General features: G+C 42.6%; 2 protein-coding genes and 2 long non-coding RNA genes across 11 annotated transcripts in view; 3 read left to right on the top strand and 1 right to left on the bottom strand.

Moving 5' to 3' along the window:
* LOC114677731 (uncharacterized) overlaps positions 1-681 on the top strand; it is a 3,998-nt gene extending 3,317 nt beyond the window's left edge. Inside the window, exon 2 of the long non-coding RNA XR_013417081.1 lies at positions 1-681. This exon is cut by the window's left edge and continues 196 nt beyond it. This is a non-coding gene — a long non-coding RNA (uncharacterized LOC114677731).
* A 23,312-nt stretch (positions 682-23,993) lies between these two features.
* On the bottom strand, positions 23,994-112,682 carry MYLK4 (myosin light chain kinase family member 4). 8 transcript variants are annotated; one of them, XM_015135428.3, is made up of 13 exons: positions 112,455-112,682; positions 110,856-111,126; positions 53,786-53,861; positions 49,583-49,688; positions 46,183-46,276; positions 45,996-46,105; positions 43,795-43,936; positions 40,945-41,015; positions 40,004-40,132; positions 38,910-39,062; positions 35,549-35,627; positions 31,719-31,796; positions 23,994-28,383 (listed from the first exon to the last, which is right to left on the bottom strand). In XM_015135428.3, exons 1-12 carry the CDS (start codon positions 112,502-112,504, stop codon positions 31,752-31,754), a joined length of 1,326 nt encoding a protein of 441 aa, XP_014990914.3. In that variant the 5' UTR covers positions 112,505-112,682; the 3' UTR covers positions 23,994-28,383; positions 31,719-31,751. The 8 variants fall into 8 exon arrangements, with proteins under 8 accessions (XP_014990914.3, XP_077857132.1, XP_077857136.1 ...); XM_078001006.1 differs by having other exon boundaries at positions 31,719-31,793; XM_078001010.1 differs by having other exon boundaries at positions 31,719-31,793; positions 110,856-111,226; positions 112,455-112,656.
* Positions 103,841-105,980, top strand: LOC144340594 (uncharacterized). The gene is made up of 2 exons (XR_013416864.1): positions 103,841-104,097; positions 104,689-105,980. It is a non-coding gene; the product is annotated as an uncharacterized LOC144340594 (long non-coding RNA).
* A 13,525-nt stretch (positions 112,683-126,207) lies between the features above and the next one.
* The window catches only part of WRNIP1 (WRN helicase interacting protein 1), a 20,603-nt gene continuing 2,631 nt past the window's right edge, over positions 126,208-144,179 (top strand). The window contains exons 1-4 of the mRNA XM_001090684.5: positions 126,208-127,233; positions 129,502-129,693; positions 130,943-131,184; positions 140,149-140,378. Coding sequence (XP_001090684.2) covers positions 126,412-127,233; positions 129,502-129,693; positions 130,943-131,184; positions 140,149-140,378 — 1,486 coding nt within the window. The 5' untranslated portion in view covers positions 126,208-126,411. The remainder of the gene's footprint in view (positions 127,234-129,501; positions 129,694-130,942; positions 131,185-140,148; positions 140,379-144,179) is intronic.

Genomic DNA, 144,179 nt, shown 5'->3' with positions numbered 1-144,179 from the left:
CAAAATCCGGACACACCATGGCCCAGTGACGGAGAAGAAGTTGAGGACCTGGCAAGGATCTTCTTTCTTAGGAGTCGTGGAGGGCTGACCAGTCTCAATAAAGCACCGGGGAGCCCACGTGACCCAGCATCTGGGTGGCAGCTTGTGGACAATCTGCAGCTCATCTGGATCACACAGCTCAGCTGAACTCACAGCTGGAGGCCCAGCACTGCCCAGGGGCTGGCGGCCATCCTGTTTGGGTGGGGCTCTGCAGGATGGGGAACCACACGACGGTCTCCCTGGGAGCCTGGGAAAAGGGAGGGTCCACAGATTACAAGGGGACAAGAGCCTGTTGGACAAAAATGACCGAGTGGGAAGCTGCCTAGCTCTGACCAGGTCTGGGAACGCATTGGGATTGGAAGTCATCTAAATATAGCCTGTTTATAGTCTGTGATCTGACTTTCTCAGGCACTGTTTGTATGAGAGCTGGTAACTACAGCACAGTTTTTCTAAACTGGTCATTTTCTACACTAACTTTTTATTTGCATTTGAAATGATTTTTATTATTGGCACCAGAGAATTAAAACCTCAGACTATGGCTGTGGCTGAAAGCTACGCACAGCTTTCCATAACATCTTAATTTATCAGCCTGTTTGGGTGTTTGAACATTTAAAGCAAGCAGGATAAAAGAATCTGAAGGGATTGCTTCTTTTCACATCTCATCATTCATCCGACTTTGTGTTTAACTGTTCAGTTCAGTTCACTGAATGTCTGTATTAATGCTTCACTCATCCACAGAGGTGTAAATATGAATGACAGTGTGTGCCCATTCAAAGGCACAGTGGGAAGAAGATAATCCCATAGTCTTGGGACCATAGGGCCACCAAATACCTGCACCACAAAGGAGTAAAGAGACTTAGTAGTCTCTTTAGCCATCGCTGCAGCCATTCCCCAGGTTTCAGGAATCAACGTCTTCATTTGCTTTCATTCTTTCTCTTACTCAGTGGTCCCCTCAACCACGGCCATGGCTATCTCTGAGAATCCCCTGGGCAGATTTTCAAAGTTTCATGCCCAGCCATGCCCAGGATGCACCCCAGACCAGTCATCAGGTCCCGACCCGTGGGGTGGCTCTGCGAAAGCTCCCTGGTGGATTCTCAAGTTGTACTGGGTGGAGACTGCCGCCTAGCAGGCCATAGCACAGGGAACTCCAGAGCTAATCTAACCCTGCAGATAGGGAACAAAAGCAACAAAACATTTTAAAATAAAATAACGGAGCAAAGATTCTTTGACTCTGGGCAGTGACTAGTGGATTTCTGAGAGAGTCGTGATATTTCAGGCAGTTTTAAAGTAAAACAAAGCACAGAATATAACCACAAAGACCTGAAAACCAAAACCGAGAGGAGAGTCTTCTGAAGCCCTTTCCGGCCATCTGGTTTCCTCCTCAAGACTCAGTGCTTATGAACTTTCCTCCTCCATCCTCATTAAATACTGCTTTCCATGTATGGATGTAGTTAATTCACCCCAAAGAGCAAATGACCACTGAGAACCAAAGTGATATGTTTTCTGGAGTGTTCACACTTGACCCCTTCTCCCCACACTCATTAATACACATGCACACACCACACACATGCACAAACACACAGCTGTGGACCCATGTGCACACACATGCACACACATGCATGCACTCATACCCACATGGGCACATACACACATCCACATGTACACCATGCACATGCACACATTCATGCACTCACATGGACAGGCACACACACACTCACATGAGCACAAACATGACTAGGGCAGCAGGCTGCTCTCCTAATCACCGTGGTGTAAATCGCCATTTTCAAGTCTTAGAAGGTTAGTTTCCTTTTTGCCTTTTTAAAACCATCTGCTCTTCCCCTAAGATTAGCTGTATCCCACGGCTCCTCTCCTATACTTCTCCTAAAAACAAGTCTATAAAGACTTTTTTATTTTAGAGAATTTGAAAAAAAAAAAAACCAGGGTAATAGACAAGGTGGTAGGAGTGACAAGTGCGGGAGATAACAGAGAGTCAAAAAAGATGGAAATTTCTTCCTAATTGACTTTTCTAGGAGATTAGAAACATTTACCTACCTCTGGCTCCAGTGTGTTTCCTAGTGGCTGGCTGGGAAGCCCAGTAGCTTCAGGTCTTTGATTTCATTCCTGCAGGTAGAACTCACTCCTCACCCCACTCCGTTCTCTCCCATTCACTCATCCCTACGTCCTGCAGGATATGTGTGTCATGAAGGCTCCCTTTTCAACATCTCTGCTTGCAATGTTAGGCATTTACTCCCAGCGGGCTTACAGTTTCTAGTTAAAGGATCAACTCTATCAGGGCAGAAAGCATTTTGGCCATGAACCAAGAGGGGAGGGAGGATTGAGTGACCTGGACCTTTTCCACGTGCTCCCAGGACAAGGGAGGACAAATGGGAAGCTTCCTTTCTATAAATGCTACATGGGCCAAGATAGCGGAGGGGAATACGTCACAGCAAAGTAACTCTCAACACTTACTAATTAAGCACGTGGCAGTGCCGTTTATTAAGTCTGGTAGAAATGGTTTGAGGGTCCACAGTTTAAAAGAAAAAAAAAAGTAGTAATATTGAATAGTTCTATTTATGTCAAACTATGACAACATATTAATGTCAAAATGTACAGCCAGTCTGTCACCATTTGAGGTTACTAACATGTCTGCAAGGCCCTTTAAGAACAGTTGTTCCCAGCAGTGGAGAACATGTGGCCCAGTGGAGAACACTGGTCTAGGAAGCTTCAGCCCCAGTTCTGCCAAAAGGAATGCAAGGCAATTGTGCAGCCACTCTGTGCCTCAGATCTTATCTGCAAACTGAGGGGAATAACATCGGCCTTAGGATTGGTGCATCCCTAAAGAATATTTCAGGGCTGGGCACGGTGGCTCATGCCTGTAATCTCAGCACTTTGGGAGGCTGAGGCCAGCGGATGGCTTGAGCCAAGGAGTTCAAGACCAGTCTGGGCAACATGAAAAGACCTCATCTCTACAAAAAAAAAAATACACAAATTAGCCAGGTGTGGTGGTGCATGCCTCTAAACCCAGCTGCTAGGGAGGCTGAGGTGAGCAGATTGGTTGGTCTCAAGTCAAGGCTGCAGGGAGCCAGGATCATGCCACAGTACTCCATCCTGGGTGACAGAGCAAGACCCTGTCTCAAAAAAAAAAAAAAAAAAAAAAAAAAAGAATATTTCAGGATATCGCTTAACAACAATGTCAGCTGAAGAGTAATTGCCTGAAAAGGTACCCAACATTAAACCACATTGAGATAGCACTAAACTCCTACTAGAATGGTTAAAGTTAAAAAAAATTTGAGTATATCACGTGTTAATGAGGAGGAGGAACCATAGGAACTCTTCTATACTACTGGGAAACTGGCGCAACCACTTTGGAAAACTGTGTGGCCATAGGTAGTTAACCATGACCCAGAAATCCACATCCAGATATTTACCCAAGAGAAATGACTGCTAAGTTTATGCAAAGACTCAAATGCCAATGTTCATGGCAGCATTATTCAAATAAGCAAGAACTGGAAAGAACTCAGGTGCCCATCAGCTGCTAAATAAATAAAGTCTGGGATATCTATACAGTGAAACTACTGAGCAGTAGAAAGGAACACAGCTTTGACACAAGCCACAGATGAATGGAGCGTAAAACCACTCTGCTCAGTGAAGGAGTCAAACACACAGCATTACATATCGCTTCATTCCATTTACATGAAAGTCTAGAAAAGGCAAAGCTATAGCGGCATAAAGGTCCTTAACAGTTGCCAGGGGCTGGGGCCAGGAGAGGGGATCGGCTACAAAGGGACTCAAGGAAATTTCTAGGGTGATAAAAATGTTCCAGATCTTGGTTGTGGTGATGGCTGCTCTATAAAATAACCAAATCTCACCACACCAGGCACTACAGTGTGTGTTAACTGTACCATGTGTGTATTTTAAATGCCTGAGTTTTATTATATGTAAATAATGCCTCAATAAAGCCAGAAAAACATTTAAATGAATTCTCCCCCAGGCAACATCCATTTTAATCCTATCATTATGGTGTTATCTTTGGGGAAGACCATATTTGCTGACTTCCACTCATGGCTGGTGTTACCTACTTCTGGGGCACTTGATTGAATTTAAGGATCACCTTGGCACGGCTCTACCACTTCTGTGCTTTCTAATGGGATGACTGTGTCTTCCACTGGCCAGAGGAGCAACAGTGGTGTGATAGCCTTCTGTTTCCGGCAGAAGAACCAGCAGCTGCCGGAGGGAAGCTGCCCTTTGGGGCAGTGCTCGAGGAAGAGAGGCTGGTGTCAGAGAGGTGCTAGACACCCTTTACTGTTCTCAGAGAGTTCTGGCCACTGACTGGGATAGCTGGAGCCTTACAGGGAGACATGGTGGAAGCTGAGTGAAAGGGGAGGTGCTGAGTAAGAGATTCCCGAAGCACGTCTCAAATCCAATGGGACACATGCAGGGAGAAAAACTACTCAGAGGAAGCAACATTCATCCTCCCATTGCATTAAAAATAAAGACAAGACCACCATTCATTCAGATAACTGGGCCTACTGTGTAGTCAAATAACCACTGACTGACCTTCTCTTCCACTTCATTGAGGGGTGGAGAATTAGCAGAAGCAACCTGGCCAACTGGTCTTTTTGTTCACATGTACATAGGCCCAACCTCAAGGACACTGGGGTGGTGTCTGTTTTAATTTGAGTCATTTTGAAAGCGAAGCCTTCAAAATAAACACACGTGTGAATGCAGGTAGCTTCCATGGAAAGTAATTGCAGGAAAGTAATTGGGAAACAGATAGGAGAAGACCAAAAGGGAAGAAAGTCAACATGGACTATGTTATTGGGTTGGTTACTGCAGTGAGCAACCGGGCTCAGCTCTGCTGGGGGTCTTCTGAGGAACTGGAAGGAATATGCCTCATAGTCCTCTCTCCCAGGGGCAGAAAGCTGGGCAGTTCCCACTGACTTCCAGCTCCCGTTGGTTGAGGCTCCCCATTCCAGGGCTGTGTGTGCCTGGACAAAGCTACTATCTGAGGCTTAGGAGAAAGTCCTGGGGTTGAAGAGAGACACACATGTGCGGGGCCCTGAAATCAGGTTGGTGAAGTGGTGTGGCACCAGCTGCATCACCACGGTCCAAAAGAGAGTGGCTGGGGGTGGCAACCTTTCTGCTCAAAGAGATGCAAACCCAAAAGGAAGGGGCGGAATGGACAGTTCACTCTGGGAGATGCTTTGGGTGCACCTCAGCACTGCTAGGAGGAAATGGGGTGAACTTGCAGCCATGCCCAGGTCGCCATTGGCCCTCTGATTCTCTTAGGCCTTGGTGGTATGAGCCTACTCAACCCTGGAAGAAATAGAGGTATGGGATGGTTGCCATGTGCCCGTCATCCTGAGCCTCGGACCACGCCATTGCACAAACATGTAGAGGTTTATGGTTTAACTTGAATCATATCCAGTTCCCGCCAGGCAAGTTAGGGGCACACTTCCTGCCCTTCTGCCTTGCACCTGCAGTGAAGGCCCTGGATCTAAGTGGAGGACAAGGTGCATTTGAGACAATCTGATACTTCAGCCTTATTCCTGGGGTAGGTGTGCACAGTATGCCTGTGTGTAATAAGAGCTCCAGGGGTGACCAAACACTTGCCAAATGGCCTGGGGGACACTGTGCTTTTTGAATTTTTCTTCGGAGACAGGCAAGAATCAGCAGGTTTCTGCCATTTTTGAAATATCGGCTGACTATGGCCTGTCTGCTCTGTAAAGGTCATTCCAGCTGGAGCTTTGAGTAAATGTCTCTAACTCTCTGAAAAGCTCGCATCCTGGAATAAAACTCTTGCCTTCCCAAAGGAGGAGAGAAAACCCCCAACCAGCTCACAGAAGGGAAATCAGAGGCAAGAGGAGGGATCTCAGATAAGCTCTTAATAACAAAAACCTTTTATTAACAATGGTGTTTCCCCGTCTCACAAATTTCCAGGACCTGGCTGAGCACATTGGGTAACTGTGAGGCCAGCCTATCCCCAGAGTGTATTTGACACTCCATAAAAAACCTGCACTAATTTAAATAGCTCCAGAATGGCTGACAATATGGACAACATTTTAGACTGGAAGGAAAAGTAAAAAAGGAATGAAACACTTTCATTTTGAATGAACAGATTGATTTTAAAACAAACATGATAGATAAAGTCAGGCTCACAGACATGTTTACAATGAATAATTATCTGGTAGACATTGGCCTAGCCTGGGGAAAAGCTGGGATATTACATTAGCCCAAATGTGCTTCCTTGTCTTCCATTCGGAATGGTGGCCTTTCATGACAGGTGCAAGGCAGTGGCAGGTTGTGAGTGTGTGTGTGTGTGTTTAAACAATTTTCCATCTTTAAGCCAACTTTACTGGATCCCAATATTTTACCTAGGAACTCATGATTATTTAGCTTAAACTTTATTTGCATTTTCTCTGAGAGTGAAACATTGTGTGTGTACATGTGTGCATGGATGTGTGTGCATCTGTATAGTGGGTGGGTGTAGGTGTGGGTGTGTGTGTAGTGGATGAATGGGTGTAGGTGTACATGGGTATGTGTGTAGTGGATGGGTGGGCATAAGTGTGAGTGGATGTGTGTGTATAGTGGGTGGGTGGGTATATGTATGTGTGTAGTGGATGGGTAGGTGTAGGTGTGGGTGTGTGTGTAGTGGATGGGTGGGTGTAGGTGTACATGGGTATGTGTGTAGTGGATGGGTGGGCATAGGTGTGAGTGGATGTGTGTGTGTAGTGGGTGAGTGGGCATAGGTGTGAGTGGATGTGTGTGTATAGTGGGTGGGTGTATGTATGTGTGTAGTGGATGGGTAGGTGTAAGTGTGGGTGTGTGTGTAGTGGATGGGTGGGTGTAGGTGTACAAGGGTATGTGTGTAGTGAATGAGTGGGCATAGGTGTGAGTGGATGTGTGTGTATAGTGGGTGGGTGGGTGTACGTGTGAGTGTAGTGGATGGGTGGGTATAGGTGTGGGTGTGTAGTGGATCGGTGGGCGTAGGTGTGAGTGGATGTGTGTGTGTAGCAGGTGGGTGGGTGTATGTGTGTGTGTGTGTGTAGTGGGTGGGTGAGTGTAGGTACACGTGGGGGTGTGTGTGTGTAGTGGATGTGTGGGCTTAGATGTGAGACTGTGTGTGTAGTGTGTGGGTGGGTGTAGGTGTGCATGGGTGTAGGGATGTGTGAGTTTATGGAAAATAGAAAATAATAGCAGGGAGTATAGACACAAGGAGATTGTCTGATGCCATAAGGGCCACTTTGGTGCTGGCTACTTTTGTGAGCACAGCTACCATGGCTGCAGTGACATGGATCAGAGGAGCAACTTTCCAGTAACCTCTAAGCAGAGGCATTTTTCACAATAGAGAGATTTTCAAAATTTCTCAAATGACCTCTTTCACGTGGTCTCTCCTGTGCCCCATGGTTTTGATGGCATTCTCACCAGATCAGCACCCACACGCTCCAGGTATGCCTGTGAACAGACACTGGAGGAGAGTAATGGAATGGCTTTTGGGTGAGAAAGTTCTTACAGTAAATCTCAGCTTGGCCGCTTTCTCAGTGAATAAAACTAGCTGTAACACTTAGCTATAAAACATTGTTTCCTTATCTAGAAAATTGGTATTATAGCAGGACATACCATTTCGCAAAATTTGTTATAAAGTTTAAATTAAAGAGTGAGGATAAACCTCTTAGCACAGTGTCAGACACAAAATGTCTGTTCAATTAATGATGATAATGATGAACCCATGGTATACCAGATGACTTTTTACAAACATAAACGCCAATGCTTGAAAGCTTCCTTGATTTGTTTGTCTTGGGGGCCAGCCTGCCTCTTTGGGCAGCACATTAGGATTTTAGTTTAATACGGTACATGACAGCATAAAACTCAGCAACGCTACTCTGCCGTGGATTGTTTCCAAAGGAGTATGGCCATGAAGGAGTTAAGGCAGTTTTGCTTCCAAGGAGATGCCCTGGAGTGGATCCCATAGGCACTGCTATCGGGAGAGTGCTGGTATTTTGTTTTATAGTGTAAGCCGGGTCGCTCCCCATCTGTATCACAGACTACTTTGGGGTTACTGCTATAGCAGGATTTAAGGAAATTATTAATGTTAAATGACTATATGAGAAAAGAAAAAGTAGTTCAAATCAGTGATCTAAGCTTCCTCCTTGAGAAATTAGAAAAAATACAGCAAACTGAACCTAAAGATAGAAAACAATAAAGATAAGAACAGAAATCAATGAATACATAAAACCAGCGACGCAAAAGCTACTTCTTTGAGAAGATTGGTAAAATGATTAAACTTCAAGTCATATTAATCAGGAAAAAGAGGTAAGTCACAAATCAGAAGTGAAAGAGGTGGCATCAGCACAGATTCTACAGATGTTAAAAGGATCATAGAAAACATTAGGAGCAACTTCATGTCAATAAACTTAGGTAAAAATCAGTTAAGTTCCTTAAAGGACAGTAACTACCAGATTCACTCAAGAATAGATGGATACCCAGAATAGTTCGATACCTATTAAAGAAATTAAATTAAATTTGTAGTTTAAAACCTTCCCACAAAGAAAACTCTAGACAAGATGGCTTCACTAAATAATATCAATTCTGCACACACTCTTCCAGAAAATTGAAAAGAGGAAATCTTGCCTAATTTTGTCTGTCAGGTCAGCACTGTCCTGAAGCCAAAAGACAACAAAACCACAGGATAATATATTTCACAAACATAGATGTGAAAATTCTAAATGTAATTTTACCAAATCGATTCTGAGAACATATAAAAGGAGATAAAGCATGACCAAGTTGAGTTTATTCCCAGGATGCAAGATTGGTTTAATATTTAAAAATCAATAGATGCAATTCACCATATTAATAATCTAAAAAAGAAAAAGCTATATGATCATCTAAATAGATTTTAAAAAGTATTTGACAAAGTCCGTTGCACAGCACTGATGAAAACTCTCAGAAAAAAAGAAGGAAACTTCCGTAGCCTGATAAAGACCATCTGTAAGAAACTTTCAGCTAATATTATATGTAATATTGAAGGAGTGAAAGCTTTTCTGTAAGATCAGGAATTAGATGAGGTTATTTGCTCTCACTGCTTCTATTCAACATTGTACTAGAGGCTCTGGCCACCGTAATAAGAGAAGAAAATAAATAAAAGGGATTCAGATTGGAAAAAAGTAAAATTGTTCTTATTCGTAAGTGACATGATTTCTATGCAGAAAATTTAATGAAATATACAAACGTGAGAATTATTGAGCTCAGCAACATTGCAAGATAGAAGATTAACATACGAAATCAAGTATTTCTTAAATAGCAAAAAAAAATCAGAAACTAAAGTTTTAAAGATACATTTACTGTAGCACTAACAAATATGAAATATTTAGTGATAAAATCTGACAGAAAGAATGAAAGATTAGCACACCAAAAACTGTAAAACACTGGTGAGAGAACTTAAAGAAGATCTAATTCAATGTATAAATACACTGTTCATTTGTCAGAGGACTCAGTATTTTCAAGGTCTCAGTTCTCCCCAAGTTAATTTGTAGGCTTAATGCAATCCCAATTAAACTCTAAGCAGATGTTCTTTGTAAAAACTAACAGACAGGTTCAAAAATTTATATGGAAATATTAAGAACCTGAAATAGCCAAAACAATTTGAAAAAGAACAACATTACAAGACAAACAATATATGATTTCAAGATTTTTAATAAAATTCCAGTAATCAAGACAGTGCATCCTAGAATCAAGTCAGACAAGTAGATTTGTGGAACGGAATAGAGAGTTCAGACCACACATATAGTCTTTTCTAACTGATTTTAGAAAAAGGCGTAAAGTTAGCACAAAGCAGAAAAGGTGTTCTTTCTGGAAATAGTGTTCGAACAATGGATAGCCATAGGTTAAAAAAAAAAAATAAGTAAATGACTTCTATCCATGTTTTTCACCATATGCAAAATTTAACTCAAAATGTGTTATAAACCTAAATATAAAGTTTAAAATAATGAAACAGCAAAAGCCATAGGATTAAATCTTTAGGATTTGGGGTTAGGCAAAGATTTCTTAGCTATGACACTGAAAGTGCAAGTCATAAAGGAACAAGTTGATAAATTTGACTTTAAAATTAAGTTTTGCCAGCTGGTTGCGGTGGCCCACACATGTAATCCTAGCACTTTGGAAGGCAGAGGTGGGTGGATCACTTGAGGTCAGGAGTTTGAGGCCAGCTTTGACAGCACGGTGAAACCTCATCTCTGCTAAAAATACAAAAATTAGCCTGGTATGGTGGCGGGCATCTATAATCCCAGCTACTCGGGAGGCCGAGGCATGAGGACCACTTGAACCCAGGGGGTGGAGGTTGCAGTGAGCCGAGATTACACCACTGGACTTTAGCCTGGGTTACAAAGCAAGATTCCATCTCTAAATAAATAAATAAAAATTAAATTAAATTAAGTTTTGCTACTTAAAAGACACTATTAAGAAAGTTAAAAGAAAGTCACAGAGTGATATAAAATATTCACACATTGTATATTTTATAAAGGATCTATAGCCAAAATATCAAGAACTCTCAGAACTCAATAATAAGAGAGGAAACCACTCAATAAAAGAGGGCAAAATATCTTATCAGACACTTTATCAAAGAAGATAGGCAGGTGGAACTTAAGCAAAGGGAAAGATACTCAAATTAAATAGTCATTAGGAAATGCAAAATAAAATAATGATTTACCACTATAACTCTATTAGAATGACTAAAATTTAGAAGGCTGACCATAAGAAGTATTGGCAAAGATGTGGAGAAACTGGTGACAATGCCAAATGGCACAACTAATGTGGAAAAAAAATTTGTCAGTTTATTAAGAAGTTAAATATTCCTTTATTATATGATTCAGCCATTTTACTCCTAAGTATTTATCCAAGAAAAATGAGAGCATATGTCTATACAAACACTTGCCCATGAATGTTCATAGCAACTTTATTTCTAATAGCCAAAATTTGGAAACAACCCAAATGTCCATCAACAGGTGAATGCATTAAAAAGGTGGTATTTCCATGCTATGAATTAGTACTGAGCAATACAAATAAACTACTGACATAACATGGGTGAATCTCAAAAACAATTATCTTACATGAAAAGAGCCAGAGAGAAAATGAGTACATATATATGATTCTATTTGTATGAAATTCTAGAAAATACACACTAATTCATAGTGACAGAAAACACTTCAGGATTTGTACTGGAATGTGGACATGGATGTGATTTAGAAGCGGGCAGTAAAGAAGGTTTACAAAGAAGCATGAGGAAAGTTTGAAGAGTAGAGGTTATGTGCATTATCTTGATGTGATCACCTTGTGGGTATATAAATGTTTCAAAACTTTTCAAATTGTACACTTTATGTATGGTTTACTGTATGTTAATCATATCTCATTAAAACTCTTAAAAACATGAGTATATTAGTTATTTTCTTTATGAATTGTCTATATGCATATTTTCAAAGCACAATGTGTATAGATTTTTATAACTCTTATTTTTTCTATTTTGTTTATTCTGCTTATTTTTAAAAGTAAAATTTTGGCCATGGGCAGTGGCTCATGCCTGTAATTCCAGCACTTTGGGAGGTCGAGGCAGGTAGATCACAAGGTCAGGAGATCGAGACCAGCCTGGCCAATATGGTGAAACCCCAACTTTACTAAAAATACAAAAAAAATTAGCCAGGTGTGGTGGTGCATGTCTGTAATCCCAGCTACTTGGGAGGTTGAAGCAGGAGAATTGCTTGAACCCAGGAGGCAGAGGTTGCAGTGAGCCAAGATTGTGCCACTGCACTCCAGCCTGGGTGACAGTGAGACTCCACATCAAAAAAAAAAAAAAATTTAAAATTTTATGTCTGTTGATTCTAATAATGAAAAATTAGGACTTGTATTTTGAATGTCTTTTTTTATCTCATTTTGTTAGTAATTACTTTTTTCTGTAATTCACAGAAGTATTAGTTCAAAATTCACTGAAAATTAAAACAAGCAGCACAAACTATAGATTGAAAAACACTACTCTAACATAATTACTCTCTATTGATCAGAATTGGGTCTGCAAGAGGGTCTGAAAAAGGAAGAGGAGCAACCAACTCCTTTCACAATATCTGGGGTCATAGCATCGAAATGGATGTGGCCCAGAATGATTAAATAAAGACTTTGAATATCCATTGCTTCATTAATTTAAAAAAATCAAATAACTTTGGCAAAAAAATTGTCAAAATCAGCTTTTTCAGAACTCTGGAAATTAATAAAAGGCTTACAACTTTGCAAGGTATGTTTATTCAAGAGGAAAGCTAACTATCATAAGAATGGTCAGTTTTGTGGCATTTTAACTTGCCCTATTCCCGTTCTTCTCTCCCCACTTCCACAATTGTCTTGAAAACCAGGAGCCTTGCAGCCACTAAAGGGGAACGTGATGGATTTGAAGTTTCTCAAAAAGTTCCATCCTGAGAGTATTGTCACTATTAGACCTAACAGCTTGTGGGAAAATCCTCAATGGAGCACTTGTTATTTGGCCTGACTCAGAGTTCACTCAGTGGGAAAAACTCTATTCCCAAGGTATTTGTCAAAAACAATCAATGGCAATTGTTTAACATCTCAACTGCCTGAAGTGATGTTACCAGTTGGCACAAAAAAAAGACTGGCCAAAAAAAATTAAAAGAAAGACATGAAAAATAAAATGTTCGTAAGGGTTTTGAAAAACTCTTTCGTATTCCAGGGATCTAGAAAGTTACGCATCCTTATAGGACTGTGTACATGCCTACGAAATGTCTGAGAAGGCCCTAACCTCTCACCTCTAGCTGACCTTGAGGCCCCATGAAAACAGAAAATGAAGATCTAAACTGTTATTGTATTGAATATGTGCCCCAACACACAGAGAAAAGACCCTTAACAAAAGGTGGAAGGCTTATTGTTTAAGAAATGTATGAAAATTGCTGTTCAAATAGTAAGCTAATTGAGCAGAGACTTAAGTGGCCACATATGACAAGGAATGCAGACTTTTCAGAATTAGTCCAAGAAAGCACTAAACAGATATTATAATCAACAGCAACAACAGCAAACCCTGAGGAGGGAGAAATCTGATTCTCAGAGTAACCACATTATATTATTTAAACTGTTCTTCTTTCAGCAAAAAAACTATAAAACACAAAGAAAAAGGGAAGTATGACTCATATAAAGGAACAAAGTAACCAGTAGAAATTATCCATAGGGAAGCAGACTTGGGGACTTACTAGAAAGCTATTATAAATTTATTCAAAGAACCAAAGAAAACCATGTTTAAAGAATTAAAGGAAAATGTGGAATTATTTCTTGCTGACTAGAACATATTAATAAAGAGATAGACATTATTTTTTAAAACTGGTCATTCTAGAACTGAAAAGTTACAATAGCTGAAGTGAAAATGTAATGAGATGGGCTCAAAAGTAGATCTGAATTGGTGGCAGAACGTATCAGCAAACTGGAAAATAGATCAGTTGAAATTACCCAGTCTGAGGAACAGAAGCAAAAATGAATGAAGAAAAATGAACAGAGCTTCAGATATATGTGGAGATTGTTCAAGCATACCAACATATAGTTAATGGGAGCCTGACGCGAGGGAGACAGAGAGAGAGAAGAGACAAGAAGAAATCACATTTAAAGAAATAACAGAGAAGAACTTCTATAATTTTATGGAAAACATTAAGATACTCAAAAGACTTCATGTAGAATAAACTCAAAGAGATCCACACCTAGAAACATCACAATCAAGCTGCCAAAAGACAAAGACGAAGAATCTGGAATGCAGCAGGACAAGGCAAGCCACTCATCACATACAAGTGATCCTCAGTAAGGTTAACAGCTGACTTATTTTCAGAAACTACCAAGTCTAGAAAGCAGTGAAATGGCATATTCAAAGTGCTGAAGGAAAAAGACTGTCAACCAAGAATTCTACATCTAGTGATCTGTATATTGGAAAGTGTAAAACATTCCAAGATAAACAAAACTTGAGGGTATGTATTACTAGCCAAACTTCCCTACAAGAAATAATAAAGAGAATCCTTCAGGCTGAAATGAAAAGACATCAGACAGTAACTCAAATTTACATGAAGAAATAAAGAACACCAATAGAGGTAGATAGGTAAATACACTATCTCCTGATTTAAAAGATAGATATGTAAAGTGATAATTATAAAACTATGTTAATGGGCTTATAGTATATAAAAACATATTAATAGTTTGCTTGATAATAAGAACATAAAAGAGTTGACATAGAGCTATTTGGTAGCAAAGCATTATTTATTATTAAAATTAAGTTGATGTTAATCTAAAAGAGATTGTTGGAAGTCAAGGTGTTAATTGTAATCACCAGAAAAACCTCTAAGAAAATAATTCAGAAAATATAGCTCAAAATGGCCAGGCATGGTGGCTCACGCCTATAATCCCAGCACTTTGGGAGGTCGAAGTGGGTGGATCACCTGAGGTCAGGAGTTCGAGATCAGCCTGGCCAACATGATGAAACCTCATCTCTACTAAAAATACAAAAATTAGCTGGGTGTGGTGGTGCACACCTGTAATCCCAGCTATTCAGGATGTTGAGGCAGGAGAATCACTTGAACCTGGGAGGTGGATATTGCAGTAAGTTGAGATCACGCCACTGCACTCCAGCCTGGGTGACAGAGTGAGACTCTGTCTCAAAAAAAAAAAAAAAAAAAGAAAAGAAAGAAAATGTAGCTAAAACTTTGAGAAATCGAAATGGTGCACTAAAAAAAAATATGTTTAATAAAAAATGAAATAGTAATAGAGAAATAGAGGAGTGAAATGATATGACATATGGAAAACAAATAGTCAAATGACAGATGTATATCCTGCTTTATCAGTACTGACATTAAATGCAAATGTATTCAATACTTCAATTAGAAGGTGGATGTTGGCAGAATGACATTTAAAAAATATGATTACCTATATGCTGTCTGGAAGTGGCACACTTTAGATTAAAAGTCAGTTTGCATGAAAAAATATACATACAAACAGCAACCCAAAGAAAACTGGAGTGGCTATGCCATTATTAGACAAAATAGACTTTAAGACAAAAATTTTTGCTAGAAAAACAAAGGACTTTTCTTAATCATAAAGGGATCAATCCATCAGGAAGACAACAATTATAATTTATGTATGCATAACAGTAAAATTCCAAAATTTCCATGTGGATACACATGGAAAACAGAAACATACAGAATGGAAAGGAGAAACAATTCACAATAACAGTTGGCAAGTTCAACACGCCACTTTCAATAATAAATAAAACAAATAGAAGATCAACCTGAAAATAGAAGAATTAAACAATACTTCGAACCAACGACACTTAACAAACATCTGTAGAACACCACACCCAACAGCAGCAGAATTCACATTCGTCTCAAGCCCACAAGCAACACTCTGCAGGATAGTGCACATGTTAGGCCATAAAACAAGCCTCCATAAATTTAAAGGGATTGAAATTACAGAAATTATATTCTCTGATCACAAAGCCATTATACTAGAAATCAATAACAGGAGGAAATCAGGAAAACTCACAAATACGTGGAAATTAAGCAACGCACTCCTAAATAACCGAGGAGTCAAAAAAGAAATCACAAGGAAACCAGAAAATACTTTGAGATGAATGAGAATAAAAACAAAATACGTCAAAACTTACAGGATGCGGTTAAGCAGTGGTTATAGGGAAACTTATATCTGTAAACACCCATATTAGAAATGAGTGTGGTCACCATTATGGAAGTAACTTGTAAGTTACATCTATTCAATTGTACCACCATATCTGAAAACCATTTTGGAACTTTTCCAGAATAATTTTTAGGGTAGCCATTATAGTTTTAAAAACACCTTGAATGACGGTAGTTCTTTACGTTTGGATGTTGTATGTAATTTTTGAAAGCATAAGTAATTTGGAGATGCATTAGTGAATAAGGTGATTAGTGAGGTTAATGATCCCATTGTTGGGCTAAACACTAAGAGTGGTTATTAAATAAATTACACTGATTTCCAAAGAGGCAGCTACAAAACAGAGCACAGGGTAGTTCATGAAGAGGAGTTTCAAGTATGCGTGAAGTAGAGAAAACATAATCGGATTAAGTAGCTGGCCATCGAGGATGACTGTTTTGAGTACAAGTCATTCAAATGTATGGGTTTTAGGCATATTTCAAAGCAAGTGTCTTCAAAATCTCATTGTTTCCAGGTGGTTGTCATCGTATCAGCCTCTATTGCAATAAACAGAAATTGGAAATGATGAGTCGGCAAGAACTGGTCTAGGAGTTTGGCCCTTTAATTCAAGTTCATATTGATTAAATCAGTTTCTATTTGATCTTAATTTAATTTTTCTCCACTGTTTTAACAGTAGACCTTCTTTTCATAAGTCTGGGTATGTATGTGTATGTGCATAAGTGCATATAAGGAAGACAAAACACTGTTTAAAGACAGAGAGTCCATGTACCATATATACCCTCTAAGCCTGATCTTTTTTGTTTCCCTCGGTGTCTCTGTACTGTTACTATACAATAGTTACCAATCACTAATAAAAATGACGTTAAGTTCCTGTGCAATATAAACTACTGTATAAAGGCTAAGCAATAAACCATTTACTACTTACTCTGAGCAAATGGAAACCTCATTTTGCCAATATAAACAAGACCTCCTCTTATCCTATACTTTACAGTGGTATTATTTTGAAAATCATAAGTCCCAATAGATTGTCACAACAGGAACAAGCATTATCTGATTTGTTCCTCTTTATGGTATTAACAGTGTTCTAATGTTGTGAAGCACCTTAACCAAGCAACATTTGATGTTTTAAAAAACATTTGGATGTTAGCCAGATTTCTATTGCTCTAGCACAACCTAGAGCAATAGAACTACTGAGTGAGGCAGAAGGGAAGTGAAAACTGTCGCAGCAGAAGAGTGACCAAGACTGTGGAATCTGACTTAAGGGAAGTTGGCAGAAGGTAGGTTTGGCAGGGTAGCCAAAACCATGTTTCATCTTGGAAATCTGTGAGCTACTGCACACAAGACAAGCTGCTAAGTTAATCATGAAACAATAAGATTTGGGACAAATAGGAGGGTGAAAGAATTTTTTTAAAAACTATTTTAAAAGCATTTCTAAAAGCAGACCATACATGATCTTTTGAAACCTTAGGAATACTTCATCATTTTTTGAAATATAAAGCTCAATTTTATTAAACATATGGGTTAGCTTGAAATTATCCAGAATATTAAAATTAATTTGAAAATAATTAAAATTCAGAAAAACTTCAGGTGTGCGTCCAAGTTCTGGGTAGCATTAATATGATATAAAAATTGCTGAGAAAATTTACAGTGAACAGGTGCGTGAAATAATTGAGGGGAAAAAGTTCAGACATTAATTAGCAAGAATTATGAATTTTCATGCTAGGTTGTTCTCGAGTTGATGTATTTTAAAGCATATATATATAAAGGAAATATTTTTAAATTGTGGATACACATGGAAAACAAAACATTATTCATAATATTCTGTACTTTTGTTATCAATCACCTGATGAGACATGGAAAGAACAAAAATGTCTAAATCAAAAGAAAAAATCATTCTAAAGAGTTTGGAAGTTTATTCAGTAAGTCTTGCTAGTAGTGTTGAAATGTTCTCATTTCAAATTCAGCAAAATAAAGACACGCACTCAAAGAATGTCTCTGTTGAGACTTGGGGGGGAAGGGATAACTATGCCAAAAATAATACCCTAATTTCTGTACTCAAAGAATTTATGGTGGGGAGGGAAGCCAGGTCAAAATTAAAAAGCATAATATTAGAAAATAATGTGACAAATGCTATTAAAGAAACATATATTAATAGAAGATGTGACAAGGGCATCAGGACTTTACCCTGAGTTGGGAAGGATGGTGCGATTTGGGTGTTCGTCAGGTAAGATTAATGGAAAATATTTTAGACGAAGAGAAGAGGATATGTAAGGCTTGAGAATTATAAACAAGCCTATTGTACTCATGTTGTCAGGATTTGACAATACTCAGAAGAGTACCTCCATCACAAAAACCATAACAAAAAGGCGGGCGAGACATTGGAACTAGGCTGTGGAAATAAGTTGGAAAGACTTTGAGAAAATTATTAGTGAAAGCTTGAAGAGGCTTGAAGAGTGTTTCATGACATCTTAATGATCTTTGAGGAGGTTGTGAGTGAGAGTTTGGAGAAAAGTGAGGAAAATTTTATTTGAAACTGGTGAAAAAAGGGTTTTTGTTATATTGGTGGTAGAAAGTTTAGCAACACTATCACCTGTAATAATAGGCAAACGAGAAAATTTACCTAATTAATGGTGTGATCTAACTAAGGATGTTTCCAAAGAGTGCTGAAAGCCTTCCAGGTTTCTTTTTGCTGCTTATAATAAAATGTGAGAAGAAAGAGATAAGCTAAAGGAAGAACTTTTAAAGAAAAAATAATTTTAAAAAAACTTCCATCCTCTAGGGACAACAAATGATGCTACAATTAAGAAATGACTTCCAGGTAAAGATCAAATCCAGGACACTAAAGAAAACAAGGTCTAAACACGAAGCTGAGAATTTAAAATTATTTGTTAAGACCTCAGAAATATTCAAGACAGTGCATTAGAGAATTATTCAGTCAAACAACAGGGTTTCTAAGGTGTTTAAGGGTGTTGGCCCTCAGTAGACCCAGCAGAAGTCCAACGTAAAGAAGAGCTTATCGTGAATGGTGAGTGTAGTCCTTGTCTAATGAAGTGAACCCCAGTAAAATTCACAGGAGGTCTAGAAAGTTTTGATTTGTGTTGCTTGAAGCACCACCAGTTTGGACTGACACAGTCAACGACCACAAAGAGAAAAGAGGCCTCTGTCCTCCCAAATTTCCACCAGCAGGAAGTAAGCTGAGAAACCTACACCACCGCACACATTAGACTAGCCTTCATGGAAAAGGGGGAATGACTCAGAAGGTGAAAGCGAGAGTCCAGAGGGTGGATCCAGGAGTAGGTGACTGTGCCTGGCATGGAGAAGGACATGTGTCATTGGTGAGCTGGAGATACACAAGGATCACTGACCTACAAAGTAGCCCCCAGTGATTCTCACTTCCTGTTATTCTTACCTTGTGTAGTCCCCTCCCACATTGAACAGGGCATTGTGGAAATTAGAGAGTGTGACGGCTGCTTGGGGGTAAGACATAAAAAAGATTGAGACTCTTACTCTCTCCTCGATCACTCATTCTGAGAAGCAGCTGTCACACAATCAGCCCTATGGAGAGGTCCGCCTGGTGAGGAATGGAGGCCTCCTGCCAACCATCTCAGCATCAATTTGCCAGCTCTGCAAGCGAGCCATCTGGGAAATGGATCCTCCTGTCTCAGTCATGGTCTTTGCTGGCACTAGTTGTGGTAAAGAGAAATAACACTGCAAATTGGTCTGAAACCTTTATTAGTGCCTGAATATTCTAAACGCATTCAAATTCAAAATTTCAGCAATCATGGTGTCCGAAAAGATCCACATCTGTAGGCCAACTTGGGCTAGGGATGCCGTATTAGGACCCTGCTGGAGGCCTAGGACATTGTTTCTGCGTCTTTAGCGTGGAGCGGGGTGGGAAACATGTGGCAAATGACATTGAAAAGTAAGGCCAACTGCATGAACAGGGATCTTAAACATGACGCTAAGGAATTCAACGTTTTTTGAGCCCGAGTTTCTAACCTTTAAAGTTATCTGATTAGATTTGTGTTTTAGAAATGAAAAGATCATCAGTGTGGAGGAGATTGGAGATTGTAAAGACAGGAGTCCAGTACACCAATGATGAAGTCCAGCGGGATCTATGAAGTATGAGTGCGTCCCCGCCAGGGCCCCCAACAGCACAATGGGGGATGAGGGATGGAGAGGAAGGAGCCAGATGGTTACTTAAGGAGGGTATTTGCTCATCACTAGTTCAGCTCTCCACAGAAAATTGCAGGATCTTAGTTTTAAGAGAAATGGGAACTTAGAAGGGCCAGTCCTCTGGAAGGGATGGGCACGGCCCTAGATCCTTCCTTGCTGCTTCACAGGTGCTTGAGGGGCTCGCATGGTCAGACTGTTAAGAGTGACAGCAGGTGCTCATGTGGAATCGTTCTGTGGTGACTCATGGGTGCCAGCTGACTCTAGAAAGCGGACAGGCACTATGGGTAAAGGGCAGGGATTCAGACAGGCCTGATGGGCTTTCCAAGATGTGAATTTTGGGGGAACAAGCCTTCACGGGAGTCAGGGATGAGGAAGGAGATTTGTGGCCCATTCTCAGGGACTTGTGTGTTCCTCCACCAGCTACCTGAGGGGCCAAAAGGCCGAGCTGAAGAGCTTTCTTCAGGAAGGATTGTGTGAGGTGCTGTGGCAAACAGGATGAGTTTGTACATGGTTTGTTATAAAATGCTCTGGCGCAGAAGTTAGTTAGCATTTAAAGAATGTCAACCTCATCAAGAACGTACACTCCAGCAGTTGGTAGGTAGCATCTAAAATTAGCATAAGCAGACAGGGTTATACAATCTCATCTTCTCTCCTTATGTCTAACACCGGAAAATTCTAAAAAATAAGTTTTTTAAATTTGTGAAATATTAATAGTGTTTAAAGTGTGTGGATGGGCTAGAAATGTTGTACAGATACCTGCACCCTGAAATGAATACAAATGTAATAATAATAATAATATAATTCTAGTATAATAAGAATCTAGCAAGCTTGGGAACCTATAGTCTTGGGAGAGGTCCCAGGCCTTAGAATTCCACTGAGTCCTATGTCCTGCCATTTATAGGGGATGCTGTTATCTGTCCTGCCATTTATAGGGGATGCTGTTATCTGATCCTACTAGTCAGGCAGCTGGACTTTGTGATCAGAATTGCAAGCTTCACTCAAAACAGATAGTGCCACAGCTGTGTCACCTGGAGCTTATTAAAAAGGAAGAGTCAGCTGGGCGCGGTGGCTCAAGCCTGTAATCCCAGCACTTTGGGAGGCCGAGATGGGCGGATCACGAGGTCAGGAGATCAAGACCATCCTGGCTAACACGGTGAAACCCCATCTCTACTAAAAAAATACAAAAAAACTAGCCGGACGAGGTGGCGGGCGCCTGTAGTCCCAGCAACTGGGGAGGCTGAGGCAGGAGAATGGCGTGAACCCGGGAGGCGGAGCTTGCAGTGAGCCGAGATCTGGCCACTGCACTCCAGCCTGGGCGACAGAGCGAGACTCTGCCTCTAAAATAAAATAAAATAAAATAAAATAAAATAAAATAAAATAAAATAAAAAATAAAAAGGAAGAGTCTGAGGCCCCACCCAGAACTTCTGAATCAGAATCTTTTCATTAGCAAGATCCACAGGTGATTCTTATGCACATTAAAGTGTGAGAAACTGTTTCTGGTGGATAAAGGGCATGAGCTTTCAGATCAGACTGACTGGGTGAAAATTTCAGTTCCTCTACTGATTTGCTATACGTCCTTGGGTCTGTTACTTAACTTCACTCTCAGGGGCTTATTTGTAAATTGGGTTTAACTGTCTTGCTGGCTTGTTAGTATTAAAGGAGGTGATATGGAGAAAGAGCTTAGAAACATAGTCAGGTACTTAAATATCAGTAGCTATTCGTGATTTGATAAATAATATCCTAGTATAATTTAGTAGCATATGAGAACGAGTACAGGATATCATAAGGGCTGACCCAGCCATGAGGTATGAATTGGTGACTGAGAAAAACATGGTCTCCTGAGTGGATGGGGCAGGAGTCAACCTTTCATGCAAGATGCTGTCAGAGGGGGCTACAAGGGCCAGAGAGCGGGGGCTTCACTAGGCTCCCCCAGCAGTTTGTCTAACTGTGGCTGTCTGGCTACTCCTCATTTGAGTGTGTGGCAGAAGTCAGCCTGGCAGAATTCAACCTTGCTCTTATTGTACCAAACACCACCTAGCAGGCAGGTGATGGGGGCTGGGGGGAGATCTGTTGCCTTCACTTCTCATAGCTCTGGAGAAGATTCTAAGAGTTGTGATGGCCAGTTGACCTGGGTCTGTCTGAGCAAGGCTGAGTGGTGGGCACCTCTGCACTTCTGCCTGGGTTATGCATGCAGTGTTAGCCTGACGGGGACTCCAGGAAATACAGCATCGCTGCTCCCTTGAGGGCCTGCCTCTTGCAGGATGCCAGGAAGCCACACCTTGTCAGGGGGAGCTGTGTCTCTGAGGGTGGACCAGGGAAGTGGCAGGGAGGTGCCCAGGCGGTGGGGCTGTATCCTGCCAGAAGAGCCCATTCTCTCTGACACACTGGATGCTTAGAATATTTTGGAGGTCCCTAGAAATAGGCAGGTGAGCTGTGAGGTCCTGAGCCAGCTAAATTCAGATGAGTATCTTTCATGAGACCCGATGTCCCCACAGTGCTGTCTGGAGAGCACTGATTACAAGCTCTTGGAAAAATCCTAAATTAGGAGTAGGAGAGAGAAATGACTGAAGGGCGAGGACCAAGAACCAGTCTTCCTAATGGCTCAGGATCTCAGGGTGAGGCTGGTGTCCTGTTTCCAAATGGGGAGTGGGAAGGTGAGTGGTGAAGGGGTTCAGCGCCCTCCCTCTGTGGGCGTGGTGAGGGAGACCCCCCCATCCACCATACCCCGGGAGAGGCCAAGAAGGGCCAGGGAGGAAGAAGATGGCTGAGGCCTCTCGCTGAGTCGCAGGCCCTGAAACTCCACCACTGAGAATATGCTCCTGGGAAAGGACATGGTCATGTGCAAACTGCAGACTCCAAGCACCGATAATGGAGGGAGGGCCAAGGATTCCTCACTGTGGGGAAGAAATGAGAATGCCTCACCTAGAAGTCTGAGTGGCAAAAGACTACATTCAAGACGAGATTGCTTCATGTGAGAACACAAAGCCCCATCCCTCCCTAAGGCTTGCAGTGTGGGCGATGGAAAATCCAGCAGGCCCACCTCAAGCCCTGCCAGGGTTCGGGGGCCTTGTTGCCGCTGGGAGAGCTGACCACTGCTGGGCTGAGAGGGGAGTGTTGGCTTAGATCCAGGTGTCAACCCCAGACTCACATGCAGGCCTGGGAGAGAACAGACCCATCTCCAGACAAGAAACACGCCCAGAAAGCAATCATGGGGCCTGTGGTGGCTGCTTTTTACTGAGGTCCTTCAGTGTTGGGACTTTTGAAGCAGACACTTTTCAGTGTTTAAGGAATAATCACTAACAGACATGAAAGGGGTTGAATTGCTACTAGTTGCCTTTATAATTTATTAAACATCCTCTGAAACTAGACACTTTACATAAATCTAAGTCGATATTTTTGTATTAATAGGGGAAAAAAAGCCACCCTGAACCTTGTCTTGGTGCATTGGAACCACCATGTCTTCAAATTAAGAGTTGTTTTCCCAGACGTGGCTGGCCAGTGTCGCCGTGGACTGCGCTGGGGCCCCTGTAAGTGTGAGGCCCTTTTAGGTAGCTTGGGTTCCGAATGTCACAGGAATTGACATGTTAGACCTGAAGTAAAGGAGTTTGCATTGTATTTGCCAAGTCCACGTCTGACATGGTTTGGCTCTGTGTCCCTGCCCAAATCTCATGTTGAATTGTAATCCCCAGTGTTGGAGGAGGGGCCTGGTGGGAGGTGACTGGATCATGGGGGTGGATTCCCCCCTTGCTGTTCTCGTGATAGTGAGTGAGTTCTCCCGAGATCTGGTGGTCTGAAAGTGTGTAGCACCTCCCCCTTCGCTCTCTCTCTCTCTCTCCCCCCGCCTGCTCTGGCCGTGTGAAGACTGTGCCTGCTTCCCCTTCACCTTCTTCTATGGAGTTGTAAGTTTCCTGAGGCCTCCTCAGAAGCAGAAGCCTGCACAGCTGGCAGAACCATGAGCTGATAAAACCTCTTTTCTTCATAAATTACCCAATCTCAGGTAGTTCTTTATAGCAATGCAAGAATGGACTAATACAATGTCTTTGAATGACTGAGCCCATTAATCAAAAGATAAATAAGGTCCATGTTTATTCTTCAATATAATACACATACATGATTGTTATACATCCTTATAAAGCAAAGAAAAACAGCCAAATGAAATTATGTTCAGAAATTTAAAATATACATGATAGACACAATCATGTTATGAATCCTTTTTTTAAATTTCTTATCAACACCAATAAACCTAGTCAGAAAGACTCAATGACATCCATCAGCTGAGACGACAGCAAAACACACATTAGGTAACATATGAACGCCCACACAGCAGATGCTTTCTGCTCTTCTGAATGGGCAGCAGTGGTTGAGTTATAAGCCTTCATGGAAGGTGAAACTGCCCATAGAAAGACCACTTATACAAAGCACAGCCCACTAAAATGGCGCAAAAAGAAATATAGAACGCTTCTAATTGAGAAACTGCAGACTCCAAGCTATGTAAGGAAGTCATCTTACTCTAGGAACCCAACATCTAATAAACCCAGCACCCACTTCCCTTTAGGACAGATGGAAAGTTGCCTCCCGGTAAGAAAATTTCTTAATCTCAAAAAGACTTTCAGGGAGCACGGTGACGGATAAGAAGACAAACTTGGATTCTAACTTAAGAAAAAGGAAAGAAGTAAAAATTGTAAAAGAGAGTGCAGAAGCAAAGGCAAAGCTTTGCGGGCATTGAGAAGTGGGCCGTGGTGATGCCGCAGTGTGCAGGGACGACAGGAAGGCCAGGGGACAGGAGGGAACCGAGTCCGAGGACCACAGCCCTCCGGGGGCCTGATGCTGCCTCTCACTTGTGCTTTTACAAGTGGATTTTCAACCAGGGTTCTGTCATTTGGTCCCCAGCACACACTAACCCAGCACACGCATGCGCACTGGCACCCCGTGCTGGGTGGCTGGGGGAGGGGCAGAGGAAGCAGAAGGGACAAAAAAGGAATGAAATAACGAGCAAATTGTGTTCCTAGTATCAAATCCATATTTTGATTCTTAAAAGAGAAAAAAATTGCTAAGCTAATTTCCACAAAATGGATAAAAATTAAGTATTCACACATCTTTCCAAACATACATCAAAGCAAGCCACAACAATGGCCACATGCCTACTTACATTTTTGAGGAAAGAAAGCAAATTAACATCGAGTTAGACAAAATAACTGAAAATAAACTTATGGCACTCAACAGACATAAGTATTACCAGCTTCAACCTAGAAACTGTTTCCCCAAGTTAGTTTCAGGTGAGTCTCTTCCAAAGTTTCTAATGTAACAAATGGGGACATGTGCCCTCCTCCCCGTGATTTTTAAATAGCAACAGATTCTGGGTAAGTGTTGGTGTCTTCCAAATTACCAATGTGGCATGCCTTCTCCTTAATAATTTGCAAGGTTTATTTCTCTCCAGGCAGTGGGAAGTGCCACATCGCTGCTTAATTTCCTCCATTTGCTAAAGAAAGTGGGAACTGCCTAGTGAGTGAGCAAAGCCATAGCATCCATTAAGAGGGTGGAGGAGAAATACAGCCTCCCAAATCCTAATGACCTGCTGGAAAAATTGATCTCCATAACCCTGGTCTAGTCAGACTCAGCTTTTCTACGTCCATGCTCGCATCTGGCTTGATTCCTCGGCTTTGCAAAGCCCCCTTTTCCCATTAGAGCAGCAGTCTACCTAGTTACCAGCTCTCGCTGGAGCAGCCACACAAGGACATGGAGCAGGGGCGGGATGAACACTAGACTGATAATCTCCCATTTCAAGTAACTCTAGACTGTAATCATCAACTCTGCAATGCAAACTACCCTCAGCACTCATTTAAAAGGCACCCTGCTGGCATGGAGATGCCGTCCCATTCCAAATGCGGAAATTTAACTACAGAATCAAACAAGATCCATTTTCAAAGTTGAGTCTCCTTTCTAAACCTCAAAACAAAACAAAAATCACACCCACTCACTGCAGGGTCATCCGTGGATTAACTTGGCAAAGAAATCATGCCTGTATTTGGCCTGAGCTGTCTCTTCCGTGTGTGGCAGGGTCTGGGGACAGTTTATCTGCCAACGTGAGTCAGAGGGAAGGTGGATGCAAATTGCATGTCGTGCAAAAGATCTCATGCTCGATTTGGTAGAGAATGCACACCACAGGACAGAAAACGCCCTGCCACGAGGGGCTTCAAATCAGACCCTCGTGTCCTGTTTAGCACTTGAGTGAATGCCAGCTCTCTGTGGTCTAACTAAGTATTAATGCATGCACTGGCTTGTATTTTTCCAGCCTCAGTGAATAGCATCAGCTAAAGATAGCATAGTAATATAACACTCCAGTCATAGGGTTTTGTGTGTGTGTGTGTGTGTGTATGTGTGTGTGTGTTTTAAGGAAACTAAATTAAACATTTGAAGCATAGTCACATAACAGGAACATAAGAAACCAAACTTGGATGAATGCAAGGCCAAAGGAGAAAAAGAAATGCATCATAAGAGCAAAGGCTAGAAAGGAGTCAGTTTTATAACTAGCACGACCACAAAATTTGCATGTGGCCTTCACCAAATCACACATTTCCTGCTCTCTCTACTTCCTCCTTACCTTAAAGATGAGAGTAAGGATGTTGCATACATTCATGGCATGTGGTAAGGAAGGATTCCTTAGGTGGATCTGAGACATAATGGGGGAAAGCTGATGCAAAGTGAAATGGCCATCCCTGAAGAGGCTACCAAGTAATTCTTATACCTTTCATTGCTATTGTGACAACAGGAGCTTAGAAGGACAGATGGATAAAAACAAAGGCATTGGCTGGGCGCGGTGGCTCACACCTGTAATCCCAGCACTTTGGGAGGCCGAGGCGGGCGGATCACAAGGTCAAGAGATTGAGACCATCCTGGCCAACATGGTGAAACCCCATGTCTACGAAAAATACAAAAATCAGCCACACGTGCTGGCACGCGCCTGTAATCCCAGCTACTTGGGAGGCTGCAGGAGAATCGCTTGAACTGGGGAGGCGGAGGTTGCAGTGAACTGAGATGGTGCCACTGCACTCCAGCCTCGCGACAGAGCAAGACTCCGTCAAAACAAAAACAAACAAACAAACAAAACACGAAGAATAAAGGCATTAACACAGCTGATTCAACGCAACAGTTATTTGGAAATGGAAAATGTGAGGAAAGTTCATGAAGCTGGGTGGTGAGCTTGGAGTTCAGCGGGTAATGGGAATTTTGTGGGGCTTTTCCTTGCCTCTCCCTCACGTGGAAACGACACAGTCGTTTTGCTCTTTAAAGCCCAGTGCCTTTCTGGGCCCCATAACTAACTACGGCAGGTAGATATCTAACATATCTGCCGTGAAATGGCACATGGGCTAGGCATAGGAACCTTCCAACTGGAACATTCCAACGTTCTCACGTCCAGCAGGTGAAGTCGCAGAGTTGCCATCACCTCTGGTGTCCGACTGCGATTTCTTTACCCCCACTGAGTCCCGTGAGACAGCAGGGCAAGAGACTGGACTTGGTCTTTGTCAATGTTTGTTCGTGTTTACCCAGAAGCTTGAAGGTTACTTCCCAAGTCACTTGAACATTGAAAGCTCAGTGCTGTCTTGCTCTAAGAGGTGCAGATCCGTCTCTTTTCATTGACAACTGGGGCTTGAGGAAACCTCTTGTGACTGTTGACATTATTCCAAAGGTCAGAATTTCAACCAACCATAAACAGATACTTTTTGCATCACTTCTCAAAACCAATGTGTTTTGTGGGGATGAACTGTCAGTCAGAAGGGTGCAGGGAGTATAGATGTGAAAAACAGAATCAGCTACTTGGAAGAAAACGCACTTTGAGGACAATTAAGAATAAATGAAAGACACAGTGGCTGATGCCTCTTGTTGGGAAATTCAAAGACGGCTTCTGTTCCAGCAAGCAAATTATTTATCCATTGTAGTCACGTGACCGTAGACCAAATCAAAATGGCAGAGTCTGAGAAACTAAGTCTTCAAGGGTGCATGGGAGCTAGAATTCTTTCTGGCCATCTAATTGCCCCTTCAAAAGGCATAGTCTAATGGCTAGAAGTAGCTTCCTCCCTCCAAATGCATCCTCCAGTTTTGAAATCTCCGGTACATCTCAAGTGTCATGGCTGTAGTCATCTGAGAAATAGCAGACACAATGCGCCCCCTACCCCAGTGACTAAGAGCAAAAAAAATTTTCTAGAAGTAAAAAATCTCAAGGTGGCAGGGAACATCTTCCCAACGTCACTACCACCGGGTGCAGGGATGTGTCTGCGCCCTGAGAGCAGACCGCAGGGCTGGGCGTCCTCTGAACGCAGCAGAGGCACTCCAGTTCAAGTTCAAATTCAGGGTCGAGGGTTCCCCCTGCTAAGACTGCCAATCATCATAGGGGTCAAGGCATCAGAACTGCTGATTTTTCAAAAAATTTTCTCGTAGCAGCAGCAACCGCAGCAGTTTTCCTGCAAAGCAAACAAAATATGAATCTTGTTAATTCAGCAGGGCTTTTAAAATTATAATTAGTTGGTTGTGCCCCTTAGGAAAACCACAGATGATTTTTTTTAATAACGTATGTGTGTATGTGAGCGGGGAAAAAAAAGAAACCTCTTGATGGATGCCACCACTTACCAGAGTTGGGCTTTTTAATGTTTAGTTTGTGCAAGATATTTTTTTTTCTTTCCAACTTGTATTTTAGGCTCAAGGGGTACATGTGCAGGTTTGTTACATGGGTAAATTTGTGCAAGATATTTTAGGACTATTTGCAATATTGAAGGACAAGGCCTCTTTGTTTCGTCTGAAGTACATCCACTCCATCCATCTGGTCAGCTTGATCCCAGCATCAAAGTGAGAATGTGGCCTCAGGTGTGGGGACATTTCCATGGGCTTTATGACCACGTCTGACCTGGGGCCCGCACACGGCTACCTGCCATCATTCCTGTGGATCTGAGGAGTACCCTAAATTTATATCCCATAAGTTGGCAAAAGTTACGACAGAGGTAACCAGAAACAAAATGCCACCAGGTTGATTTTGGGAATGTTTCCTCTGACAAATTGCAGGAGATGTATATGCCTCGGTTGACATTGTGAATTATGCCTTATTTATCGGCCTGGAACTTTTTCTTTTTCCACAGGAATAATCTTCAACCACCAGATTTTTAAAATCAATATTATCTCAAATTTGGTTTCCGTCATAATACATCCTGCCATAAACCCATCTCATCCTGACGGGGAATATTATTGTGAAGAATAATCTTTTTTTTTTTCTAACTTCTCAAATGAGGCTGCTCCCAGAGTTAAAATCTTACATGAAGTTTTATTTATTTATTTGTTTATTTAAAGTAGGAAGGTGGGCGGGACACGGCGGCTCTTATTCCTGTAATCTCAGTGCTTCGGGACACAGAGGCAGGAGGATCACTTGAGCTCAGGAGGTCAAGGCCAGCCTGGGCAACATAGTGAGACCCCACCTCTACAAAAAACTTAAAAATTAGCCAGGTGTGGTGGTGCATGTCTTTTCTCACAGCTACTTGGGAGGCTGAGGTAGGAGGATCGCTTGAGTCCAGGAGTTTGAGGCTGCAGTGAGCTATGCTGACGACACTGCACCCCAGCCTAGAAGCATCCAGATTGTGTGTATCTGAAATGATTCTTCCTTGGCCTGTGGTGTGACTCAGGTGAATTTCTGAGGCCAAGGGGGCTGAAGAGTGCCGGAAAGGAAGGCAGCCGGCTCCATGACCGTCAGCAGGCTTCCTCAAGCAGTTCCAGCAGAGGCTGTGCCCAGCTGCCCCAGCGAGGCCAGCCCAAATGTGCTGTCTTCGTCCTCTGCACGGCCATCACTTCATAGGCTGCTGTTGTCTTCCATCACACCGGGTTCGAAGCACCCATGTCTGTGTGGAAGGACTCTACCCCCTCCCATCACCATTTCCTCCTCATTCTTCCCCCGCCAGACCCTGGCAGCAGGCCCGCCTTGGAATGCAACCCTGTCACCCAGTGAATTCATTCCCATCAGGCCTCCAAAGTGGCTCCAGTCCTTATGGTGGGAAGGTGGTTTGTGGCAAACCCTCGGGGTTTGTGGTCGCTGGGGACAAAACTGCTTCTGGGGGAGAGGGTGAAGGCGGGGCGGGGAGAAGGAGCGGACACAGCCTGGTTGCCTGTGGATCCAGGCACTCACGGAGCAGGGCTGGGGCACCTCGCCGAGGACCATAACCTAGGCCTGGGGGCACGAGGGTCCTTTCTTGCTCCAGGTTGTCCTCACAAGAAACAAAACTCTCTCCTACCTTATCGAGACTTTCATGTCCTTGCTGTTTTTGACAAAGAAGAATGGTCTTTGTAAATAGAATGCACAAGCCTTCCTGTTCACTTTTTGTGGATTTCTAAATAAGTGACAGGGGCATATGTAAGCTTCCTTTCCTCCAAAGGCCAAGTGTTTTCCTAGTACTGATGTGTGGCCTTTACTATGAGGTACTGATTCATTTCTACCCCATCTTATTCTACAAAAATTCAAGGCAGCTTACAAGAATATGTACAATCAAAAAGGTTTGATATTTTTGCCTGGGTAGAAACCTCAGGCCCGGAAACAGACCTATCAGAAGAAAGGATGAAGACCAGGCCGGGCCACATGGCTCACCCTGTAATCCCAGCACTCTGGAAGGCGGAGGCGGGCGGATCACCTAAGGTCAGGAGTTTGAGACCGGCCTGGCTAACATGGTGAAACTCCGTCTCTACTAAAAATACAAAACTTAGCCAGGCGTGGTGGCAGGTGCCTGTAATCCCAGCTACTCAGGATGCTGAGGCAGGAGAATCGCTGGAACCTGGGAGGTGGGGGTTGCAGTGAGCCAAGATAGCACCATCGCACTCCAGCCTGGGTGACAGAGCAAGACTCCATCTCAAAAAACAAACAAACAACAACAACAAAAAAACACAGTGAGCAGCAAGAACTCACTCACAAGTCATCAGCCCTGTGCAGTTCCATGCACGGAGCTGAGAAAATGGCTGTGGACTCCCCGCCCAAGGTTAGGGAGCTGACTCGCTGCAGGGTCCAGGCCCCCGGCAAGGACATGAATGTTGGGTTTTCTTAGAGTCCTTCATAAGCACATGTGCCTCTTAGTCTTCTCCTTTAGGGCTACATTGGGCTAGATTATTGATATCAAAGAAGGTATTCATGTGTAAACCCATCTCTCAATGATTCCAAAAACACCTGAGCTAGGTGGAGGTCCACATGTGTCTGGATGTGTGTAGGAGGTGGTATTCTTTGGGCTCGTAGAGCAGGCCAAGATCAGGAAGCAGCTCAGGGGATTCAAAAACGTGGGCGTCAGCTTCAGAAACACCCAAGGGAACCACACTCCACCCTTTACAAGCTGCATGGCCGTGGGGGTGTTATTTAGTCTCTGAGTCTCTGAGATGCAATTTCCCCATCTGTACAAAAGAGGGTGTCACTTCCTCTGATCTCACACATTGTCTAAGGACTACCCCCAGACGGTTACCAGCACCGCCTGAGCTGGTTATTGATCCCTCCTACGCACCAGGCCCTGGTTTCGGGGCTTTGCTTGGATGCTCTCATGGGAGCCACTCAACAAGCTTAGGAAGTGAGACTCTCCCCAACCCGCAAGTCAGGCACTGAGCTTCCTCCAGCAAGAAAGAGCACAGCCAGGGTGCAAACACAGCATTCTGATTTCAGGGCCCTCCACGCCAGCCAAAACGCAGCTCTTCTTCCCGCATAGTCTGTGAGCAAATGTTCCGTTTCTTTCTTATTCCTGTCTCTTAAGGCCTTCACAGACACCTCTTGAGGGGACCCAAGACTAACCTTTCAAATGGGTGCCTCCTGTAGACTATTTGGTCACAAGTCCTGGGCATCAGAGCCACGATTCTTCTTCTTCTTCTTCTAGGGAAAGCAGAAGGCATGTGGGAAGGATTAGGACTGTTTCCATCAGGCCCTGACTACGAGCACACGTGAAAAGACAATCACTTGCTACTGAGTAGAAGGTGCTCTTCAAGAGAGATTCTTGAAGCCTACATTCCCGACAACCCCCTGACAGACACCCTGGCCAACCTCGGAGTCCATCTCAGAGTCCAGTCTCCCCAGAGGCCCCTGTCACACGACCCTTCCTTCTCACACAGAGTCAGGGCCAAACACCTCAGCACCTCATCACACTCAGGTGTGTTTTGCCAAAACTCACGCTGATATAGCACAAGAGTGCCCTGTCACTTGCGATACTGGGGCTACGATGACTGCAAAGATGAGTCAGACACAGAAACAGTTTCTTCCAAAAGTTTTCAAATTGAGTAGACAACGATAATGTGAATTCCACAAAGTGATTCAAGAACACAGAGAAAGAGTCCAGTTTAAGGACTGAGAAAAGCCGGGGCATTTAATACAGGCCTTAGACAAGTACTGACTTGTGGGCTGCTCTGGAGGCAGCAGTGGAGACAAGGCTCAAAATAAGAGCTGGGGGTGTCCTGGAGCAGGCCCTGACTGCAACTGGGTTGGGTCTGGTGTGGACCATAGGAAACATGTGAAGATTTTTTCAATCAAGGTCTGAGCTGTAATTAAGGAACTAATGATTTGATAGATTAGGGAAGAGGGTGAGTAGAGGTTGGATATCAGTTCACAGGTTGTTTTATTAGTTCACTGAAAGGGCATGAGCCAAGGTCACAACACTGAGAATGGGAAGGAAAGCTCAGAGGTTTCTTAGCTCTGGGGGAAAGAAACCATGTCAAATTCGTGTCGTGTTCCGTCCTCTGGCCCCAGAACCCTGGCTAATTCTGCAGCAGGTGCTGAGTTCTAGTAGACTCCTAGTTTGGGAGTGCTTTGCCCCACCCCAGCTGAGAGCTGCTTCTGATGGAAACAGGTTACACACAGATGGTTGGGGACGTAAGAAAGGCTGGGAGTCATCGCATGTCACCTTGAGCATAATACAGAGGGCAGAGAACTCTCGGATGTTAACTTCTAAGAAAAAAAAGTCCTTCTTAAATTTAGTGAGAGTCAACATGCTACTCAAGTGGTTACAAAATAGCAAGTGCTTTTAAGCTCGAAGCAAAAGAGACAAATAAAAATACACGAAAGACTTAACAATAGAATTTAGGTTGAAATGGTAAACAGTTTTGGATCAGAATTAAATTTTCAACTTAAAGGTAAATTCTGATTTTGTAAAACCAAGATTATTCTAAAAATAAGCCTTCTGGGAAACTTTAGTCTCAATATTTCCTTGAAAAGTAAGATATACTAAGTTTGAATATTGACTTTGAGTAACACTAAAACTGTATGGTACAAGAAAGGTTCTGGAAGCATCGCTCAGGTCCCCGGTACCCAGCAGCCCATCAGCGGCAGGAGAGCAGAGCAGTGAGGCTCTGTCCGGACTCCAGAGCTCAGCCCTGTCCTGAGTGTTCTCAGCTACAGACACTAATGTGCTTGTTTCATGGGTTGCTATGAGGAGTGAGGGAGGTATTTTTTGTAAAGCAGTTAGAAGGGTGCCTCCACAATGCTGTATAATTATAACTGTAATAACTAGATTTATAAAATGGCATTTGTTTTTCATTAAAAAAAGAAAAAAACCATCATCACTCTTGAACTATCTATTCACCTCAGGTACCAGCAGATGGATGGATACAAAAGGTGATTTTACTTGTTGTTACATGGTTTAAAAAATATTCTTAAACTTTTTAAACTGTACAATGTCATTAATTACCTGCTGTGGTTCCTATACTATCCTACCATGTCAAAGTATTTGGACACCAATAAGCTTGGATAAAAATACATTGGTGGAAAATTGGCTCAAAATAGGTTGGTAACCCTAATAAGCAGTTTATGTAGTCTGGATGAGGTACCCACTAGGTAATAAGTCTATTTTTACTTGACATCAGTACCAATTATCAAGGAAAGGTATATTCAGACACAAATAAAACTTAGTGCCGATGCTGAATTTAGAAGTAAAGTTAATTTCAATAAAAACTGGATGTGGAAAAAGTGAGTACCGAAGGCATAGTCATTCCAAGGTTTGTTGGTCAGTGAAAAAGTTCCATTCCAAAAACCTCAGGAAATGGAGAGGATGAGGAGCAAAGGTGGAAGAAACAAAAACGTATCAAACCCATGCTATACTAGGGCAGGGCACCAGCCACCCTAACTGATGGGCACGTCAGACAGGTCCCTGGTGGGCCCAAAGGTTTGCATGGCGTCTTGCCTATATGTGCATCTTGCCAGTTGAACATCCTAGATGTTCAGTAAAGTTCCTTGGGCATTGCACATCTGTTTCTGTGTTAATTATATAATCCACAATCATTTGGATGGAGACAACATGAAGGAGGCCAAGAAGCCAGTCAGGAGGCTGCAGTCATTCAGGGAGGCATGTCCCAGGCCACGGTAACCATGGGAATGGAGAGAAATACACAGGTTCCAGAGGTAATTAGGGGATATCATGTACAGAACATGGAGGTAAATTAAACATGAGATGGGGGATTGCGGGAGAGGAAGGAAACAAAGAAGATGCGCGGGGGCTGGCTGAGACCGCTCCAGGGCATCCTTCCCTAGGAGGATCACTGATGGTGAGGCGAGGTGCAGGGAGATGAGATTAGTTTAGGGGTGGGAAGATCCAGGTGGAAACATCTAGTACACAGATGGACATACAGTTCTGCAGCTTAGGAAAGATACCTTTGCCAAAGAGGCAGATGAGGAAGTTGGAATATGAATATCTGGTAATTAAGGCGATGAGAGTAGATGAAGATTTCATTGTAAGAAGTTATTACAGAGAGTGAGCTAGGTTATTCACCATACTCAGTCTGTAGTCTAAGAGTCTCCTACACAAAGACTTGTATAGATATCTGGACCAAGCTGAGTATTAGATAATTCTAATAGATTCGAGTTATCTAATAATTAGATTCGGTGCCCAGAGCAGACCAAACCAGGTGAGCACGGTATTTAGAATTCTGAATTCTGTTTTAAGGAGGCATATTTCTCCTGAATGAATATTACTATATATTCTCCAGAACTTTATATGTTTATAGGTTATATGTCTGTATGTATGTGCACATAAGACAATGAATTAATTCATTTTATAATGGATACAACAATTTAATAATAAACAGTTGTGCTGAAAATACTCAATTAAACAACAAATACATTATTTTTAAAATGTAAACTGCCCAAAAAAGCATTTTAAGGCCAGGTGCAGTGGCTCACGCCTGTAATCCCAGCACTATGAGAGGCCGAGGTGGGTGGATCACGAGGTCGGGGTTTGAGACCAGCCTGACCAACATGGTGAAACTCTGTCTCTACTAAAATTACAAAATTAGCCAGGCATGGTAGTGTACACCTGTAATCCCAGCTACTTGGGAGGCTGCGGCAGGAGAATCACTTGAACCCGGGAAGTGGAGGTGGCAGTGAGCTGAGATCACACCATTGCACTCCAGTTTGGGCAACAAGAGTGAAACTCTGCCTCAAAAAAAAATAAAAAAATAAAAATAAATAAATAAATATTTTTAAAAATGCATTTTAAGTAACTTAATACACACACAAGATTAGTAGTCCGTGAGAAAAGGAATGAGAAAGAACCTTATTTAAGGTTAAGGTGATTCTAGCATCTGATCTTCAAAAGACAGGCAGACAGGAGGAAAAGAGGAAGAGTAAGAAGCCGTGGTCACCTGGGCATTGAGTCTGGAGTGGAGCTTGTGGTCTGACAACCAGGGGTGCTTGAGAGCTTCGCTTGCACTTATTCGCCAACTAGAGGGAAATTCAGACGGTGATTAGTAGAAACACACCAAAGAAGGCCTGCATCTGCTGTTCAATTTCAGCTCCAGCCTCTGCCTTTGGGAGACCAGATGGCCGAATGTCAAACTCATGGTCAGTTCTGCCTTCTCTTGAATTGTGTGCTATCAGTGATGGCACAGGTGACTATCAAATCCAATCAGGAAAACATTAGTAAAGACAAACAAGGCAAATAATGAAAATCCTTGTTAATAACTGAACACTTACTTTCAAATATAAGTAACCATTTCTGTAGTATAACATTTGAACTTAGTAAAGTGGATTCCTATCAGTCAGTTGAAAGATAAATATATATTTATTATTGTAAGAGCAAAATGCTACAATGGTTCTTGATGATTGCCAAAGCAGTTTACATATTAAAACTTTTGAATAATAAATATTACTAACTTTTGAATTAAGAAGTTTTGAGTTAAATAGGTAGGGAAATAGAGTCGATGTAATTATTAAGAGAGGGACCAGGGCCGGGCGCGGTGGCTCAAGCCTGTAATCCCAGCACTTTGGGAGGCCGAGACGGGCGGATCACGAGGTCGGGAGATCGAGACCATCCTGGCTAACATGGTGAAACCCCGTCTCTACTAAAAAATACAAAAAAAACTAGCCGGGCGAGGTGGCGGGCGCCTGTAGTCCCAGCTACTGGGGAGGCTGAGGCAGGAGAATGGTGGGAACCCGGGGGGCGGAGCTTGCAGTGAGCTGAGATCCGGCCACTGCACTCCAGCCTGGGCGGCAGAGCGAGACTCCGTCTCAAAAAAAAAAAAAAAAAAAAGAGAGGGACCATTAGATACTTTTACAAAGAAACAATATCCTTTTGGAGCTAGCAAAGGTTTATACAATTTTGGGAAATAATATGAAGAATAATAATATAGATTTACTATATTCGAATTCTAAGTTCTATAAATTTGTTTGATGTGCTAAGATTTATCACATTAAAACAAATAACCTTTCAAAATAAAAACTGTAGGCCAGGCGCAATGGCTCATGCCTGTAATCCCAGCACTTTGGGAGGCTGAGGCGGGCGGATCATGAAGTCAGGAATTCAAGACCAGTCTGGCCAACATAGTGAAACCCCATCTCTATTAAAAATACAAAAAATTAGCTGGGTGTGGTGGGGCACACTTGTAATCCCAGCTACTCAGGAGGCTGAGGCGGGAGAATCACGTGAACCCAGGAGGTGGAGGTTGCAGTGAGCCAAGATCGTGCCATTACACTCCAGCCTAGGCGACAGTGCGAGATTCCGTCTCAAAAAAAAAAAAAAAAAAAAAAAAAAATCTGTAAGTGACTGCAACAGTCTGAAGTCAAAGAGGTAGTTCCAAGCATTAATGAAGCTTCAGTGTGTAGGATTGCTTCAATGCAATCGCTTCATCAGATACCAAAATATTTAAGTATAAGATTTGAAAAGGAGATAAGTCTTTATTACAGTCAATGAACTTGGTGACAACATCACCATTATAGTGCCAAAAAACAGGCAGAGGTAATTTTTAAAAATCTCTTGATTTCCACTGACCTCAGTTGGAAGTGTGGTTCTGCTTTAGTGTCAAACATTTTCAGCTCTGGATCTCCAGAGCCTTCCAATGGCTGACCAAGGTGAAAAATGATGATTCTGCACTCTAGGGTCGAACTTCTTAAATCTGGCTATTAAAAAGTTAGCAATAACATTGTACTAATAATTAAACTTTTAATAACATTTCAAGTTTATTTTTGTACCCCAGAAATTTATTCTATGATAGTGGTGTTTGGCTTTTGGCTTTAGTTTCATCCAAGCATTGACTGGAATTCTAAGCTTGTTGCCATCGGCCCAGATGGGTATCTGATGCTCCCTGGGCATTCATGAAGCCCTCAGACTGAAGGAGTGAGCAGCACTGGAGCCCACTGGGTCCACCTCTGCATCTGCTCTGAGCTGGCCATGTGAATGCAGCACTGCTCTCAGCCTCAGTTTCCCCATCTGTAAAATGATGGTCTCCACAGACCACAGGATTATCCAGAAGCCAAATAAGATAACACACAAAAGTACACGTGTAAAACAGGTTCGCAGTAAATGTGGATTTCTCGTCCTCCGAAGATTTGAAAGCGTTGACGGTTTCCATCTGTTCACTGCCTTGGGAAGGGTAATGTGCTAATAATAATAACCCTGGCTGTTATTGTGCTTTTCCATCAAGGTTATTATTATTATTAATCCACTATTTGTGAATTGTCCCTCTTGTCTGACTGATACTCCTAGCCTGGCTAGGTTCTATTCATTCTCTAGGGACTCAGTTCTGGCCTTATCTTTGTGTTAACCACATTTTATTACATCTTTTAAAAAAATACCTATCCTTTTTATTACATGGTGAGTTACTGTAGGTAGGAACTGGATGTGCATCTATTCTTAACACATGACACATTTCCTGGCACACAGTAGGTGATCGACACTTGAATGAAGGCATCTCTTGCCAGGCTCTGTGCCAGACCCCCTGCCTACACTGTTTCCCCACTCCCTGTGACACCCTCCTACCTGTTGATCCATGGCCATGTGTATTGTGACTTTAAAGCCATAAAGATAATAAAACGGTAAGACAAGTGCTGTTGGTCCTGAAAGTCTTAACAGATTCAATCATTTTATGGCTCAGGTAGAAAGCCATCTGAAACAGAGTGTTTGATGGGTTAATCACAATGCCCTTCTCCCGCTCTGATTCTAAAACGCAAATCCCTATATTCCAGTGTCACTCTTTTTCATCCACTGAATTTTGAATTAATGTGGTTTTAGCATAACAGAAAATAGAGGCCCATGTAATAGATAACAGCCAAGTGTGTGGCCGTCGGGGAAGGAGAACTATCTGTTTGAGCCTCCGTTCTGCCAATTACTGGTGGTGTGATCATGGAAAAACCACCATAGTAGGTTCTCAAATGAAATGGTAGTTAAAGATTCAGCTACACAGAACCATATACAGCTTCGTAGAGGTGAAAGGAATCCTAGAAATACTTCTCCTAAGTCCTTCATTTTGACAGTGAGTCAACTGAGGCCCAGCAGGAGCCCATGGCTGCATGATAAATGGCAGGAGGAGAAAGGTTTATGTAGCTTCATGACCAAAGCAGTCCCAGACTGCAGTAGAGAGGGTCAAGAGGATCAAACCTCATTCTATCTATGACTTTGCACGAGCATCACAGATGTTAGTGAGGGAATAAATTCTAACAGCCTTGGTGGTACGCCCTGCTTCCTGATCATCCCTACCGTGCCCAGAGCACAGGACGAACTTGGGTTACCTCTTCTCCTTAATCAGAAGCTTGGAGATGAACTCCTTGGCCTCCTCTGAGATGTCCTGAAATTCTTCATCCTCTAAGTCCCACCTGCAGGCCAGGATGTTGTTCAGCGTCTCGGCATCATTGTCACCCAGGAAAGGGGACAAACCGCTAAGTCTGGAGGACACAGGGTCCAGAGTGAGTATTTTTTAAACAGCCTCAATCCCTTTCCATACAGATTGCTTTTCTGGTTCTGCCATTCAAAGGTGAGAGAAGGAAAATAACGTAATCCGAAAGCATAATTTTATAATATATTATTGCAATCAAGAATATGCTTGCCACTCCCACCCAACTCCTAATTAAACAACTGTGGCAATAAAGACAGCAGCAACAGAATATGAATATGAATATCAGCTTCCTTTTTAAATCACTTTACAGTTCGCAAAGTGCTACTACATGCTCAGATGGCAAACGCCAGGCAGGTCATCTCTGAGGGGTGGGGCTAGCCTGAGTCACTTAGCAGATCAGGATATGAGCTTTTTTTTTTTTTTTTTTTTTTTTTGAGACGCAGTCTCGCTCTGTCACCAGGCTGGAGTGCAATGGCGTGATCTTGGCTCACTGCAACCTCTGCCTCCCGGGTTCAAGTGATTCTCCTGCCTCAGCCTCCCGAGTAGCTAAGATTAGAGGCGCATACCACCAAACCTGGCTAATTTTTGTATTTTTAGTAGAGACGGGGTTTCACCATGTTGGCAAAGATGGTCTCGATCTCTTGACCTTGTGATCTGCCCGCTTCAGCCTCCCAAAGTGCTGGGATTACAGGCATGAGCCACCGCGCCGGGCCATGTGAGCTCTTTAAATTATTTTTTGGTTTTTAGGTTGTGTCCTAGGAGTTACAGTGATTAATGAAGAGGACACACATTTACTTTTCCAAATGATGTGCAGGGAAAGAATTCAGTCCTTTCACCCACAGGATTCAACAGAACCTAGAAAGCAACTGAGGATGGGACAGTGTTATTTATTTTTTACGGACCTCAATTGGGGCTTTTATTTAAAATGGCAAAACCTCGGAAAATAAGCACGGAGATGGAGAAGGGTCAGAGACGGGGAGCGCTACTCACAGCATATAGGCGATGACCCCCACACTCCACATGTCGGTTGGAAAGGAAACAAAGTCATAGTTAACAACTTCAGGGGCGAGAAATTCTGGGGTTCCAAAGTTCACCTTCAGCTTCTCTCTGGGTTTGTATCTGCGATTTAAGAGACAAAGTGGGAGGATGGAAGTGTCAATCAAAAATCATGAACACTGAAATGATGCAGTCTATGAGACAAAATAACTTCAGCCCTACAGCAAACTTCAACTAAACAAACATTAAAGGAACCCAAACAACGAAGAAAGGGTGTCAAAAACTTGTACAGCGGTCCCAGAAAATTTAAAAGTCAAAATTCATACTGGGAAACCTTAATAGGTTGAACCAGTTGTGGGAGAAGCCACTGTGAATAATTAGAACATCTGAATTATAGATGATGACAAGAGGAAACCTGATACAGTCATTGACACGGGGATGACTGGAGTAAGCCTGTATTAATGAATAAACAGAGTACTGCAATAATTTACAACATCTATTTTATACACATCGTTGACGTGCTGAATTGTTAACGTGTCCACGTAAACTCTTTGTAAGAATCTTACATGTGCCAGAACGCTTTGCAATCTTGCTTACATTGTTAATATTTTTAAAGTAAATCTTCTCTGTACAGATGGAACAAATACGAAAGATGAGGACAAACACTTGCAAATGCTACATTAATGGCTTCTAATTTAATAAACGTCACTGCATTAGGTTTTAATTTTTTATACGTTTTACTGCATGCATTATAGAAACTTCTAAACACTCAAGTCTCAAATTTAGCAAGTTAAGGCCAAACATAATAATTTCTGTTAAATTAATTATAAATGAGATCATGAAACCAAGGAGCAGATCAGATATATGTTTGCAAAGAAAGGGCACCCATCATGTCCCCTACCTCCGTTCGTACACCTACGTCCAAATAGACATACCTTCTGGCCAATCCAAAATCAATAATTTTTATTTGCTTAGCATCCCGATTCACACACAGGATATTCTCAGGCTGCCAGGAGAAAGAGACACATTAGCAATGAAAACAACCATCATTCACTCAAATTGTCCTTGAACCACAACTAAAAATACAACGACGCTCAGAAAAAACGTATCAGGCCTCTCACTTTGGGGGGGCGGGCTTGTCCGTGTGGGCACTTTCTCCTTTAATTATGTGGTGGATGAGGTTGCGGGTATCCTGCCAACCCTGCATTACCCAGTCCTCTCCACGGCTTCACCGTTCACCCTGATGCCTGAGTTCAGGCAGAGGCCTTGAGGGGAGCAAGAAGAGGAGGCTGCTTCAGTCCTTCCCAAATGCACTGTGGAAGCCCGCTCAGACCTGACATCTGCCCCTCTAAATTATTGAGTATGAATTTCCCCTTCTTGGAGAAATAGTTTTCCCAAGATTTATGAGTTCCAAGAGAACTGACCTGCTCCATTTAAACAGCCACACTGAACGTGCACTGTACTGTGAACGTTCCGGCCTCCAGAGCTTCCCTTTGCTCAGCACTTAGGGGAAAGTCGCACGGGAGACGAGGGCTTTTCTCTCCAGTCATTCTTCGGTCTCGGCAGTTCCGAGGTTTTGCTGAGTTTGGTCTCAATGCCTAAATCCCCTGACTAAGTGTTCCCTTGGAGCTAGGCCCTGGTAAGGCCTTAGCCTGCTAACCTGACAGCCTTGGGGTGTAGGGGAGACAAGTAGGTTGTAGCGCAGCCTCAGTGCTCACAGAATGTCCGACAAGTGCACCTAATGTTTATTGGGGTCGAAAAACGGAGGTCTGGGGAAAGTAAGTGATTTGATTTAAAGTCAAGACCATTTATAAAAGAGAAAAAAAGTTTTCAAAGAGTTAAGAACCCTGAGGCCCAACTCTTTATGAGCTGGAGGGCACCAGCCCAGAAGGCGAATGCCCAGGATCCCATTCCTCAGCCTTTAGTGGGAGCAGGCTCCCCCTCCCCAACCTGTCCGGATGGAGAAGAGGTTCCAATGAGATCACAAATTCAGAGACACATTATGAAATGACACAGCGTCTCCTTATCAATATTCAATAGTACATTTGGTTGGGTAGAATATCTTTGGAAGGCCTTTTCTAAAATATCTCTAAAACAGATGTTTGTAAGTCAAAGTCATTATAGAGAAGGGGTGTTATGTGAAACATTTGGTTTCGTGCTTAAATAACTGATTGATCATGTATAAAGCTGTCCAATTGTGAAGGAGTACTGTGGCATCAAAAAGTTTGCAGGATATAGAGAAACCGTTTTGAGGGCATTTCAAAAAGTTAGCCTTTTTATGATGATAAAATTAAAGAATGTTCATTGGATAAAATTTGCAAAACAGAAAAATATGAAACAGACTGTAAGTCACCTACAATCTCCCCCCACATAGTGACAATCATTCTTAATATTTTTGGCCCTTTTCCTTCCAAGGATCTTTCAGAAAAGCAGCTCCTTAATGACCCATCCAGCTGTCACTTTTTTTATGATCTTTGCATCCAAGCCATAACTAAAATTGCCCGCTGCAGGTCCTCAATCAATGTTACGAAGCCCCATATGGAGTCATTTGACTTACAATAGGTTTGCTCTTAGTTCCAGTTGCCAATCAAATCCCTTTAGGGATATCTGCAGAATATCTACAGTCAATGAAAATGCTCCGTGAAAGCATGTATTATCAAACCCAGCTCATAGCCAGGGTTTTGCTAATGATTTTTAACCTCTGACTTTGTCATTTTATAAACCACTTCCTCCTGCTCTCCTCCTGCTCAAAAGTGAATGGGAAAGGCAAGGCACATAAATCAAGACAGTGAGGGAAGCCAAGTTATAGGAAGAGAGGCCCATGGAAACCTATTTAAGGAGGCTAAATTTATTTAGCTATGCAATCCCTGGTGACATGCAATAGATGGGATGTTATATAGAATATATATTTTACCTTACTGTCATGCTGTGCAAACAGGGAAATGAGAAAATGACCAAGCCACACAAGATGTACTTTATGATACTTAGTCCCAACGTGGGACTTGATCAGGGTTATTGGGCCTAGGTCTTTCATTGGTTGTAACTAAGACTACGTACAGTCTGACTCTAGGAATTTCATAGTGAGACATAATGAGAGCGGTAAAGAGGGAAGGGCGATCAATAGGAGGAGAATGAGAGCGGTAAAGAGGGAGGGGCGATCAATAGGAGGAGAAAGAAAGGCGGCTTGGCTTATGTGTGCTTTCCACCATTGGCAGTGGGGTGCCCGCCCCACCCTGTCTGCTCCTTAGCACTTCGGCCCGTCCTTCCGACTGCCCTCTGCTCCCTTCTCCATAGGATTCTATTCCACGGGGCAGCAAACCCATAGAAAACAAGTCCCAAAGTCCGGAGCTTCCTGAGTGACTCGAGGAGCTGCCGGCGATTCTTGGAGACCTGGAAAGGTTGGCTGCTACTTAGGGAATTCTGAGTTAGCTAAAATCCTCTCACCTACTTGTCCTGACAAGAGGGATACCACATGGCTACCGCTGCAGTGCTGGTCGTGGTGGTGACTGTTTTAACTCTAAACTTTCAGGGAAACCATTGCCATATAGATTTCCTTAACGCAGGCAAATTACAAGAATCTGAATATTAGCCCCTGAAGATGGAACATGCAAATATTAGGGAGTGACAGAAGCTGAGAAGGAGATGAGGGTAACAATTCAGATGCTTATTCATTTCTGAAGTGACTGTACCAGTTTCCCCAGCTGGCATAGAATAGCAGACAGGGCCCACTCACTGAGCAAGGGGTGGAAAGGATACAAAATCTCACAGGACACAAAACATCTTACCTTCAGGTCCAAGTGGAGAATGTACATCTGATGCATGTGCCTTATGCCCTCACATATCTGCTTCATGAACAGGATGGTATCAAGTTCCGTCAGATTGTCGTTCTCATCAATGATGCGGTCAAACAGCTCCCCACCGTCCACGCTGCACAGGGAACAGGAGCGAAGCCCTCAGTCCTGATTTCCTAACCACCACGTGCTTTTCTTGTAGTGACTTGGCATGCAAGTTCTGCTACCTCTTCTGAAAGGTGTATGTGCAGTTATTTCTCTGCCTTCTTTGCTGTCTTACTTAGATGATTCTTACCTTGAAGGCCTGTATTTTATATACCTTCAATCTCACAAATGGAAATCCTCAAGCCAACCCTCCATCTTTTGTGTGTGTGTGTGTGTGTGTGTGTTTTGAGACGGAGTCTCACTCTGTCACTCAGGCTGGAGTGCAGTGGCGGGATCTCGGCTCACTGCAAGCTCTGCCTCCCAGATTCAAGCGATTCTCATGCCTCAGTCTCCCAAGTAGCTGGGATTAGAGGCACACGCCACCATGCCCAGCTAATTTTTGTATTTTTAGTAGAGATGGGGTTTCTCAGTGTTGGTCAGGCTGGTTTCGAACTCCTGACCTCAAGTGACCCACCAGTCTTGGCCTCCCAAAGTGCTGGGATTACAGGCATGAGCCACCGCACCTGCCCTCAAAGCCCCTTTATCCAGTGTCTTCAGCTCTGGGGTGAGCCCACATGTATCATGTTCTAAAGATGCTGAAGAGAAAGAGGACCCTAAGAACTCTGGGAGGGGAACTCCAAGCCCTGAGTCAGGGTCTCAGCCTTCTAATTCTCCAGTGCTTCTGTGTGGCTGGTGCTAGACACAGTAATTTCCCTCATCCTCCGGGACACCTTCCAAGACCCTTCATGGATGCCTGAAACTGTGGATAGTACTGAACCCTGTATATACTATGTTATTTTCTATAGATACATAACTCTGATACAGTTTAATTCATAAATTAAGCACAGTAAAGATTAACAACGATAACTAAGGGTAAAATAGAACAATGATGACAATATGCCAGCTGCACTATTCTTGTGCTTTGGGACCATTGTGAAGTAAAATGAGAGTTCCGTGAACACAAGCACTGCGATGCCTCCACAGTCGATCTGATGACCCAGTCGGCTACTAAGTGACTAACCGCAGGGAGTGGTGGAGACGCTGGACAAAGGGATGATTCACGTCCTGGGTGGGACCGAGCGGGACGGTGGGAGATTTCATCAGGCTACTCAGAACAGTGTGCAATTTAAAACCTGTTGATTGTTTACTTCTGGAATTTTCCACTTAATATTTTGGGGCCTAGGGTAACTGAGACCATAGAAAGTGAAAGTATGGATAAGAGAGGACCACGAACCTATACTTTTTATTCAAAATGCCTGATTGCAGAATGAAAAACAAAACGGAATCACAATATCGATTCAGTGTTGGAATTGCAGTCCGCCCTCCCTATTCATGGATTCTGCTTCCACATGTTCAAACAAACACAGATAAAAATGTTTGACCAAAAAACAATAAACATTGACAATACAACAACAAAAATAATACAAATTTTTTTAAAATACAGTATAACAACTGTATACGTGGTATTTACAGTTTATCAAGTATTATAAGTAGTCTAGAGATTATTTAAAGTACTCGGGGGGATGGGCATAGGTTATATGCAAAAGACTACACCATTTTATATCAGGAACTTGAGTGTCCTCTGGTTTTGGTATTTGTGGGGATCCTGGGACCCTCTCAGATTCCAAGTAATGACTGTACTCGGTTTCTAACTAACCAGTCCTTACGTTTTTATAAAGGTGAGTTTAAATGGAAGCTTCTTAGCCCGAATCATCAACCGTTTTTGACATGTGAATACGGTGAAAGTAAGATATAGCTCTAAAACCACTTTCCTCCAGGTTGCCCTGGCTAGTATTTAAGCTTGATTTTTGACAAACAGCTTAGATACAAAGCTAGATCTACTTGGTCCCGCTACTTCTTATCAATAAAATCCCGTATGGAGATGCATAATCCCAAGTCATTTCCCTTCGAGAACTGATGACATTGTGTGATCCACGCGAATCAGAGTCTGCTGGGACAAGCTTGGTTCTGGCCCCGGTGCAGCAGGACAGAGCTACTGACGCACAGTCATGGTCATGAGTGGGTCAGGGAGGGGCAGAGGGGATACGCACTACTCCATGACCAGGACAATGTCGTCCTTAGACTCAAAGGCATCGTACAGCTGGATGAGGTTCGCGTGGTCCAGCTGGTTCATGACGCTGATCTCGTTCTTCACCTCCTCCTGAGAAGCAGGAAACAGTGCATTAGTGTGGCCAAGACAGGGCAGGGAGAGAGGGGACCACCTCCCACAGGCTGTACCTTGTCCTTCAAGCCTCTGGTCTTGATGATTTTGGCTGCCAGCTTCAGACCTGTGGCCGTCTCCTCACACTTGTGAACTTGGCCGAAACGCCCTCTGCCAAAAAAGAGGAAGCGGCGTAGCATGAGGCCCTGTGGTCAGCTGCCATGTAGACAGCACACAGTGGCCCCAGTATTTCTCCTGCTAAGTCTGGATGAGCAGCCCTATGAGGAGTTCTTTCCATAAGCTTCTAGAACAGTATTTGTCAAGGTGTGGTCTGAGTCACTTGCATCAGAATCACCTGGGAGCTGTTAAGAAAGCAGGTTTCAGCCGGGTGTGGTGGCTCACGCCTGTAATCCCAGCACTTTGGGAGGCGGAGGCGGGAGGATCACATGGTTAGGAGTTCGAGACCAGCCTGGTCAACATAATGAAACCCCGTCTCTACTAAAAATACAAAAAAATAGCCAGATGTGGTGGCACGCGCCTATAATCCCAGCTACTTGGGAGGTTGAGGCAGGAGAATTACGTGAACCCAGAAGGCGGAGGTTGCAGTGAGCGGAGATAGCGCCATTGCACTCCAGCCCAGGTGACAGTGCAAGACTCCATCTCAAAAAAAAAAAAAAAAAAAAAAAAGAATCCAGGATTCTGGGCCCTACCCCAGACCTCCTGAGGCAGGAATCCAGGGATAGGCCCCAGAGACTACATTTCAGCACATTTCTTGGGTGATTCATATACACCCTAACATTTGAGAACCACTTTTACAGACAATGCAGAACCTTTCTAAATACATATGAATGTTATAAGCTGGGCTTTGTCAGCATATGAACAAGAGAGCCCACCTTCAGATATATAAAATTATTTTTGAAAACTGCATATGTAACAGTACTGCATATATATCCATATAGTCAAGACTGCGTATTGCCCAGTCACCTATGAGCTCGAATATAATCGTAAGACAGCTTCTTACCTCCATAATCACATACAGATGTGCACAGTTGAGAGCAGTTTTAAATCTAATTTGCTTACTTTGATTTCTTATTTAGTAAAATAAGCTAGAACACGTGTCCCTGCTCTGCAATGGTGGATGTCACAGTCGGGAGTGAGGAACAGCTTCCCTAGCAACACAGTGAACCCGAGGCAAGCCCTATGACAAGGCAGAGGACCTCAACGATGAAAGTCATGGCAACGCTGGACAGATGCAGGAGCACTGACGGCCGCCACATCCCATCCTGGGGCTCCACACCCAGCACAGAGGCAGATGGATCTTGGAGAATGACACAGGATTACCATAAACATAGCCACGGGGTGACTTCAATTCCATCCTCTGTTCCAGATGGAGTCTCTATGGGAATACATGGACACAGGCCCAGCCACCTCTTAAGCGGCTGTTATGAAAATGTTTTGTTTTGTTTTTCCTTTCACTAGCAATGGCCCCAGAACCTCCTGAGCCAGCAGTGGTGCCCATCACTGTCTGACTTCCCGGCTCCTTCAACCCTCTGACTCTTTCCCCTGATTTATTCTGCAAGGGCCCTGAAGGTTGAGGCCAACTCCCAGGATTCATGCTGGTTCAACACAGTGATAACCTTATGCTCACTGAACATGCCAAGCAGGGATGATAGATACCCTTGAGGTCACAGGGCAGGAGATGAACCCCCAGGAAAATTCAGGGGCCTGCCCCTGTGGGCAGGTGTTTTGGGATCCAGTGATCCTTGGCATGTTGCAATATTTCTGCCAAAAGTAAAAGATAAGTTGCTGCATCTTGAACCTCCTACCACTAAAAAGGAGGTGCAGCACTTGGTGATGTCTGCATTTTGAAGGCATCCACGCACATTTGATCATGCTCCTCTAACTTATTTGCTGAGTGAATTATGGCTGCCAATTTTGGTGAAGCCCATAACAAGCGCTGACGGGCAGCTGGTCTAGACTGCAGTACCAAAGAGAAGATCCCATGGTGCCCAAACAGACAGAAAGGAAGTTTCGAGGGAGCAATTGACAAACCTTGACCAGAAAAACAGCACAAATCCTGGGAATTCTTTCAAAGCTTCTTCTGCAAATAACTATTCTCGGTTAGAGAAATACTTGCTGGCTTGCCACTGATGTCCCTGAAGACCCAAATACCTCAGGCTTCCATGGCACCAGTTCATGCTGTGGAATTCCTGTCTCTCCCTCAGCCCTTCCCCGCAGTCTCATGGGGCATTCTATGAGCTCAGCCAGATGAGGAAAGCAAAGTCCAGGTGGTTCCATTCGGCGGAGGGCAAAGAAATACAGAGTGGGAAGAGGAAGAAGGGACTTCACGAATATCAATGACTCCCTGCAGACCACTTGCAGAAGCCTGAGCTGCAGTAGCAATGCATGCTTTCTTTGTGTTGGTGAGTACATTTTGTATGCATACGTGCAGATGTTCTGCCTTCCTCTTCCTATTTTACACAGACATGCTGATGGCAGCAAACGTTGTAATTTAGACTTTGAGTTACAAGATATCATAGGGGGGTTGTGAAAGAAGTAGAAGAAAGAACACCTCTCCCCACCCCCAGCATGAAGCTGGGCCCTGATGGACTTTAATTTTCTTTCTGGCTTTTTTTCTTTTCTTTTTTCTTTTTTTCTTTTCTTTTTTCTTTTTTTTTTTTTTTTTTGAGACAGAGTCTCACTCCGTCACCAGGCTGGAGTGCAGGGGCCTGATCTCAGCTCACTGCAACCTCCGACTCCCTGGTTCAAGCGATTTTCCTGCCTCAGCCTCCTGAGTAGCTGGGGTTACAGGCATGTGCCACCACACTCAGCTAATTTTTGTATTTTTAATAGAGACGGAGTTTCACCATGTTGACTAGGATGGTCTCGAACTCCTGACCTCAAGTGATCTGCCCGCCTCGGTTTCCCAAAATGCTAGGATTACAGGCGTGAGTCACCATGACCGGCCTTTAATCTTCCTTCTTTAGGGAGAGTGTGCATTTAAATGTCCCTAAAATAAGTTATTTGCTGAGCAAAGTAATCAATTGAAATGGATAATAATAATTAATACAGTAACAACATAAATGAAAAACCAGCAGCAATAACAGAAAGACCTAATACAGGCCACCAGAACTACACGCTGTTGACTCATTTCTATATTCTGTCTCCTGGAGGCTGCACTATGGCTTTGGACAGCTGGTCAACCTTCTGGTGACTCACAATGGGTTTTTCTTTCTTTTAGACATTACAACATGGGAAGTAAAGCAGATAATAAACGTGGAGTTTAGTCACCACATTAACCTTTCTGGCATCAGTGACAATTTTCAGAAATGGATACGGTTTCTTAAAATGTTTGTTTCTAACGTTTCTAGTTCTCAGGTCAAGACAGGCAGACATTTACGAAGTCATCTGGCTCCGTGTCTTTGCACACTCTCCTCTTTTGTTGAGAGAACGCTAATAATATTCAGCATGACTCACCCTCCTAGGATTTCCGTCTTGCTCACAGTATAGAAGCTGTTGACCGCTCCTTGCTTGGCTGTCACAATACGATGATCAAATGGGGCAGGAGGAGCCGGGATGTCAACTAGAAGGTGAGAGAAACAGAAGGGCCATCTGTCAAGCAGGCTGACCTCGTTAAGGCAGCAAGCCTGGGCCTCATAGTAAAAATGTGCTCATTTAATAATAAAATACAAGAAGCCATCTGTTTGATTCCTAATGATCCAGGGATATAAATTTCCACTTGAGATTATGAGCTGTGACTCATAAAGGTGATCCTGACACCTCTGGGAAGCAGTGTCAGGGCGGCTCAATGGTTGTCCATACCATCTTCAAGATCACTTTTGGAAATGTTAAAATAGTTGAAAATTTCCAACCCAACACAGTCCAAACAGGTAATACTTCCAAGCCTGAGACCATTCAAATTCAAACGTGAGAAATTGTTTGATCCATTTTTTAAATGCATTACTGATATAATCCATTATTTTAATTAAAGCAGAGAGAAAAAAGAAAAATGAAACATTTCTTCATGTTATTGAAATGCTTGATATTATATATTACTTTCCAAAATGTCTTGGACTTTATTTAAGACACATTTAAGGCACAAAGATGAATTTTTCCTGGCTGGCTGGAAATAAAACACCCAATAAAACCAGGTAAGTGTGTATTCAACAGTGATCAGATTTCTCCCACTTTCTCCCCTTCCACCTTAAGTGTTTAAACGCTCGTCCACATCAGCAACAGCTCTAACATACAGAATTGCTCAGGGATATTCCTCCCAGTATTCTTTTACCTTTCCATGACTACTGCTGTTAAAATTGGCTTGCCGTGAACCTGCTCATTCTCTGCTAATTCATTTATTAAGCAGCTACTGCATGCATACAATGAGAATACAAAGAGAGGTAAGTAAATAACAGCTTTGCTTTCCAAAAAAAATCTACATTTATTTAACAAATGTTTCTTGAGCATTTGACACTCTGCCAAGTGTTAATATTTTTTAAAATTCAGAATATAAATCTCTGGGAATCTGATTTGATATGGACATCACCTCTCACCGCGTAAATATGCTGAAAACTGAAGTCACGCGAGAAGCGTCTTGGTAACATTCACTGTTTCAGATTAATAAAAGAGGGAGTTAAATACACAAGCGGCATTGAAATGGCGTTCTATCTCCTGCGGGCTGTTAGACTAAATGAAATTTAGTCTGCAGTGCTTGCCGGAAAAGGTTAAAGAGCCTTAAAAGGCCCGTACAAAAGCCACTTCCTACCCAAACAGGTGGCGGCATCTTGCCCACAGGTCTTCATCCCCGCGGGCTCCCGAGGCGGCCCTGGGAGCGCCTCCGCTTGCCTGTGTCTTCTGACACGTGGGTTCTCCCCCGTGCCCACTACGTCTACCCTGCGCTTTCGCTGCCCTGGTTGGCCAGGCGCCCTCTGCCACTCTACGCTGACTGCTGCCCGGGCACTCCGGTCGGCATTCCAGAACACGGATCCTGCTGCGGAACCTCCCGGGATTCGTGGGGCTAGAAATGGCCCCTCTGCTGCTGACACTCCCGGAAAGTCAAGTCCAGTTGCAGCTCTCAAAGTTCCAAGAAGAACATAGTCAGAGGGTGAAAATTCTTAGACCGAAGACTTTTCTTAAAACAGTGTTTTGGTGCCGGGCGCGGTGGCTCCCGCCTGTAATCCCAGCACTTTGGGAGGCCGAGGCGGGTGGATCACGAGGTCAGGAGACCGAGACCATCCTGGCGAACACGGTGAAATCCTGTCTCTACTAAAAATACAAAAAACTAGCCGGGCGTGGTGGCGGCGCCTGTAGTCCCAGCTACTCGGGAGGCCGAGGCAGGAGAAGGGCGGGAACCCGGGAGGCGGAGCTTGCAGTGAGCCAAGATGGCGCCACCGCACTCCAGCTTGGGCCACAGAGCGAGACTCCGTCTTTAAAAAAACACAAAAAACAGTGTTTTGGTGAGGAGGACGTGAGCTCCGTGACAGAGGGGACCATTTCGGTGCTTGGAGAGGAAATGGAGCAGCATGCCCCCCATCGAGGCTACGGGTGAGATAACCAGGGTCCCAGGGAATGTCTCCACTGGCCAAACCTTAACAAAAGCCGTCATTCTGTGAATACCTAACTAATCTGATCTTCATTTTTTCACTTCCTTTCCTTAGAGAAGAGAGAAATTATTAAATTATAGCATGATAAAAGAAGCAATAATCTGTCTGAATTTTTTTTTTTTTTTTTTTTTTTTTTTGAGACGGAGTCTCGCTCTGCCGCCCAGGCTGGAGTGCGGTGGCCGGATCTCAGCTCACTGCAAGCTCCGCCTCCCGGGTTCCCGCCATTCTCCTGCCTCAGCCTCCCGAGTAGCTGGGAACACAGGCGCCTGCCACCTCGCCCGGCTAGTTTTTTGTATTTTTTAGTAGAGACGGGGTTTCACCGTGTTAGCCAGGATGGTCTCGATCTCCTGACCTCGTGATCCGCCCGTCTCGGCCTCCCAAAGTGCTGGGATTACAGGCGTGAGCCACCGCGCCCAGCCAATCTCTCTGAATCTTAAGGGCAGTAAGACTCAACGATTATCAGTGGAAGAATTGACCTAATTTCCATTTCTCAGCAGCTCTCGAACTTACTGAACGCATCTGGCAGTGATAAAGTTTCTTTCTTAGCAATCATTAGTATTTATGCTTAATTCTTGGAAAATTAAATTTCTCCAAGATGAGGTTTCAGATACATTATTAAAAAATGAAGTGAGAATTATGTTTTAAATCCCTAAAAAAGACCACACAAGTATTTTGATACTTTTGGTTCCAAATAGATACTGTGATATGTGATTACTCATAACTTTTAGTTCATTTTAATTGGCTACAATATTACCTTAATCTACATGTGAAACTGTGTAGTTGAGAAAGAAAGTCATTCAATAATCTACATCTTACTTCATCCTCACTATATTTCATCCTCACTATATTTGGGAAAATTATTATTTATAATGGAGTAGGTAAGCTTTCTCAGATTTAGGTTTTTAAATTACAGATAAATCTAATCATTATTTAATTCTTGTCCTTAGGAAGGATATGTTCTGTATTGCTAAAAATAAAAATGTTTTACTTGATCTTTAAAAAATACTGATTCCTGTGGGCACTATTAATCATCATCTACCAGTTGGTAGAAAACATAGAAAATAATAAAATGCCTGAAAATATTACAGGCAAGAAGAAAAAATAATGGCAAGAAAATGTGGCCATGAAAAATTCATGTAAGCTGGAAAACTGAATTCTAAATCATAGCTTCAAAACTCTCTTCATTTATCCTTTTAATAAGGCCCTAAACTGCAACGGCACATAGATCTACAGAAAGCATTGCTGTGGATATGCAATGCTGTAACCCTACCTTTCAGGAAATTGGTCACCATTAGTCTGATATATGTATTGATTTTTATGTGGACATTGGTCCAGCACTGTCTCATGTACAGTTGCCAGTTCTCTTTTCTTCTCAGCTTCTCTTCCACTAGCATCTTCCTTATAATTAAACCCGTTTTCTCTTCTTCGAACACTGGGTGTCCGTTTTTATCCACAGTGGCTTGTTTTTCATTCACAGCACTATCACTTTCCTGTCTATTCAGGCTCTCTTTGCTTGAAATGTCTGTTCCATCTATATTCTCTTGGATCTATAGAATTTCTTGGAGCAAAATCTTCTACTTTGTCTTGTCTTTTTGTATGAAATATGGCAAAACTTCTATGAACTAGAGAGGCATTGGTCTTCTCAGCATTTTTCTTGTTGAGTTTATTAACCTTTTCTTTCTCAGAGGAGAGCTGATTCTTCTGGGTAGATCTCTCTAGAAGCCACCATAGGACACAAAATATTTTAATGGAGAATGTAGGTGATCAGTATAATTTTGGCTTTCTATACTGGCATCTTTATCCAGGTTTCTTTTTATCAGCAGATATAAGCTTTTAAAAGCAAAGTGGAAGGAAATATGACCAATTGGGTTCCAAAAGATTTTCTTGTTTGTAAGTAGTAAGACCCAAAGACAAGCAAAAAAAAAAAAAAAGTGGGGGTAGGGGGTATTTTTTTTTAAATACAAACATCACTTCTTCCTACACAGGGCTTTATGAATGTGCAACTTCCTCTGAATAACAACAGGACTTTTATAACAGGACTTTCTTTATTCATAACTATCTAGTTTTCTAAAGATGTTACCTGCAAGGGCTGATGTCCTTTTGCTTTTGACAGGCATCCTTTCCATCAGGTCGGCGTTTGACCACACCTCCTTCGCCTGTGGAGGCACAATTGAGTAACTGAAGTTACATATCACATCTGGGCTTTTCAACCTCAGCACTCCTGACACTTGCGGGGGATAATTCTGTGTGGTGGGGAATGTCATGAGCATTACAGAATAGCAGCATCACTGGCCTCTATCCACCAGATGCCAGTAGCACCCTCCCTCCCAGTTGTGATGACCAAAAACGTCTCCAGAGATCCATAAATGGGGAGCAAAATCACCCATTACCCCAGAGTGAAAACTACTATATTATACGATTCAAACATAGAAAAAAAAACAGTAAAATTAATAGTAATGGTAGAGGGCAGAGCTGTCTGAATTAATGAAAGCCATATAGACTACAGTATCTGAAATGAACTCACTATTTTCAAAGAAATTCTGTAAAACTGTCATTATGGGAAAAAGCCCATCTTCATGAATAGATGAAAGGATATAATAATGTGTACATCACCCTTGACTTCTGTTTAAATTGTCTTGATATGGTTTACATATAAATCAAATAGAAATGAGAGGATACATGTGAATGGGCTCTGTAAACCAGAGAGTAGGAGATGAAAGTCAGCTTTATAAATGGAACCTTTACAGTGCTTAGAACAGATGGCCTTTTTCCTAAGAGGGTAAACATTCTTCTCACAGTCCTGGAGTCTCTGAATTAGTTGAGCAAACTGTTAGCTAATGTACCCCATATAAAAGGGAAACATTAACCCAATCCACCCAAATTATCACAACTCCTAAAGTTATGCATTATAAATTAATGACATTGTGTAGATGTCCAAAAACAGTATTTATTTCCCCTTTGAAACACAACATAATTTGCCTTCGGCTGATTTGCAAGCATGAAACACCATGGAAGTTCAGAGCACAGATATCAAGACAAACTGCAAATGTGCTTTCTTTCTTTCTTTCTTTCTTTCTTTCTTTCTTTTTTTTTTTTTTAGATGGAATTTCGCTCTTGTCGCCCAGGCTGGAGTGCAGTGGCGCGATCTTGGCTCACTGCAACCTCCACCTCCCAGGTTGAGGCGATTCTCCTGCCTCAGCCTCCTGAGTAGCTGGGACTACAGGCATGCACCACCATGCCTGGCTAATTTTTTGTATTTTCAGTAGAGACGGGGTTTTGCCACATTTGCCAGGCTGGTCTTGAACTCCTGACCTCAGGTGATCCTCCTGCCTCGGCCTCCCAAATTGCTGGGATTACAGGTGTGAGCCACCACATCCGGCCACAAATGTGCTTTTAAACAATTCAGGGGGCAGCTCCATGGATTCAGAGTATTTCCGTTCTTCAGATGGTGAACTTACAACATGAAGGCATGTTTAGTAAACCTGTGGAAAGCCAAGGCTGGAAGTGAGAGCTTCAGAGTTTCTCTTTCTCTTAAAGTTTCTCTGTAAGTGAAAGTCCAGAGATGGCACTTGCCTATTTTTCCCTCTGCAGGGAAAATGGGCTGCTGCTGCTTCAAGCAAAGCCGACTGCTCCCTCCTCTGTGCTTGCACAAAACTCAGCACATAGCCCTAACCCTGGTATTCCTTATAACACTTTTAAGCCTTTTTTCCGGTCAATTTCCCATGAGATTGTGGACTTCTAGTGGGCAAAGCCTGGTTCATCTTTGACTTCCTGGCGATTACTTCAGAGACCAGTATGTAGTGATGATGGTGATGATGATGATGATGGTAGTGGTCATGATGGTGGTGATCATTATGGTGGTAGTGGTGGTGGTGGTGATGGTGGTAGTGGTGGTGGTGGTAGTAGTGGTGGTTGTGGTGGTAGTCATGGTGGTAGTGGTAATGATGGTGGTGGCCATGATGGTGGTGGTAGTGGTAGTGCTGGTGGTGGTGGTGGCAATGGTGGTAGTGGTAGTGGTGATGGTGGTGACTGTAGTGGTGATAGTGGTTGTAGTGGTGATGGTGGTGATCATGGTAATGATGGTGGTAGTGGTGATGGCTACCATGTATTGTGCACACACACTATGTACCAGTCACTCTTTTAAGCACTTTGTTTACCTGGTTACTGCTCCTAACAGCCCTTTAAGATAGATACTATTAGCCCCATTGTATAAATGAAGTTAGGTAATTTCCAAAGGTTATAAAGTTTAGAAATGGTAGAGCTAGGATTCTAACCCAGCTGTCTACTTCAGCCTGTGCACCTAACTACCACACTATACTGTCTTTCTGGGTAGATAGAAAGACAGTATAAAATATAGAAAGACTACAGCCAAGTTACATGATTCATATTTATTGAGATCTACTACATAGTTGGCACCACAGGAGAAAAGAAAAATGATTAAGAGAGAAGGTCATAAATCAAAAACAAATTAGCAGAGTGAAGAGATAAATATTTGTCAAAAGATTACAATTAACATGGAAGAGAAGCAAAAAAAAGAAAAGAAGACAGAGAATTTAAGTCCAATTTTGAAAGTATATATCCAAATTAGTTGAATAAGACAGTTTAACAAATTGTGTTTAAGATGTTTTATAACTGTCCCTTTATTCTTCCCTTTTGAAATGAAAACTCTGGTGTATCAATAGACATTGTGCTTCTGGGTTTATTCTGTGTGGCATGAACGCAATGATATAAGCATACGTGGATTTAATAATGAAAACTGGTATGTATCAGTCAATTTCAGCCCATCAAAGTACATAAAATTGAGCAGCTGGCTGTAAGACTCCGTGGAGCACTGATAGATCCACATTTGCCTCTGAAGCCACCTGAGTATCAGGTGGAAAAGTCCACATGCTGGGCCAATATTCTTTGAGTTCGGAGTCGGACTTGACCAACAGGAGAAGCTGTCAGTATTGAGGAATATAAGAAGCCAGCTTCCAAGTGAGGCTGCTTTTTTGTTTAGTAATTATATATCACATATGTTTTTCTATTTAAATAATGTAAGAAGGCCTTTATTCACTGCCAAAGGCTGTTATGTTTTCATTTCCCTATGTAATACTGACATCTAGAGGAACTTTGAACTGAAGAGTTTCCAACAAACAGAAGTTGTATTTCTCCTGTTCTTTCCAGGACGGAAGCTGTATTTCTCCTTTTCTTTCCAGGACGGCAACCAAAAATATGAAACGTTTTTACTTTGTATTTCTAAGTTATGCCTAGAAACTGCTAAAATAGAAAGTTCAAGTGTGTAGATACATCTTATTTGTTGTACAAAAATGAAGTATGTCTTCTACCAATTAAACAGCACAGGACCAGTGCTCTTAAGCATGAAGTTTCTGACCCAATCCTGACCATCCCCAGTTAATGGGATGAAAACCATGTCAGTGACTATGTTCCTCTGCTGAATTCACATCGATGGCTGGGATGAACCTAAGGACCTCTTTCATGCAAATTCACTTAAAAAATTTCTGTATTTGCATATGGATTCCTTTGGAACTATTTACCAATTCCTTTTATAATAATTTATCCGGATGTAGAATGACGCAGGGAAGAAAGCCTATGTAGTCCAGTTGCCCAAGTATTCAAAACACAGCTCATCTCTCTCCACTCTGTCTGGCTTCCTAGACTGGTCTCGTAAGTGGGGCATACGTACCCAGGGAGTGTCCATAGTAGTCCTTTGGAGGGTATCAAGGACATGCTAGAACTCATTTCAATTTATTCCATTTCTTATGGATTGAATGTATCCCCCGCCCAATATACACACACAAATTCATATATTAAAATCCTAACCCTCATGGTGATGCTATTAAAAGGTAGGGCCTTCTGAAGTGACTAGGTCATGATTGGAGAGTCCTCATGAATGGGATTAGTGCCCTTATAAGAACCAGCATGAAAGTTTGCTCACTCTTTATGAGGAGAAGGCCACTACACACTAGTAACAGGCCCTCGCCAGGCCCTGGATCTGCCAACAGCCTGATTTGGGACTTCTCAGCCCCCAGAACTGTGAGAAATAAATGTTTGTTGTTTAAACCACCCAGTCCAGAATAATTTGCTATAGCAGCCCAAGCTAAGACACCATTCTTTTAACATTTTAATTTTACATATGTTTTTAAAAATATGTTGATACAATTGGACACATATAAAAGTATCTCTGACATGTTAAATGTTATTTATAAAAATAAAAGTGCAGCCAGGCGCAGTGGCTCATGCCTGTAATCTCAACACTTTGGGAGGCCGAGGTGGGCAGATCACAAGGTCAGGAGTTCGAGACCAGCCCGGCCAACATAGTGAAATCCCATCTCTACCAAAAACACAAAAATTAGCTGGGCCTGGTGGTGCACACCTGTAGTCCCAGCTATCAGGAGGCTGAGGCAGGAGAATCACTTGAACCCTGGAGGCAGAGGTTGCCATGAGTCAGGATTATGCCACTGCACTCCAGCCTTGGCAACAGAGAAAGACTCCATCTCAAAAATAAAATAAAGTGCATGTAGTGGTTATCAATGTACATAATTTATAAATAACTATATTGGGGTGCGCTTTAAAATTTTTTACTAACAGCAGTGCAAAATCAAAATAATTTGGAGACAATTCTAGATAACACCATGCTTCATACTCTGATTTTCTGAAATGTGTTTTGGAGAAGGACCATTCTAATTAGTAGGTTTGAGGGCAAGAACATAATTAGAACTATCAGCTCAATTCTTGCAAACTCTTTTTCTCCTTTTGCAAAGTACTGCTTTAAGAGTTCAGTATTCATCGCTTGCATGACAGTTTTGATTATTTAAGCAATTTTAAGTAAGCAATTTATCCTCTTTTCTCCGTTAACCATTACATTTACTGCCATAAGATCTAGATTTGAACAGGAGAGTGGCATTGGTCCACAGGTGTGTGCCGGCTACCTGGGCATGAGTGCGTTCTCGCCGTACGCTACAGACCTGTCCCAGTACTACATCAAAACCCTACTTTTCCTGAAAGTGGCGGAATAACTGAAAGGGAAATTAATTCAATTGAACAACATTGTCTAATCCTTCTTTCATTTTCATTCAATAAAAATCAACTAATAAAACAGATTTGACCTTAAAAGATCATAAAGGTCCTCCAGAGGAGGACCTCAACAATACCACCACCATTTTCCGTGTTACTGCAGTGTTCTCAATATGCCTGTCTGCCCACTGGCATACGGACCCTTCTCTTCTCCTTTGTTTCCCCAGCACCGAACAGAGGGTAAGGTTCTAAAGTGCTTGGTGAAGCAATGCGTGATGACGAAAACAGTGCTTTCTGGAATGGCACTTTCACTGTGAGAACACTCTGTCATCAGGCTGCACCCCTGAAAAGCCAGGCTGCCCTAGGGGCCATCTCAGATGCATCCCTGCCACGGTGGCTCATATCCACAGCCCTGAATTTACATAGCTGATGGCTAGCCGTATCAACGGCCATGCATTTTGGGATTACAGTTGCTACAGAAAATTGTGTTCATAACATAATATATAGGGCATTCCTGGTTATTTTTAAAACTGTTGCAGACAGGCCAGACAGAAGAATGGAGGAGAGCAAATATTTGTAATAATTTGTAGCTGTGACCCACAGCCTGGACTCTGATGGTGGCAGGTAGACATTAGAGGTTGGCCACCCTGTCCTACAGCTCTGTCCTCTACTGCCAGGCTCAAGCATTGATCTTTTCAAACCTCCTCAGCTCTGAATATATCACCCACCTGGCCTTTCTACAACAAGGGAGTTATCAGGATAAGAAAACTTGAAAGTGTATTTAAATTTTGAAAGTTCAGTGTCAAAAAGAATAGCCTATTGGAATAAATCTGACCGTCCTGGGCTCCACACAGTCTTTTCTTGCTAGCAGAGGATACTAGGTCGTGCACCCTGAATAGCAGTTTTTCGTATTCCTGCTCATGGAGATGCCAAGATGAACAATTTTTGGCCATCTTAACCTAAGTTCTGGAAATACCTAAACAAAATTATAACAATTTATAATGACTTTATTAAACTCTGATTAGGTTTCTAATGGGAGAGAGAAAAATGAATAAATCCTAAAAGAATACAAAGAGATGAATTTTCAGAAGAAATATGAAAACATTTTCTTGCCTGAGCATAGAAGATACTTTTAGAGATTGTTTGTAAAGTAAATCTATTCCCCTTCAACCTCAGCACACACTCAAACTCTCCATGCACGAAGCGAGAAAACCCTGAAGTCCTGGGTAATAAAAGGAATTCTTACAAAGCACAGCCTGTTTCATGGTCTGTGGGGACTGGCATGGCACAAGGCAAGACAGAATCTGACTGACCCAACCCAGAAAGGGAAAGTATGCACCTGTGCTCAGAACTCAGCAAGCGGATCCTCCCCAGGCTGCTGATGACATCAGGTAGAATCAATCACCTGAGAAAATAACCCCGCCAGGAAATCCAAAGCCTCTCGACGCGCCCACGATTATGTGCACAGCGCTTCACTCGGAAGCCAAGTCAATGGGACCTTCCAAGGACACAGACCAAGCAAGGGCCTGAAGTTAAGGTGTGGATTTAGGAAAGGCTAGCTGGATCATCCATCACATGAAGATGAACGGATAATTTTACTTTATGTTATTATACTATATATCGAGCTGTATCATAAGAGAAAGCATGCCACCACTTTTTTTTTTTTTTTTCTTTTCATATGGAGTCTCGCTCTGTCGCCCAGGTTGGAGTGCAGTGGCGCAATCTTGGCTCACTGCAAGCTCCATCTCCCAAGTTCAAGCAGTTCTCTGCCTCAGCCTCCTGAGTAGCTGGGATTACAGGCGCCCGCCACCACACCTGGCTAATTTTTTTTTGTATTTTTAGTAGAGACGGGGTTTCACCATCTTGGCCACGCTGATCTTGAACTCCTGACCTCGTGATCCACCCGCCTCAGCCTCCCAAAGTGCTGGGATTACAGTTGTGAGCCACCGCGCCCGGCTGCTACCACATTTAACAGCCTCTGCTAACAAGAAAAGATCATGTGGAGCCCAGGATGGTCAAATTTACTCCTTTAGGCTATTCCTTACTGACATCAAAACTTTTTATAAATATACTTCCAAGTTTTCTTATCCTGATATGCTCCCTTGTTATAGAAAGGGTGATATGTTTGGAGCAGAGGAGGTTTGAAAAGATCAACACTTGAGCCTGGTGGCAGAGGACAGAGCTGTAAGATGGGGTGGCCAACCCCTAACATCTACCAGCCACGATCGGGGTCCAGGCTGTGGGTCCCAGCTACATAATATTACAAATATTTGCTCTTCTCTATTCTTCCATCAATTTTTTAAAAAACCACTTAAAATGAACAAATTAAGAACCTTCACCTACCTAGGAGGCCACAGTGAGTAGTTCGGTAACACAGATTTTATTTTCCCCCATCTTATACCTGTTGGATGTGCTGACACCTTATAATGAGTCTGATATTGTTATTTTCTTCCCACTGCCACCTTACCTGTCCTCCCCACAGAGAAAACGCTGAGCCCTCTGACTTGAGGCCGCTCTTTCTTACCCTCTCAAACTCCCGTTGCTCACCCTGCCGCCCCACCACCCCACCTGCTTTTGTTATCCAAACTCTTCTAAGTTCTAGTATGTGGCTCTCAACCACCTGGGGATGTTGGACACTATTAATGCCTGGGTCCTCCCCTAAAGATTCTGATAAACTGGGTCTTGTGTGGGGCCAGAATACCGGTGTTTTTTAATCCACCCACACCCCAGGGATTGTAAAGTACTAAAAGGGTGGGGACCCACTTCCTCTGTCGCCTCCGGTCACTCTGGCCTTTGTTCTGAGGCCTTCTTACCAGCCAGGCTCCCTCTGGTCACAGTTTGGAGCAATTGTAACAACACTGGAATCTCTCTTCCTCCCCCCGACAAGCAAGTCTTTGATCCTATCCAGGATGGACTATCTAGCAAATCACTGCCTCCTCCTTATCCTCCACCCAGAGATACATGTGTGGAAATGAGGCCAAGGTAACCGGCCCTGAGAACCATAAAACCTCCCTCCAAAAATGATCTACGGGGCATCCTGGGAGGGCAACAAATAAAAAATCCAGCATTCCCAACCATGTCTCTGGTCCTCTGCCTGAAAGCTTTCTGCCTTGCTTCTTGGCCAAAATTTACTAATTGAAAGTGATTTAATTCCTCCATTAAAATGGAGGCAAGCAGAAGAGACTCAGGCTGAGGTGGAGAAATATCACCTTTCAGGGCATAGAAGTATTTATAGCACTTTGCGTAAAAGTATATCTAAAAACTATACATCAAGGGATGCTTTGCCTTCTTGGGATTCCGTCACCGGAATAGCACCTGAGCATTTCAAAAACTGTGCAGTGAGGCTACTAAGAAATTGAGAGCGTGAGTGCATGTGTGTGTCAACCAGCTTCAAATGGAATCACAGCTCCTCATGTTCGTTTCATTAAAATGAGTCTTACTTTGTAAAATTTCCCTTTCATAACACAAGTCCAAACCTTGGAATGTTTTCGCTTGAAGTTTACAGTGTTTCTTCATCACCCAATAAAACTCTTTGATTTCTTCCCGCCGCAGACAGTTTTAAGAGCCTTCATTTCACATGGGGTTCTTGGTATGCTTTTTAATTTTTATTTTAAGTTCATTTTTTATCACTTCATCTCCTGTCTCCCACTCAGAGCCTAAGTTCAGTTCAGCCTCCCCCAGCCCCGTTGGCTCCCTGCAGTGGGACACGCCAGCCGAGGCTCAGAGGGGCTTGGTGCTACCTAGTGTGAGGCGAGGTGTGGTCCCTGGACTGCAGGAATATTTAGAGATCTGCGCTTAGAGACTCACTGAGCAAACTGCTTAACCTCCTAATGGTTTGCGTTTCTGCATCTTCCCCTACACAGGAAACACACGCTGCAAAGCTGAGTGACTTTTAAAAAGCTACCTCTGAAAAGCAAAGAGATACGACAAAGCTCTTTAAAAAATGTTTCCAAATGAACGCATTTGTCTGTAATATAAACTGCGTAGGTAAAAAACTAATCAGTATGACTGTCCCCAACATTTAGTGGCCTGGTCCAGTCTATTCAAAGTGAGCTGGTGAACCCGCAGCGATGGCATCTCCTGGGAACCTGCTAGCAATGGAGAACCTCAGCCCCTCCCCACCACCCACCCAATCCAAATCTGCTCTTTAACCAATGGCCAGGTGGTTCCCATACACGTTAGAATTTCAGATGTGTTGACCTAGTTAATATACGTCATGAATTGGTGTGAAGAAGCATTTTACAAAATATGTGTCCCAGCCTCGTGTGTCTGTTTACATCTTGCCTCCATCCACAAGGCGTCTGAAGAGCAATCTCATACTTGGGTAAGCTCAGAGGGAAGCCAGTGAGGAGGCGGGAGGGAGTCGAGACAGCACTCAGCAGGGTCCACATGCTGCTGGCCTCGCTGGCAGCAGTCGGTGGAGACCCAGCACTGTGTGGAACATCCATGGGCTGCTCAGGAGGCCCAGGACTCCCGCTGGGGCTCAGGGAAGAGCATGCATGACTAGGTTTCATGTGCCTGGGACTTTCCACTGATCTCTGGGGTCGACAGATTGCCCAAACTCAGGCCTCAGAGAAGATAAACATTAAGGCCCAAAGAGAGGATGAAAACCAAGACAAACCAAGCTCTAGAGAATTAGGAATGTATTCTGATGGGCCCCAAAATGCAAATGATGCAGTCAGGATTAATGCAAAGAATACAGTTAGGATTAATACAAGTGCTGTAACCAGGCTACGATAAAGGTGACTATCAACTTGAAAGAAAATAAAAGTAATTGTATTTAGCACAGTTCTTACAAACCAAAATTTAGAGGCTGGAGGGTGGGGTGGGGGAGGAAGGCGGGAAGAGGAGCTGTTGATTAAAGGGTACAAAGTCTCAGAGTGAAGGGATAAGTTTTAGTGAACTCTTGCATGGCTTGGTGACCGTGGTTGTTGATAACATATTGTGCATATTTCAAAATTGCTAAAAGAATAGATCTTTAACATCCTCGCCGCAAAACAGTGTTAAGTTGGTGAGGTGGTGGATGGGTTAATCAGCTTGGTTGACCTTCTCTACAACGTATACGTAGATCAAAACTTCACACTGTGCCCCATGAATATACACTTGTTATTTGTCAATTAAAAATAAGTTCATTAAAAATGTTAAGTACACAGCTAGTACATACCCTCCAACACCCTCGATCAGTCTGTGCTTTTACTCCTAAGATATGCTTAAGCCCTCAATATATGAAGAACATGAACACCATGCTGAACTCTTTGGGTTCTTGTCTCGTCCTTTGTTTGATTGTGGACGTGGTGGAAATATTCAGCTGGTATGCTGGTACTGTCTTAGTTATTAAAACATGGAAATATCTCCATGCTGGCTGGTAAATAGGGGATTTTCTGAGACTCCCAGGAGCTCCTCCATCCTCCCAACCTTGCCTCCTTTCAGCCTTAGGACTGTCCTAAGACGAGTAACTACAGTGTCAGTATTTAGCATGGAGGGGGCCCCCAGGACCCTGGTCCAATGCAGTACACCCTGATACGTGAGCAAATGGGGACTCCCAGTTATTAGTGTACACACCAGGGAACAAGAGTATCATATGAAGGCACATGGCCACAACAACAGGCTGCTGGCCATGTAATATTTAATATTTAAATAAGAAGTTTTAAAAAATATTTACACTATCCCTGCAAGTTAATTATTAGGTGTGGAATCAAAGTGTGCTTTGAAAGTCAAGGAGAGAGCAATGGACAACAGTGAAGAAAGGTAAAAGAGTTACTACCAGCAATGCCTTGACCTACCTTAGGCCCTGGGATGGTGGCCCTGAAATTTATAAAGCTCCTTCCCCAGAAATTCTCAATCTGTAGGTCTGGGTTGAAGCCCAAGGACATTTTTCATGAGCTCTGGGAGTGATTCTGATGCATGTGGTCCAGTGACCCTACTTTGAGAAAGCAGGTGGAACTCCTACTCATTATTCAAGACCCAATTCAGGAAGGTTTCCCTTTGTGAATTCTTTTTTTTTTTTAAGAGGAGTCTCGCTCTGTCGCCAGGCTGGAGTGCAGTAGCACGATCTCGGCTCACTGCAACCTCCGCCTCCTGGGTTCAAGCAATTCTCCTGCCTCAGCGTCCCAAGTAGCTGGGACTACAGATGCACGCCACGACACCCACCTAATTTTTGTATTTTTAGTAGAGATGGGGTTTCACCGTGTTGGCCAGGATGGTCTCCATCTCTTGACCTCATGATCCGCCTGCCTCAGCCTCCCAAAGTGCTGTGATTACAGGTGATTTATTTCTTAAATACTCCCCTCCCATATGGTCTACCTAAAGAGGAGTCCACCTTCTCTCTGCCTCTGTTGGCCACACATCTTTGTGGATTTATCACACTGTGTTGAATGATGTGTTTGCATTTCTGACCCCCTCAAGGCATCTCAGTATCTCTAGAATCTAACTCAGTGTTAGCTCATGACAGACACTGATTGATTGACTGATTTGTTGATTAGAAGGTCGGGTGGGGGAACTGATGCCAGGATGTATTTACTAAGCATGTCAACCACCTGTATAAAAATTTTTGTCAAGGGCTGCCATTACATGCCCCTTATTACATCCTCCTCAACATCAAACTTTGAAGTCCAGCTCCCAGACTCCTGTGGTACCTACAAGTCCCACGTCCATGCAGGGCAATTGGTTGTCCTAGACCTCTAGAAAAAAAGTTAAGTCTTCTAAGACCTTTGTAGAAATTCAAATGTTTGTGTCACCAGCAGCATCTGAAACTCTATCCTCAATATGGTTTTTGAAGTAATTTACCATTTGATCGCCTTCTCAAATTTCTTAGACCTATTAAAAATCAGAACATGTACTATAAACACTCATTTGCTTAGTGTATATCTTTAAGATCTATTATTCATATTTCTGCATTGGCTGTAACTTCTTTAGTATGCTTTGACATATTAGCACAGAGAGAAACTTCAAGAATACCTCTGATCATGGGAAATGAGGTTGTAGTTAGAGATTGTTGCTGCCACATTTTACTTTATTAGGATTATGGAAACTAATTTCGCCAGAAGGCGAGAGCAGAGAGTAGCTCTTTCCTTTGAAATGCCTGATTAAATGTCTTTGTACATCACCTAACCCGACATCAAATCAGATGCTAAATAATGTCTTTGCATTTTACTATTAAAGTCCTTTGCAATATTTCTAATGGCAAATAAGTAGCCAGTCCAATTAGACATCACATCCATCACTCTAATGTCCCCTCAGCTTTAACATTCTAGGATGTCACAGAAGCTGGAAGAAAGCACAGTGAAGGAGTTTCCTCAGAAGCTTTATATGGTTGCAAGACAACCCCTCTTGGGTGCTTTTCCAAATACCTCCACCCTTGGAATCTGTCTTCTGGTGTGATTATAATTTAGTAGTAACCAGATTGCTCAGCAAAAATGTTTTATGACAGATCACAGAAAAAAGCAAGACGTTTGTTTGGCTAGCCTTGTGCTGCTTATTGATTTATTTAGTGTTTTTAGTCCTTCCCCATTTCTCGGTAGGTGAGGGCTTCGCTTGGGTTCAGTTCTCAGGTTCTCTTCATTGCATTAGGAACTGTCAACACGGAAATCGTTCTACTGGGGACTTTCTCAACAAAGTTTCCCACTCCCTTTTCTACAAAGGGAAGGGAGGGCGATGGGAGTAGTCTTGAGGTTCTTCTCAAGTTTCTTCTCAAGCATTGTTTGGAGGTAGTAATCAGTGAAGCGGGATGGGGGTATGCAGAGTCTGAGTTTGTAACACACGCCCCTCCAGGTCCTTTTCAAATTCCTGGTCCCAGTCAGCCATAGCAATGAGCCTGTCTTCCCTGTTTAAGCAGGGAGCTTGATTTGCTGATTCAAATAAGAATAACAATCTCTTATTCTCCAAAGCAGGAAATTGCTGTTTTGGTGAATGAAACCAAAACAAACCTAAAAAGTAGGATTTTTTTGTTGTTGGGTAAATCAGTTATTTATTTTCCATGTTGGCTGAAGGCAGAACAAGAAGAAATCTGAAAAAACAACTTAGATTTAACATCACATTTAAATTTTATATTACAAAGAAATTACGGGAATGAAAGGAGTTTGCCTCCCAGTCCATGGGTTAGAAAGGTAACTGTTTTGTATTCCCAACCACACAATTTACCGCAAAAGAACATAGTATTTTAGAAGCTCAAAATAAGACAAAGAAAGGGAAAATTTCTCAAATTATGTAATCCATTTGAATTCGGGGAAAAAAAAGAAAAAAAAACAACTTTAAAGAGCATTGTAGCTCAATCAGTTCAACTTGAAATGAGATTCTACCCAATTTCACCTAATTATGGGAAATTTTGATAACGTTTAAAATGTTTCTGCCAAAAGGGATGACTGTTGATAATACTGAATAATACCAATGCTCTTTTCCCACACTTTCATCTTTAAAAATGTCATAGGACATCGCAATATATGATCTTTTCTCTGATTAAACATCCAAACATCACAATGCATTTTTCAAAGGCACACACAGCTCTGAACATTCCAGCTGTTATTATACACTAGTTTTCTGTGATGTTTAGAAGAGTATGCAACTATAGATTAATTTGTGTTAGGTATTTGTATAAGCATAAAAATTAATTTATGTTTTGGTATCAGGTTGCTATAGTGAGAAGCACATTATTTGTCACTCTAAAGCAACTTTTTTTTTTTTCAAGAAAAAAAAACCTACAAAAGAACAAAAGGACATTTTTGGAGGTGATGGATAAGTTTAGTAACTTGATGGTGGTGATGGCATCACAGATGTATGCATATGTCCAAACTCATCAAAATGTGTATATTAAATGTGTAATTTTTTATATATAAATTTATATCTCAATGAAGCTTTTTGAATATAGTTATAATAATGGACAGGATTATGAAAACTATATTAGCACCTGTGGTATCTAAAGAGAAACTAGACGGCGTGTAGGAGCCAGGAGGGGCTGGCTTATTTCCTTGATTGGCAGAAGGCCCCACTTGGAATTCTCCGAGGAAGAGAGAGGCACAGTATCACTCAGGGCGTGTATTTCCATAGGAAGCCACAGCAATGCAGACTGGCTCTTCCTCCTTCACGGAGAACGTGCTAAACTACACTCACAGCAGTAATAAGTAAATCAATGCCTACGATGAGGTGACAGTTGGCCTCTGCAGCAGAAACACACGATCACAGACGGAAAGTTCAATTATGGGTATTCCAAGAACAGAATTAAAGTCTGTTTTCAGTTAGGAGCCCCACATAAAACAGGGCTCCATCTGTATTTACTACATGCAGCTGCGTCTTTCTCAAAGTGCTTAATGAACTTTTTCTTCTTTGTGAACGTCCACTTGCACATAAAGGTAGCAACCTGAGGTAAGTATCACAGGAAGATATCTGCACGGAGCAGCACAGGACAGTGTACGTTTTTCTTCCTCTGTTAACTGAGAGATATTACACACTGCATACTCACGTCCTAAGCTATTTCACCCAACTGCAGAAAATAGACCTAAACTGTGAAATTAAAAAACTGCTTTAAGAATAGTAACTTTTTCCAACTATTCTGGTCATATCTCATTATTTCCATGTATTAAAATTTAGGCCACAGTATAAATATACTTGAATTTCACATTTAATGAGATCAGTTCAATTTGGCATTTAACAATCACTGTAAAATTTTTCATTTTGATTTAATTCAGTTATATAGCAATATATTTTCAAACCGATCTCATTATTGGTGGCGCACATTGACACACACACATAATTTACTACAGCAACATCAGTCAAATCACAACATGAAAAGTTCGCATGCTATTACTTTGCTGTTGTTCATTTTCTGTCCACCTCTACAAAATTAATCATAATGGCATGAACTTCTCCTCATAGAGAAGTGATGTTATTTAAAATAAGTAAGTTCAGTTCCCAGGTAGATGCTATAAAAAGTGTTAAGCACATTTTATGAATTCTAGTTTTAGTTAGTATCACTCCCAAATTTTTCTCCACTAAAAGTTGTGACAATAAATGTCAAAGTCAAATGTGGTTTTTCTTTTGAATTTTAAAGAAAATGAACCAAATAAGGATTACAACACCTAAGAAAATCCACATTCTATAAAATTGAGACTCCAGATGCAATAAAAATCAACAAATCAAAATCCTAAAATCTATTTTTTTCAAGTGATTAAGTAACTGAGGCTAGTTTGTTATAAAACATGGATATATATTTTTAGTGAAATAGTGTACCATTCATAAGCATCATATTTTTATTAAAACATTGCTCCCATCAATACTCATTTAACCATATTCACATTCACAGAGTGTACATAATCTTTTCCCCTGGATGATTTAATATCTTTATTAAAACTCAAAAATAGGAATTTTTATGGTATTAATCTCAACCTTATAGGGAAACACACTTTCTCAAAACAATGTTTTATTTTAATAATTAATAATGTTAAAGTCAGTTTCCTTACTAAGTTCAAGTAATAATCAAAGAACACCAACTCCAAAATAAAAGTTGGGAAAGTTGACACTGAATCTACAAACATATTCATACTTAGAAATAAAAATGCGTGCTTCTGAGTACTATTATTCCCTGATGAAAACCTCAGTTTTAAAAATTTGCCTTTGAGCGTTACATTTTGTTACATTCTCTTCTACTGGGTTCGTGAATGATTTTTCAGAGAATACCAAAGAGCTGATATTTGCTCATCAAAGTTCATCTTCACAGATTTGCCATACAATGTAACCTTCATCATAATTTTGGCTATGGGAGAAAAAAATCATGGCTCACCTTTCCATTTCCTCTGCTAACAAAGTAGAGAAATCATCCAATCTCAAAACAACTGTATTTACTTCGACTTAAACCGTTAGTCTCAGGCAGCCCCAAAGTAAATCGGCTATTCTAACATGCTTAGGGATTCTGACGGCACTCAACTCTCACAAAGCTTGTTGTTTTGGTTAAACCCAGGACTATATGTTCTACTCTACTTAATCTTCTGGCCTATTACTTTGTACTCTGACTCATAACTAAAAGTCCCAGTTCCCATGAAGAAACATGGTTCCCTCAAGGCAGAAGTCAACATTATCAGAAAGCCTGGGTTCATCTTCTAGCTTTTGCGTCTCCATATATTCTCTCATAGCCTTAAACACAGTATCTGATTTCTTCCTAAATAAGCTACTATTTTAAAAATTTGAAAAAGTTTAACCTCCCTTCTCAAACCATGTACCTATAAAATTTCAGATTGTCCCCATTCTTTTAGAAGATATTTTGCCTTCTTCAGCTTGATAATAACAGAATGATCATGGTTGCTATGGCCTTTAGCCTGTTAGTGGTACTCACCATTTATGTTTAATTAGAACAACTCACTGCTATTTGACATTTCTTCCCACTTTGGCCATCATAATCCTTTATCGGTCTTCTCATCTACTAGTCTACTTGTCATCTATGAATAGTGAACTGAGACTTCTTCCTCTTGGAAAACTCATGAGCCCTTTCTACTCAGCTCTGCACCAATCATTCCAAAATTTGGTCTTTATTTCTATCACACGATGAGTAGATCTTAACATCTGGTCATGCTGTAATGATCTCAAACTTTACATATCAAAAAGAAAACATCATTTTACATCAACTTCTTACACCCCATATTAGCTTGCCTTCCTATTGTTTTAACTTCTGTCAGTGGTGCCACGAGACTTGTATCTTATTTGTGAATCTGCCCATGAGGCATGGGGTCCCACTCAAAGCCAGACAGAGGCAGATCTGTGCCTTGCACCTTCCCACTGGGCATAGCTCACAAAGGAGGTTCACCACCTTAGAATTCAGGGCCACAGCAAGCCCCAGGACTGAGGTTCATGAATGGCACCAGGAATTCAACAAACAAGCAAGCACAGCAAGTGGCAACCCAGGGAAACGCTGTTTGCATTTCCATTTGAACTAGTGTTCTGCCCATTTTTCTTTGGCAACCTATGTGATTCCAACATTCAGTCAAGGGTTGAAACAATTGCCCTAGGGTTAGCTTGCTAATGTACAATCTCTCTAATTTGTAAAGCTTGTGCTAAATGGAAAGTGAATTCTGTAGCTCCAGCCAAGATTTCTCTTTCAGGTTTGGTTAATGATGGTTTAATTCACCAAACTTTAAGAGTAGGTGTTGGGAGGTGCTAGGATTTGACAGCAGAGAAATAAACAAAATACTGTCTCTGTCCTCAAGAAACTAACAGTATGGAACTGACATAAAATAAAATCTTCCATACCTGAATACATATTTTATTAAAACAAGAAATCATTTCTTTAAAATATTTAAGTAGTAATTGTGTATGTTGACATTTCTGCTTAGGAGAGATGTCAATTTGGAATAAGACATAAATAAAACCCTTTTAGATGGAGCCATCAAAAATATATTCTTAAAAATTAATAGCTTTTAAGTACTAACATAAATGTTCTCTCACTTATAAGTTTTCTGACATTGAATGGTGCTTCCAGTTTTGAATGATGCCTCACTCCTGCAGGCTGTGTTGAATAAACATAGAAATTGATCCCCCCAACATTGGTGTTACAGCTCTCAAGCCATGTGGCTCCTTAGGAGATTGAAATCAGCCCAGTTGTCCCACAGAACTGATGTTCATAGTGTCTTATTAGAAATTTACAGCCCCCACTCCCTCCCCCAGTCTTAAAACTTAAAAAAGTTACATTTTTCTTCTCTGAGTTCCTTTCCCAGGAAACCAACCATCAGGTCTCCCAGACAGTATCAAAGAACTAAAACTCACCAGGTCACCACATCTGGACAATGAAATGCCAGACTCCTTATCCGTCATGATTGCCTAAACAATACCTCCTTCCTGTTGACCAACCCAACTCCTCTTCCTTACCCCTCCCTAATTCCTGTTTTACATTTCTTCGCTGCTATAAAAACCCCTAATTTCAGCTGGTTGAGGAGATGGATTTGAAACAGATCTCCCATCTCCTTGGCTGCAGCACCCAAATAAAGCCTTCTTCCTTGAGAAGACTCGAAGTCTCAGTGACTGACTTTCTGTGCTGCAAGCAACGGGACCTAGACCAAACCCCTGTTGTTCCTGCAATAAGATTAGACACATGGCTTTCAGTATTCTTTAAAGTTGGTGTTTAAAAGGCTGAACAGGATGAAGGGCTGTGTCATAGCACAGACTGTCTTATAGTAGCTTATAATATCACCAATAATTTGTTACCAGCAATGTCCGAGGTGCTAAAATCTGCCAGCCTTTCTTTTTTCAAATCAGTGATTTCAAGTTTATTCCTTATAATAACATTTCTTGCACTTACTTGTCTCCAGGATTGTTTTCCTGAGTGGGAGACACAGGGGAGGAACTGTGGCCATTCTGCTGGCTTATGCATAACCGCATACAGCTGTGTACATGAGACCAGGGTGGGAACATCCTCCTCCATGTGTGCCACAACAGAAAATGGCAAGAACCGCTGCTTCAGGCTCATATCAGTCCATTAATTAACACGTATCCGTGCCACAACTTCACCCAGCTGTTGTTATCCAGTTTCCATGCCTCTGAATTTCCCACAAGGACATGGTAAGAAACTCAGTTGCAGAAATTAATCTAATCATGGTATTACCATCAACAACTAGTTTAGTAACCATGGAGAAAAGGAAGTAAGATGACTTTAGCATGATGTTTTCTTAATGAACTCAAGTTACAAATTATTGTTAGTGTTCTGGGTGTGTTAGCATCCTCCTACCTTCATGCTCAGGTGGTTCCATATTCTAAATATTCTTAGGTTCCAATTACTTCAGAATCTTCTCATTAAATGTTCTTGCCTATGACTCAATAAAGATAAAATGAAATGGGGGGAAGATGTTCCTTTTATTTTCAAACTTTGCACTACTGTGACATAGGAGGATGATTTTCTGTTTATCCTACATGAGCTTTGCTATGGGGTATCAGCCCTATGGAAGGACCATGACTGCAGAGGAACACACTTTAACGGGGCAGCACTTATCTGATAAGCTAAGAAGTGCAAAGATGTTTTGGAAAGGCATCTGAGACATGTATTTAGTATGTAATCCATTAATTGAAAACAACTTTTAACAATGCTAAAGTTGGGTATCATTGTTTTTTTTTTTAAGGCAAATTTTAAAGTATATAACTTTAAAGTAGGCTCTACGCATTTCATCTGAAAGAGCGACATACAAATGATAAATGTTTTTGAAAATAACTAAAGCTCTTTCCTCCAATCATGATATCCTTGACAAAATGTGCTTCTGTAAAGATGTATGTAAATCATGAAAATACAAGTTATACATTATGCAGGTAAATATCAGGATATATTCAGAGTTGGCCATTTGAAGTAGATTTTTCTCATCTTTTGCTTTAAAGCAGAAGAGGGACTGCTGTTAACTGTTTAAAGACAGCACCACCATGTTTCCACTAATGCTTACTGCGGTCTAGAGGCCTCAAGCATGGATGCCCGTCTCCCTTAACAACAGCTTCATCATGTTCTGGGGCTCATGTTCAGCAGAGGCCACCTGAGATGATAAATGACCTTTGTGGAGAGAAGCTATAAATCTAAGCTGGCTCCCTTTTGTCCATCAACGGCAGTCACCAGCTGTGTTCAGTAGCACTCACGTACTCTCTCTGACGTGCAGGTCCTGGCTAGCAAATTCCAGAAGACAGGCCACATATGGGTAGGCTTGCCCAGACCCGTGTGTCTGCTTCAGGCCATTTAAACTCAGGTAGAGAGCCAACAGGCATTCAAAGCACATCGCCAGTGATGTAAAAGGTCAAGTGATCTCTGGCTTGCACTAAACAGACCAACGATAACAATGAAAACCCGGCAAATTCACTAGTCTATGACATTCAGGTTTTGAGAAACAGATTTAATGATCACAAAAGTCATAAGCAATAGCTTCTAAACGTAAGCTAAGCAGAATCAAATAAACAGAATCTCTGAAATCTCCAATGATTTTGAGGTACACTAAGCAGGACCCACTGAGGTTAAGAAGGCCCGGATGAGATGTGCCTCTCTTCACAGAGCCGGACTGCTGCACTGGGCTTTCACACAACAGGATTTTATGGAGAAAAAATTGGACACAAGCTACTCTCTGCTCCCACTCAACAGGGTACCTTGCTTCAAGCCCTGAAAAGTCCTGAAGAAAGCAGTCCATTTAAATCCACAAAATGTTAACTCCTGGATGGGATCCTCTCTCTCAAAACCAATGACTGATCTACAGCCAGGAAGCCGGGTTCTCATCCCATTTCTGCTAAAGAGATGTGTACCCTTGAGGAAGGCATTTAACACCTCAAAGACTATGCTTCTCTGTCAAATGGGCATACTTTCTACTGGATCCAAAGATTATTGTGAGGCCAAAATACGGTGACACATGTGAAAGCGCTTTTGGAAAAAGAAAAGCAACATAGTCCGGGCGCGGTGGCTCACGCCTATAATCCTAGCACTTTGGGAGGCTGAGGCAGGTGGATCACCTGAGGTCGGGAGTTTGAGACCAGCTGACCAACATGGAGAAACCCCATCTCTACTAAAAACACAAAATTAGCCAGGCACGGTGGCGCATGCCTGTAATCCCAGCTACTTGGGAGGTTGACGCGGGAGAACTGCTTGAACCCAGGAGGTGGAGGTTGCAGCGAGCCAAGATCGCATCATTGGACTCCAGCCTGGGCAACAAGAGTGAAATTCTATCTCAAAAAAGAAAAAAGAAAAACAACATAAACAGTAACCCGATTTTCTTTCCTTCAACAAGCATTTTCAAGTTCTGCACAAACGGAGCAGTGCACAGAATGCTTTCTCCATGGCCAAAAGAGAAGGTTCTGTGTGTGTCCCAGTGTGGAGTCTTTGTCACTGCTTGGTGAAATAGGAGGCGCGTCCATGCATGGCCCTGATGCTTGGAACCACGCTCTCCCTTTACGTAACAGGAGGCACAAAGCTGCCCTGGTATTATGTTAGAGAGAACTCACTCCCCACCCCACGAGTCAGGGCAGGATTTAACCGTCAGCAATGCCCTGGGGAGGTCATCGAGGACCAGCAGGGCCAGGTGGTACAGCCAGTACCTTTTAAAGGTCGTATCCCATATTTAGGCCTACGCACAGGCTGGCAAAGCTGCCCTGAGCTCCCATTCAGTAGAGAATCCGGCTTTGTAAAAATTCCTCTTCAAAATACAAGTAAATCACGGCCACTCCCACTCAAACCCAGGATGAAGAATGATTTTTCTTGGGTGAAAAATAACACAAGCCCAAACCACAATGAGATAGTATCTTATACCCATTAGGATGGCTACTGACAAAGAAAATAGCAAGCGTTGGCAAGGATGTGGAAAAATGGGAGCCCTTGTGCACGGTTGTTTGGAATGTAAAATAGTGCAGCTGCTATAGCAAGCAGTGTGGAAGTTCCTCAAGAAACTGAACATGGAATTGAGATAGGACTTGTTTCCCGGACCTGGACAGAGGAAGTGAAGATACCAGCCAAGACCAGCAGATGGCAACCAAAGCAATCCCTAGAGCTGGCCCCATTGCTCATTAGCATAACCCATCCCACCGGCCCATGACAGTTCACAAATGCCATGGCAAAGTCCCAGAAGTTACCACTCCCTTCTTAGAAAGTTCTAAGTAACCTGCCCCTCAATTTGCATTAACTCACCCCTTAATTTGCATGTCATTGAAAGCGAGTTTGAATGAGTGTAAACACAGTTGCCAATACCCCATACATTGCACTCTGGATACACTGCCTGTGAGTCAGCCCTGCTCTGCAAAGAGTAGTACCATTCGATTAAAGATTGCTGACTAACGTCACTGGCTCACCCTTGAATTTCTTTCCTGGGCAAAGCCCCAATTTGGGGGCTCGCCTGTCCTGCATCAGAATTATCATATGACCCAGCAATTCCACTTCTGCGTATACATCCACGAGAACTGAAACAAGGATCTGAAGAGCTATTTGTACACGTGTGTTCAGCGCAGCATTACTCACCATAGCCAAAAGGTGGAAACAAACCAAGCATCCACTGACAGCTCAATGGCTAAACAAAATGTGGTGTATACACACAATGGAATATGAATCAGCCTGAGAAAGAAAGGAAATTCTGATCCATGCTACAACATGGACGAATCTGGAAGGCTTTATGCTCAGTGAAATAAGCCAGACACAAAAAGATAAATACTGTATCATTCCATTTACAGTAGTCAAATTCATAGAGGCAGAAAGTAGAATAGTGGTTGCCAGGGACTGGGGTCATGGAATGGGAAGTTGGTCTTTAATAGGTACAGAGTTGGCTGGGTGCGGTGGCTCACTCCTATAATCCCAGCACTTTGGGAGGCCAAGGCGGGCAGATCACCTGAGGTGAGGAGTTCTAGACCAGCCTGATCGACATGGAGAAACCCTGTCTCTACTAAAAATACAGAATTGGCCAGGTATGGTGGCAGGTGCCTGTGATCCCAGCTACTTGGGAGGCTGAGGAGAATCACTTGAACTGGGGAGGCGGAGGTTGCGGTGAGCCGAGATCCTGCCATTACACTCCAGCCTGGGCAACAAGAGCGAAACTCGGTCTAAAAAAAAAAAATATTGGGTACAGAGTTGCGGTTTTCTAAGAAGAAAAGAGTTCTGGAGATGGATGATGGTGATGGCTGCACAAAAATGTGAATGTACTTAACATCACTGAATTGGACACTTCATGGTTAAAATGGTATTTTATGTTACGTGTCTTTTACCATAATTTTTTTAAAGTCATAAAAGCCAATTTCATCTACGTTGCTGTTTGGAACCTTTCTGAGAAGAAAATCGGCTGATCCAAACAATGGTGGACAGAGAAAAGTGTGGTGTTAAGATTTACCTGTTGTATGAGCAAGAGATTTTTCTCTCCTGTCCAAGTACAGGAGGCTTGCTGGATCTAGGGGAAAAGAGCAGCTCCCTACAAGGCATCTAAATCAAAGTTGACTTCCAAGAATGAGCTAGTTCTGCTTCAAGTGTCTGGCTTACAGGTGAGGGTCAAAACCACTAGCAAACATGCTAGTCTCAGATTCACGAATGCAGAAATTCTCGCTGTCTCCCCATTTCTGAGAGAGGGGCCTATTTGTAGCATATGGAATATGAAAGGGTTTTCCCTGCCAGAGGAGATGAAATGTATGCACAGTCAAATAACTCAGAACACGCGTGAAACTCCAGGCCCTTGGAAAGTCCAAGATTTATGGGACCTGTTCCCTGCTAGCCAGGATTCCATGGTTCCTTGTGCACCGCCACCACCCAGGCTACCACAACTGTTGCCCCAGGGATTCCAGAGCCTTTGCACTCAGGTCAAAGCTCTCTGCTGCCTTAAACTCTAGTAAATGTTTCTTTGTAAATACAGAATAACAGAAACTACAGGAAGAATCCTTCAGTGATTCTGAACATTGTGGACAAGCACATTGGTTACGACAGATAATCATCTCTGTTTCCTAATTTCATTCCCTCATCACCAAAGGATTTGAGGTTACTACCACATGGGCAGAACAACTATTTTTATGGACATAAAATCAAAGGAATTTTCAAGTATCATAGTTAACCAAAACATCATAAATCGCCCCTTCATTGGGTTTTCACTTTGTCATAAGTTGAAAATGATCTTTATACCTGTATTATTAGCTAGGAGCAGAATGTGTTTAAGTGTGATCCTGTTTGGTTCAATCCTTTAAGGAAAATAAGTATATGCTGGTGTGTGCATTAAAACATATCAAAGCAATCACAAGAAGCTATTGACTGTGTTTGTTATGCAGATAGAAACTTAAATCGAGGGCATAGAGTACTCCATGTCAGCATTTTCTGTAGTTTGAATTTGTTACCACGTGCTAGTATGTGGTATTCATTCATTCATTCATTCATTCAAGATAAAACCTGGCTATGCTCAGAGGAGTAAGACAGAGCCCTGGCAGAAAATTCCTTATCACCTAGTAGGGGAAACTGATCCACACATTATTAGTTACCATGTGTGTACTGTAATTGGTCAAGAACCTAAGTTCAAATCCTGACTTGGCAATTTCTTAGCCATGTGATCTTGTATAAGCGATACCTTTCTGTACCTCAATTTTCATCTGTAAAAGGAGTATAGTAGTTCCCATCTGCTAGAGTTTTTATGAACATAAAATGAATGAATGTATGTAAAGCAGTTAGGATGTGCTGGGAACACAGTGAGCTCTCAATTATGCCTGCGGTTACTATAGTAAAGATATGAGACAGGCATCACACCAATAGAAGAGCGATTATCTTCTGTCTGGGCCCCAGGGTATCAAGGCTGTAAAGTGGAGATGCTGCTTGAGCTAGGCCTGCATGGAGAAGCGGTGTTCTACCAGGTAAGAGGAGGGAAACCACATTTCAACAGAAGGGGGCAGCATGAGCAGAGGCAGGTTGGTATGACTGCCTGGTTAGCAGCCAACGCAGGCAAGGTGAACTCCTGAACTTGCCTTCCAGGAGTGTCTCAAGGAAATGAGAAAGAAAGAGCAGCTTTGTTCGTTTTGAAAGTCCAGTACGTAATTTGTGTAAAGTCTGACCCTTCCTACGGCATTTCAGACTCACTTGTTAAATTTTCTTTTTACGGTCTTCTTGGTAGAAGTTCACACCTGATCAAACATCTGTAAATGAGCTAGTATAAAAAATGAAAATCCTGAAATATAAAGCAGATCCCTAAGCAGACCTCCAGAGCAGACATGCAGAATGGAGCAGGCCTCACACCTCTCGAAATCCAATTGACACCTGCTTCTGGGGCTGGGAATGTACAATACGGCTGTTGGGCATTGGGCGATCCAGTTCAGCACCCACTAAGTGGGGCTGGTCCTGCAGGTCACACTTCCCTGGCTCTCCCCAGATCTGGCATTAGACTATAACCTTGGGCTTCTCAACTTAAGGGCACACTGAGTAAACATCTACATGTTTGAGATAGTGCACTAAGATGCCCTCATCCAATCCTCAGCAGAAACTTGTGGGTAGACATTATTTTTCCATTTTATAGGAGAAAAACTGGGCCTCTGAGAAGTCAAAAAAATTTGCCTGAGTTCCTGATAATAGTTCAGGATTTAGATCCATGTCTTCCAACTGCACATTTAGTGCTCTTCTCACTGCTCCATGCTGTCTCCTCTGAGAATTGCCTTAAACTTAGCACCCCAGGATGTCGGCTTCATAGAATCATTGTGTGAGAGATACAAGAAATCCTAGACATCGGCCGGGTACAGTGGCTCACGCCTGTAATCCCAGCACTTTGGGCAGCTGAGGCAGGTGGATCACCTGAGGTCAGGGGTTTGAGATCAGCCTGACCAACATGGAGAAACCCTGTCTCTACTTAAAATACAAAATTAGCCGGGCATGGTGGCTCATGCCTGTAATCCCAGCTACTCCGGAGGCTGAGGCAGGAGAATCGTTTGAACCTGGGAGGCGGAGATTGCGGTGAGCCGAGATCACACCATTGCACTCCAGTCTGGTCAACAGAGTGAAACTCTGTCTCAAAAAAAAAAAAAGAAAAGAAAAGGAAATCCTAGACATCCAGTGCTGCAGTCTCCAAACCTACACCAAGAATCCCCACCATGCCCATGATTCCAGATGCACTCCCAGCATTGTCTGCAGACTGAGTGAGTCATAGATTGCTAGTAGTCTATCCAATATCCTTCTCCATTCTTCTATCCTAACAGATACCTGGATAATGTGCTCTCCTAAAAAACTACATCCTTTAGCCCCTTTTGAATAAGGGGTAGTCACTGGTAAATAAGCATAAAAAACATAAAAACCTTTCAAGGAAAACTCTTTGCCCTTCCATCATCCTTCCTTCTTCAAGCTGCAGGAAAAGCAGATATGGTAGGAGCTCCAGCAGCCCCTTTGGGACCATGAAGAAAAGGTCAGAGAATTTCAGAGACCTTGGCTGTAAACCACCTCTGGACTTCTTTATTGTGAGGGCTGATATCTTTATGTATAATATTTAATCCACCATGCATAGAGCTCTATTTCTAGAAGCTGCATACAATTTCTAACTAAATATTAGCACTACTGAATGTATTACCATTGTTTGGATGTTTGTTTATACTGGTGTGGTTAGTAAGAATCAAATTTATTCAAAAGAACAACTGAATAAAAATAGCTACTAGTCGTGTATTTTCTCAACAGGAAATAACAAAAGTACAGCTGCTATGATAAGGAAGTCTGTGAATGTTTTTCTTTTACATTAAGAACACCTTTTGATATGGCTAGAAGTCATGAACCTCCTTTGATCCACAAAGTAACTTTCTAAGGCCAGTTACCTGGACTCACGATGTGGTCCTCTTTCCACCATCCCACTGACGTCATTTTGGACTGTTCTTGCAGACAGACCGTATTAGCAAGGAAATACAGGGCGCTCATTTTGAACAAAAGTCCTAGGGCTTCTTAGGGAAAGCTAGAACTCTCTACAAAAGGCTCTTCAAAGGGCAGGACGTGCAGCTAAATCTTGAGTTACGTTCTTGAATCACATCCACCCACATACAAGAAAACACACTCCAGTCAGCTTCACTCATAAAGACCAGTACATCGAATTTTTATCAGTGAGAAAGGCGGGGAGGGGAGGAGGACCAGACCAATGGTATTAAAAAGAAATAAACCAGCAGCAATTCTGTAAACTAGAAGGATGAGGCATAATCTGCCCACGACATGCACACAAACACCTCATGTTTTATAATAGTTCTTGAAAGAGTCCAAAGAGGGCCACCCTTTCACAGGTAGAATTATGAGTTTGAAAGCAGCTAAATACAGTAACTTCCTACCCAGCTACAGAAGTGCCTGTACCAAATAATTTATTATTAACTATCTGTGAAAATGTGTGGCATTTTATAGCCCTTGAATTTTTGCCTCTGTTTGGTGATTTATTAATTATAAATGGCATGTTATATCTCACAGTTTGTCTTTCTGTTATATTCATTAGTGTAAACCCTCAACAATTCCAACTTCGGGTAGATTACAAGTTCATTTTTTTTAAAAGTATGAAATTTATTTAAAAAGAAGCACAAATTGTATTCCAGGCCTATAAATTCAGTGACACAAATTAATAGCTAACAAAGTGAGGCTCAAGTGTGTGCCATATCAGAATTCACATCAACAAGCAGCATTTGTCATCAGAAAAATTACTCTGGGCTGGATGTGGTGCTTCACGCCTGTAATCCCAACACTTTGGGAGGCTGAGGCAGGCGGATCACCTGAGGTCAGGAGTTCAAGACCAGCCTGACCAGCCTGTCCAACATGGCGAAACCCCATGTCTACTAAAAATACAAAAATCAGTCCTATTCCCAGAGATTATAATTTAATTGACCTGATCTTTAGAATTTTTAAAGATTTCCCAGGTGATTCTAATACACAGACAAGTTTAGGGACCACTGTCCTAACATTTTTTTTAAAAAAGCAGAGACTAGGCTGGGCGCGGTGGCTCACGCCTGTAATCCCAGCACTTTGGGAGGCCGAGACGGGTGGATCACGAGGTCAGGAGATCGAGACCATCCTGGCCAACATGGTGAAATCCCATCTCTACTAAAATACAAAAAATTAGCCAGGCATGGTGGTAGGCACCTGTAGTCCCAGCTACTCAGGAGGCTGAGGCAGGAGAATCGCTTGAACCCCGGAGGCAGAGCTTGTAGTGAGCCGAGATCGTACCACTGCGCTCCAGCCCGGGCAACAGAGCGAGACTCCATCTCAACAACAACAACAACAACAAAAGAAAAAAAAAAGAAAGCAGAGACTAAAACTAATGAAACAAAGCAAGTTGGAGACAACAGAGATTACGCAGGGAAATGAGAACTTTAAAAGTTACTCGTTGATATTAGGCTAGTGCAAAGGAAATTGCAGTTTTTGCCATTAAAAGTAATGCAAAAACTGCAGTTACCTTTGCGCCAACCTAATATCTTCAGGGAAATAAGAAAATGTATTAAATCTACGTCACAAGAATAGGATTCGTGTAAAGAAGCATTCAGAGAATAAAAAGAAATTATTGGAAATTAAGACTATGATAGTAGATAAGAAAATTTAAAGAAAGTTTCCACAATGGGATAAAGAAGTCTCCCTGAAAGCAGAGCCACTGGATATAGAGAAGAAAAATAAAAGCAAAAGGACAGGAAACGTAAAGGACTAGACTAGGAGATCTAACATCCAAATATTAATAACAGGAGTTCCAGAACAAGAATAAGAGAATGTGGGCTGGGCGTGGTGGCTCACACCTGTAATCCCAGCACTTTGGGAGGCTGAGGTGTGTGGATCACGAGGTCAGGAATTCAAGACCAGCCTGGTCAACATGGTGAAACCCCATCACTACTAAAAATACAAAAATTAGCCAGGCGTGGTGGTGAATGCCTGTAGTCCCAGCTACTTGTAAGGCTGAGGCAAGAGAATCACTTGAACCTGAGAGGTGGAGATGGCAGTGAGCTGAGATCACGCCACTGCACTCCAGCCTGGGTGACACAGCAAGACTCTGTCTCAAAAATAAATACATAAATACATAAACAATAAGGGAACATGAAACTATCCAAGAAAGGTTCCCAGACTGAAGGATGTGAGCACCCAGCAAATGTCCAGCACAATGGATGAAACACTCATACAAAGCCTATCACTGTGAGATTTCAGAAAATCCAGATGTTGTGAAGCTGTATTCTGGGTACGTGACCTCAAAGTGAGTTGCAGAACACAGTGACTGGGAGACCAAGGTAACTGTTGCTGCCAGGAATATCTGGCCCTGCTTTAGAAGTGTTGACCAGATTGTAGGGGATCCAATTTCTTTAAGTAGAAAGTAAATAGATTAAGAAAGCAACTGGATGGTTTAACACACCATCTGTGACTTTTATTTTCTTTCCCTTTTCTTTTTGTGGTATTAAAGGTTAGAGAGGCATGCATCGCAAGCTCGGAGATCTACCCTTTCTTTCTGCTACTCAAGACGGCCTCAGATGTAAGTTCCTCCTGAATAAACCTTTGACTACCTACCAACCTAGAGTGGTTTTGCCCCTTTCTTCAGTCTGAACTTCTCTCCACTTATGGACAGTGGTCTTGGTTCTGGCAGAAACTTTTCCCAACACAAGGACAAATAGAAGGTTTCCCAAATTAGCTTGCAGTGAGCTGAGATCTGGCCACTGCACTCCAGGCTGGGTGACAGTGCGAGACTCCGTCTCAAAAAAAAAAAAAAAGGTTTCCCAAATTGCTAGAGAGAGAAAATATAGGCCACATACATAAGATCAGGATTCTGAATGTATTTGGACTTCTCAACAGCTGCATGAAAGCTAGAAGACAATGGAAAACAAAGTCAAACTATCAATGTGTGCATGTAAAATTAAGACACTTTCAGAAATGTAAGGTCTCAAAAATATACAACCCTCCATCATTCTCAGAAAACTACTGGAAGATATATTACATCTAAACAGGGAGTAAAATAAGAAAGGAAAGCAAAAGATATCTAACATAAAGAGCATAAAGAGACAGGGTCTTTCCAGACTGTTGGAGAGTTGAAATCCTCAGGTACCAGCTGTGCTTCAGACTTAGAGGGCAACTACTGTAGAACAGACTAAAGCCCATATTGGTTAGAAGTCTCTTGGGGAAATTTCTTCAAGAATATAAAATTGATAGAATATTTAATAAATCTGAAGGTACATAGAAAGGATTTTGACAATTAGTATATAGTGTGGTTTAGAGTTGGAGATGTGTTTTTCAAAAACAAGCAAGTTTTTAAAAATCAAGGCAATCAATAACTCCAGGGAAAAGAAAAAGCTGAGCAGGAAATAAAAATTTATAGTAGCACTCTACATAGCTTTCAGCCATGAATAATAACATTTTCAAAATCACAATCATTGAAGCACTTTTTATTTAACCAAAAATTATAATATAACTATGTTGAGAAAATGAGGGCAAGAAGTAGGACATAAAAGGTGTGTGTGTGTGTGTGTGTGTGTGTGTGTGTGTGTGTTGAAGTTGAAGGTGGAAAACAGAAGAGACCTAATCCTCATCTTCCACTCTACAGAAGTCAATTTTTAAAACCCAAATATGAAAAGAAAAATGAACATATGCATATTATTTAGACACATGGAGGTAAATAACAAAAGAATCAGATAAAGGAAATGAACATGTTTACCTCTGGTGAGGGAGAATGGGGACAGAAGGGGTAGGAACTGCTGTGTCTTAGCAAAGTCTTTGAAAACATTATGACTCTTCAAATTATGTAAATGCATAATGAATATAAAAATAGAAAGATTTTTATGTAAAAATATTTTATACATCCTATAATGTTTTATGAATGAATTGCCCCAATTCTTAGCATGACAATTTGAGAACCTATTGTATCACCTTCATATGCATTTTTTCAATAATATACCAGCTTCTCATATTTTTGCTGCTTTACGTTTTTTTAAAAAGCTGAGTCTGGGCATGGTGGCTCACACCTTCAATCCCAGCACTTTGGGAGGCTGAGGGGGGAGGATTGCATGAGCTTAGGAAATCAAGACCAGCCTGAGCAACATAGTGAGATCCCATCTCTACAAAAATTCAAAAAAAATTAGCTGGGCATGGTAGCACATGCCTGTACTCCCAGCTACTCAGGAGGCTGAGGTGCAGTGATCACTTGAGCCTGCGAAGTCAAAGCTGCAGTGAGCTGAGGTCCTGCCACTGCACTCCAGCCTGGGTGACAGAGTCAGACCCTATCTCAAAAATAAAGAAAAGAAAAAGCTATGTGAATGCTGATAATTATTAAGATAATTCAGTGAGGTTCTAACTGAAAACTTTCTGTTCTCCATACTTGTGAAACATGGGGAAGAATTTATTTTCAAGCTCTAATTTGAAACAAATTTGCTGAAGCAATTGAGCATTCAAATATTGGGGAATAAAACAGATGCAAAGATTTCTCAAAAAAACTGCTGACCTCCCTCACACTGAGTTAGCTTGAGGTTCTCTCGCCCTCACTGGCACCCCAGGGTCTGCATTTGTTCTTTCACTTAGAATCAATTTTCCATATTTCCTCTTCACTCATGGCCCCATCAGAGCACCTCGTAAACTTACAGTTTTGGCTTTTTGCATCCTCAATAAGAGCTCAGGTGGAAGTGGTCGGGTTGTGGGTAGCTCTGGCTCCAGTCATCTCTGGCTAGACAGACGCCCTAGGCTGGCAGCACTCATAGAAACCCCACTATTTCTGGGATCTAAGACAACTTGGTTATCTTCTACGCAGTTACTTTGTCAGTTTCTGATGCCCTTCACACTGGCTTTGTTGACTGATTATTTTATTATTATTATTATTATTATTATTATTATTATTATTATTGAGACAGGGTCTCTTTCTGTCATCCAGACTGGATGGCAGTGGCGTGATCTCAGCTCACGGCAACCTCCGCCTCCCAGGCTCAAGTGATTCTCCTGCCTCAGCCTCCTGAGTAGCTGGGATTACGTGCCATTACCACTGGGCTAATTTTTGTATTTTCAGTAGAGATGGGGTTTCACCATGTTGACCAGGCTGGTCTTGAACTCCCGACCTCAAATGATCCACCTACCTTAGCCTTCCAAAGTGCTGTGATTACAGGCATGAGGCACCATGCCTGGCTGACTGATTATTTTAAAGATGATCTTGTTTTCCTTCCCTTACCCAGCGTCTGCTACAGATGGGCGATACACATAGAGGACTTTCCAGTGACTGCTTAGTCATTGTCACCAAAAACTCATGTCTCCCAATGTTCCTGCTCCTGAGGTTCCAAAAAGGAGTTGTCCTGGATAGGGGCACGTTAAGAAGTCCCAGAGGGTTCAGATCTATAGGAGCTATGAAAGGGTTCCTCCAACTGGATCCAGTTGGGGAGAAATCAATCACTAATGCAGGGAGAAAGGTATATAGGGACCTGTCGTCACTTAGTGCTGGAGAAACGAAGTGTGAAGGGTCAGTAGAAGCCAAAAGGGAAATCATGGAGGGAAGAATAAAGCTTTTTACTCCCAAGTTAAAATCACACAACGGAAATCCATCCTTTAGACTTCTGTGGTCAGTTGCTAAAAAGTCCAAGACATTTGAGCCTACTCCAAAGTGCATTTCTTGCAGGATATTTTGAGGGAATTCATTTTGTAATGATGGGGTGAACAAAGAGCCCAGCCTGGTCTGTCTTTGAATATTGGACACAGCACAGCAACACACAAATAGAAAATTAGCAAATGTCTTGATGATTAAGATCATGTGACAAGGAGACCTCATATTCTATTAATTCAAGAAGCACAATTTTCTAAGTTAAAGCCCGTCACACAACCGAAGCATAGTAAAACTATATAATTAAGAATAGGCTGGGCATTTTGGGAGGCCAAGGGGGACAGATCACCTGAGGTCAGGAGTGCAAGACCATCCTGGCCAACATGATGAAACTCCATCTCTACTAAAAATAGAAAAATTAGCTGGGTGTGGTGGCACACACCTGTAATCCCAGCTGCTCGGGAGGCTCAGGCAGAAGAATCACTTGAACCTGGGAGGTGGAGGTTGCAGTGAGCCAAGATGGCCCTGCTGCACTCCAGCCTGGGCAGCAGAGTGAGAATCTGCCTCAAAAACAAACAAACAAAAAAAGAATATGGGGCTAGGCATGGTGGCTCATGCCTATAATCCCAGCACTTTGGGAGGCTAAATTGAGAGGATTGCTTGAGGCGAGGATTTCAAGACCAACCTGGGCAAGATAGGGAGACTCCATCTCCACAAAAAGAATTAAAACAATTATTCAGGCATGGCGTGGTGATACACACCTATAGTCCGAGCTACTTGAGAGGCCAAGGTAGGAGGATTGCTGGAGCTCAGAAGTTTAAGGCTGCAATGAACTATGATTGCAATGATTGCACTACTGCACTCCAGCCTGGGTGACACAGTAAGACCCCATCTCAAGAAAGAAAGGAAGAAAGAGAGGGGGAGAGAGAGAAGAGAAAGAAAGAAAAGGAAGGAAGGAAGGAAGGAAGGAAGGAAGGAAGGAAGGAAGGAAGGAAGGAAGGAAGGAAGGAAAGAGGGAAGGAAGGAAGGAGAAAGAGAAAGGAAGAACATTTTTAAAAAGAATATGCTGTAGATAAGTAGAATGTAAAGCTTATCTTTTAACTATTGATAGGCAGAGCACTTCTTGAAATAACTTCATGTGTTCTGGGAGAATATGCATCAGAACTCAAAGTACGTCCGAATTTAACATTTTTAAAAATCAAAGAATCCTGCAGTTTGGAGGGACAAGTGAGTGCATCTCACTCAGCCTTCTGTGATATTAATAACATACCTGACAACTGATCATCCAGCCACGAGCTCTCTGTTTCATAAGGCGTTCTAGCACGGAACGAGCTCAGTGTTTGGAAGGTCTATTTTTATATAACAAGGTGAGTAAGAAAACCCTGGTCTCTTATCTTAAGACAGACTTTAAGGGGGTTTTCCAAGGAGTAAGCAGTGGCCAGTAAGCGCTAAGCCGTCCCTTTCTCTGGCCAACTTCTCTCGTTATCAGTTGCAAACATCTCATGGAGTTAAGGCATTAAAAAGACTGAAATAATCTACATATCCAGTATGTTTGGAAAACATATGCTGTTATTAAAGTCCAAAGATTATCTTGAGACTCTCTAACAGCAAAATCACAAAAAAGGAAAATGTTTTGGGTTATAGACCGATGCAATAAAAAGCAGAAAGATGTAGTAGGTGAGAGGAGAGAAGGAGCCCAGGGCCAGCAGAGTGGCAGCCATCTTGCCAGGAAGTAGCTTTAGGTGTTTTTGGACTGTTAGGCGAGTAGCTGGCCTGAAACCAGATCTCAGCGTTCAGGTGCTGCTTCCGTAAATTGCATCCTTCCAGTCATTGAGAAAATTACCCACTCCAACTTAGAGGAGACAAAAGCCATGCCCAGAGTTGTTAGGTCCTTACCAAATATGAGAAGGCAAAGTGAGAAGCCAGAGTGGCTCAAAGGAACCCCAAACTAAAGTGGCTTCCACATCCTTAGCTGTGCCTAGAATTTTTTTTTTTTTTTTTTTTTTTTGAGACGGAGTTTTGCTCTTGTTGCCCAGGCTAGAGTACAATGGTGTGATCTTGGCTCACTGCAACCTCCGCCTCCTGGGTTCCAGCAATTCTCCTGCCTCAGCCTCCTGAGTAGCTGGGATTATAGGCATCTGCCACCATGCCAGGCTAATTTTTGTATTTTTAGTAGAGACGAGGTTTCACCATGTTGGCCAGGCTGGTCTTGAACTTCTGACCTCAGGTGATCCACCACCTCGGCCTCCCAAAGTGCTGGGATTACAGGCGTGAGCCACCGCGCCCGGGCACCTACTATGTAATTAACTAAAGGATTGCCTGGGCTAACACAAATTTCTGTGTAAATATCTTAAAACTGTATCATTATCTCACAGCAGAAGAGAACGGCTTCGTGACAAAATACTTTGACATTGTGAACGTGTCAGATTCTGCGATCTGAAAGTTGGCCTTGTTCAGCCCGCTGCGCGGCTTCAGAGATGTGGGCAGGACAGGTGGAACCCAACCTAGAGGATTTGCTCTTTCTGGTCTCACGGTCGCTTTTCACAGATCTTAAAGAAGTGGCTCCATTAACTAAGTCAATCAAAGCCTGCTCCCTTTTAAAGCAAAATGAAGCCACTGCTCAGCCTTAAACATAAAAACCTGGATTCCACTACTCTAAGATTCTGTCCACAAGGAAAGAGAAGACCCTGGAAAGCCCCACAGTGCTGTCAGCGTTACGTGGAAGTTGGGAGAGCTGGAGGAATGCCATGAAAAGGGTTGCCCAGAGCTAGAGGCAGGGGCGCTGAAAAACTCTGCCTTCTTCTCTAGAGTCTCAGGAGGGGCCCCGATCCCTGACCCATGCACAGGTGAGTGGGAAGCCCCCCCAAAGACAGCTGCTTTTCCCAGAAAATGACAGGCAGTGCTTCAAAATTGTAGAGTGCCTACAAACCGCTCGAGGTTGCATTTGGACAGAAGGATCGGAAGTTTTAATTTCATAGGACTGGAATGGGGTTCTAAAATAAAAAGTAATAAGATGGTTCATATCTCATTGTCATCGTTATTATTAATAATGGCTATAATTCACGCCTGTAATCCCAGCACTTTGGGAGGCCGAGGTGGGCAGATCACGAGGTCATGAGTTCAAGATCATCCTGGCCAACATGGTAAAACCCTGTTTCTACTAAAAAGACAAAAATTAGCTGGGTGTGGTGCGCCTGTAATCCCAACTACTCGAGAGGCTGAACCCAGGAGGCAGAGGCTGCAGTGAGCCGAGATCGTGCCACTACACTCTGGAGACAGAGCTAAACTCCGTCTAAAAAAAAAAAAAGGTAGCCTTTACTGCGGGCTTACAGTAGCCCTGGTACAGCCCTTATGTAGTGCTCACCTCAACCTTGTATGGGCTCCATTTTCCCCCATTCGACACACAATTAAAGGGAGGCACAGAAAGGATAAGTAAGGAGCCCAAGGTCACTGAGGTAGTGAGTAGTAGAGCTGATATCTCTGTTTTCAAACGTGATCCAGGCACCACACTTTGAAAAACGAAGTCCCAGTAAATGGCATCAGACATTGGGCAGAAAATACTGCTGCAGGACTTTGTATTTGTTTCTCCTTATTTGTCTCTAGGTGTTTGTCATATGCAAGACACAGGCAGTGTAGGGGAACCTTACTGTTTTCTACGGAATGAGAGGGGTCTGGGTCCTCGTCTCTCTGAAGAAACCACTTTTACGTCCCTTATTTAACTCATCATGTATTGTCTGAAGAGTTTTATTTAAAAAAAAAAAAAAAAACAGTCTGACGATGCCCAGCCCTGGAGAGGTGCGAGCTCCTTTGCCAGGATCTGTCCTGCAGCTGACCTGCCTTGGCATCCTCATCTTCTGCCACTTCCTGTTTTACGCCCATGTGCTTGCTGGTCCCCGAATTCTCTTCCATCTGTCTTTGCTCACCCTCCTGGCCCCACGGGCTCCCCAGCCATGCCCAGAGAGGTTGGCACTCCAGCTGAGGCTGCAGCTGGGAAGCCCGTGGGGGCCACAGAATGTGTTTCCCTTCTGTCTTTCTGTCCTGGTTATCACAGTGGCCAAAATTCCACCAACCTGGAAACCAAGCACATTCACATCTGCTATGACTTGATCTTTCAAACCAATCTGTCAAGCGCCCACCTCCCAATCGCAGGGTCCCTGGCATCTCTTTCTTCTTCCATCCACGCCCACCCCAAGAAGCTACCTCTGCTGCTGACCTCAGAGGAAAGAGAATCTCCATGGTGGATGGCAGATCCTGGCTTGCTATGTCTCTGCCTTCTGTTGCTACCTCACCATTTTGCTATCATAGGGCTCAGCAACAGAATGGAAACTGCCGGTTGCTATGTGTACACACACGTCATGGTTCAAAGGAGATACCCACTCCCTCCTGGCTCACAATCCACCAACTGTGCTCACGCCTGGGCTCCCAAGGTTCCAGCTCTTTAGCTCACACTCTTGCAAAGCCACAGTTACAACACACACTTCCTGTGCCAGCCCCACTTACAGGCCATGCCCCTATTATCACGCAAATAAAAATACAGGATGCCCAGCAAATTTCACATTTCAGATAAGCAGCAAACAACTTTGGTGTATGTACCAATTATTACAAACTTACACTAAACGTGATCCACCATTATCTGATATTCCAATTTCACCAAGGGTTCCCGTATTTCCTTAGTTCCCTGACCCTAAACCTTGCCTGCAGCAGGGACCAAGCTCCCTCAAGGAACGTTTCTCTTCAGGCCTCTCGGGATGCTTTCCAGACTGGGGACTTTAGTGGATCCGATGTGTTTTAGTGACTTTGAACCTCACTGGGGAGGGGGTGAAGGCCGCATGCTGTTCTTCTCTAGGAAGCATTTTTCAGCATTTACACACCAAGACCACTGGGAGAGAGGTTTCTGACAATCTACACAGGATCCTGTTAGGACCTATATGAAGGCAGCGGCTTCTGTGATTGTTTTTCATTTACATAAGCAAGAAGGGTGACTGGAGCAGTCCCTCCCAGCTGGGCCACTGGGCCCAAGGCAACTTCTTCCCTCCATCCAGACAGAAACACAGTTGGCAGTCTTCAAATGCTGGATTTTCTCCCTACAGCACATCGCCTTACTGAAAAACTCACTATACTTCCTTCAAAACTTCGTGATTTGGGGGTCTCCCAGATAAAATGTCAGTGGTTCGACAATCATGAATGGACAGGTAGCTAAGAACAGCGTGCTGGGGAAGTGTTCCAGCAGGCCATCCGCCCGCAGCATGCGGTTCACACCCTCCGCGGAGCTGCCCTTCGGGGAGGTGAGGGACTCAAAGCAAGTGTGTGCTCCCTTGGCCAAATCCAAGGAGGGGGAGCGCTGTCAGCTGGCCAAGATGTGAGCCAACAGGGCACGTAGAAGGATATCCCTGTCAATCTGCTGCCCCCGAGGGAGCCCCTCTTTTAATTTTGTGCCTGCTGGCTTGGACGGATCCATTATTCTCGGAGAATTGTCCAGCATAGCCGGAGGAAGGATGCAGAAAACAGGCAAGGGGTTGACTCTGAAAACGGCAGTTTTCCTTCATTGCAACATTGAATGAGGGGCTGTAAGTAGCCACAAGCGCAGGTCCCCATGTGGTTAAAGGCCCTGGCGTTCACCTAACAGGCGAATTTCCAGGCAACATTCTCTTACTCAGCACTTTTAGTCAAAATAATCAGTCCAGTGTCTGAGGAGGAATGAATAGGGCAGTGTAGGAATCCCCTGTTGCTAATGAAACATTTAAAAATCCAGGACAGTAATGGCCTGTGCTATTTAACACAGAGGAGATGCTTACCACAGCCCCTCCACACCCTGTTTTTTTTCTTATTTGCAAAAGGAAAAAAAAATAGAATTTATTCATCTTAAAAAAATATGAAGTGAAAAATTATCCATTAGCACAGCAAAGACCTATTTCCAGGAAACGAGTTTTAAAAAGAAAATTCTCAACATCCTAAGGTTGAAAGCGGGAGGTGTCATGACTTTGAACGTGAAGGATGAAAGGGCCACTGTGTCCAGGTGCAGTTCAGGCTGGCCTCGTTTCATCTGTTACGGGAGGCTGCTTAAACCCCTGGTTGTAGTCCAAAAATATCCTGGCAGTTAGCATCCTGCATTAAAATTTATAAACCACGAAAGACCTTTCCTTACAGAAAAGCTAATTCAGGCTGGATAGCCTTTTTAAAAAAAGATTTAAAAGGGGTAGTCATCAGAAGAGGTTATATGGAAAACTAGAGGTAAGTAATGCTTTTCACTGCCCCAAAACATACTAAAAATATAGCGACAGTAATTTCAGAAGGAAGGGAAATGGTACCAAGCATAATTTCATTTCTAAGAAGTCCCAGGAATGAATCCTGGAACTGCTAGAATTAACTTTTAGGGGTGACAAAAAATGGTAGGAATATCATCAGGAAATGGGACATGACAAGGGGATGAAAACAGGCTGCACCTTGGTGTCTCGGCTCTGGGGCTGGATGAGAGGCCCCAGTTTCTCTGGACTCTAGGTAGGCAGGTCTGAAACCTGGTCACTGAGCCATGGCCACTGGAGGTGCTTCTCCCTCTGCCTGGCCGCATTCTTTCACCCCGTGCTGAGCCTTTGCTGAGCGCCTCCAATGTGCCCCGGCTTCAGTCCCCGCTATCCTCCAGGTGCAGATGAAACTTCACCTGCTCAGAGATGCCTGCCTTAATCCCTACAGATTAGATAAAATTCCACTGCTCTGGTCTTAACCCTGAGCGCCCTTTTCCACTGCTGAATTCTCTCTAAGATTGGTGGCGGAGGGGACTGTTTCTTTATTCATCGTTGTATTCAGCCTCCCTCACTCATCCAGCCCACATCCACCCGTTGGGTGCTTAATGAATGCTGGTAAAATGAAGCAATGCTATTTTCTGTGAGTCCAGTTTTATATGCTTAGGTTATCTTTTATTATAAAAGGACCTGAGATTTGGCTCCAAAGTTAGCATTTTAAGGAGACTGATGAGGAAGAGCAAGTGGCAGCAAGTAGGTGACCATGGCATCATCCTTTGAGCAGTGGGGAGGCCGTCCACAGGCAGTCAGGCTGACCATCTCCAGGGAGCAGAAGGTGCATTCCATTGCTGCACAAACTGAAGTGAGAGGGAGGAAGCCTAAACAGACCTGGAAATTGGCCTGGACCAGCCTGCTCATACAACTGCAAAACGCACCTGGAAGATTATAGCCTCCAAGACCCATGCTGGGCTTTGGCCAGACCTTGTTTTGTTCCTGATTCATGTAATCACACATGCCAGCTTCCAAGAAATGGCAAGTTTCTGGAGTGATGGTAATAATACCATTAATAATGATTTTAGCTACCATTTAGTGAGTGCTGACTTTGTGCCAGGCACAGTCCAAGCATTTTATGCACAATATATATTTACCTGCACAGCAGCCCAGATGAGAACAATAGTGTTAACCCCATATTTCAAATACCCACTCAGCAAGTTGCGGAGATTTACATAGGTCCAGCACCTCATCATGATGGGCACTGGAAACCCCATTTCTTTGGCCTTGTCTATAGATCCTAGTGGATATCTGAGCACTCAGGAAGTACTCAATAAATCCTCTCAACTTAGCCAGAGCAGGGTAGAACAAGTCCTTGTATTTCTGTTTACAGAAGCTTCTACCTAGGTCTACACACACAGCCACAGAGTCAGCCTGAGTGGATCCTGGGCTGACAGAGTTTATCGGCCAGCTCTGCAGTGGCCCTAGGAACACCACACTGTGTCTATCATGCCAAGTGACCCCTGAGACCCACTGGAGCTGAGAGAGCCTGAGCAGGATGTTAGGTCAACATCCTGGGTGGTGACCCTACATCACAGAGAGTTCGGGCTTCACTCCACCTAGCCCTGGCTGTTCCTTCCAAACATTCTTTCACTCACAACCTTCCTTGACCCTCTGTCCCCATCTGCTCCCTTGATCTATTTGTGGACATGCTTAGAGCTAAATAACACTGGAGTTGGATTTCATTCAATTTCTCAAGTCAATTCAAGGAAGGTTGACTTTATTATAACTATTCAGGCAGAGAATGGCCCTTCTACCTGCTTTCACACAGAACAAAAAATGGTCTCAAGTCTTCTTTAAACTGTCAAATTATATCCTTCTTCTTTTTGAATTATTTATAATCTGTTGGTTTTACCTTGCAAAAATGGGCTTTTGCTACTTCAACCACATATTAGGTCTTTTACACAAACTGTAAAAGAAGCCAGCTTTCTGTCAGAGAAAGGTTTCTGACTTCACTAGGTATAAGAGAACCAAATTTTTATCCCCATAAAATTTCTCCTATTTCAGTCATAGCGCAGCTGGTGCAAGGGCAGAAGAGTTATGGTGGAAATAGAAATACGTGTGTAAAAACTACAGTCCCTACAGTTTTCTGTGAATTCATAATCCCCAGAGACCAACAGACCTCAGAAACCAACCAAGCAATGGGAGGAGCTAGACACTCAATGGTATCAGCCAAAATGAGCATGGAGTGTTCACTCAGAACGAGGAACCACCTAAGAGGCGTGTGTCATCAGCCTCACTCGCAGAGAAGGAAGCCGAAGTGGTCACAAGACTAACTGAGCTGTAAGAGGGAGAGAGGATGCACAGTCAGCCCAGATAGAGCTCAAATGTTTTAAAATTTAATACACTTTTTATTATAGTCTAACCAACTCCTAGCAATGAAACCATATCACTCTCTCAGCTGTCAGTTGGCATCTCCTGGTATGAGTGAGTTTAGAAGGATGAAGGAGGAAAGTGAGTGGATAGGAATCAAGTGGATTCCCTCCAACAGCACAAACCACACTTCTCATGAGACCCCTGGAGGGTTATCAAAAGCACAGATTCCCAAGCTCCACCTATGAAGATGCTGCTTTGGTGGCTCTAGGGGAACCTGGGAATCTGGATGCTAACCTATTACCCCAGGTGATTCTTATCTACAGTGGTTGTCATCCCGGATAAATAAATAATAATGTCAGAGCATCCCACAACTTCCTCAAAGTCAAGGTCACTTATCTAATGTGAGTGCCAAAGCCCAAATGGACCACAAACTCCAGACACTAGTGACCTTTCCATTCAACCCTGGGAACTTATGAGCCAAAAAACATGGTAAAACCAGCCACAGTAGAATGCAATGGTATTCAGCTGCTCCTCGCCACACGTACTCGTGTTTGCAAACCCTTGCTAGCGGGCACCTGCCAGAAACAACTCTGTTACAGGATGGAATCTCGCAGGTTGTTCCCTTAGCCAGCACATATGTGGCTTTCGCTAAACCATCTGCTGCTTTGCTGACAAGGGCAGACCAAGGAATTTCCATGCTGTCAGCGGCTGTCACAGGGCCACCACCCTTTAAATGGGCGAGGAACTTGGAACCCAGACCTACCCTCCAGGGGACCAATGTGACCCTCCCAGGGCAGAGGGGAGTGCTGCCACTTCACACGTCCTCTCACCGGGGCTTATCTAACTGGCCGCAGGACAAGTTCCGTGTTTCGTCGGCCTGGGAAATCTAATGGAAAGGACTATTATTAGAAATATTTATCTTATCAAGGAAAATATGCTCTTAAAATGTTCAAAAAAGGATGCTGCCTGGTTCCCAAGGAATAGCCTGAGAGACTATATATATATGAGTGTGTGTGTGTGTGTGTATATATATACACCTAAACATATGTGCATATATGTGTGTGTATTTAAATGTAATACACATAGGAATATTACTTAGGTAAGCATATATTCACAACTGCAGTAGTACATGTTACCTTTATTTTTCTTTCAGCCATTTTTTGAAGTAAACTTCATTATTCGACTGCAGGAGTTAATGAATATTCTAGTGCTTCTCACACTTTGATGTGCACATGAGTCATCCAGGGACCCTGATAAAATGCAGATTCCTATTCAGCAGGTTGGATGGGGCCTGAGAGCCTGCATTTGTAGCCAGCTCCCAGGGAATGCAGGAGCCACTCTGAGCAATCAGATTCCAGCTTGTGATAGATGACCACGTTTGCATCACACATAAAACAGCACCTATCAAAGCTTAGAATATGTAAAAACAAACAAAACTAAGTTCAAATTAAGGCACTCTTTCTTAGATGATTCAGAAGGAACTTCAGAATCTGGGCAATGCCTCTTAGCCATCACTGCAAACAGCTCTTCCCGTGTTAGAGCCGTCTCAGTAAGAGTTAACAGACAAGTCCTGACTTACAAGAATCAGGTTGCCTTCTTCATAAGGGGACAGAAAGCACCCACAACTACAGGTATTTTTCTCTCATTTTCAACACTCTGATCTGAAGGTAAGTGAAAAAAGCCAGGGCATGTCAGGCCACTCTGACTGCTCAAAATTGAGTCTGCCAGTCTAGAAATGATTAAAATTCCAATCCTGGAAGCTCTTGGGAAAAAATATACAAATGGTATATTATTCCAAATATTCTCCTATATGAAGGCTGGCCCTATTCATTACATTGTTTAAATATTTGAAATAAGTACATTAATCATTATCCTCACTTCTAAGACATCAAAGAAAAAATTATGCCTAAAATGTATTGGTAACAACTAGAACACAACTGAGAATGGACATGTCTCATGTGAAGGATACAAAGAAATACAGAGAATGATCCCCATGGGCAGTGAGCTCCAGCTTTTCAGGAATGGAGGTCCAAACCCATGAAATGGCATTTATCACACAGGGCCTCAAAACTGTGCACACACCTGGCACAGCGTATATAATCAATGCGAACTGGGGAGGTAAAATTAGAATCAACTGTGGTGGGATTTAAATCTGGCCTTGAAGGATTTTAAAAGGCATAGAAGGGGAGAGAGAATGAGAACAGGTTTGGGGGAAAACAATGAAGTGGAACAGAAATTAAGTTTTTGGGTCACATCTCTAACAGACAAATTGCTAATTTAATCCTCCCAATAATCCTGCAAGGTTGGCATTATTACACCAATTTGATGAACCAGGAACTGAAACTCAGAAAAGTTAAATGACTTAAGTCACACAGCTGGTAGGTGGTCTCCATAGGGATCTGAATTTGGGCCTATTTGATATCAAAGCCAATCATCAGTCCACCCTAAACCAGCACACCCCAAAGCACATCTTATGGCTCCCTGAGATGTTAATAATGAGTCAGGAAAAAGAAAAGGTCACCGAGCGTGGTGGCTCACGCCTGTAATCCCAGCACTTTGGGAGCCTGAGGCGGGTGGATCACGAGGTCAGGAGATCGAGACCATCCTGGCTAACATGGTGAAACCCCGTCTCTACTAAAAAAATACAAAAAATTAGCCGGGCGTGGTGGCGGGCACCTGTAGTTCCAGCTTCTTGGGAGGCTGAGGCAGGAGAATGGTGTGAACCCGGGAACCAGAGCTTGCAAAGATTGCGCCACCGCACTCCAGCCTGGGCGACAGAGCAAGACTCCTTCTCAAAAAAAAAAAAAAAAGATAGAAAAAGTCAGAAGTCAAATAAATTTTGAAAGCTCTCAGGATAAATGATCATACTGTTACAGATAAAGTTAACATTTATTACACGCTTCCCATGTGCCTGGTTTAAAATATTTGTCATTGTTCTTGTTGTTGTTGCTGCTGCTGTTGTTTTTGAGATTGAGTCTCGCTCTGCCACCCAGGCTGGAGTGCAATGGCGCGATCTCGGCTCACTGCAACCTCTGCCTCCCCGGTTCAAGTGAATCACCTGCCTCGGCCTCCCAAGTAGCTGGGACTACAGGCACCCGCCACTACATCCAGCTAAGTTTTTAACAGAAGCCTCTCAGAGCCTTTAACATTCTAACCTGCATTGAAAATCTCTAATATTATGTATTGGAATAATATTTAAAATCTCACATAAGAGAATATTGATCATGCAAAAACACAATATTGAAATTAGAATAATGGGAAGTAGACTCTGATGAGTTTCAATGATAAGTCATTATGTTATGGTGAACTAGCTTAAGACTGTGCCTGGTGGCTTTCCATTCTTCCTTACATGCCCAGCTAATTTCATTTGAAAATACACTCTAACAGACTGTACCTTTCAAGAAATCATATGCAGAATTTGGTATCTGACAGGATGTGACAGAGGAGGGACGGGGAGTCCATAGCTCCAGGCAATGTGGCATCATGATGCCAGGATCCCAGCCCAGTGCGTGAGAAATGTGACAGCATCACACACAGAAAGAAATTAAGTGTGGAAAGACGTGAAAGAAGGAAATGTCCTTCAGGAAACTAGATCTGTAGGACTCTGAGCAGGAAAGATATTGGGTCATAGACAATATGCCCTATAAATTACTAGAATGGCAGATGGTGTAAAGTTTAGCTACATTAATAGTAAGAGCGTATTGTTTTGTTCATGTAGCTTTTTTTTCCTCTAAGCCAAGCACTGTGTTAACTGCTTTGTACAACAACTCTGTGGGGCCAATGTTATTAACCCCAGATGAGGAAATAGTTGAGAGAGGCTAAACAATATCCTCGGTGTCACAGAAGTAGCAAGAGGCAGAAAATGAAATTCAAGCTGGTGGTCTTATGTGAAACTAGATTGCACAGTAAGAATGTGTCACAATGTAACTTCTCATTATCAGGCAAAACATGTGAGCAGGCAACCCTACAAAACTAGCAAATGAGTGACACTATAAAAAGCTAAACAGGATAAATTTTGGATTACCCACCTTCCTGATCTATCTTTAGTGAAATGTCAATTCCACTCTGTAGTCAAGACTGAATTATGATTTAAAAAGTACTGAGCATGGGAAACATATTAATACATTGTTTAACGAAACAAAGTATTTTAGAGCATGCTGGCAAACTGCATTTAGTTTATAATCTTCCAGCCTTATTCTACATGCATGAGGGAATCATTAGTTCCAGTGTAGTCTTTCCCAGCAGCTTGTGTGTCCAGGAACAGAGAGCTGAGGGTGGCCTGGCATTGGTTTCAACAATTAGGATTAGCTTAAAATGCTGTGACTTCACTGCATTGCTGCAGTAACTTTTGCAACTTTTCCCCACTGGAGGTCACTGTTACCTTGCAGTTGCAGAGAAGACCCTCAATTTGCTGTGGTAAAGAAAGTGGACGTTTCCCTCTATGTAGGCTGGCTGTAGTTGCATAAAGAAATCAACCAACCAACCAAAGCAACAATCAAATTTAAAACATACTTCAGATCATGTGGCTATAAACTGTCCTTAGAAAATTCATCATTGATAGCAGCTTGTTTTCGAATCCTTAATCTTTCATCTTGACACTTCTTAAGTTACTGTAACGGTAGATACATGTTATTACATATTTGTCCAAACCCACAGAATGTGCAACAAGAGTGAACCCTAATGTGAACCATGGACTCTGAGTGATAATGATATGTTAGTGTAAGTTTATCAATTGTAAAATATGTCCCACTCTGTTGGGATTGTTGATAGTTGATAAATATTTTTAATTCAATTAAAATTTCTACAAAAACACCTAAGCACCTGTTTCATATGTAGGGAAAGTGAATGCCTTCAAAGATCAGATGGTATATAGGTTCATAACTTTGGGCCAGTTCCTGACCTCACTAAGCCTCAGTTTGCTCACCTACAAGGTATAGATAAGAATTCTACCAACTTCAGCCAGGCACGGTGGCTCCCACCTGTAATCCCAACACTTTGGGAGGCCAAGGCAGGCAGATCACTTGAGATCAGGAGTTCGAGACCAACCTGGCCAATGTGGTGGAACCCTGTCTGTACTAAAAATAGAAAAATTAGCTGGCTGTGGTGGCAGGTGCCTGTAATCCTAGATACTCAGGAGTCTGAGGCAGGAGAATCACTTGAACCCAGGTGGCAGAGGTTGCAGTGAGCCGAGATCACACCATTGCACTCCAGCCTGGGCAAGAAGAGCAAAACTCCAGCTAAAAAAAAAAAAAAAAGAATTATACCAACTTCATGGGCCACTGTGAAGATTCCACACTAAGTACTTAGCACAGAGCCTGGAACACAGTTAATGCAACAGGAAACATTAGCATTCACTATTATCATCCATTGAGCCAGTCCGGGGGGTATCTACCTCCTGAGGTTGTGGCAGTGTTTGAGTTCACATTTGCAAAGCGCTTAGAATCAGGTCTGGAGCATAGTAAGAACCATTTACACATTTGTCAAATAAAATGAGTGAATAAATAAATATACCCAAATTAAAAACCTAAATCCAAAATAGGTTACACACGAACACAACTTTAAGACTGTAAAAACGTATCTGTATTATCATCTCAACTCAACATGCTCATTCTAGCAGGCAGAAAAGAAACGTATCTGTATTATCATCTCAACTCAACATGCTCGTTCTAGCAGGCAGAAAAGAAGTAAGACTTCACACTTGTCACCGTCAGTTTTTCAGTTTCTAAATTACTTGGATTGCCAAGTAGTCTAAGGGACATCCTAACATTGGGCGTGCATCTCTGTGTCAAGGACAAAAGCACTTCACAAACAGAATTATGTGTCTATGTTTACCTTTTAAAGAAATGATCCTGTTTGAACAGATTCTGTCTCTTTTTAAGACCATCAGTAACCATTAATAGGTGAAACCACTTGTGCTCTCGAACCAAACTTGGGTCTGCCAACCTGGCCCGGCAAAGCCAAAGCCAGAGACTGACCCTGGGCTTTTGGCGAGAGAAGAGAGGCATTTATTGTAGGCTGCCAAGCAAGGAGAACCGGGCAGCTTATACTTAACACCCAAACTCTCAGATGGCTTATAGGTAAGCGTTTTTGAAGACAGGAGGCAGAGGTTATAGGCAAAGTCATAAATCAGTATTTTGAGGCTCTACGTTGGTTTAACCTAAAAAGGTGGAATATCATGAAGCGAAGGCCCACAGATCATTGATGTATTTAAAGACTTTCCTATTTGTGATTGATTAAGGAGGGAAAGCTTTGTCTAAAAATTTAAGAAGAGCAGAAAACAATGTGAGGTCTGGCTTATGCATGACCTCTTCTAGGCCTCTCAGGAAGAAATTTAGAACAAAGAGCAGTGGTTAAAGTTTAGTCCTCAGTTCCCCCTTATCTGAGGTCTATGAACCAGCAGATGGCATTTCTTTACTTGGTGTGGATCTGGGTTTCTGAAAAACAACCCAGGGACATATGTTAAGATGTTATATTTAGTTTTAATAGGGAACCAAACATTTTGTCACTCAAACTTCCTTGGCTATAGTTTTATGCTATTATTACCTTTTTGTTTACTAAGTTGTTTAGTATTCAGGGCTAGCTAGATGTCTGGAATTATTTTGAAGAAACTTAATTTTTTTTTATTTCCACGCTTGGAGGGGAGGGGTGCCCATTAGGCACTGAAGAAGGGTCCCTACTCTGTCTCACTTGTCTTTGGGTTTCAAGAATTTCTCCTCCAAATAAGAATCATATTGGGCAACCATTACTGGAGACCCCAACCAGAACCAACACCGTGTCTTTTGTGCAGTGGGGGCTCAGTAATTATTTGCTGAGTAAATTAATACAGAATCTAGGCATAAATATTTAAAGAAATGCTTAGACACTAAGGAATCTTGGGTGAGTCCATCTAACTTCCCCCAGACTTTGTTTCTCTTCAGAGAAGGGTTTGGATGAGCTGACCCCTAAAGTTCCTTAGGATCTATGCATTAAGGTCCCTAATCTTTGAGTCACAGCCTGTGAGTCAGAGCACAGCCTTCAGTGTCCCATTCACTATGGGAATGCCATGATAACCTGTGTGCATCTGAAACCCCAAGTGGAGGAAGCCATGAGTCATGTTTATACTGGTATCCAATTGAGCACGCAGCATGCTATCACCCTCAATGGACTGGCGAATCAGATACTTTTCCCTATTAAAAATGGCAAATGAGGTTTTAAAAAAATCATTAAAATTAATATAAAATGCCAGGATGCACTGTACAGGTTGTATCTCCATATTTAAGAAGACCTAGGGCCTAGAGATACTTAAGCACATAAGAGAAATGTACTGACAGCAGTACTAACATACAGCATTTTACATTTTACAGAGAACTTTCACACAGGCATGGTACTTTATTTGGCCGTAAGAGCAATGCTGTGCAGTAGACAGAGCTGCAGAAACTGACCTGCATGTACTGTTGAGTGAAGAACTTAAAGAACTCCCCTGAGAGGGCAGAGCCAGGACTGGAAGCTGCATCTCCTGACTCCCGTGGTTCATCCTGAACAGGATATTTAACTGTGAAGGACGAAATTGGGTATAGCCGGACAATCCTTGATGGTGGCATAGAGTGCAAGCTAGGGGCCCACCATGGGGTTCAAAGCCCAACTCTTTTGTATGTGGGTTTTGGGCAGGTCAGTGAGCCTTCCTGGGTCTGTAAAGTGGAGGAAATAGTACCTACCTCATGGCTGACAGTGAGACTTTAAAGGCATCAGAACAGGGGCACCTCTCCTCGTCCTCCGCGCATGCTCTCCCCCACCTCTGCTCCAGCCAGTACTGTGGTAACCAGCTCCACAGAGGTGCAGTCTGAAAGTGCTTCACCTCAGGCCACCGCATTACACCCTCTTTCCAGGGTTCTCTGGCATTGCTGCGGGACCTTCTTGGGAACTGGCATTTAGGCATATGCAACTGAAAATGCCAGGGGGACAGTCACCCCGCAAGACCCCCCGATGGTGGAGATGGCGCCCAGGGAATCAGTGCCAGTGCCTGCGTCAGTCCTATGGGTGGGCGGCTCTGAAGTCATCCTGTCTGAAGTAGGCAGCTTGGCAACTCAACCTTGCTGGGGCTTCTCTCCTTCCCTGTTTCATACTCCTCAAGCCCCTACACCTATTCCCTGGAGTCAGTTCACAAAACAAGCCACCCTCATGCATGCTTGGGCTCTGCTTTCTGGTAGGAACTCAGGAATGACATCGTAGAGACGTGGTGCTGGGTACATAAGAAATCCTACATAAACTTTACCTGTTACCTATTTTCTATACTAAACGCTGCCTATGATCTGCCTTCTCCGTGTCTGCTGTCGTGAGGGAAGTGGTCTTTGTTGTCACCATGTGGTGGACAGAAAATGAGAAATAAGGGAAAGGGCCGAATACCACAGGGCAAAGACCTGGAATAGCTTCCTGAGTCGGATGTCCAGAGACTGATTTTGGGCCACTTCATCGCGAGAGGCTTTAGGTGGTTTTAGATCATACAGTAACAATCCATTTTTAAAACTTATGTGTGTGTTATTGTGCATTAGAAAATCTATAAATAAAACATCAAAACCATGATTTCACTTTATTTTTGCTTTGATTAAAAATGTCTTAAGTGACTCAACATATGAAAAATATTAATAGGAATAAAGATAGCGCGTAAATATAGCAAAAATCATGATAGTGGTGTGTGAAAATAAGATCTGGAAAATGAATAGATAAACGTGCATTTTATGACCATTATGTTTTAGGTAAGTGGATAGGATCGTAGTTTGGGCATCTATATTTAGGGACTTTGTTATCAAGTATGCTAACCATTCTCTTACTTGGAAACACAGACTTGATTTGCAACATTTGTGTTTTTGACAATGTTGTTTTAACTTTCAGAGAGAGCAAATAAAGATCTTTTTCTCATGTTAAAACAACAGAAATGGCATAAAACTATCATAATTTTAATTACTCTAAGAAGCTGAAACAACATAGACATAAGTATGACTCATCTGTGCGTTTGGTCAAGGACACTCAGAATTTACATGGGCAGGTATCTACACACAGTACATTGGAAAACCTTTTTATTGCTCTCTGTCTTGAATGGAGATAGAGCACATTCATATCATAAGTAGGATTCACTGATACCGTGACAAAAGATAGTTCTTAAAACTGCTATGCTTGTAGATATTTCAAAGACAATAGTTTGCTCACATTTCTGAATATCCATTAGCAATAAGAAAAGCTATGAGGACATGTACACTCTAATTTAAGAGAGATTTCTTTATGGCTAAAAAGTTGCAAAAACATTCTGAAATATACATCTACAATACTCCTAATTAACTCACAAAACTTGTTGACTTTGTCACTGGGAAATACTATGAGGGCTACAATCTTACAGCTTGAGTAACACATTCTATTCCACATGGAAGATGAAGATGAAAGCCCTCATAGTATTTCCCATAGGAGAAATGTAATCCTCTTGGCATCTCCCACAGGAGATACGACAAACAGCGAAAAATGATTAACCCTTGGGCAACAGTGACTGCCTAAAAACATAGACTTCACCATGATGCTAGGTCAGACCTGCAGAGAATTATAACATTTTGTGATTGCTTACTTAAAAAAAAAAAATCTTCCTTTCTTCCATGTCTTTCACTTTGTCCTCAACTAAGACAGATCAGATGATTGACAAGCCATTCCAAGACTGGGTAATTCCTCTTAATATGAACTTGATGTTCCAGAAATATTTGCTGTGGAAAGCTTCCCTGGGAAGGCTCAGGCCATGGGGAAAGCCCAACTCCTCTCCGACTTCTCAACACCAGCAAGAGGCAGAGTTGGTGGCTTCTTATTGAATAAGAAATAAATACGGCATTTATACACAGGTACAGGGATAGATTGTCTAACTCCCCTAGAGAAATTTTTTTAACTGCATGCGTTGTCGATGGGCCAACAGCACCCCAAAGGAATGAAAATTGGTTCTTCTGGGGGTGTGTGAAAAAAATCTTACTCTTTTGTAAGATTTGTATATTACAAATCTGTAATATTTGGGTATAGCGGGACATCCTTGATGGTGGCATAGAGTGCAAGCTAGGGGCCCACCATGGGGTTGCCATCTGTATAAAGCACAGATATGCAAACAAGGCATCAACAGGTATGCAGTATATATGTGGTATTAAAATTGAATGGGAGGAGTCAACTAAGGGGGAAAAACCCTAAAAGGTCTAAGAGGGGGTGGATGATAATGAAAGAAAGGCTGAGAAACGCTGCCATAAACCCCTCTTCAGACAGAACAATGATTCAGACTGTCTTCCATAGTGCTTTCTAAACTGTTGTGTATTGTTTTAAAAATAATTTATCACATGCTAATTGATAAGAGAGCTAAATATGTGCAAAGAGCTGTCTTCCCAGAACTGAATACTCTCTCTTGAAAAGTGCTGACATTCTTAGAATAGGAATTATTTCTCTTCTTCCAGAATTCTGCTACGCTCCTGACTGAATTCCATTCCGGAATAGCTATGGTGTTACATGAAATGCTTTATCAGGCAATGGCTCAAAGGAGAAAGCAGAGAAGGCTATGCTCAGAAGCGCTGATCACTGCACGTGCTGTGTTTGCGATCGATTTCTTAGTAAGAATAAAGCACTTTTGCTTATGTTTTATTTTCTTTTCTTAAGTCATATAAGAAGTAGGAGAATGAAGACATATGGACATTATTTTTAGCTCTGACAAATAAAAACAGATCACCAACTTTAATATGCACAGGGAATCCCTGCCCGTGAGGTTCCCCAAAAGTTGGTGCAAGTGTTTGAAAGGTTGAAATGTGCCATATGCCACTATTATTACCCCAACTGCCCCTAAGGCCAGGGTCCTGGGCAGAGATTCAGCCAGGGCATGCATTCCATTTTCTTTGGCAAGTGCCACTCCCAGGTTGGAAACATTCAAACAAAATGAATCTGTCTTAGATCAAACTGATTTTACTACCTGCACATCCTCAAGAGCAGGAGCCTGCCAATGGCCTCCCCGGGTCATCACGAACCGGATCAAGCGCCAGAGAACTGAAGACGAGAGAAGGCACACGCTACCTACAACCCAGACGTCTTTTCTTCTGAGTGTGAAGTCCATTCTCTGGGAGCAGCTGTGGATGTCGCTTGGCTTATATGTTCCTTCCCTGCCCTGATCTAGCACCAGCACTTCTCAAGTAGTGTCACCCTTTGCTCTGCCCCGAGGAGTGGCTGTCACCGAATTACAGAGAGTTCTTGCAGAGTCCTGCTTGGACGTCTCCAGTTGCGTGATCAGCAAATAATCTGCCTCTTTAAAAGGAAAAATATGACGGCCTTGTGTGACAGATCTGAAACAGGTGTAGGGGCATCGGGAGACCTGCTGGCAATAATTTACAGCGCCGTGAACGCGCTTTGGTTCCCAGTTCAAGGACAATTAGCACCACTGTATCTGGCATCTGCTGGCTGCCAAGGCTGGGCCACCGCCAGGGAGCTTTCTCCTGCCCTTACAGGATGAGGAGCACAGGGATGGGGGTGGGGAAATGCAACTTTAAAAATCACAAAACCTCTGCCCTCAGACTTGTTATTTTGAGATCTAAGTTATAGTCATTACGGGTGGTGCTGATGGTACAATTTCACAGCAGATGGTCAGGAAATGCCACCTGGTGTGAAATCCACCAACTGCAATCAAAATAGGAAGATCCACACTTTACTCCAACCCACTCCATCTCTCTGTACATCCTGTTAATAAATATTGTGCTTTGCCTGGTCTTGGGGACATTTGTACCAGCCATTTAAACACTCCAGGGACTGTGTGGTCCTGAGTCTGCCGGGGCCGTGCTTGTTTCTACCCTCACAGCTTTGGGATACCCCCTGGTTGGGATATGGAAGAACTTAAGCCAGGTTTTAAAAAAGAATTATTCCCTATGACGGCAGGCTTTTAAACACAAATCAGCAAGGGTTAGGATCAATTCAGGCGCGGATGTGGAACGGTGGGCCATGCTGACATATTTTTGTAGAGTGAGTATTCACAACCTGTGTCCTACTTTCGTACTTGGGACCATGCCTTTTGGATGGAGGATGAGTAACTAGGGGTGAACAGGAAGGAGGGGAAAACCAAGGGACGAGGAGGTGAGCACAGACAACCCCGGGCCTCAGGTGCAGGGATGGGGGTGGTACACGGAGGAAAGCAGCGAGAAGCACACGGGGCCGAATGGTTGACTGGGAGTATTACTGGGGACACCTGTGTTTCATTAAGCAAGCAGAGGGGTGTGGTGGTGTATATGAGACAGAGATCCTACTAAATATTCAAGTAAATCTGAGGGAAATACAACACAAGGGCTATTTGCTATATAGATAACAGAGAACTGACAAAAGAAAAAAACCCGGATTCAATTGTACAAAAATAATACTAATTACAGTTATGAAACCTGTTCATCATTTATAACTTAATGGTATGGACACAGTAGCTATCAAGCTCATCACTCACGTGAGTCAGACCAATTTGAAAATTTTACTTGATTTCAACACCACGCCATGTATGTATGTTTAGATCTAGTTTATTATGGCCTATGGTTATCTGCTGAAAACTTTTAAAATTTTACATGGTAGGTAGAATTTAGGTGATTTTGAACAGCCTTTGGAACATAATAGAATGAGAAAAGTCACTAGAAAACAGAATAAAAAGGAAAGTAGGAAAAATAGGCCACGCACAGTAGCTCATGCCTATAATTCCAGCACTCTGGGAGGCCAAGGCGGGAGGATCACTTCAGCCCAGGAGCTCAAGACCAGTCTGAGCAACACAGGCAGACTCCTGTCTCTACAAAAAAACACAAAAAGTAGCCATGGGTGGTAGTGCATGCCTAGACCCAGCTACTTGGGAGGTTGAGGCAGGAGGATCACTTGAGCCAGGGAGGTCAAAGCTGCAGTGAGCCGAGATCACACCACTGCACTCCAGCCTGAGTGACAGAGTGAGACTCTGTCTCAAAAAAAAAAAAAGAAAGGAAACAAGTAAGAAAAATTAAAAGAGGCCGGGCGTGGTGGCTCACGCCTGTAATCCCAGCACTTTGGGAGGCTGAGGTGGGTGGATCACGAGGTCAGGAGTTTGAGACCATCCTGGCTAACACGGTGAAACCCCATCTCTACTAAAAATACAAAAAATTAGCCGGGCGTGTTGGCAGGCACCTGTAGTCCCAGCTACTCGGGAGACTGAGGCAGGAGAATGGCGTGAACCCGGGAGACGGAGCTTGCAGTGAGCCGAGATCGCGCCACTGCACTCCAGCCTGGGCTACAGAGCCAGACTCCATCTCAAAAAAAAAACAAAAACAAAAACAAAAAAAAAGAAAAATTAAAAGAACAAGAACTTAAGTAGAAGGAAGAAAAGTAGGCTATGAAGTGTTTCATAAACTCAATAAAACATAGAGGAAAGAAAGAAGATAGTTAAAAATAAATTCAGTAGAAGAAAAATAAAAGAAATAGAACAATCTGATTAAAAGCAGGAAAAAAAAGAGAATCTGAGTTTTATCAAACTATTTTAACAAATATAAGTTGTTAAATCTATATAAAATTCTTCCCCTATTGGGACTGGGGAGTAGTTCCAGGCTCTAAAGAAGTTGCACAGAAAGATTCCAGAACAAAGCTTTCATGTCACCAGAGAGCCTGAAACTGAGAGTAAATTCTTTCCAGTGCACCACAAGGGATGTTCCTACTATGATTAGCCGTGCTAATCTTCTCAAAGACAGAAGGGATGAGAGAGAAAAGGGAATAGGTGGAGAAAATCGACAAGCATTTTTTTATAGTCCCTGGAGAGAAAAGAGTGGCATTTTAAAGATTTACTGCTGCCCAGCAGAAGATGAAGATGTGTTAATCTAGCTCTGTCTGCATACCTGAAGACATCTGAGCCCCCGGAATGTCCTTCTCCACCCACCCACTGCCAAGCCTGCTGGCTGCCCTGGCACCCACCAACTGGGTAGGCAGGGGCTCCAGGCCATGGAGAGGAGAACTCTGTGCCCCAAACACGTGCACCTACCCATTCTCCACGTGGACGCAGACAGGAAAATTTATTGCAGACATCTCTAGGCCCTTCTCCATTTACAAGTAAGAAACTGAATGGGATACATGGAGCTCCTAGTGACTCCTTCCCACCTTCCGCAGGGTGTCAACTGCAGGACCGAAGCCAGGAGGCCCGAGTTTCAGAAGGGATATGAGACTTACTACAAAGGACATTCTCTGATGGTTTCTAGGGGTTAAATTACGGTCTCAAGTTTTCCCTCAAAAACACCCTAAAAATATTTAACTTCCAAATTATCAACTTCTGGAGGCAGTTTGCTATCACAAAAGTGATATCCCTACATATATTTATGTTCCAACTTAGCACTATCTAACTCTTTTTTTTATCTTCAGAAACAGAGTCTTGCTCTGTTGCCCAGGCTGGAGTGTAGTGGTGCGGTCATAGCTCACTGCAGCCTTGAACTCCTGGGCTCAAGCAATCCTCCTGCCTCAGCCTCCCAAGCAGCTGGGACTACAGATGTGTGCCACCATGCCTGGCTATTTTATTTGTTTTTTTTTTTTTTTTTTTTTGTAGAAATAGATGTCTCACCATGTCACCTGGGTTGGTCTCAAACTCCTGGCCTCCAGTGATTCTCCTGCCTCAGCCTCCCAAAGTGCTGGGATTACATGTGTGAGCTATGCGTCCACTCCCGCCTCAGCCTCCCAAAGTGCTGGGATCACATGTGTGAGCCATGCGTCCACTACTGCCTCAGCCTCCCAAAGTGCTGGGATTACATGTGTGAGCTATGCGTCCACTCCCGCCTCAGCCTCCCAAAGTGCTGGGATTACATGTGTGAGCTATGCATCCACTCCCGCCTCAGCCTCCCAAAGTGCTGGGATTACATGTGTGAGCCGTGCGTCTACTCCCGCCTCAGTCTCCCAGAGTGCTGGGATCACAGGTGTGAGCCACGTGCCCACTCCCGCCTCAGCCTCCCAGAGCGCTGGGATCACAGGTGTGAGCCACGTGCCCACTCCCGCCTCAGCCTCCCAGAGTGCTGGGATCACAGGTGTGAGCCGTGCGTCCACTCCTGCCTCAGCCTCCCGGAGTGCTGGGATCGCAGGTGTGAGCCGTACGTCCTTGCCTCCAGCTTCTTTCACTCTTTAGAATGTTGCCCATTTATAAAAATTGTATCACAGAATTTGAAGAAAAACAGTACTTGAAAGATAACGAAATTCATATAAACTATTACGGTTAGTTGATGATTTCAAAGTTATCCAAGAAGAATATTTTTTCTTCTCTGTCCTACCGAAATTAATAAACAGAAAAAATTATCCTGTTTGTACCACTAAGAACCCTAATGAGAAAGTCATGTTTCACTTGATTTTGCCTGTAGATAATTCTACTTGGTCTATATTGAACTCATGGGGAAAGCAGAAGTCTCAAAAAAATCTGTTTCAATCTGACTCATTCTCCAGCACATTTTGTCATTTCTTACTCACTTACAATAAAAAGCCTCCTAGCCCTTTTACATACAATATCTCTATTTCATTGTCTGTTGCATTGTTAGAAACGCCCTTCCTACCTGAATAGTGTTTTTCAGAACAGTAGGTGGGCAAAGAAGGATGTTTTCCAGACCTGCCTGATAAGAATCACTTGCTCTGATTATCAAAAATAATGGTTCCCAGCCCTCAACCAGAATTCACTTAAACAGATCTGTTTGTTCCAAAAACACTTTTGGTGCCTATTTGTTCCCGTTACTGGGAAAGCAACTGAGAAAACATGAACAAATAACACAAGGTCCCAACGTTAAGGAGCCTTGTCTAGAGAAAGGTGATCAACATGTTCAAAACCACCGCATGTGCTGGAATGAAGGCATGGGCAAAATGCTTGATGCTCCCACCGGGCAAGGAGTCAATGGATGATGGGCAGGAACTGACCGGGCCAAGGCAGGGGAGGGAATTGATGCTGCTGCTAACACATATTAAAGGCTTACTCTAGGGACAGACACTAGGCGGAGTGCTTTACAGACGTGATCACACCTAATTTTCACAACTACTATTATCTCACTAATTCAGATGTGGCAAGCCCTTGGTTAAATTAATATTTTTCCCAAGAACAAGCAGCTGGAATTGGGCTCAGAGCTCGCGTTCTGCACAGAGGAGGATACGAGCCCCCCAGTCATGCCATCAGCAAGTCTTTCTTGTCCCTTCGCTGAACTTCACTATTAACAGCTCTGCCATCGACCCCGTGAGGAACTCAAGGTCTGGAGGAAAGGAGAAACTTCTTTTAGCAGAAAGGTTGTGCCTCTCACAGCCCTTTTCTGAATTTCAAGCCCAAATCCATCATGTTAAAGGATTCTTCTTCATTTCCGCAAGCTGACTGTATAATTCCTAAGCCACTAACTATAAAGTGAAGTAGACTGCTGGCAGAAATGCAGCTTCAAAGGCCTCCTAATTATTTACCAAACACAATTGTATAGTTGACACGCACGCTTCTCGGTGAAGCAAAATGGAATGGTGCCTATTCATAAACTTTCTTTAATTGTACTCACAAGTACAAAACAGAATTTGGAAAGGGTTGATATATGGCTCCATGACATTAGAAAAGATAAGACAGAGTGAATATTTTTAGGAGACTAAATTAGCACATGATTACCTCATTATGTTCAGGTCTTGAATCCTGGTCCCCAGAATTTTCTTCCAGAAAATGCTTCACTTTCTCCACCTCTTCCCTGCACTGAAAAAAGGCCATTTTCTCCAGCTCGTTGCTGTTGTAACACGTGTTGAATTCTTCCAGCCTCTTCACTTTCAACATCTTAGTAGTGAGTCCAATTAAGCTACTTTCTGGAGTGTGGTTTTCGTCTCCCTCTGTCTCCGATTTATAAATCAAGACACGATTCTGACTCTTCAGTGCTTCTTTCTCTTGACTGCAGAGAACGGAAACACAGAAAGTTCTTATCACTTATTCACACATTTGACTTCTTGGGAAAATGACCAGTGAGAATTTGGAAGTCTCTTCTGTTTAAACTGGAGAGAGGATCCAAAATTAGGAAAAGAAATACTAACATTCATATTGAGTTTCCAACATTGGAACTTTAAAAGGAAAAATATTTTTTTTACTTTAAAATTACAAAAGCAAACAGTAAGAAGCAATGTCAAGTTTCACTGGATGATGAAATATGCTCCTCATTGCATAAAATAAGCTGCAGATCAAGTGGCCACTTTAAATGTGAAGTATAAAGTATCTTTGGGCTTAATTGGAACCGCAGGTTTTGCAGCCCAGTGGGAAGCGCTTGTCACAGAAGGGGTCTCTCTTGCTTCCCCTGGCCTCCCTCTCCAGAGGGATCTCCCGCAAATGAGTCCTTTTCCAGATCTCTTCTCTACCTATGCCTTAAAATGTGTGGTGTTCATTTGTGAAAAGAAATTTGTTTCCTTACAGTCCTTTCACGTGGACAGCACACCCCAGATACCTTTCTTTGCCTCTGCATTAACAGCTATGTACCGAGAAGTTCGGTCTTTTCACTCTCCTTAAAATACTTTCCTCACAAATGAAGCGATGCAGAATACAGAATACGCTTTGATACTAGAGACATATACACATGTCTGTATGGACCCATCACTTGATTGCACAGAGATGCAGGGAGATGGAGAGAGTTGAATTTGTGCTGGTTCCGCATGGCTGACAACTGAGGCCCCCTGGTGGACATTTTCTGAAAAGCGCCTCTTCCAGCATTTTCTCAGCTTAAAAACCATATTATGATTCTCACCACAAAACTTAATATTTTGTTTTCTCAGCTCCTACAGTAAAATGACACTCTTCAGTTCCAAAGTGTTTAAAGTTCACTGCTCTAAAAAATTATACTTATCCACATAAGGAGCTTACATTCAAACAAATAAAAATGCAAATATTAATACTATCAACCAGAGCTCTGCAGATACAACACAGACCATGCTTAGCATTCTTTCAAATTGCCCTGAAAAAATTATTAAAATAAGGAAACAAATGCATGGCTATTCCTAAGGCAAACTACAACTAAAATACTATGGTTAATTGCAGATGAAACTCAAATTGGATCAGGAAGCCACACAAAATTAATGCATTAAAACAAAAGTTTAGGTTTAAGATACAATAATTTTGCAAAGAAATGTTAAATATTAAGCTCTACCTGAAGTTTGGTACAATTTGTTATTGAAGGTAACTTAGAAAAAAGGGAAGGAGATTTGAGAGGTTATAACAATAAACAAAGATAATTACCATTGATAGGATAACATCGAAGAGCTTGAGCCATTCCAAGTGTAGAGCATACATTCCAGAAGATAAAGAGAAATTTTGCAGAATTCAAACTGACTATGGAAGTCTCTGGTGACAGTTTTGACTCTCAGTCGTATAAATCTTCTGAAAAGACAAGTGTCCACTACGAGAGGAAGTATCTTCTCTCTGAAATGCCACTTTGAGCCTCTGTTTAAATTAATATGGCTCTTGATCTCATGTTGCTCAGCTGTTGCCTTCTTAGTCAGATGGGGAAGAATATTAATTTTAGACACCAGGCTTTTCAAGGCCAATGGCTCCATTTCAGAGGTCAGGTAAGGAGAGGATAAACCGGGAACACTGGATGAAATATCACCTTCACCTTTCCCTCATATCATTGTGTCAATACTCCTGGATTTACAAAGCTGGATTTGTCCTCAGCAATCATCTGCCTGGACCTTCTGCCCCTTTCAGACTCAGGATTATTTAAGTGCTCGTTAAATTTCCCCCAGTCGGGGAAATGCCAGGTGTGGCAACCCCACAGCCACCTCTGTTTGCCCATCTTATGCTTTCAGCATATCCAACTGTAATATAGAAGATCTTCTGAAAGCAGTTAGCAAGTTTGTTTTAATTTTCTCAGTTCTTAAAGATGTTTGCAAAGTCTCCAAACATTTACAGCTCTAGGGAAAGGTCAAAGGCACAGGCATCCAGGAAACAGGAATAAATTTTTCATAAACTTTCCTTAAGCAACACTAGGACTTCCCCCGTAGTTTTTTGCACAGACCAAGAAAGGGGCGTGTCAGCCCACCTGCCCGACTCTCACAGTAGCGCATCCCTCGATTCACTGAAGTGACATAATACCTTAATTGCCCAGAGGCTGGACTTTGCACTCTAGACAACTCTGCAATTTTTCAGGGCCTGGCCAATTGTCACCTCTTATTTGGAGCCTGTGCTAGCCCCTCTATGCCCCATTATAACACCAGCCTCTGCTGCTCTTCTGTTTCTTTAAAAAAAAAAAAAAAAATTCCTTATTTTTAATTCAGATCAATGCATTCCATGTGAAATTAAAACACACATTTTTCCATTCTATGTAGTATTAATGAATTATAGCAAAACCTTTTTTTAAAACACAAAATGCTTGTTATTTTTCAGATTAGAGAGCTTTGTTCTTCAGGAAAAGTAATGAAGTGGAACTATAAATTTGTGAGAGATAAATTATCTGACAAAATTATTATATAAAGACTAAGCTGGTTTGAGGTTACCAATTTTGTTAGTATAATTAAATTGCGTAGAAGTACTGATAAGGCAACAAATGCCCTGCCAGAAGCAAAATGTGTGTGGGCTGCTGCTGATCCAACCACATCCTCCACCCAGACCACCACCACGCAGAAGCAGACTTGCCATCAACTTGGCTCCAGCAAACCAACCGCAGGCTCGAGTGAGCCAGAGGCCAGGAGAATCTGCTCCTTTGCTTACTGTTTTGTAATAAACTTTTCCTTTTAGAGCCGTTTTACATCTATAGAAAAGGGGCAAAGGTAGCTCAGAGTTCCCCTTGCCCTGCACCCCAAATCCTCCGTTTTTAGCATCTTACGTTGGTATGGTATACTTGTCACAATTAATGAACCGTGGTGAACATTATTATTAACTAAACTCAATACTTTATTGTTGTTGGGTTTTTTCCCCCCCAAATGCCCCTTTTCTGCTCCAGAATCCCTTGCAGGATTCCACATTACATTTAGAATCAGTAGGATTTATGATAGATTGGGTATGGGGTGTGAAAGAAAGATGGTAGACACCTTTGCAAATTTTCTCCTGAGCACTTGAAAGAGACAGTGAACATTAACTGAGATGGAGAAGGCTGTGGGAAGGGCAACTCTAGAGGGAAAGGTCAGGCATGAAGTCTCTGGCAAGCCCAAGCCCATTAAACGCTCAAGTTGAGTAGGCTGTGGAGATAGAAACTGGAGTTCAGGGGAGGGGTGTAGGCTGGAGAAAAGAATTTGGAAGGCATCCACATATAGATATTTCCATGCACAATATACATTCAATACATATTTGATTAATTACTAGACAGAATGATCTTTAATTGTGTCTACTTGCCCTAAAAAACAAGTCAATTAAAATAATCCGTGCTACTTGTCTTCTAAAATTAGTGTCTGGTTCTGGTTGTCTGGTTCTGCTACATCACACTGTTCCCAGCTTCCGATGGCAGACAGGACAAGCACACTGCTGGCACAACACTTGACCACAAAAAAACAAGTTATACATGCATCATCATTCTGGTCTATCCGCCTAGCCTCGGGACCCTCAGTCCACACCCATAAAATGTTCTGTATGCTTAAAATGCTCTTATACCTGGAAAAATTCATTAGTGAGGAATATGAGCAGGCCCAGGATCACTTTTCCAGTATCTGCATATTTTGGAGTTACACTTCTTTAAAAAATACCAACATCAGGAAAATAGCACCCTACAGAGCCATGGAAAAGAATCCCTTGATTCTTTTCAAGGGGCATTTCCGTTAGCTGAGTAAGAGACTGTGCTGTGTCAAAGGAGCCACATGAAGAAACATCATCGATAGCTCTTGTCTCCTGGTTGGCTTTGAAACCCGGCCGGATTACACTACGAGTTTCTGTTTCCACACAGCGTTCTGAATGTTTCCAGAACAAGGCCTCTTGAATGTTTACACACAAAAGTGGAGCAACAGCACAAATACCAAAATGCAAATAAAAAGCTACTGCATCCCTGTTATCCGCATTAAAATAGAACTTCCTTACTTTCAAAAATCACCACTGAATATGACCCATAAAAACAAAGATTGATAAATTGCACTTCCTCAAAATTCAAAACGTTTGCCTTTGAAAAGACACTATTAGGAAAATGAAAAGAACAGCTACAGATGCGTAGAAAGTACTGTGAAGTCACCTATTTGACAAAGGACTGTGTCCAGTATATATAACTTAATAATAGTATGACAAAACATTCCAGTTTTTTAAATGGACCAAAGATTAAAACAGACCTCACCAAAGAAGATATAAAAATGGTTAATAAGCACATAAAAAAAATGTTCAAACTCAGTCATCAGGGAGATGCAAATTAAAACCACAAGGAAACATCATTTCACACCCACTAGGAGAGCTATAATAATAATGAAAAAAAAAATAAAAGATAGGTTGGGTGTGTTGGCTCACACCTGTAATCCTAACGCTTTGGGAGGTCAAGACAGGAGGATCACTTGAGTCCAGGAGTTTGAGACCAGCCTAGGCAACATAGTGAGACCCCATCTCTACCAAAAAAACAAAAAAAAAGAAAAGACAGAGAAAAGCAAGTGTTGACAAGGATATGGAAAAACTAGAACCCTCACCAAATATGTTGATGGGAATATAAAATGGTACAGGTGTTTTATTAAAGAGGTTGGCAATTTCTTAAAAAGTTATTTCCTATATGACGTAGAAATTCCTCTCCTAGGTATCTATATCCAAGAGAAATAAAAACATATGAACACAGAAACCATGACACATGAAAGTTCACAGCAGCATTATTCACAACAGCCAAAAACTGAAAACAACCAAAATGTCCATCAGATGGTTTGGGAACTGGGAAAGGATAATGTGGTATACTCATACAAATGGAAAACTGTGTAATGAAAAGGAATGAAATACTGGCATCTACTACAACGTGGATGAGCAAAAACACTGTGCTAACTGGAAAAAAAAAAAGGCAGAAACATAGACCACAGATTGTACGATTCCATTTGTATAAAATGCCGAGAAAAGGCAAATCTATAGACATAGAAAGCAGACTGGTGGTTGCCTGGGGCTGGGTGCAGGAATGGGGGTTAACTGTAAATAGAATCTTACCAGATGATGTGTTGTAGTGATGACCGTACAACTCATTCAGTTTCTTAAAACTGTGCAGAATTGTGCACTTGAGATGGGTGAATTTTATAATATATAAATTATACTGCAATAGAGTCATTAAGAAAAAAGAAAACCCAATAATATGATTAACAAAAAGTAAGCTTGTTAAAAGGAGAGGAAAAAACTGAACACTTTGTGGCCATCTGTCCCCAGTGACCAAGGCTGGGATCCAGGGAAATATAAATTATATTCCACACTTGCCAGGTCACCTAGGGCCAAAGAAAAGGAATGGTGAGCAGGAGACGGTTAAGACTCTCACGCTTTTCTTCTCCTGGCATGAATATCAAGTAATATAAGATTTTGTAATTAACAGAAAAATGAATAGTAATTTAAAAAGTAATTTCCATCTTTTATTTTCTGCTTGGAGATAGGATACTTTGAGCAAGAAAGATAATGATGTTATAGAATATCCAGATTTATTTATAGGAAATTTTTATATGAGACCATTAAAACTTCTAAATGACAGCAATTAGCTAAGTACTATGAAATGAAAAAATGAAAACAAAATAGGTTTTAAAATTAGATAAAAATATGGATTGGATCATTTAACAATTAATATTTTTCAGAAATATTACATGTTTCAGTTTATTACCTCTATAGTGGCTACACAAATTGTTCCTTTAATTATATCCCTTAAACTTTCTAAGGGATATTTGCAAGCATAGTACAATGAATACCTATACATCCTTCACCCATATTCACCAAATGTTAGCATTTTCCATGTTTGCTCTCTCTCTTTTGCGCGTAAGTTGCATATCTCATGAAACTTTACCCCTATATGAATTGGTATATGTTTCTTGAGAAAAAAGATACTTTCTCACAAACAGAATCTACTCAAAAATTACATAGTGCATTTAATCACCATGTCTTTTTAGTCTCCTTTTATAGATTTAGGAAATGGTCATTCCGTTTATTTTATTTTATTTTACTTTTTGAGACAAGGTCTCACTCTGTCGCCTGTGCTGGAGTGCAGTGGTGTGAACACAGCTCACTGCAGCCTTGACCTTGGCTCAAGCGATCCTCCTGCCTCAGCCCTCCAAGTAGCTGGGACTGTAGGCAGGCACCGCCACACCGGGCTGAGTTTTGTATGTTTTGTGGAGATGAGGCTTCCTAGTCTCTCTCTCTTTTTTTGTAATCCTTCATGACATTGATATTTTTGAAGTCTTCAGACAAATTGCTTCATAAAATGTCTCTCAATTCTAATTTCCTGATTGTGTCTTCATGCTTGGAACCAGGTCACACCTGAGCATGAAAACTACAGAAGTGACACTGTATCTTTTTCAGAACATCACAAAAGGTGGCACATGATGTGGGTTTGTGCCGTTATTCATGATATTAAATGTGGTGATCTGATTAAGGTTGTGTCCACCAGACTTCTCAAATATAAAATTAACCCTTTTATTTTTGTGATTGATAAGTAACGTGTGGGAATTTATAGGTATCACGTTCCCCAACAATGCATCGCCCAACTTTTCTCGGTATCTATTCTTGAGAATCAGTGATTACCACAGTGACTGAAATGATTTTCTAATTCTACCATTTCTTCTATACTTATTAACTGGTATTCTTTTATAAAGAAGAGCTTTCCATCCCCATCCTGAACCTCACTCTTTTTAGTATCAGGATGAGCTCATGGCCTTTTAAAAACGGACATACACTCCCTTCATTCTTTATTTTGATGCTCAAATTGTCCCATATTGGCCAATGGAAGCGCCTTTGAGCTGGATCCTATGTACTTCTGACATGTCATTATTATTTTTTGAGTACTTCCTTACTTTCAGTACTGTTTTCACCCTATTTCTGAATTCTGCCATTTCTTCAAGGAGGCCTCCTTCCTCTTAGGCAGAATGGTATTTAGAAATCAAGCCCTGGGCACCAGGAGTGTTTTTTGCTACGGGGGTGTCACTGCTCCTAGACACTTCAGAGGACAGAGCGAGGAAATATAATTTTTTTTTAAATCATGAGTTCACACTCATATTGATATATTTCTAATTCCAACCCAACACCATAGGATTCTTTCCACCTTTTCCCCATACCACATGCACAACCCCCTCCCACTGATTCTTTAAGTCTAAAAATTTTAAACATGAGGAAACACAAAATAAAATGCTTGCTACAAGGTAAAATTCATGCTACTGTTGTGACTATCCATTCTAAACGAGGAAAGTTGAAGTGTGTTCATTTCAAATATTTAACAATCCCATGCTACAGCATGAATCATCATTTTCTAGTTTCAGGAACTGGAGGAAGAATGTTTATATTTACGTTCTCGGGAATGCTTTCCTACCTTCTAAATTGGAAGTGGATTTCAGAGCTAGAATAAGCTCATGATGGTAACAAGGCATGAAATTACAGAAGTGCAAAGTCCAAGTCATGCTCTTCTGACCAAATGTTGGCCTCCTTGTCCCAAGAGGGTAAGGTTGAGAGGAGAAATTTTCCACATGGAAAAACACTGCCATGAGGCGTGCATTAATGGCTGATGGGCAGTTTGGTGAAAACACACTCTCAGAGGTGTGCCTTTTTTTTTTTTTAATTAAAGATAAAAGTTGTATTTTTAGGTTGAAAATAAGTTGAGCTATTAGGTAATGACTCATAATAGGTTGCTAGCTTTTATTCTACATGTCCAAAAGTATTGAAGAATCTGGGATACGAAAGGACCGTGGCAGCTCGTAAAATGGTAAAAAGCATTATAAGCCCCAGTTAGTATATGGAAAACATCTTCAGTGTGAATGAAGCCTGGGAGGGAGAGGGCAGATGGGCAGCCTTGTACACTTCCGGTTAAAACGTATATTGCTCTCATTTTTATGGAAGGCAACTTGGTCATGCCCTTTGACCCTGCAATCACATTTCTAAGAATTTCACCTCAAAGAAATAGAGTTGTACACAAAATATTATCTCTGAGGATATCATCACAACATTATTTGTTAGATATAAAACACTGAAATAGAACCAATGTACAAGAGTTAGTATAATAGATAGGATACTTCCATAAAAAAAAAAACTAGGGTTATTGGTCATGTGTCAATCTTATAGTTAGGGAAAAAGGCACAGTAGATGCAATAGGATCTGAATTTTAACTAAAAAAAGATGCACTGTCAATCCACAGCAGATGAATGATAATGCTGTGATCCATAGCTAAATAGAGAAGATAGAGAAGATGGCTACACCAAGTATGGTTTGTGCTTTCCTAGAGTTACCAGTGTTTCTAAAATAAACATATAGTTCCTTCTTAATGTAAAAAAGTTGCCAAAGTAAATTTCCCAGCCTAGTGGGAAAGTCGTGGACAGTGGAGACACACAGCCTAGGCCTGAGTTCAAGCTCTACTAGCTGTGTTGACTCAAGAGCTGCTCAGTCTTCCCGAACCTCAGTGTTTCTTATTTGTTAAGTGAGGATAACAACATTCACCTTATGGGGTTGTTGAGGAGTGAAAAATGAGATAAAAATGGTTGATGCATCAGAGAAACTTAATAAATAACAGCCTTTATGGTTATCATTGGTAATATTATTGTTATTCATGTTACCAAATCTCCTAAGAAATAAAAGGTTATTTGGCTGAAAAATTTAGAGCCAAGATTCTAAAGAGGAAAAATATTCTGGAGGAGCTCAGTTTTCTTAATCAACAGTGTAACATCACTTACTGTTATTGTATACCAGGGCCTTAGCAGCTACAAAATGAAGTCACAGTAATTTATAATTTTTTTTTAATCAGGACATATATATTAAATATATATATTACACATGCATATATGAAATACATATTTTTGATAATATAAATAACATAAAAATGTTATATAAGTATACATGATACATAATATGTAAGATATATAACAATAAAAGATATAAAATGAAGTCAGTAATTTAGAATATTTTTTCTTTTATCAGGACACATATATTAAATATATATTACATATGTATATATGAAATACATATTTTTGATAATATAAATAACATAAAAATGTTACCTAAGTATACATGATATGTAATATGTAACATATATAACAATAAAAGATATATGTCTTTTATTGAAAGATATACATATGGAAAGTATATAAAACCATAAATACTATTTAATAAATAATTATAAAAGCAGTACTAATAAAGCCACCACGAGGTCAAGAATCCCCAAATTCAAAAATTCCATCCTTTTGTCCTTCCCAAGCTAACCACTAATCTGAATCTTTTAAATAATTTCCTTGATTTTTCTCGCAATTTTACCATTTACATGTGCACTCTAAATATACACCTTTGCTTTGGCAGTTTTAGTTTGTTTGAATGTATTCATATTATTTGTATTATTTTCTTAGGTTTTTTTCCAGTTAAAACTGTCTTTGATCCATCATATTATTGTATATAATGTGTATAGATGTCTCGGTTAGTTTTCATTATTATGTAATATTTTGTTGTATGAATATTACAAAATGTATGTGTTTATTCACTGATGGACATTTGGCTGTTTTCCATTCGGGACTGCTGTGAACACCAATGTGCACACATGACGTACACACACTTAAATATGTATACCAATTTACACTCCCACCAGCACTATCAGAATTCTCCTGTTGCTCTATAGCTTTAAAAACACTTTGTTGTTGCTACTCTAGTGGGTGTGCAATAGTATATCATTTATAAATTTAAATTGCATTTCTCTGATTACTAAACAGTTGAAGGGTTTCTTTTTTGTTGTTATTTTTAGAGACCGGTCTTACTCTGTCACCCAGGTTGGAGTGCTGTGGCACAATTATAGCTCACTGTAGCCTTGAATTCCTGGCCTCAAGTGATCCTCCCGAGTAGCTAGGACCACTGGTGCACACCACCACCCCAAGCTAATGTTTAAAAAATTTTCTGTAGAGGTGGAGGTCTCACTTTCTTGCCCAGGTTGGTCTTGAACTCCTGGGTTCAAGTGATCCTCCTGCCTTGGCCTTGCAAACTGCTGGGATTACAGGCATGAGCCACTGTGCCCAGTCAAGATGTTCTCAAATATGTATTTGGTCACTTGGTCTCTGTTTTTTATGAAGTACATATTTATGTTCTTTACTCATTTTTAATTACATTTTCTACCATTTTCTTATCATTACGTAGGACTTATTCTACATCCTACACACTGTGCTTGACAGCAATGTGTGTTTAAGATACCTTCTCCCTCTCTGTGCCTTCTATTTTCACTCTTGTAGTATCTTCTGATAAACAGATGTTCGTTTTTGTATAGTAAGATATATTAATCTTTTCCTTTTGTGGTTAGTAGTGCGTTGTTTAAAAAGACACCTTTCCCTTCATCAATGATGTTTTCACCATTCAACATGATAATGGTGCTCGTTTGAGGGCAAAAAAAAAAAATCATCATGTTAAGAAGATAACTTTCTCTATTTTACTAGAGTTTTTTTTTAAATCAAGGATTGAAGTAGACTTTTGTCAAATGTCACTTCACATTCCACTTTATAAGATACAAAGAACTGATCTTTCCAATAATTTGACAATACAGTTGGCCCTCCATTTCCACATGTTCCACACCTACTCATCCAACCAACAGTGGATCAAAAATTTGGGAAAAAATAAGAAACAGCAGTACAATTAACAAAAAATAAGACAAATAAAGAAGCAATACAGTATAATAGCTATTTATATAGCATTTACGTTGTATTAGGTATCACAAGTAACATCCAGATGATTTAAAATATGAGTATATGTGCATAGGTTACAAAAAGTAATACAAATAAAAAAGCAATACAGTATAATAACTACTTATATAGCATTTACATTGTATTAGGTATCATAAGTAATCTAGAGATGACTAAAATATATGGAGTACGTGCATAGTTTTATTAAGTTTTATTATAAAGGAGACACATAGGGTGAGGGGCAGGAGGGTCCCAGACATGGAGCTTCCACGACCTCTCCTTGTAGAATCCAGGCACACCAACCTCCCAGCACATCAGCATGTTCACAACCAGGAAGCTCCACTGAGCTTCTGTTTCCAGAGTTTTTATTGAGGTTTCATTGTGTAGGCATGATTGATTAAATTATTGGCCAAGCAATCAAATTCAATTTTTAGCCCCCAAGATTGGGCTGGTCCCAAGTTCCAACCTTAGGGAGCCACTAGGAGTTGCTTCATTAGCACTATAAAGGCATGCCTAGCACTCAGGAAATCCCACGGGATTCTGAAGATCTGTGCCAGGAGCCAGGGAGAAAGGCTGAATATACTCCTTTTTAAACTATGAATATCAATGGAAAATCACTTAAAACTAACAAGAGTTCACAAAAAGGCCAAGTACAAAATAAATTAACGAAAAAATCAATGTGTTTCTTTTCTATCAATAAAGGGCAGTAAGAAAATAGAGTAAATAAAAGGTTCTACTTACAATAGTAAGAAAATATATAAAATGCGTTAGGATAAACAATACGAAATGTGGCATAGATTCCAGAAGATGTAGCGGAAAGTCAAGAAGAGAAAGGAACATGAGGTTGGGTTAGGGGGCAGTAATCAGAGTAGGAAGAATAGATAACCATAGGACTAACTTTTAGGACACTGACTAAAGATGGCAGGGATATGAGTCATGTGGGATTAACTGGACTCAACTGTCCAGCATACCTTAGGTATGAACATGAAGGTGCAAGATGATGCCCAAAGATTGGTTAACAGTAGTAGGCTTATAAAATACCTGCTCATAAGCACTGCAGCCAGGCTGACTCTACTTGTGGTTACTGACAGAAGGTCTATTTGCGTCACCACTGAATCTATCCTCCCCATTCTGACTCCGGGGAAGGAAGACAGAGAAGATGGTTACACACTTAAAAGTAAACCGCCGAGGCCAGCTGCAGACAATTAAACAGTGAGGTATTAAAGGAGAAAATGGAAGCCTAGGTTTCTGCTTTACATTGATTTCATTTCCTGGGACCTTATACTATATGAGTTTAAATTTATTTGTATTTATGCTGATCCGAAAAGAAAGTTTAAGTTTGGCTGGCAAAGCAATCTAAGAGGAGGGGTGATTTTTGAAGTACTTTTTTTCCTTTATTTTTCTATCATCACCACCTAGTGGAGAAAACCTTGAACTTCAGACAGAGGGGGCTAGGGTTCAGGAAAAAATATTAATACAGGACCTACTGGGTGCCAGGCACTGTACTAAATACTTTCACATTGACAAGTTCATTTAATTCTCATGAAAGACTGTGAGGTAGGCATTCTTATTTCTCCTTTAGATTTGGAAACTGAGTCTGAGAAGTTATGTAGCTTGCCCAAGGTCACATGATGGACAGCTCAAAACCCAGGTTATTGAACTCAAGGTCTAGAGTCATTTTCACCTCATAGGTCATCCAAATAGCTCAACTTCATCCATGCATGTGGCTATGGGAGTCAAACACACACACACACACACAGACACACACACACAATCTTTGCTTTGTATTTTTCCTTTTTCTTATTTATATAATATAGATTAGAAAAGCACAAGTATAAAAAGAAAGTGGGATTATACTATATATATCAGGTTTTGTTTTTGTTTTTTGAGACGGAGTCTTACTCTGTCACCAGGCTGGAGTGCAGTGTCGTGATCTTGGCTCACTGCAACCTCCACCTCCTGGGTTCAAGCGATTCTCCTGCCTCAGCCTTCCAAGTAGCTGGGACTACAGGTGCATACCACAACACCCAACTCAGTTTTGTATTTTTAGTAGAGACAGGGTTTCACCATGTTGGCCAGGATGGTCCCCATCTCCTGACCTCATGATCCACCCACCTCAGCCTCCCAAAGTGCTGGGATTACAGGAGTATGTATTAGTTTTGTATCCTTAATTGTTACTCCCATAGTACATAACAGTTTCCCATGACAATACTTTTGAAAACACATATTAGGTAACAATAAAGTTGGACATAGAATTACATCTATATGCAACTATACTGTCTAATCTTGAAACACATCTTAGAAGACTAGGAAAAGGTGCTAAAATACTAACAATGATTACAAGTAGATTTTCCATAGCATGTATTATTTTTTTAAAAAAAGAAATTTTAGGCCTTACATTTATTAAAAGAGATTCAAGAAACTTCAGTTGTCTAGTTTGTTGTCACTATGTTAAAATTTTTTGGATGGGTTAAGAGTGATCATGTGTCCATATATTTCTATAAATGTTTAAAATCAGTGTAGTGTATTTCCAAATTTAGTAACACTTTTCTTGAAAACCTGTTTTGAGGTCGGCTCTAGGACTTCTTTTCCAAGAAGTACTTGCTTCTGTGATGCTCCTGTGATGGTCCTTCTGGGGGACAAATAAAAATAAAAACTCATGGCCCGGTGCGGTGACTCATGCCTGTAATCCCAGCACTTTGGGAGGCCAAGGTGGGTGGACCAACTGAGGTCGGGAGTTCGAGATCAGCCTGACCAACATGGAGAAACCCAGTCTCTACTAAAAATACAAAAAATAAGTTGGGCGAGGTGGCGGGTGCCTGTAATCCCAGCTACTCTGGGGGCTGAGGCAGGAGAATCACTTGAACCCGGGAGGCGGAGGTTGCAACGAGCCGAGATCGCGCCATTGCACTCCAGCCTGGGCAACTAAAGGGAAATTGCGTCTCAAAAAAAAAAAAAAATAATAATAATAATGATAATTTTAAAAAGCTCCAGATGCTCTTTTTGTACGATTTCAAATTATATGACGATTAAAGAAAGTTTAACTTGTTTCTCTAGCGTTTCTATTCATCTTATTTTTGAGCCTAACTTTCTTAGTTAGAAAAACTCTTAACCATCAAGCCAGGCGTGGTGGCTCAGCCTATAACCCTGACGACTCCAAAGGCTAAGGCGGGAGGGTCCCTGGCGTCCAGGAGTTCAAAGCTGTGGTGAGCTCCGGTCGCGACCCTGCACTCCAGCCTGGGCAACAGAATCTGCCTTTGCCCAGATTAAATAAAAATTCCACTTTTGCCAAATTTCAGAAAAGTCTTCATTCTCCCTCATTTACCTCCTCTAGTTACCAAAAATGCATGTTTAAGATACATGTTTTAAAACGGGAGATTCACAGAAAAGCAGAAAATAAAATCACAGAACACGGTAATTCATTCAAAGACGCAGAATACCACACTTGTTTTAATCTGATATTCTTTCCATTTCTATCCCTGTCTACGACGTAATTGCACACGGGTACCTCCCATCATTGGGTTGCTAAGGAGACAGAGGCTGGTGCTTCCGATTTGCCACCATGACACAGCGGCCCGCGAGAAGCATCTCTTGGCTCGCAGCGCGCTGTAGGTGAACCGCCCTTGACTAAAAGGCCAACAAACCTAAAAGGGGGCGAGAGACCCTTTATTTACTTTTCTCTGACCACTACTGAGGTGAGCATTTCTTTCACCCGCGTAGTTGTTTGTATTTCTTCTGCTGTTCAGGTCCAATAGAAAACTGGTTTTCTATTGGGGGCTTTCGGGTTTTTTCCCCCATTTCCCTTTCGTTACAAACGACCCGCCGCGGCCTCCTCCTGCTCGTCCCCACAGGCCCATTCCACAGCCCGGCGAGGAAAGCCAGGAAAGCGGCACTCGCCGCTCCAACAACCGCGCGCAGTCCGCGGCTCCCGCCCGCCCTCGCGCGCCTCGCAGGCCCAGGGAGACAGCGGCGTCCTCCCCCGCGAACCTCGCGCACGCGCACCACGCTCGCCCCGCGACCCCTCACAAAGGCTGTTCTGAGTCGGAAAAGGACGCACGGCGGCTGGGGCGAATGGCCGCGGACTACACTTCCCGAAGTGCCACGCGAGGTATTATCGGCGGCGATTGGGCCAAACGGCCACGGACTACACTTCCCTACATGCCGCGCGAGGCGCGCCGCCTCCGGGGCAAACGGCCGCGGACTACACTTCCCGACACGCCGCGCGAGGCGCTGCCAGCGGCCGGCCGAAGGCGGGCGGACGCGGGAGCTGCGGACGTGAGGCATGAGCGGCGCCCTCCCCCGGCCCGCGAGCGTCCTGCTGGCTCCCCGAGCGAGGGTCGCGCGGCGCTGGGCCTAGCGGAGGGCATCGGAGGCCTCGGCGTGTGCACGGGCTGCTGCGGCAGCGCCTGGCGCCGGGGAGGGCGGCGGCCGCCATGGAGGTGAGCGGGCCGGAAGACGACCCCTTCCTCTCGCAGCTGCACCAGGTGCAGTGCCCCGTGTGCCAGCAGATGATGCCCGCCGCGCACATCAACTCGCACCTGGACCGCTGTCTGCTGCTCCACCCCGCGGGGCACGCGGAACCCGCGGCCGGGTCGCACCGCGCCGGGGAGCGGGCCAAGGGGCCCTCGCCGCCCGGCGCTAAGAGGCGGCGTCTGTCCGAGAGCTCGGCGCTGAAGCAGCCTGCCACCCCGACGGCAGCCGAGAGCAGCGAGGGCGAAGGCGAGGAGGGCGACGACGGCGGCGAGACCGAGAGCCGCGAGAGCTACGACGCGCCGCCCACGCCCAGCGGCGCCCGCCTCATCCCGGACTTCCCGGTGGCCCGCTCCAGCAGCCCCGGGAGGAAGGGGTCGGGGAAGAGGCCGGCGGCCGCCGCCGCGGCGGGGAGCGCGTCTCCGCGCAGCTGGGACGAGGCGGAGGCGCAGGAGGAGGAGGAGGCTGTGGGCGATGGCGACGGGGACGCTGACGCGGACGCGGACGGCGAGGACGACCCGGGGCACTGGGACGCGGACGCTGCCGAAGCCGCCACCGCCTTTGGGGCCAGTGGCGGGGGCCGCCCGCACCCCCGGGCGCTGGCGGCCGAGGAGATCCGACAGATGCTACAGGGCAAGCCGCTGGCCGACACGATGCGTCCTGACACGCTGCAGGACTACTTCGGGCAGAGCAGGGCCGTGGGCCAGGATACCCTGCTGCGCTCGCTGCTGGAGACCAACGAAATCCCCTCGCTTATCCTGTGGGGGCCGCCGGGCTGCGGCAAGGTGAGTGCAGCCTTGGCCGCGGGGCTTCCGTCGCTCACTCGGCGGTGGATGCAGCTGACGGTCGGAGAGCCGGGTGTGCTGTCCCCCGGAGAAGCCGCCTGACTCTCCTGGATAAGAGGGCCCAGGGGTGCAGACGCAGGCTGGGCTGGGGCAGTGCCTGGTCCACAGGTGGAGTCTGTGATGGGCGTGAAAAGGGTACACACCCCCAGATTCGGAAGGCAGGCTTGCCGGGTTTTCAAAAGGACGATGTCTGTGAATCCATAGTTTTACAAGATATGGACTCTTAGATTTGATCTGCCTTTATCGTTCTCCCCGCCCTCTCCCCAGACTTTGATTTAGTAACCGAATTCGCAAGGAATCAGCGTGTTTAAATTGTAAAGAAACGTGTATATTCCGTTTGTACGTAAAACGGTTTCAGCTTTGAAAAAAAAACGAATTCTGTTGTGCTTCCTTCCCTTTCCTCTAGTTGTTGGTTTAACAGACTGGTATTTATTTATTCTTGAGAATATGTTTATTTAACATTCTTATATTCTTGAGGATATATTTATTTTACTAAATATACTCACATATATTTACAAAACTAACATAAAAACTTTTTCATCTGCAAGTCATTTTCATCCGGTATTTCCGTAACTTTTCTCATAATGCCTTGTACTCTAGAGAAGAAATATCCGTGCATTTTGGTGTCCAGTTCTATGTCCCTTCGTGAGGGGTTAGCACAAGTCCAGACGAGGGCAGTTAGGATATTGTGAGTCTAGAAAGCATGTCATTGGAAAAACACTTGAGAAAAAATGGAGGAGGTGAGCCAGAAAACAGAGAAAGCTAAGAAGTGCTTAAGTACAGGATGCTCTTTTATCCAGAATAAGGGAGAACCAGCATCAGGGAGGGAAAGGGAGAATTCAGGGGTCAAACTGTAGAGAGTTCTTGTAGCTTTGAGATTCAGACTCCTTTGCACACAAGGCTTTTATGATTTTTCTCCTATTTTTCTTTCCAGCTTTATCTCCCACAACTTAACCACACCCCCACACCCCCTTAAACTCCAGTTCCTGGAATGAATTGCCCTTTTTCTGCCTTCTTGTTCGCACTCATGCCTTCCCTTTGGCCAGGAATAAACCAGATCTATCCCAAATAAGATTTTATGATGATGGTGGTCAAATTGTTGACGTCTGTCCCCATGGATTTAGTTGTTAACCCCATTTAAGGGATTGAACAGTATCATTCTTAGTAATTGGGAAGTCTTTACATACGATCATGAGAATGGATAATCAGCTGTTGGTGGCCCCAGACAGCAAGAAGGTCTTTAGGGAGACGAGTGGGTGAGCTCATCCCACCTACCAGATGCCAGGCAAGAGGTTTGGGTGGTTCAGGCTGCTCAGTGAGGTGGGCGTTGGTCATTTGCAAGCCTAGGCATCTGTGACATCCTAACCTGATTCCAAAAGGCAGGCTAGCAGGGATTTGGTAAAGAAGCAGCCACAGAATGGGTGCTCTACAACTTTTAGAAAACAAAAGTGCCACCTTTCCATTCAGGTGCAGATTCGTCCCACTCATTAAACAGTCTTCCGTTTTTCTTTATTCTCATCCTTTAGTGCTAATAACAATAACAACATTCATATTAATAACAGCATATACATATTTGTCGAGCACCCAAGAAGTGCTTTACTTGGGTCTCCTTGGTTTTCTAGTAAGTGCTAATGTGACCCCAGTGCTGCCCTTCATCTCCTACCAGAGTGAACATGCAGAAATGGCCTGCAGCCATCTCAAATGCTGGGTGGATGTCATTGGTCTCAAGGCAGATGCTCCCTCACCCTCCTTTTCTCAGCTGTGCTGAGCTTCCAGTTGTGGTTCTGTGATGAGCTCTGCACCTAGGTCCTTCAGCAGCAGCGCTGTCTTGGCTGGAGGAAGGAGAATTTTCTCTTTGGTGAGAGGTCACAGCTGTCACTCTGCTAAATCAAGACAGCTGCTCTTTACTGGGATTCCAGAGATCTTAATGAGTCCCCCAAAAAGGAATCAAAGGTAGTTAGGGACAGAGGAGAAAAGGTCAGGATTAGCCTAAGGTTTAGCTACTTTCCTGTTTTATTTATAATGTTGGTTTTTGTTTTTTTGTTTGTAAATGTACTGTGGTATTTTTACTTGTATCTGTGCTGCTAAGCATTCTTCAGAGTTCAAGTCGTTTGGCAAATAGTGATGCTGCTTGTAGTAGTTCCCATGGGTGCTGGTCTCTCTGTGTCTTACCAGCTTTTCAAACTCTATCTATGTCATCTTTTCTAGACCACTCTGGCTCACATCATAGCCAACAACAGCAAGAAACATAGCATAAGGTTTGTGACATTGTCTGCAACAAATGCCAAGACAAATGATGTGCGAGATGTCATAAAACAAGCTCAAAATGAAAAGAGCTTTTTCAAAAGGAAAACCGTCCTTTTTATTGATGAGATTCATCGGTTCAATAAATCTCAGCAGGTATATTAACTTCCTTCTACCTTTTAGTCGTTGTGAACATCAAACAGAATATAAAGTATGTGAGATCACTATACAAATGCTAGAGACTTATTATTGTGAGCTTTGTTTACAAAGAAGCATAGGCTTGTCAACCCATCTCCTTCAAGCCTATTTCCCCATACTTAGTGTTTTTTGGTCATAAGAAAATGCTTTCTCTATCTGATAAATGAAATGTTTGGTATATCCCTGAGCTATACATATCAGAAAAGCAGCTTTGAATCAAATTTTCCAGTTTTCAAAGTTTTTAATCTAAATACTAGGAGTCATTGTGAACAGTAAAATAATGATTTTAAGATCATTATTTTAACAGGTTTTTAAAAATTTCTTTAACAGTATTTTTATTTTCAAAATTAATCTGTATTTTCTGTAACTCTAAGCTCTCTTCAAGGTGAGTGTTGGAAGAGCTAATGATTACTGTTTATTTAAATGGCTTTCTGAAATAAAAGGCACAAGCTGTTTTTATAAACAAAGCCACTTTGGGATTTAAAAAAATAGACATTAAAATTTTACCAGGCTAAGATCTGGGAGCTATACTCTAAATAAAAACAAAATAAAGTTTAGGCGTAACTTTTTAGTGTATTTTGTTGCAACTTTTTAATCATACACAGACTGTTTCACAAAACTCTACTAAGCCTTTTTTGAACCTTTTTTAATAAACAGACCCTTTTAAAGTTCTGATGGAATGTTAGCATTCTAGGTGTCATACTGGACCATTGGCTCATCTTAGTATTTTTTTCCCATAAAACAGCATAATGACCAACTTTGTCAGGAATAATACTATGATTGAGTACTTGCAGTGGAATAAGATTCTGAAAGTGTTAATGTTTTTGTGTGTTCTTTCTCGTCTGTAAATAAATAGCTGTTACATACAAGCTATGTGCCAGTTCAGCCTTGGGTAGAAGATGCTTTTCTGAGTAAAGAAATCATTTATGTTGAAACTAAGTTAGAATTCTACTTAAAGCTATTAGTCTACGTAGCAGCAAGAGATCAGGCGTAGACAGTCATTCCAGAAGATGTGTTTTAGACTTAAAAGCAAGAGTCGTACTCCCCCAAATATTGCGTCCATATTCAATGAATATAAGGCTGCTGCTATTCCTGAACTCGAGAGAGAAAAATGAGGAAAAGAAAGGAATGGATAGCCAACTTACATAGGATTCTGCCGGTGGCTGTTGACTGGAATCACTTTTTTCTGTTTTCCTCCCATGATTAGGACACTTTCCTTCCTCACGTGGAATGTGGCACGATCACTCTGATTGGGGCAACCACTGAAAACCCTTCCTTCCAGGTCAACGCTGCTCTTCTGAGCCGCTGTCGAGTGATTGTTCTTGAGAAGCTTCCAGTAGAGGCAATGGTGACTATTTTAATGCGAGCGATCAACTCCCTGGGAATCCACGTCCTAGACTCTAGCCGTCCCACTGACCCTCTGAGCCACAGCAGCAACAGCAGCTCAGAGTAAGTTGACAGTGTGCGGCGTCCCGGGGGCACACACCTCCCCGAGAGTCCTCTGGCAGGGGGCCAGAAAGGGCCGGGCATCAGTGAGGAGAGGGTGGGGACAGAGAAGAAATGTTGGTCTGCCCGTAATGAAAATAAAAGAGGAGGGAAATGTTCGATTATACCTAACAAAGGTATCCCTGCAAACGTTAAGATGCATTTTCTAGCCTCTAATGTGTGTTTCTATAATTCTTCAAGCTTTAACTTTGCTTTGTTGTTTTAGTTCTTGGGTGTTTGCTTTTGTGCTTAGGGTTCTTTGGGAAGCCGCATTGATTACTTGAAAGGCTTTATGTCCCTCATTGATGATTTGAAAGGGTTTATGTCCCTCACTGAATAGAACAAGTAAATAGATACTCCCCAGATTTACCACACAACTCTTTTGAGCATTGTAAACTTGTTTCACTTTCTTTTTAACCTGCAGTTTAGTATTTTGTTAAAAAAAAATCAGGTAAAAATTAATGTAACTTGTAACCTTAAAACTATGCAATCATTTTTACATGCTTGAAACTCAACTTCATGAAAGTAAAGGAATGTTAACTGAAAATGACATTAGAGGCTGCCCCTATCCTTTTGGTGACCTATTTCTGCATGAGGAGTACCACATGAGCTCATTAATGCACCGAGTATGTATCATAGGTAATCAGTCTGATTTCTTGGGTCAGAGGTTTTCCTTTTTTCGTATGAGAGCATGTTCTTCAGATGGTATTTGTTCTTGTGCTGGCTGAAGTACTGCTGGGGGACATAATCTGGTCTGATGAGGGGCTGTTGCCCACCTCCTCCTGCTGTGGACTCTGCAGCTGCTCCCGCCTGCCCTGAGGCCAAGTTCTGGAGCCACTTTTCTGTGAGGATTAAAGTACAAGGCATAGTTTTAGGCTCAGGGTTTAGGTTTCAACAGGCTCTCCCTATGTGTCTGGCCCCATTTGCTCCTGTCTGAGATGGAGGAAGAATTCTGCCGTGTCTCATGAAAGCCTTGCAACATTTGGCCCGTGGACCACTGGGTAGGACAGAGTGGCCTCGTTTTGGAATCCCGTTGTGATGGGGATAGCCATGAGATCTGTGGCCACAAGCAGTGTGTGGAACCTGCTGTTACCAGCCACATGGACTCATACTGAGAAGCCCTTTATGTGGTGGGCATTTGTCAGACCCTAAGGGGGCTGCCAGCTCCTCACATCTAGTACAGGTTTAGTATCCCAAATCTGAAATCCAAAATGCTGCCACATCTAACGCTTTTTGAGCACCTTCATGATACTCAAAGGAAATGCTTATTGGAACACTTCAGATTTCTGGATTTTGGGTTGCTCATTTGGTAAGTATATAATACAAATATTGTAAAATCAAAAAAATATGAAAATCAAACCACTTCTGGTCCCAGGCACTTCAGATGTGGGATACTCAACCTGTGTAGCTTTCCTGTAACAGAAATCTCATCACAGACTCATAGAACCACATGGTAAAGACAAACCGAAGGAAAAGGGGGAAATCCTGACTTGTTTCATGTTTGTGTGTGTGCTTTGTTCTGGGTACTGGTTATTGTAATGTGTCTGCAGCTTAATATTCTGCATGGAGCTACTTGTCTAGGGTGATCGTTATTGATTTCATGTCATCAGTTCATGAAATAGAATATGAAATCAATAATTAATATTGATGACGTGAAGTTAATAATAATCAGTTTACTCAGATGCCCTCAGGTTTTTCGCCTCTCCCTAGTCACTTCCCTGCAAGAATTTAAATGAAATGAGAAAGGCGGCGGCCAAGGAGCTCATCCTTGTGAGAAGAATTGCTGTGTTTTATTATTAAAAATGCTCAGGTGATTTGCAGGCACATTAAAGTTTGAGAAGATCAAGTGAAATAGTTAAGATTTAGTTGTTGAAACTGATATAAAAATGAGCTAGAGATTCTTAATCTGCTAAAATTGCTTTTCAGAGAAAACCTCCCATATCCAGTAAATGATTTACTATTTCCACTACCACTTACTTAGACTTGATCCCAATTATATGTGCCGTCTTGTGTCCCCTGCTTTCCTGGGAAGACTGTGAGGACAGGAGCTTGACCTTGCTCACGTCACCAGCACAGTGCCTGGCGCACATTGTGTGCTTGATGAATGGTTTGGAAATGAATAAATCCTAGCTTTCAATATGAGAAAAGTAGTTTAATATTTTTTGTATTATCCAGCATAAGGGATAATTACCCAGGTATCAGGAGCCTTTTTCTTTAATACTGTTGCCCTTTTCATCAGCAGCAAGCAGAGTAAAATGAAAGAATATTAAGCTTAAATCCATTAATTGGTCTACTTGTTAGCAATTCTAGCAAGAAGTTAAGTTAGGAGATATCATAGGCCACAGAAAGAACTCTTACAAGTGATTTCCAAATACAAGTACCTGCCACCCCATCTGTCATGGATAATGAAGAGTGGATTATGATATCTTTTAGTTGTTTTAGGTAAAATGTTGCTTTCCAATCCCTGTTGACAGCTATATATACATCCTTGTGCATATAAATCAGATTTGGTGATGCTAATCTAGTTGAAAGATAAGATTTTTAACCCCAAATACTGACTTTCTCTCTCCGGGAAGCTATTGGTGTGCATTTGTATTCTTGTGTCATGTTTTGGTGCCCTAGATAGCAACTAGAACATTTACAGAGAAGTCCCAGGCTGTTGAACTGCACGTGAGAGGAGGTGAGCAGGGCACTGGATTTGGAAACTAATCAAGCTGCCGCTTAGCCGTTCTTGATTGCACTTGAGGAATTGTGAGTTGTCACACAGTATACTCATGTAAGTGATAAATTCCCATTAAAGTGAAATAAGTGTTCCTTTTTAAAAAAAAAAAATAGTCCCTCCTATAGTTATTATTCAGTCAAAATTGAAGCTCCTGCATATGCTAGGCATTGGCTGAGGGTTGAAAAGCTTGTTCCTGTGCCTTGACAGGGAACACAGTATGATGAAGGCTAGGGAAGCAGGTCCACTTCCAGTGCCATGCTTATACGCCAAGTATGGTGGGCATAGAGAAGAAGCATTCAGAATATGTGAAATCCAGTATTTCACCTCCTAGCTGAGGGGATGCGGAGTTGAGTTTTGAAGGATAAATGGAATTTAACTGAGTGAAATAGAAATCTCATTGTCTATGCCATAGTTGCTTTGGTTTGTATGGCTAAGCAACAGTGTTCAGGTATTTTGCTCTCCAAAAAATATTTGGGTCACATGGTACTAACAGTGAAGCATGCTATCTGCTCCGGGTTAATTTTGGAAGCCAGGAAAAAAATGTCCATGATTCGTGATACGATGAATGAGCTTGTGCTGCTGAAAATGAAAAAGTAAACTAGCATTTCATCATCCTGCACTACTTGCTGCTTTGAAGGAGTGTAGATTCCTAGGTCATAGAATATATACATATTCAAAAACACTCCTAAAGAATCAATTCTTTGTGAACCAGATAGAGGATACAAGTCTTTGGAGATCAAGACAGTGCAATGAGAAGCCATAACTGCCCTCTGCCTAGCTAGGCTGAGTTCCAAGAGGTGGCTGGAAGACCGAAAGTGGCGTCTGTCCCTGGGTAAGGGCTGTGGCGTAACTGGGTCTGGGGCTTTTCTCTAACCATCTGAAGAGGAGAGCCCCTGACAAACTGGCCCCCATGCGAGGTGGCTGTGGATTCTTTCTTCTTTTTATAAAAGTTTAAATTGTTTTAAGTAATCTTTTCTGCCATTGAATAGAAAGAAAGGTAGTAGAACTCTAGAATACAAGGTCCTGGCCAGAATAAATGGTTGGTATAGAGTAGATTTCAATATTTTTATTTAAAAATGTGTTTTAAGTACAATTAATATAGTGCATTAACATAGCTGTTTTTAATGTAAGGGTGCATTAAAATAATGCCATAAAAGTACCAGCAGCCAGAACCACAGATCTCATGGTCCTTGGATGCATTTCCTGTGGCTGCTGTAACAATTGTCACAAACCGGGGGGCTCAGAACACAGAGCTTTATCCTAACAGTTCTGGAAGCCGGAGACCAGAATCAAGGTATCAGCAAGGCCATGCTCTCATCCAGCATCTGATGGCTCTTGGCATTCCTTGGCTTGTGACCATGTCACTCCAGTCTCTACATCCATCTTCATGTGGTGGCCTTCTCTGTGTCCTTATGTCTTCTCTTTTTCTATGTTTTATAAGGACATTTGTCATTGGATTTAAGGTACACTCTAAATCCAGGATGATTTCATCTTGAGACCCTTAGTTACATCTACAAAGACCCTATTTCTAAATAAAGTCACATTCACAGGTTCCAGGGATTAGGACTTACATCTTTTGAGGTCACTATTCAACCCACTACAGACCCCTACCAAGTAATGTAATTTGGAAAGGCATGTACCTCCATGGGATTAAACAGAAAGATGCCATCATCTGAAATGTACCTTCTCTCTTTGTGGAGAAAGTCAGTTTTGTTTTGCTTTGCTTTCACCCTGGTGTTATGGAAGCGGCAGCATCTGGGATTCTCCCTTGAGTATGTGCAGTTCTGGAGAGTATGCTGTTGCACAGTCTGATGAGGGTGATTCTTCTCACTGTTGATACCAATAGCAGTGCTTGTCCAGTCTCATGACATGGCAGGCACTGCTCTACGCGTTCCACATCTTAGGCTCATTCAGTCCTCAATACAGCTCTGCAAAGTAAGTCTCATTACCTCCCATTTACTAGATGAGGAAACTGAGGCACAAAAAGGTTAAGTAACGCCCAAGACCCACCAGCTTCAATGTGCTGGAACCAGTGTTTAAGGCACGTCTTTCTCCTCACTGACTTCAAGTGCTGCAAGGGGTTGGGGTGCCAGGTTTACAAAGGATGGACCCGCTGCTGGGCTTTTCCATTCTGACTTTTCTCTCTTGGCACTTCTTTGTGTAAGAGCAACTCTGTATCCGTTTGTAATGGATTAGGAACAAACTCCTTCCATCTGTAAAGCAGCAGGAGAGCCTTTTAACCAAATCTGCACATCCGGCTTCCCTGGGATACATTGTAGAAACATACCTTGCCCAGGGTCTGTCCCTGGAGATTGGAGCTCAGTCTATGCTAGGTAAGGTACATATGGCTGTATTTGTGTCTCACTTGATACATATCCCTAGTGGAGAACCTCTACACAGCAGTTATCACCCTGACCATGAAATGTTCCTTTTCCTTAGTGAAAGAGATTTGTGGGGGTTGGTTTGTAATTTAGAGAGGGAGAGTTTAACCAAGCCATGCACATTCTCTCGTTCTACCATGAAATAACAGGTACATTTTTACTTACTACACTCCTCCAACTTACACATCAAGCAATCTAAGTAGTGTCCTCCAAATCCCAGTATTACCCAATGTGTGGAAAACTTCAGGATTTAGGCACCTAGAAGAAGAAAGAAGAGAGCTTCCTATATTCTTTAAGATTAAAGCCCTTCTCGTCAGTTGGAGAGGCTAAGCTCTCTAAGTCTGCTTTTATCTCTAGGTTTTGTTAACTAGAAATAGAATCTTTTCTAATGCATTTATTTTAACCAATTTTATTATGAATAGTGTTTTATTATAACATAATTGACTTCCTATTGTTTATTTCCATGTAGGATGTTATGACATTTTGGGCAGTCTATCCCCAGAATAGATCTCATCTCTTTTTATTGTATTCTACCTTTGGAAGGTTATTTTTAAATTCTGAACATTTTATAAATATATGCTTAAATTTAAAAATAATTGTAAATTCTCTAGACTGGGAACACTCTTTCAAAATAGTTTGTGCAGCAGTTGCTGTTTGCTGAGGGATTTTGCCAATATCAGTGCAACTATCCCTTCATCATTCTTGGCATGAGTTCTCTCATGGGCTCCCCATTCTAAGATCTCAAGGTATTTTAGTATATCCTACCTTGTTCTTCAGAACTTAGTAAATGGGAGTTCAAGATCTATTTGGTGTTTAAGTGGAACCTTTCCTGCTCAGCCTTCTTCACAGTGAGTCTCCATTTTTTAATTTTCTTGTGTGATCCTTGTGAGTGCTGTCAGCAGTTCCTGTATTACTTGGACAGAGTTGCCGACAGTTTGATCTGGGCCTGGAAATTCTTCCTTTTTTTGGACAGGGTTGAAATTTAAAATGTGGATTATGCCCAAGGGGAGGAAGAAGAAGGGAGTGGCGGGAGCTCAGGTAGCTTTCATTGTGGCAGCACCTCCATTCCCCATGACTCCAAACCAGAAGAGTGGAACCACTTGTACTTTGGTCAGGAGTTTAAAAGCCAAAGGAAGACCTTATTTTCCAACCACATAAAATCCATAATCATTGCTAAAGACTGACTCACAGCATACTGTTCGTAAATCTGTGGAGCAGACTGCTAGTCGGCTTCTCTCTTCATTAATGCGGCCTGCCTCCCTCTCTGTATATGAGAATTAATGGAAATGAGGCTGTTTCTACTAGTAAATACCATGGTATATAAGGCTACCCATCTTGTCACTGTCCCAAGAGCACGCCATGCCCGTAAATGCATACAGAAGACAAATTCATGGAGAAGGGATACATACCAAAATACTAACGTCAAGGTAGTCTAGGGGAAGGTGAATTTTCTCCCTTTGTCTATTTTTAAAATTTAATGTAAATTTTTTATAAGTAAATATTGACAGGTCTGAGAAGCTTGCGTTTATTTAATGGTTAAGGATGTCAAACTATACAAAATATGGTCCCAATTTTTGTTTTAAAAGTTAGCCGTAAGGTTGATGGCTGCATGGGTGAGTGTGTCATAAATTCAACAATTGACACAGTAGCTTTCGTTCTCCCGTGAAATAACAGGTACATTTTTATCTCTCGGTGCTGGAAATAAGGATTCTTTTTGTTTTCTCTATACTTTCCATATAATTTATAAGAAGTAAAGGTTTCACTCTGAGATTATGATGAAACTGAAGTTAGTCTGTTTATTGTGCAAATATCGGATGCCTATCATCTATCAGGTCTGGGAATACAAAGAAAGAATAAAATATTCCTGTCCTTGAGGTGCTCAACATGTAGTAGGGATGGAGACATGATGAATGTAACGTAATCAACACACAACCCAACCATGGTGCAGGATATAGGCTGGTTCAGTCTGTTAGGATCCACTGGGGCTCCTGCTTTGACTCCTTTTTCTTCCCTCAATTGTCCTAAAGGCTTTTTGTTGCTAGGCAGCTTTCCAAGGAGAGAGAATCCATTGTTTTTACTAGTTCTGAGGCGGAAATGAGATGCCCAAGCAGCTTCTGTTCTCCCTGCCTGTCTTCCCACACCGGCTGAGTGCAGTAAGGGGCCGAGTGCACCCTTCCCTCTCAGGCATGTCACGTACTGCCACACCCTCTGATACTGGTCCTTCCCCGTACATTTTCTTTAGTGTATGTTCTGTCCGTCATTATCTTCTAAATCATCTTCCGGAAGACTTGCTAACTAACTTCTGGCTGAGAAGTGATCACAGGCTTCGTAGAGTGCCAGCGACACGGCCTTGGTGTGTGTTTTCTGGTGTTCCGGTGAGGCCTGCTGAGAGAATGCCACCATCAGGAGAGAGGAAGATGGGTCTCCGGGCTGCACCAGTGGGTGGGGCCCAGGCAATTGGCACGAGTAAGGAGAGAGTCCTTTGTTGTAAAGCTGGTGCTGGCCAGGTGTCTTAGGTGTGGTGAGAGACCCACAAGGAATAACTGGAAATCAGCTTCGGTAAATGTGGGGGTGAGACGAGGCATCTTTAAGACATTAGGAACAAATCCTTCCATGAATGAAATGCAGATTGGTGTTATCCGGGTTACTCAGTGAGCAGAGTAGTGTCAGTGAGTGGGTGTATGGTGAGGGGTTCTGCATTGATCCAGCAGACAAGCTGGGTCCCCTTTGGAAACCGCCACCCCTCCCCGGTCCAGCCCCCATTGGTGCCTGCACGCTGTTTTCCAGGTAGCTGATTCGGACAGTCCTGATGGACTGACTTACTGTAGATGTTCTCGGCTGAATGTTGATAGTGACATGGTGAACTGTAACTGAAAAATTACTTTGTTGCTGCACAAATCTGCAGCTAGCAGCTCAGCCAGGAATAATATAAGACCCCACTAAGTCATGAAATGTGTTAGATATCTTGTTTAACTCGACTAGGAATAGAAAATTTTACTGAATCAGCCTTCTGATCATAGTTAGATCTTATTTGTGAGGGTCCAAATTTAGAAATGTGGCTGTTAGTTTTAGTCCCGATGTTCGGAGAGAGGCGAGGTGGCTTACCCAGGGTCTCATGGCTATGTACCAGCAGCCTTCTCGTCGCTTCCCGGGCTCATGACCTCTCTGCTACCCTGTGCGGATTTTGCATGATTAGTGCCCACTGTGAGATGACCCACTGCAGCCTCCATAATGCCCCAGGCCAAGATTCCTGAGACCTGCTTCTAGGACCTGCTGTGCTCACAGTAACGAGGGACCCAGTTTGTTGTTTTTAAAATGAAGGAATTGACCTGCGTGATCTGGAGCCCTTCAGAGCTGGTATTCAGATGTAATGCTGTCTGTCCCCTGTGTGGAAAGTGGTCTGAGCACGCCTGTCTCACAGGGATGTGGGCCGCATTTGGAACATGTTTTCCATACACGGTGATGAGGTGCTAGCATTTCTAATAAAGTTTTCGCTGTTCTGTAGGGTAGAACCAGAGAGACCACCTGTCAACAGTGACTTTCCAGGCCAGTCAGTGTCTGTTTCACACAAACCTAGATGTGTGAACCTATGCAGTGAGATACCCTCGACACTCATAAGATACAGGGCAGTAACCTGGTGACTTAGGAGACCCAGCCAGTTCGTAGTCTTGGTGATGTTTAAGCACGTTGACAAAGGTGAGAATAAGAGGCAAATGCCTTGAACTCTTCAGCATCCTTGCCGAGAAGTATGAGTTTCTAAGACATGTGCAGAATAAGAAGTACGCAGCCTGAGTGGGACAGTAACTAACCCTGGTTGTGTTTCAGGCCGGCCATGTTCATAGAGGATAAAGCAGTAGACACCCTGGCTTACCTCAGTGACGGTGACGCCCGAGCTGGGTTGAACGGACTGCAGCTGGCGGTGCTGGCTAGGTTAAGCTCTAGGAAGATGTTCTGTAAGAAGAGTGGGCAATCCTATTCTCCCAGTAGAGTTCTGATCACAGAGAATGACGTGAAGGAGGGCCTACAGCGATCCCACATTTTATACGACCGGGCAGGTAAGTCATTGACCTGTGGAAAGAGTGAGACTGTATGGAAAGAAGTGTGTGCACACATTCTCATTTCCAGAAGCCTGACTTTCAGCTGGGTCCAAAGCATTCCAGTGATTCTCAGGTGGATCTCCATGTTGGTATTAAGCCTTCCACACAGGGCTGACCTTTCCAAAGAGAGGCATGAAGCAGAGGCTGCCCTGTTGAGAATCTAGAGGAGTTTTGGGGTTGGAAATGGCAGGCTGCACATTCACCTTAGAAGGTAGTTGGCTATTCCCCACCTTGTAGAATACAATCACTTTTGAAAGCCTGTGCCTTCACTTGACAGTGAATATGTTTTGTGATGATTTACAGTGGCAGTAAATAAAAAGAGGGCTTTTGCCATAATGACGTACTAGTTTGAATTGAGAATTAAAATGCTTTATTTCTAGAGTCGATACTAAAAAATAAATTGTCATGGATCTTGAAGTTTTTATTTTATGTAGTAGCTTTTTCAAAAATTTAATTTTGCTGTGTGCACTTAATCTGTTTGTGTAGAACTGCATTTACAGATAGCAGATTTGATACCAGCTCTTATTAAATCTGTGACCTGCCAATATTAAATGTCATTAGCACAGCACGTTTGCATCTTTTTATAAAAGAAGTGGGAGGTGAAGATAACATACTGTAGATGAGCAAACTGCTGCTGCTTGAGCATTTGTGGGACTTTGGATGGAGTCATATTGCAGTAACTGTGGAATATAATTTCCACATTTTTAAAGGCTGTGCCAGAAAAGGAAGCTGATAATTGAATGTTCCAGATCTCACGTAGGCTGTGCCACGTGACAGTGGAGAGTCCTTACTGGTTAGAGAAGGGGTGGAGGGGCTTAAGAATGACTTTGGTTCCAGGCACTGCCTCTTTGTGGGTGAGCACACCCACTGCATGACCTTGGGGGGCTGACCAAAGCTTTCTGGCTTTAGCGTGCCTCAGCTGATGGCAGCTCGGGGCTGTTCATTAGTGCTAAGGACACACTGGCAAGTTGAACAGACAATCCTGTCTACATTGTGGCGTGAGTGTGCCCGCAGCGGGGCCTTCTCACATGGCTGGCTCTCCCCTGTGCTCTGGAGCACGATGGGAATGCTTGCAAAGTCTGGAAAGCAACGCGTTCTAGGTGTAGAGCCCTGCTTAACTTTTGGCCAAACAGAAAAATTGTAGATATGAACCAGATAAAAGATTTTAAGACATTAAAAAATCTCACCATGCCAGGATCTCCATGGTTTCTCAGGTGCAGCCGCAGCGGTCTCTCTCCCTTGTTGTAGGTGTCCCAAAGGGTTTGCCTTGTTTTGATTGGAACGACTAGGACTGTTCTTCGACATTTTATCAGACTGTCAGTTGAGATCTGTATAACATGGCCTTCACTAACACTCAGCCATCGAGTATTTTATAGGTATATTCATTTTTGACATTCTCAAAATAACTTTATGGAGATAGCTATTAATATTACCCCCATTTTAAGATAACAAAACTTGCCTGCGTTCACAAAGCAAGCAGTGAAACTGACCCTTAAATCCAGGTCTGACTGGTCCCCAAGACTGTCCTTCCCCCCATCCGCGTTTGCCTCCCACCAGCCTTGCCATGCTGTTACTGATCTCACCCATTAGAGCACGTACACACAGGGCGGATCTTGGAGGGGTTCAGTCCTAGGAATCCCACTTCTGGAGCCCCACGTTGCAGAACGCGGCACAGTGGGGATCACTTTGTCTGTAGCTCGGAGCTGGGGGGCGGTGGAGGCTGCCTCGTGCCACAGCCTTAAGAACCCCACATCCTACACATCTTCCTAGTATGAGCTCACACACCCCACCCCAGTGCAGCATGTCTGCCCCACAGTAGATCCGCAGACGTGTAAATATCATTCGGATCCTGGAGAAAGCTGCTTTTCCAGGCTTTGCTCTATAAATAGGGGTGGTGGAAGCATTGCCCTGGAAACCTGTTAGCTTATACTCTTGGGCCTTTTTATAACTTGAGTGAGACAAAGACCCACCCCCGGAGTTGTTATTATTTTTTTATATGTCACCTAGTACATAGTTACCCACTAGTAGGATCCAGTGATGTTTCTGCATCAAAGTGAAGGAATTTCTAAATGAGAGCAAACTCTTTGCCATGCATTGACGTCAGGGTTCTATATAAATCGGTGAAGTTCAGGTTATAAAGCAGTATGTAATCAAAGCAAACATGGAAGGTGGCATAGAATAATACTAGTATCTTTCACTGTTGCAAAAGAATCTTTCTACAGTGCCTGCTCTGTGCCAGGCGTGTGTTATTTAATACAGCCCTGTGAGGTAAGTGATCTCGTTGTTCCCATTTTACAGATGAGAAACCTGAGGCACAGTGAGGATCAGGAACTTGCCCATGGCCCATGAGCTTGGGGGTCCAGCCCAGGCTGCCTGGTCCCGGAGGCTGTGCTCTTGTCCGTTACACTGGTGGTACTGGTACTGCCCTGACATTGACAACGTGGGAAAAGATGACTCACCTGTGTGGGGGAGTTTAAATTTGACATAAAGTGGCCCGGGTCGTTTCTTCCGGCCCCCGTGCCCGTGAGTTTAGCCAGGCCTGTTATCTGCTACCCTCTTCCCCGCCTTCCTCCACCCTGCGAAGGAGCAGAGCGTAGCCAGAGTGCCTGGGCCAGCAGGATGAGGGAGTGGGCCAGAAGCATGCAGATTTCATCCAGGACACCCTCTCTGCCAGTGTCCATAGCACTCTGACTGCACCAGGAGTCCTGCACAGGAGACACTCAGTTCATCCTCAGAAATCCAGTAGCTGGACTGACCCGTCCATCTGCCCTGGTTCTCAGAAACCAGAATCACTTGGGCTGAACCGTAGGTCCTGCAGGTCTTTCCCCTGTGGGCGGCCAGCATCTTCTGCTTGCTCTCTTCTCCACCTGAAGACCAGCTGTCATCTTACCAGCGAGCTCAGCTGCCAGGATTTGACTGGCGCCAGTCGTATTGTGGACGTGGGCTTATGCTGAGCACAGACCAGGTGCTCCTCTGGGAGGAGTGAGACTCACAGGAACACCATCCTGTGCTTTCTCCTGAGGAGGGCGCCCCCTCCTTGAACTTACCTAAGGGACAATGGCCAGAGAATAGTGAAATGTGTGCAGGTGCCACTGCTTAGTTCCTGAGAACTGTTTAGCTGTCACTTTTGCCCTTAAATATGCCTTTTTTTTAAAGCACATTTCACTGATTTCGTGTGAATCTAGGGTAAAAGTGGGATAAGACCAGGCAGTGAGAGAGTGGACTTCCATACTTTCAGGGCGGGAGCTGGCAGTCCATGTGTCTGTCGATCCTTCTGGGACCCCGCCACACAGGTGTCCCCACAGCAAGGCTGGCAGAAGGAGGTTTAAATGACCACAGGCTTTGGATATCAGAAAGGCAGCTGGAAATGACACTGAGGAACAGATGGGCTATAACAGCTGCCCTTGCCACTTGGCTCTATATCCTCCTGGCTCCGACCAGGCCCACCGTTGATTTTCCTCCGGTAGATGGTAGGCCACGGGATGGAGCCAGAACGTGAGACTTGCCCTCCCTCCACTCTTGTCTCTGGCAAATCCACCGGCTGGGAGGACCACCTTTCCCAGTGAACGTCCCCTCCCCCCGCCTCTGTGCCTGTGTGTGCAGGTCCATGTGGGCAGCCACAGGTGTCTGCTGCAGCAGCCTCTTCCGCTGAATAGACCTGGGTTACTGAACAGGCTCCCCGGCCCCACAGAGAACAGCGCTGGGGCATGTCCTGGGATTAAGCCCGAGCAGCCGGTCCACCCCACTCAGCACAGTTAA

This window comes from Macaca mulatta, chromosome 4 (assembly GCF_049350105.2).
Source record: "Macaca mulatta isolate MMU2019108-1 chromosome 4, T2T-MMU8v2.0, whole genome shotgun sequence".
Classification (NCBI taxonomy): domain Eukaryota; kingdom Metazoa; phylum Chordata; class Mammalia; order Primates; family Cercopithecidae; genus Macaca; species Macaca mulatta.
This window is presented reverse-complemented; position numbering and strand designations above follow the sequence as displayed.

Coding starts and splice junctions, on each gene's coding strand:
- MYLK4 (XM_015135428.3), bottom strand. CDS start 112,504: ATGCTCTACACTTGGAATGGCTCAAGCTCTTCGATGTTATCCTATCAA. Junction 46,277..49,582: donor AAGACGGAAATCCTAGGAGG/GTGAGTCATGCT, acceptor CTTTTTTGGCAG/AGGGCGTTTCGGCCAAGTTC. Junction 41,016..43,794: donor TTCTCCACTTGGACCTGAAG/GTAAGATGTTTT, acceptor TTCTCCTGGCAG/CCTGAGAATATCCTGTGTGT.